General features: G+C 35.6%; 1 protein-coding gene across 2 annotated transcripts; it reads left to right on the plus strand.

Moving 5' to 3' along the window:
* The first annotated feature begins 10,860 nt into the window (after positions 1–10,860).
* Positions 10,861–90,546, plus strand: LOC149561362 (uncharacterized). Of its 2 annotated transcripts, none has more exons than XM_089825102.1 (6): positions 10,861–11,074; positions 61,967–62,054; positions 62,191–62,625; positions 71,127–71,467; positions 89,941–90,168; positions 90,258–90,546. In XM_089825102.1, the coding sequence occupies exons 1-5, from the start codon at positions 11,024–11,026 to the stop codon at positions 90,145–90,147; spliced, it is 1,122 nt and encodes a 373-aa protein (XP_089681228.1). In that variant the 5' UTR covers positions 10,861–11,023; the 3' UTR covers positions 90,148–90,168; positions 90,258–90,546. The 2 variants fall into 2 exon arrangements, with proteins under 2 accessions (XP_089681228.1, XP_089681229.1); XM_089825103.1 differs by having other exon boundaries at positions 61,991–62,054.
* Positions 90,547–144,179: the final 53,633 nt, after the last annotated feature.

The following is a 144,179-nucleotide window of genomic DNA, read 5'->3' on the forward strand; positions in this document are numbered from 1 at the left end:
CATGGTCAATTATGCAATTTGCATTATGACCTGGTAGCATTTTGTCCTCAAAATTTTCATTCTTTAAATTTTTAATTTTGACATTATCGTTTTCAATAGGTACATTTTCATTTCCCAACTGTACATATTCATTATCTGACTCTATGATATCACCTTTGACTAATTCATCGTCAACTTGACTGATATTTAACATACCTTGTCTTTTTCTTCGGTGTTCCATTTTATCCCTTTCCCTATATGCCGTAATGTCTTCATTGGATACCTTCCTTTTGCATTTAGCCTTTCAATGACTGCTGCTCCCCATTTAGATAATAATATCAGACACCTAGGGTTATATTTTCAAACTTTTTTTGATTGGTTGGGCCCCAAAACGTGACTTTTTGTGAAACCTGTGAAAAAAATTCAAAAAGTGATGTTGTCGGGTCTGCAGGGACAGATAATATGTTGGAAAATGATGCTAGTAATATCAGATATTTGATTTGAAATATGATATCTGATATGAAATCGAATATTCGATTCCATATCAGATATCCGATATGCCCACTAAGATATTTTGGAGGGAAACTCAAATATGTAAGTTATAGTTTGTGACATTTCAATTATTTCAGTTATATTACTATGTAAAGATATATATATATATATATACACTAACGTAAGGTAAAGATATAACATATAATCTATTAATATATAATAATATATTATGTTATTCTTATTATAATCTATAAATATAATATATATTATTATATTATATTATTATTATTTTTCTTATATTTTTATTAAATATAATAACATAATATATTATATATATATGTTATTAATATATTATAATATATTATGTTATTAGTATTATAATCTATAAATATAATATATATATATGTCGAAGAGGGTCATAGATTGACCTATGACCCCCTTCGACCCATTACATGACGACATATGTCCCTAGGGGTCCTACAACCCCTAGGGACATATTAGATTGCTTCTTATGGGTCGAAGGGGGTCATAGGGTGACCTATGAACCCCTTCGACCCATTACATGATGACATATGACCCTAGGGGTCCTAGGACCCCTAGGGACATATTAGAATTCTTCATATGGATCGAACGGGGTCATAGGGTGACCTATGACCTCCTTCGACCCATTACATGATGATGTATGGCCCTAGGGGTCCTAGGACCCCTAAGGACATATTAGAATGCTTCATATGAGTTGAAGGGGGTCACAGCTTGACCTATGACCCCCTTCGACACATTACATGACGACATATGTTCCTAGCGACATATTAGAATGCTTCATATGAGTTGAAGGGGGTCATAGCTTGACCTATGACCCCCTTCAATCCATTACATGATGACATATGTCCCTAGGGGTCCTAGGACCCCTAGGGACATATTATAATACCTCCTATGGGTCGAAGGGGATCATAGGTTGACCTATGACCCCCTTCGACCCATTACATGATGACATATGTCTCTAGGGGTCCTTATTAGAATGCTTCCTATGGGTCGAAGCTTCGACCCATTACATGACGACATATGTCCCTAGAGGTCCTAAGACCCTTAGGGACATATTAAAATGCTTCATATGGGTCAAAGGGGGTCATAGGTTGACTTATGACCCACTTCGACCCATTACATGATGACATATGTCCTTAGGGGTCCTAGGACCCTTAGGGACATATTAGATTGCTTCTTATGAGTCGAAGGGGGTAATAGGGTGACCTATGACCCCTTTCAACCTATTACATGACAACATATGTCCCTAGGGGTCTTAGGACCCCTAGGGACATATTAGAATGTTTCATATGGGGACATATTAGAATGCTTCATATGGGGACATATTAGAATGCTTCATATGGGTCGAAGGGGGTCATAGGGTGAAGGTCACCCTATGACCCCCTTCGATCCATTACATGACGACATATGTCCCTAGGGGTCCTAGGACCCCTAGGGACATATTAGAATGATTCTTATGGGTTGAAGGGGGTCATAGGTTGACTTATGACCCCCTTCGACCCATTACATGATGATATATATCCTTAGGGGTCTTAGGACCCCTAGGGACATATTAGAATTCTTCATATAGGTTGAAGGGGGTCATAGGTTGACCTATGACCCCTTTCAACCCATTACATGACGACATATGTCCCTAAGGGTCCTAGGACCCTTAAAAACATATTAGAATGCTTCCTTTGAGTCGAAGGCGGTCATAGGTTAACCTATGACCCCCTTCGACCCATTACATGACGACATATGTCCCTAGGGGTCCTAGGACCCCTAGGGACATATTAGAATCCTTCCTATGGGTCGAAGAGGTTCATAGGTCCTTTTGACCCATTACATGACAACATATATCCCTAGGGGTCCTAGGACCCCTAGGGACATATTAGAATGCTTCTTATGGGTCGAAGGGGGTAATAGGTTGACCTATGACCCCCTTCGACCAATTACATGATGACATATGTCCCTAGGGGTCTTAAGACCCCTAGGGACATATTAGAATGCTTCTTATGGGTCGAAGGGGGCATAGGTTGACCTATGACCCCCTTCGACCCATTACATAACAACAAATGTCCCTAGGGGTCCAAGGACTCCTAGGGACATATTAGAATGCTTCCTATGGGTCGAAGGGGGTCATAGGTCACTAACCCCCTTCGACCCATTACATGATGACATATGTTCCTAGGGGTCCTAGGATCCCTACAGACATATTAGAATGCTTCCTATGAGTCGAAGGGGGTCATAGGTTGACCTATAACCCACTTTGACCCTTTACATGATGACATATATCCTTAGGGGTCCTAGGACCCTTAGGGACATATTAGATTGCTTCTTATGAGTCGAAGTTCAACTCATTACATGATGACATATGTCCCTAGGGGTCCTAGGACCCCTAAGGACATATTAGAATGCTTCATATGGGTTGAAGGGGGTCATAGGGTGATCTATGACCCCCTTCGACCCATTACATGACGACATATGTCCCTAGGGGTCCTTGGACCCCTAGGGACATATTAGAATGCTTCCTATGGGTCAAAGGGGGTCATAGGTCACCTATGACCCCCTTTGACCCATTACATGATGATATATGTCCCTAGGGGTCCTAAGACCCCTAGGAACATATTAGAATGCTTCGTATAGGTCGAAGGGGGTCATAGGTTGACCTATGACCCCCTTTGACCTATTACATGATCACATATGTCCCTAGGGGTCCTAGGACCCCTGGGGACATATTAGAATGCTTCCTTTGGGTCAAAGGAGGTTAAAGGAGGTCAGAGGTTGACCTATGACCCCCTTGGACCCATTGCATGACGACCTATGTCCCTAGGGGTCCTAAGACCCCTATGGACATATTAGAATCCTTCATACGGGTCGAAGGGGGTCATAGATTGACCTGTGGCCCCCTTCAACCCATTACATGATGATCCTTCCTATGGGTCGAAGGGGGTCATAGGTTGTCCTATGACCCCCTTCGACCCATTACATGATGACATATGTCCCTAGGGGTCCTAGGATCCCTAGGGACATATTAGAATGCTTCATATGGGTCGAAGGGTTCATATTAGAATGCGTCATAGGGTCGAAGGGGGTCATAGGTTGACCTATGACCCACATTGACCCATTACATGATGACATATGTCCTTAGGGGTCCTAGGACCCTTAGGGACATATTAGATTGCTTCTTATGGGTTGAAGGGGGTCATAGGTCATGACCCATTACATGACAACATATGTCCTTAGGGGTCCTAGGACCCCTAGGGACATATTAGAATGCTTCATATGGGTCGAAGGGGGTCATAGGGTGACCTATGACCCCCTTCGACCATTACATGATGACATATGTCCCTAGGGGTCCTAAGACCCCTAGGGACATATTAGAATGCTTCATATGGGTCAAAGGGGGTCGTAGGTTGACTTATGACCCTCTTTGACCTATTACATGATGATATATGTCCCTAGCTAGGACCCCTAGGGACATATTAGAATGCTTTGTATAGGTCGAAGGGGGTCATAGGTTGACCTATGACCAACCTATGACCCCAACCTATGACCCCCTTCAACCCATTACATAATGACATATGTCCCTAGGAGTCCTAGGACCCCTAGGGACATATTAGAATGCTTTTTTTTTGGGTTGAAAGGGGTAATAGGTTGACCTATGACCCCCTTCGACCCATTACATGATGACATATGTCCCTAGGGGTACATATTAGAATCCTTCCTATGGGTCAAAGGGGGTCATAGGTTGACCTATGACCCCCTTTCGACCCATTACATAATGACATATGTCCCTAGGGGTCCTAGGACCCCTAGGGACATATTAGAATCCTTCTTATGGGTTGAAGGGGGTCATAGGTTGACGTATGACCCCCTTCGACCCATTACATGATGACATATGTCCCTAGGGGTCCTAGGACCTCTAGGGACATATTAGAATGCTTCTTATGGGTAGAAGGGGGTCATAGGTTGATCTATAACCCCATTTGACCCATTACATGATGACATATGTCCCTGGGGGCCATAGGACCCCTAGGGACATATTAGAATGCTTCTTTTGGGTCGAAGGGGGTCATAGGTTGACCTATGACCCCCTTCGACCTATTACATGATGACATATGCCCCTAGGGGTCCTAAGACCCCTAGGGACATATTAGAATCCTTCCTATGGGTCGAAGGTGGTCATAGGTTGACCTAGTACACCCTTCAACTCATTAGATGATGACATATGTTAAAATATTTCGTATGGGTCAAAGGGGGTCATAGGTTAACTTATAACCCACTTTGACCCATGAAATGATGACATATGTTCCTAGGGGTCCTAGGACCTTTAGGGACATGTTAGAATTCTTCATATGGGTCGAAAGGGGGTCATGGGGTGATTAATGACCCCATTCGACCCATTACATGATGACATATGTCCCTAGGGGTCCTAGGACCCATAGGGACATGTTAGAATCTTTCATATGGGTCGAAGGGGGTCATGGGGTGACCTATGACCCCCTTTGACCCATTACATGATGACATATGTCCTTAGGGGTCCTAGGACCCTTAGGGACATATTAGAATCGTTCGTATGGGTCGAAGGGGACATATTAGAATCGTTTGTATGGGTCGAAAGGGGTTATAGGTTGACCTTTGACCCACTTCGACCCATTAAATGATGACATATGTCCTTCATATGGGTCGAAGGGGGTTATTGGGTGACTTATGACCCCTGTCGACCCATTACATGATGACATATGTCCTTAGGGGTACATATTAGAATGCTTCTTATGGGTCGAAGGGGGTCATAGGGTGACCTTTGACCCCCTTCGACCCATTACATGGGCTTGGGACATATTGGAATCTTTCATTTGGATCGAAGGGGGTTATAGGTTGACCTATGACCCCCTTCGACCCATTACATGACGACATATGTCCCTAGGGGTCATAGGACCCCTAGGGACATATTAGAATCCTTCGTATGGGTCAAAGGGACAATATTATATTTAATAATTATATTATATTGTATATTTTAATATAATAATAATATATTATTAGATTATATAACAATAATAATCATATATGTTACTAGATTATAGATTTGATAATAATAATAACAATATATATTATTATATAGAATAATTTTGTCATATAATACTATTATATATATTTAATAATAATAATATATATAATATATATCACTATATTATATTTAGAACTATATTATATTTAATAATAATAATATATATTACTATTATGTAATAATAATTATAATATTAATGTTCACACATTCACGAAATATATTTTTTTCTAAAATTGTCTAAAGTTATTCTCTTAAATTTATTTCCCTTTAAATTTGTTTCCTTCCAAATTTAAAATTGAAAAAAACTTCCCTTTTCAAATTTCCCTCCAAAAATGGGTGGAAACTTATTGGGCCATATCAGATATCTGATTTGAAATCAAATATTTGATTAGGCCTGGTATTTACCAAGCCTACCCAGTCAACCCAAAAAATGTGTTTTAGTAGGGTTTCAGTGACACTCAGACTTCGGGTAGCCATTTGACAATGTTATTTTGATCGAAATTGAATGAAACAAAAAGAGTTTTTTAATATCACTCTCGAGATTTCATCGATATAATTGCTATCAAATTCTGAGTTTGATAAGTATTTATTAGTTAATTTTCAATGAAGATTATATTAAAGTGCTAATTAACATACTAATTGAAAAATAGCTATAACTTTCAAACGGTATAACATTTTTCAAATCTAAAAGTTACATCACATTCTATGCTTTGCCTAGTATAAGAAAAATAAAATAAAAATAAAATTTGGTTAAATTTTCAATTAGTTAAGGTGGTTAGACACGAGAGTTTTTTTTCGAAAACGTTTTGGTAGAAAATTCATATTTAATTATTTATTTGGAATAAAAATACTGAAAAATATGCATCACATGTGGGCATGAGTCTATTTTTTATATCTATAAATATATTAAAAAAATATTGTCATTTGATTTTGATTAAGTTGGTTAGACATACACCTACTTTTTATTTTCGCCCTGAAACTTTTGTAGTACTGCATTAAAATCCAAACTTTTGACCAATCAATTATTTTTTTCTCCTAATAAGGCCTAGTAGTTTAAAAACTAAATTCAATTTCCTACAGATTATTTTCTTACAATTTTTTGATATAAAGTCCATAACCACTTTAAAATTATGTGTCACGTTGACATAACCCTGATTTGCTGATTTTTCATTGCCACTTAAGGCCATAGTTTGGTACACTATGATCCTATACATACCCAAATAGTTATTAGCAGCTAACAAAATCTCCATATCTCCTTTTTGGTTCCACAGTCGGTGAGCCCAGGAATCCAACATAGGTAAGGAAAGGCAAAACCCAAAAATTTGCAAATAAGAGCATGATGGCTCCAGTATTCGACATCCTCCAAAACTTGTTCAGGTTGAATAACCAAAATTGGCTAGTTCTTTGCTTTCTGCAAACATCCATTAACTTTCTTTAATTGAAGCATCCTGTGTGGAGAGGATTCACCTTCCCTCGATTGGGGTTTACCATTCTGATCCTTACTACTGGCATGCAACAATGAAGACGGCTCACCCATCTCCATATCTCCAACAAAAGGCAGGGGGGAGGCAATACCACTATCCCCCATTCACCCTAACTTGGGACTCAACAAATAAATAGAGAGGAGGATGGGGTAGAAGCTCCACACCACAAAACCACCATAGGTCCCCACCAAAGATATAGTAATAACAGTGATTGAATTGCAAAGCTCCACAAATGAGCCAGGAAAAAAAAACCAAGACACCCATGTTGGTAGTGTCCACCCAAACTAGAAGATACAATAGCCTCGATTATAGAGAACAAGCATGCCACAGGATCATAGAGAGCTGACACAGGTCAAGCTAGGGCACGTAGGCCCTAGCGCCTGATTGGAATTCACACACCATGTCCCGTAATTGCTTCCATGTTCACTAGAACTTTAATAACTTCTTTATTTTATGTTTTTTAAAAATTATTTTATATGTCATCAACCTACATTCAATTCTTTTGAAGTTAAAAAATAATAATTTTTGAAAAAAGTGAAATTTTGTTCAAATTATGGTGTTCGTACATGAGAGGTTTTAAATTTATCTTTATAGCCAATTAAAAATTAATAATAAAAAATTATTCAACAAATAATTAAGGAAAAATATTATCACCAATCTTTGGTGTGTTAAGTAACTTCATTTAAAATGATTTACAAAAATTTATTTATTTGTGTCAAATTATGGTGTCCGTACAAGAGTGTGGTATGGTCCTGAAACAAGCATTTTGAAAAAGTGGTTTTTAAAGATCCATACCAAAAAAAAATCTATCATATGGGTACACAAATAAATTACATATTCAAAAAGTAGATTTCAAACACTACAATTTTTATTTGTGAAATTTTTTAATATTGAATCTTCAAATGCATCAAATTTTGACATCAATTGACAAGAAATTTCAAAAATAGGAAAAACTCTTCCACTTTTTGCTTGAAAGTGAAACCTAACTTCTTGCACTTACCCATATGTTGCGCAAGGAGTTGATGATACCTGCTAATTGGAATCAATAGAGGGTTGGTGCAAAATTGCTATGGAAGGTGTGTACAACCTCAATGAGATGTTGATGATGTGCCCTCTCCACATGGCATAGGCTTCTTCTTGAGCTAGTATATGATCATAAGAGCATTTAAAAGCTTCAATTACTTGTACAACATTAATATAAAATTTATTATCCAAATTCTTTGTGGAAGATAACTATTGGTTTGTTTATTTTATAGTTATCCATTATTATGCAATGAAGCCATTTATTTCTCAAGATCTAAGTTTTCCTATTTATTTTATAGTTGGTTTTAGAAAAGTAATCTTTTGAAAAACATAATATAGTAAGTGTTTCATTTGTTCTACATATTTTAAAAGTTAGATTGAAAAAATCCTACAATCAATCTTTCTAAAAGTTATCTTAAAAAGGAAAAACAAAATCAATTTAAGGTGTCCAACATAATGTTAAATATAAATTGGAATAATAAAAGTGATATGTTTAATGAAAATCCTCGAAATCAATTCATTAATTGAATGTAGTGCCTACCCCAGTTTATATCTTCCTAGTTACATTTTTGTTATCATTGCCAAACTCTTTTAGGCCAGTTTTATGCTTGATGTTTAGTAGCATTATCTTGAGATTATTAGATATTGTTTTACATTCAGTTGATTAAATGATGAGATTACTTGGTACTCTATATTTCATGTATGCATGATGATTATTTAGTGTTTTTACTTATTGATGATGATTAGTTAGATGGATTATCATATGTGTTTCTTATGGATACTTACCCCATACTGCATGTGTATGGTGTGCGTGTTTGTTTTCTTTTTGTATGACACATTTGATGTGGTTAAGGAAGGGATTCATAGTCACCTACTAGTCGAGATCTACACGATACACCACTTCCTGCCATTGCCTGTTTAGTTAGTATATATTGTGTTTGTACATGCATAAATTTTATGCAGGTTGTAGGTACCGGGTATCGACTTCCCTAAATTGCTAGGATGAGTGTACCCTATCACATTATCTCAATGGTAAGAGAGGGGAGATAAATTCTTAAGTCCAAATCTCAACCCTTTAAGCCATTTGTCCTAATTGAAAATTAGGACAAGTATTTGAGTTGAGTACCCTCTGAATGCGTCGAATGACGTTAATTTGTGATTATAACCCTTTAGTTTGATTTTGTATGTGTTTTTCTTTGATGGATTTTCGTATGTTGTTTTATGAGTCATTGGTGAATTTTCTATAAATTAAGTCTAATTAAAAAGATTTAATTTAATGAAAAATTATTATGATATTTTAATATTTAATTATATTTAATTAATTGAATAAAAGGAATTAAATTTGAAGATAAAAGTTATAACATGATAATATTTATTAAATTTAATAATAATATATTTAGAGTTCATTTTTAAATAAATGCTAAATATTATCGTTATTTAAATTAATAAATATTTATCAAATTAAACATTTGAAAATAAATTAAAAAAGTGAAAAGATATTAAATTATTAAAAAGTTTTAAGTTTGCATGATTTATGCATGAGATTAAAATATAAGAAATTAATTAAAAAGATAAAAAAAAATATATTTAATAAAGATATTTTAATTACATAAAGTGCACATGAGATTGAAAATTAATAAATTAATTGAAAAAGAAGTCAAGTGGAAATTTAATAAAGTTATTTAATAATTCTTTTAACGTGCATGAAAAAGATTAATGCAAGATAAAAGAAAGATAAATAAAAGTTAATATGGAGTTAACGGTTGTGAGCAAGGAGTTCTCTCGGGTGAACACATAATTAGTGCCCCGATTTAAAGAGAGAACTCTTTATCACCATTGGAAGGTTCATTTTTTAGAGAGGAATTTGGGACGCGAATTTTGAAAGCGAATTTTGGGAAGTTTCAGAAAGGAGTTTTGGATAGAAGCAAATTCCCTCACAATCTTTGGGTGGTTGCGTATTAGCATCAAGTTCAGGAAATGTCTTATGTTTTTTATCACTGATTAATTACGCAATTTTTCTTTCCTGTCTTCTTCATGCCTGTGGATTGTAAATCCAAATTCTTTGTGATAAACCCTTAAACATTTCAATATTGTAAATTATTAAATGCTTGTCAATATCTTCTGCATACGTAGAGATTAGAAAAGAAATCAGAAAATCCTCGTTTTTTCTAGATTAAAGAAATTAGTTTTTAAATGGGGAGGGTTTGAGATTTAAGAAGAAAATTAATCACGGAGGCTTTTGTAATTAAAAAAGAAATTAAAAAAAAGAAAAAGAAAATTCGATTGGTTGCTCGAATTTTCTCTATCTGATTAATGATGAAAAATAATTTAAAAAAAAAAAAAAATATTTTTTTAAAGAGAGGGTTCTATATATCTATAAATCTTTTAACATAAATTAATTTATTAAAAAAATAATTTAAAATAAATATTATTTATATATATATTCACAATCTAAAATTATTAATTAAGAAGGGAGTTTATTTCATTTATGAAAAAAGAGTTTTATAAAAAAAAAAAAAAAAAATTTAATTATATTTAAACAAACAAAATTTTAAATAAATAAATAAAATATAATATATATGTGGGGAGGGGTTTAACCCCACCCTGGCGTGGCTATACAGCCACGAAAATGCACTTACTTTACATTGCTTTTTCTAACTTTTTAAAAAATTGACAAAGTCCTCTCCTTCGTATGAAAGTGCATTTTCGTGGCTGTATAGACGTTGCCCTCACACAAACGATGACGGAGCATAAAAGGCTATTTAATGTTTGATTTTTCGGAGAGAAACCAGTAAGGAAAACAGGAGACTCAGCACTATCAGCATGACAGGCGAACTTCGTTATTTGCGTGTTTGCAGGCATTCATGGGAATAAGACATATGTTTTTTTGAATTTACCCAGACCTTTCATTAGTGTTATTGCTATTGTTATTCGTTTCACACACAAGGAAGAAATGGCAGCTGCTTCTGGGACATCGTTTTTAATGCTTTCCAGGGAGCCCAAGGTATCCAGTTTATCTTCTGTGTGCTTAACGTAGGTTCAGTAGAAATTGCATTCAACCTTTAAAAATAATGTAAAAAGTTCTTATGGTAACTGGACTGTATACTCTGTTTACTGCCCAACTATAACTTTGATTCAATTAGGCTAAAAACTAGCAAATGGGTTCTAGTCTCTGTTTTTAAATTATCAACACTGTCAAATGATAAAAAAATAAGATTAATTTTGCAGTTTGTATTGTCATTAAACCTCTTTAGCACCGAGCATTTTTCTTTTGAAGAGTATATGCACATCCCTGCGTTCAATGATCTATTCTGTCTATTGGTTTTATCCTTGGGTAGAAGGGTCCTGCTATATGGTATTTTGATCAGTAACTTTTACGCATAAGAGGCACGCATATATGTTAGAATATAATGGCACAGATTAGTAGATTTCTTCGAGCTCAAATAGCTTAGTGAAAATTGAGCTTGGGTTACTACTAACAAGGCTATTAAATATGGTGTTTTGTGGGTTTTATTTCTTTTTGCAATTTCCTTCAGGAAAAAGTGTAGTTGGCTGCATTGTTCTATTCCCGGGTCTTTTCAAGCCAACTCCCAAGGTGACTAGGGCAACGCTTTTACTGATTATAAAAAGGTGAGACTACCAAACTTTTTACCATTCACATTGCTCAGGCAATTCCAAATATGATCGAGCATAATCCACTCTCAGTGGGATTGCCTGGTCTCACAGTTGTTGCATATCCCTCGCTAAAGATTATATCGAGTTTTGAATTTGGGTGTTGCGGTATGCTTGTCTTGAGCTTCACCTCTGAAAAGTTAAAGCACTTGCCTCTAATCATCACATACTTCTATCATATTCCTTTTTTAACAATAATATTGAGCTGGACTAATACCAAACCTATTAGGTAAGTTGCAACGATTTGCAAGAGACCTCCTCTATTTCATTCTTGAGACACTTGTTTATTCTCTATGATGATAGTGTGATTGAGGGTGGGGTTTGATGGGGCGGGTGCATTGTTGCTCTAAACACTAAAATAGGCTTTTTTAACAAGTTTTATGCTTGTTTAAAACGAGAGCCAATGTAGGGTGTTTGTTGCTATTAGTGTTAGTGATTTGTGAAAGAAAGATGGCGGTGAATCTGCTTTATTATTTAGGTGGGATTGTAATGATTAGTTACTTTGTATGGTCAATAGAACAGAACTTAAAATTAAGCTGAAAAGTGCAGAAAAACAAGGGCATGGAACATGCTACACACATGTTTTCTCCAATAAATTTCTATCAGAAATTAGAGTAATTATAAGGAAGGTTATGTAGACAAGAACTCATTCCTTTAAAAATGCCAAGTCAGCGACTATAGAGATTGATCAGCTGAGAATAAAGCTGAAGATCACAAGAGAAGAAAAATCATATGATATTGACAAACCAAAGAGAGAAAAATGGCTGTTTTGAAATACATATTTAGTCACTAGATAAGATAAAGATAAATTTATTAATGTCCAACAACAGACCACAACTGGGTCTAAGGGATTGAGGAGTCGAACAAAATACAACCAACAACATGAACACCAAATGGTGACTAGAGAGCAATGAACAAAAGAAAGAAAGAAAAACCAAACCCCGAGAGACGTGGGGAGGGTGGGAGGGGTGAGAGGACAACCCTTTCGCACCGAACAAAAGTAGGTAGTTGAGGAAACATAGAAAAACCCCATAATAGAAGGATAATCCGTAGGAGTTGTAGAGGGATGGTGCCGACAATGCTATTTCTGGAGGTGACTCACAAGGCTAGACGAAGTGGATCTCTGAGAGTAGCATATGTGGGGTCTCAATGACTTGAGTTGAGAAGGCGAGAACAAGTGCCTTTTGGTGCTATGCATTGTCCTAGGGAAGAAAGAAGTGATGAGCTGGCTGGATAAAGGGCACAAGGGGTGAAAAGAGTGGTCTATCAAACGAATAGCCTTCTAAAGATAAAGATCGACATAGCTCTGATCCGTGAACCCGAAGAAGAACGAGAGGGAACGAGACTCCTTGAAAAGACAATAGAACTTGCCACCGATCTCACAGTAGATAGGGTAACAAAAAATAAAGTGCTCCTCAGACTCCACCCCATTGAGACTCGAGAGCATAGAGCTGGCAAATACTGTCCCCTCTGTTAAGCAAGTGATTAGTCTCAACATGGTGATGGTGGGAGTGCACTTTGAACGACCTAAGCAAAATCTTGAGGGAGTGCTGCTAATTTCGAGAAGCGTAAGAAGGACGAGCAATGTTACCATCTTGAATCTCCAAAAAGTGCTCAACATAGAAAGCCATCTTCGGTTGAAATCCCCCGTGGGGTTTGACCCTTGTGGTGTGGATGTATTGTCTATAAATATCCTCTCTAACACACTTGTTCAGCTCTTTTCTAGGGTGGAGAAGGTGGGAGGGGGGTGTCCAATGAATATTGGAATGGGAGAAGGTGGTCAAACTCAATCCTGATAGTAGTTGGGAGGGTCGCAGCCCTAGCCAACCAACCACAAGACCAACTAGAGGGAGCAGAGGAGAGAACAGGGGACTTAGAGGAGCGATAAGCAAGGTAGGGATACCTCATACTACCCTCATCAAAGTTAGCAAAATTACGAAGCTGGTGCAAAATTGAAAATTATTAACATAGTCTTACCTAGAATCACAATCAACACTCTCCAATCACATAAAGAAACCATACAGCCCAACTGTCTTTGTTAGCCCTCATGGGATGAGGCCAAGAGAACTACATCATTTGCAAAAAGCAAGATATGAACCAACACATGGTGAAGAAGGCAACCATTTCCCATAGGAAGGTGCTCAATAAGGAACTTCTCGAGTTCATCAATGTAAACTCTGAACAAAGAAGGAGATAATGGGGTACCCCTTTACATCCTAATGGTGCTACTAATGAAGTTGAAGAACCCAGTGGGAATCCTAAGATGACCCAAATCCAATTCATGAAGTGTTATAATGGCAGTGATAAGTAGATTCAAGATGTTGATTTCATGAAGCTTATGACCATGACCAGTCAATCAGATCCTTATGACCAAATAATATTAGGAATTCACATCCATGTGTCAACTTGATTCGACAACCTTCAACATAGGAATGAAATCAAACTTTCACCATGACTGTTAAAGTATGTAGCTTTGGTCAGACAAACACTATGAATAACAAATCTGAACTGTATGCATATATACATATCAATATAACTTACATATTGATATGTATATATACATATTGTCAATACATAAGTTCGATGCTATTCTGATATTGTTTTTTGAATACAACTGATGCACTCACATATATATATTTCATTAATAAAAGTTCGCATGTTCATATGATTATTGGCATGGGTGTAGATGCCAACCATTGTTTATCTCATATGTATCAGTTTGACTAGAAATGTTGATCCTTATTTGGCATTATCGTTACTGCAAGTATTATGTGTGAGTTTTACACAATAATGAATTGGTGTAATGTTAACCAATCTGCATTAGCAATTGTTATTGTTATCTAATCTATGTTAAGATATAAAGGTGAATGGTCATGACCATTCACCCACATACCTATCATAGATAATTTATATCAAATGACTTCATTCTTGCAAGTATCGAAATCAATAAATACGAAGCAAGATCTGGAGAATAATAACAGTTCTGTGATTGAAACATTCCTTATCTTTAGCAGTGCAAATACATTTGCAACGATCCTTTGCAATTCAACATGGTATCGGAGCGAGGTTAAGATATCACCTTAAGAGAGGATGGCTGCCAGCTATGAAATCAATACCATATGCCTCATAAATTTTGTGCCCTAGATGGTGTGAGATTACAGGTCACCTCATGTTCACCCTCTTTGATGTCTGCACCAAAAGAGTATCTGTAAATCTGTAGGATGTTCTGCACAGATTTAGTTTCGATAACACTTGCTGAGTAGCATCTGGCCTGGACCCTGCGCATCTGCATCCTCCTCTATCTCAATTGGTTTTAGCCCAAAGCAATCACTGTCGTGGATGAATTTGGACGAATTTGCACCAGGTATTTTTCAAAGTAATAAAAGTGGACCACTCAGAGATAATCATCTTTCCAGTTCTTGGCAATTTACTTTGATGATTTGGTTGATACTAAAGACATCAGATTGATTTCTGAGAGATGTGATTGCCAATTTCATGTTGGAAGCCATGGATATGACATCTAATTCTATATTACTATGAGATCTAATAATATTTCAGGATTGTTTGAAAAGTGACTTATGCAAAATGTTATATGATATTTATATCTGTTGTTGGAGATTTATGCTACTGGCACTCGCAACAAAGGTTATGATGATCACCATTATTTCCTGTGTGATATGAAAATTTTATTTTTCCTTTACACAAACAAGAAGCAGCCTGAAACACCAACCACAATCTAGTGTTGGTTGTCCATAGCATTCAATAGAGGCTCCATCACACTGCCAGAATGTGATGTGATTTGGGGTCTGCAATATTTCAAACTTTGTGAATGATTGTTTGAGTTATCCATCACCACCGTGACAATTGGAATATAGGAGATAGGTTGGATGCTCCTTTTCACAAGAGAATGATATGTTTGTGCTCTATATTCGCAGTGTGTGGTTGCATTACTTTTGCTGATTTCTAATGTGTGGAAAACTCAAAATCTATAATCTGAAGCTTCTAATAGATTATACTCTAATATTCTTAGGGTTTTGAAGGTTTGATTGTAGAGAAGCCTGCTACCGGATTGATTATTCAGAAATGAGATGCAGAAGTCACAACTGAATAAGGTTGTCAGTCTATATGATATACAGCTATGAAATATCTGACATAAGAGTATTATGTCAAGGTGAGATATTATTAATATAATCAAAAGGCTATATAGATTTAGGTTGCACAGTCTTTCCAGCATTAATACACGGTATTGATGTTTGAGAATTGACTTAATTTCCAAAGAGATTGTAGATTGATTGCCTTCTTTAAAATCTCAATGGTAGACATGATTTAACATGAGACTTCAACAATTTTTTAATAAATATATACTACTATAACATTGGTTCCTATTGAAGGGAGTTTGGATAAGAATAAATATTTGTGTATATCTTTCTATGACAATAAGGAGCAGCTAGAGGATCTGATTAATCTTTGAGGATAGATGGATACTTAAATGCTTACATTCACGTGACTAAGTTGATGGTTGAAACATTTTTTGAAGTAGAAGAAAATAACATTACATTAGAAGCAACCTTGGACGAGGAGGTCAGGAGGTTGATGGATGTAGCTAGAGCTTTAGAAGGAAGCCAAATTAACATGAATGCCTGATGTAGCCAAAGTAGGGGATAAATCCATGGTTAATTACATTCACTCATGTTACTGGGTAATCAGACAAGTACATTTGTGTATGGAAAGTTTCTCTTGTGAACAATGTGGTATTTATTAAAACTCTAAGTTGCCAATTCGGGTTCTGGTTTGGGTACAGATACGGGGTTCAGGTATGGGTATGACAATTTTCCCCCCCTTGTGGATTTAGGTTTGTCTATATATGTATGTATTTATGTTCAAACATCAAAGTTAGAAATACAAAAAGAAGGTGATACTCATAAATCCATATTGGCCAATAAAATCATAAATAAATAATTGTATTACTAATATAGTTTTAGATTACATGCATTACAAATTGACATCGATCCGAACATGATCAACAAACATAACTATTGGCTGGGTTATACAAATCTATCAATAGTAATATACTCAAATCTTCAAATAAAAAATAAATCAATCCCTCACCTTCAAATGAATCGAAGTAGGTTGCTGTTCACTACTGTGATAAACTAAGGGCATTACATAGACCAATTTTAACTTGAATAATACTAGCAAGCTGTTGCAAGACACTATCTAAAGCTGATACAAAGAGCATGCTGATGAACTAATCAGAAATACATACATAAACTAACCTACTGCCTTGGGGTACTTCTTGGGTGCCCACATTCATTGTGTGTCCTTCTATGAAGGACCTGTGAGTGTTATTATAGGACCCAGAGAGAATCCATGAAGTACCACGGAACAACTAGTACCAAAACTGTACCAGTACCAGGACTCGGGCCTAAATGACAGTACCCGGTAACCGAGTTAAAACTAATAAATGTGCCTGATGATGAGTCCTTTGGAACAGAATATTTTCAATGATTGGAGTATATGAGTAGATCATGCCTCTATGACAAAGGGAGCAGCTTAAGGATCTACATCTGTTGGCATCCAGTGATATCAATTCAGAGGGACTAGACCATGATGAGATGGTTTTTCTAACTTTAAATTGAGGTACATTATCACTAAAGAACAAACGGCCAACATTCTCACCAAGCCTTATAGTACAGAGAAGTTTTGTGTACTTTTGGTACAAGCTTGATATGTTGGAGAATGAAGCCTTAGCTGAAAAGGAACTTCAGCATCAATGATCTATTACTTTTATCCTTGAATTTTCTTTCTTTTGAGAAGAAGTTTGAGGAGAAAGTCATTATTTTTCACCCAATAGATTGTGTCATAGCAGATCTACTCTCTAATATGGTTCATGGTGGATGTCATGTGTGTGATGACATGACACCACCACATGAGAGAATCTATGGTAAGTCTATGTAAAATTTTTTATTGTCATGTGTGTGACTCCATGACTTTATGGGCCTGTTAGGATAAACCACGGACAGAAATAAAAACTACATGCAAATATAACCAATAACAGAAAATAATAGAACACACAAAAATGAACACAAGGCACCAAGATTTAACGTGGTTCACCCAATCCCTGGGCTACGTCCACCAAACAGCAAGTCCGATCTTATTACAATCCAGTGATTACAACCTGATTACAATCCGTAATCCCTTACAGCTCAATACCGCCGCAAGAACCAATTTCGTATTACCACACATAAAAAATACCCAACCCTAAGCCCTTTTTATACAAGTATTAAACCGCTTTAGGGTTATAACATGTCGGCCATATGTCGGCCATAATATGTCGGCTACCATGTCGGCTACTTCCAAAATTTTTTTTTTTTTCGGGGCAATGCCCCGAACCCCACTATTTATGAAGTATGTACAGTACTTTCCTGATCAGTCACCACAATCTAACAGGGCCCCCTATGTACATTACTGAAAGGTGACAATCTCTTTGATATTGTACACTTGTATTCAACATTGTAAGGTGATGACTTTACAATGTCTACTATCATGGTGAATATCATGTTGACTTGATATTCATGGAAATGTCTTGATAGTTAATATCCCATGGACTTATTGATAGATATCATGCTGACTTGATATAGTTTGTGCATCAATGTGTTCTTTATGAGATAATCGTGGTGGATATTATGTGGCTTAATATCTATGGATATGCCATGATGAGTTATGGTGCACATTATGCGACATGATGTCAGTGCACATACCATAACTAGGATATATGAATATCATGCTGACTTGATGTTCAATATACTCCTTGATATCATGAGTGGGGTGATATCCAAATATGTCGTACTTAGTATCTCTTGAGCATTTTCATGGATATCATGAGACATGATACCTATTGTAGATCATTATGTTCTTCATGAGATAATCATGGTGTGACGCCATGATGTGTTACGATAGACATCATGAGACTTAATGTCAGTGCACATACCATAACTTAGATATACATATAAGAAGAATATCATGTGACTTGATGTTCTTAAGCATATTATATTTTTGATGTCACAAGATAGGTGATATCACTCTTCCAAATAAGGTGAACTTATTGAAATATATATTTCGTCTTCCCTAGCTAAGAGGGAGTATTAAATTATATAGCTTCGGTTAGACAAACACTATGAATAACAAATCTAAACTGTATGCATATATACATATCAATATGACTTACATATTGATATGCATATATACATATTGTCAATACATAAGTTCGATGCTATTCTGATATTGTTTTTTGAATACAACTGATGCAATCATATATATATTTCATTGATAAAAGTTTACATATTCATATGATTATCAGCATGGGTGTAGATGCCGACCATTGTTTATCTCATATGATTATCGGTTTGACTGGAAACGTTGATCCTTATTTGGCATTATCATTCATGCAAGTATTATGTGTGAGTTTTACACAATAATGAATTGGTGTAATGTTAACCAATCTGCATTAGCAGTTGTTATTGTTTTAACTAATCTATGTTAAGATATAAAGGTGAATGGTCATGACCATTCACCCACATATCCTATCATAGATTATTTATATCAAATGAATTCATTCTTGTAAGTATCGAAATCAATAAATACAAAGCAAGATTTGGAGAACAATAACAGTTCTGTGATTGAAACATTCCTTATCTTTAGCAGTGCAAATATATTTGCAATGAGCCTTTGCAATTCAACAATGACGAATTGAACTTGACAACACATACTTGACGATTTAGCAAGATCATTAGAGACTTGGTCTATAAATGCTGATGATATATGTATTTGAAACATTCATGGGATGGGCATTTCATAACTTGTTGTGATATGGTGGGATTGAAGGCCTCTTGCATCAAAGGTTGTCGTACGAGGAAGTCGATTCTACCTCATGATGTGGTAGGGTTTGAAGCATGACAAGTTGGATACCACTACTTGATGTGGCAAAGTGATCTTATTAAAGAGTTTATTATGCCTTCCCAACCTTTTGCCAATCAAGCTAAGTTGTAGCTTAAACCCAAACACTTGACCATTGCTATCTTCCTCCCATACTTAGTTAAATTCATCATTTCTCATTTTCTTTCAATACCTTCAATTCCAAAAGGCTTGAAAAATCTTAAACTATTGCCAGTCTACTCTACCACCTAAACCTATCAACGAGAAGCAAAAGGGGGCGGGGGAACCCTATTTGCAATGGGGCGATGGTGTAAAAACCTCACAACATGAGAGAAATCTTGTTCTTAGGCATTTGTTCATGTTTTGTCTTTCAACATTCATTATTGGCACTTGTGCCACTTCTTTGTGGTTGGTATTCATATCTTCATTTTCTCTCTCCTATTGGGGGGACATCTATTGTATTATGACATAAGCAATCCTTGAGGGGTCATATTGATTTTTCCTTTCCTTCTTTTATCAATGCATATTAATTTTTTTCTCTCTTTTCGAGAAGGGTTTTATCGATGGTGTTTCCCCCTTTTCTTTGGTTATGAAAGATTCGTTTGTTTGTACGTGGGTGCTTCATGTAACTACTTAATCCATTTAACTTTTCAAAGTAAGTAGATCAAACCGATTGATAAAGTAAAAGATGCATATAAAATTTGCCATATGAAAAAATTATAACCTTTTAAATAGCCTTTCAACATGCAATATATGATTCAATGCATCACCTAAGAAACACGGAAACAACTATGCTTAACTCATCATGAACTTAAAACTTTTTCTTTCTTTTTCAAGTAACATCATACATTCATTTAACAATTGAAATCACATAACAAGTGTTCGCATTTGGAGTCTACAGATAATTAGGTTAATTGATCTATATCTCAAGTCTTGACAAATATTTGCAAGAGGGAGAGCATCGCCTATTTGCTTTCCTCCAACCATAGACTGACAGTCCCCCACACACCTTGCTACTAGAAGTGACCCTATCCTTCATGAGAGTACAGACGAGAATAGCTTAAGTCATGCCATTTGAGTCGTAGCTTCCTTAGCTCAATTGTTAAAACAATTCTCTCTTGGTAGTGTAGCAAACTCTACTAAAATTGAGCTTGTCCATTATTTTACTAAGCTCAGACTTTTCTCTTTTCAAGCTCTTAACACAAGTTTGAGTAGAGAAGTAAAATGCAATGAAGAATTAATGATTATTGACTCCTATGACATTGCCAACAATATTTCCTTCCATTCTTTAGTTCTAAAAATTTATAACTTAAACGAGTCTACAAAATCGACTTCCAAAGTCTCCACTTCGGAGCAAGTTATTCCTTCTCACTATCACACAATGCAAAATAAACGGTTCCAAAACAAAATAAATATGCTAATAGCCAACTCTATCCAGCTCTCAATGGCAGTATAAACTATAAAGGATCAAGCCTGTTTATTATTCTCCACTCTCTCATTTAAGAGTACGATGTTAATATGCTCATCGCTTTTTAGCCATTGTGGATTATTTCCAATTAAATTTAACACATGTTAACATCAATACATTGATATTAAGCTTGCTGATACCAGCTTTAAGGAAACACATTTCAATTCATATTTGCAATTTGATGCGTAGTTAAAAGATGCCATCTATATTGTAGCTCGAGCAAAATAATATAATTTGGCAATTATGCCATATGGGATTTAATTCCATTGTGATTTGAAATACATAATCTTTTATAAGTTAACTTTATCATCACAAATTCATCTCTCTCTCTCTCTCTCTCTCTCTCTCTCTCTCCATCTCTCTCCACACACACGCACAAAAACACACATATTTAGTTAGTGTATTGTATTGTATCTATATATACAATTACACATCTATTTATATACATAACCTATATATATATATATTCAGCAAATTGCTACCTAGGGGTAGCTAGCTACCTTTCGTTAAAAGCAAAGAGGATTACATTGTCAAGTATACAGAGAATGAAACAAGGTCCATGTTACATCCCAATTTTTGACCCAATTAAAAATGTTCATATAGCCGTTGAGGTTCACATGAAGTTAGTTGACAGTTAAATTTGTTATAATCCTGCGAAATGGTAAGATGGTTAGTCGTTATGATTTCATGTGAAGATAACATGCTAATTGACTATTTATCATGAATTCATGGAATTGAAAAGGCGGTTAACTGTTATGATTAAAGAACTTGTTTAACTACGGAGAATTTCCTTGTAGAAGCATGTTGAAGGGGTGGAAGTATTGTTAGAAAAGAATTGGGCACAGGAGCATCACCTTCACTGGGCAAATGGATATGAATCATGAATCACGATAGTTGAGGACCTAGCGGCTTGAACATTAGGATACAATCGATGGAACCGCATGAGCTATTAAATAAACATTTAAAACATTAATTATTTTAATTAAAAAAATAATAATACGTACCTTAAAGGTTTTGATTGATTTTTCTCCATATTATTATAATATATACCTATGTACGTACATAGATATAAGAATAAAGTGACACCATAATATTATTTTTTTTATAATAAAATGATGCCACCTCACAAATATATCTACGTGCATGTAGATAGATATAAACCATAATTATTTTCGATTTATAACCTTCAAATCTTCTTCCATCTTTCTATTCTTTTTCTTGCTTGAAAACTGATTGTAACACTTGGCATTTTAATTTGGCGTTCAAGAGCCAAGATATTTCTTTATGTTACAACTTCTTGGAAGCCAAGGAGACATGTTACCTACCCTTTTATTATGAAGTCAAGAGAGGCAAATGATATATATATATACTTTTTTTTTTTTTTTTACCAAGCACCCGACTTCCCTGTTCAAGTGTCTGACTTCCTTATTTTTCACCCGACTCTTTCATATTACCCAACCACATTTTTCTTAGCATTCGATACCTCTACAGTTACCATCAAGTAACCATTGCATTGTTTTCCCTTCCACAATTTCCTTGTTATATTTAAGTTCTGCTGAAATCGTGAGCAATGTTCATACTAGAGATTAGCATTCAAGAATCTCTCTTGCAAAGAGTGAGGCTGATTGATTAAATGTAACAACTAGTTTTCTCGGATCTTAATTAACAACTAACATATTCAAAGAACTATAGTTATTACTTCAATTTCATAGGAAGACAGTTAAATTAGTTTCATTCGTATGAAAGAGATTGACGGTTAAAATCAATTAAACAAAATTTCTTAACTAAAAAGTTAAAAAAAATCAATAAATTACTATAGAAATTAAAATCCAGATACCATGAAATTCGAAATCAGAATTCATTGTAGGGATGCTTCTGCAATCACCCAGATTAGTCCACAATACTACTATAACAATATCATATAACGACTTCCATCCAATACCACTATAACCAAAATCAAATGGCGATTACCATTAAATACCACTATATAAAATTAGAGCATCACATACCACTGTATCAATTAGGACATCGATTACCATTGGATCATTTAGGGCTTCGGATACCACTGTATCACTTAGGGCTTTAGATACTATTGAATCAATTAGGGCTTCAGATACCACTGTAACATTTAGGGCTCCAGATACCACTGTATCATTCCTTTCCTTTCGATTGCTTAACAGTGGCAATAACTCAAGATTAGAAAATATGCTCATATTTATTATTCATATAAATGAAAGATTGATATAACAATCCATCAGATAAATCTATCTCTCGCAACTAAATGTAAAATAATTGTAACAATGATATAACTCAATTAATCTTACCTTAGTCCTGCATGTACATCATAAAAGTAAAAATAACTGTTCTAACAAACAACTGAATGTATAGTTTATCTTTGTCTGTTGTACGTTCAACAATTTGGAAGAGGTCAAACATTGTCAGGGTCTTAACCACCCAATCTTGGACCATAACTTATTCCCACCAATCTCTAATGAGAAAGGCCTTCCCTACTCGAAAATGGACTTGGAACATTTGTCATTTACTAAGCATCCTGGTATTTAAACACACCATTCGACTTGATAATATGAGGATACAATTAACAGGATCATGCATGAGCTAATAAGTATTTCTTTATTTAAGTTATTCATGTCTGAATTCTTTTTTGTATCCTTGCAGGTTCATTACACCTCTTTACTATATGTGGCTTTGTAGCCAGTGACTTCCCATGAGCTTTTTGCCTTTTTATTTAGACCTCTTCACCCTTTCATGGCTACATTTCCGGTAAATCCCAAGTGTTAGAAAATTTATCAACATTCTACTCTTTATATTTTTATCATGGATTAGGATTGCAGAGTTTTTTTTTTTGCTCGGGTAAACACTTTTGACCCGAAGCTATGAACTAGTGAGGCCACAAACAGGGGACCTCATCCTCATTAGATTTGAACCTTGATGGCAAGGATAACAACTCAACAACTTAACCATCATAGCATGCCACTATTGGCGATTAGGACTGCATAGTTATTGCTATTGCTATCCATAATTTTTGTGATGGTCCATACAACATTATAAAACTCCTATAGTTACCACTCGACTTCTTAATGGTGGTTCAAGATACAATGGTATTATATAAAAAACAAAAAAGAAAACTTTGAGACATTCACAAGAGGCCATCAGCAAAGCTACATGTGATAATCTCAGTCTTAATATTGGATTTTTATGCGTAGTTGACTACAGAAGAAAAGTATGATAACTCATCTGATAAGAATTTAGAGCTTATCTGAGAACTTTGCAAATTGAATTAAAATCAATTTCTCTCCAATTGCTTAATGACGTCTCTACAGGAAAATTACTTGTAAGACAAAGTATATGAAAAGGGCTGATATAACTCGGGATATGCTTGAATCCCCTACAAATCTGAATTGGAAGCTATTCTTCTTCGCTGCAGATGTTTCTTTTCAGACTTACTCCAGGGTCTGAGTCCTCACGGTAGAATTCCTATGAACAGTTGAGAGCATAATCTAGGAGTCGATAATGTGAACTTCAATTCATGGGATGGGTTCAAATGTTAAAGAAAAATAGAGGAACAAGGATAGCAGCATGTATTGGAAGGATGATGGTAAAACGATGACAAGAAACTTAGTAGTACGAAGATGGTTGTTATATACGAAAATACATTCAAGGTTTAGTCTGAATGCAAAGGCAATCGAGCATAAATAAATGCTGTTCCTCATGCGTGGCTTAAGTTTAAAGAAGGCCATGCCTTCTTGGCTTCTGCCGGTTTCAAAAGATATAAAACCATTCGAATTCCAAGTACTAAATCAACTATGGACAGAGAAAATAATAAAATAAAATAAGAGGATGGAAAGAAGAATTGGAAGATTATAATTTTCAAATGTTATAATAATATATATTTGTATACGTTCATACAAATATATAAATGGGGTGACATCATTAAATTATGCTATTATAATTTATTGTTGCCATTTCAATTTTATTTTTATATGTACGTAAGTATTTATTATAATAATATGATGAAGATTATTTAAAAATCTCTTGAGGTATGCTTTATATTTTAAATTAGATTATTTTATGTTTCTCATATTATTTAATTAAATAGCTCATGCGGGTCTCACAAATGTATCCTATTTTCAAGTCACTAGGTCCTCAATCCATTTGCCCAATAATGGTGATGCTCCTATCTAATTTTTTTTGACAATGCTTCCACCCCTTCGACATGCTTCCTACAAAGAAATTCTTCGCAGTTAAATTATATTATCATAATAAATTATTTACTCATAAATAATCATAACGGTTAACCATCTTTTCAATTTCATGAATTTGTGATAACTGATCAACTAACATGTTATCTTCACTTGAAATTATAACGACTAACCATCTTACCATTTCGCCAGATTATAACAAATTAAACTGCCAACTGACTTCATGTGAACCTCAACGGCTATATTTTAAATTAGGTCGAAGATTGGGATGTAACATTAAACGTCCATCAAGACTTCATCTTCTTCCAGATTATATCAAGTTATGTGGTTAGCCGAAACCCGAGTATTACAATATGTTTTCTTTATCAATGGTTGTTGCATTCTAATTATACAAGAGTAAGCTACAGTTTATATCACGATACAAATCATTTGCTTAAAATATCGTCTAATAGACCATTTTTAAGATAGAGCTGTTCATGATAAATAGAAGCCAAGTATCCATGACATGATTCCATACTTATTTATGCTGTTGGAAGTCAGAATTAAATGATATCATTCTGCAATGCTAATAGCTATTTTTCGTAGATCATAGAAATGTGATAAGCTGGAAACATATAATATTCTTTTATCAGTTGAGAATCAACAAAAAGAGCGGGTTGCTTTGAGATTTAAATACCTGGGACTCACCTGGTTGTATAGCCAAGGAAAAGGGTGAAGAGGTGAGAGGAAAAAATCTGCAATAACATGAAACCGAATTAGATGTGACATAACAATGTTTATTATTTTAAAAAAGAATCATTTAATAGCTCATGCAGGATCATGTTTATTGTTTTCTCCTGTTGTCAAGTCGAGTGGTGTGATTGGATACCAGGATGTTTAGTGGCTGACAAGGTGTTCCATGTCTATTCCAAGTAGGGATGGCCTTTCTAGTTAAAGAAAGTGTGGGGATAAGTTTAAGGTCTATGGTTGGGTGGTTAAGCCCCTGACAGTGTTTTCTCTCTCCACAAGATATTAGGACGCACATTTGATAAATATAAGTTGGGTATTCAAACATTTATCGGTAACAGGTATTTTTACTTTTATGATATTTATACAAGTAGAATTTGTAATGTCTCCATCTTTTTAACATCTCCGTGAAGCTCTTAGCCTTTATATTCTCTGAAGGCTAAGTGGAGAAATAAGGAGAAATTGATTAAATTAATTTTTTATAAAATCATTAAATAAATTAAAATTAAAAGGCGACTCTATATTTAATTAAATAAATTTTCTAGAAGTACAATTAATTATTGTATTGCAAAGGAGAGGCTTCTAGAGAGTGCATTTTCTAGAAATACAACGAATTATTGTATTGGAAAGGGGGAAACTTTTAGCGAATGCAATTAAATAATATTTTATTTCCTTCTAGAAGGGTGAAGGAAAAGAATAAATAGAGATGAGAGCTTCATTGTTAATCATCCGATTATTGTGAACTGCGTTTGATATAAACTTGGAAGAAGAAACTAAGGTTTTTGATTTTGGTCAGCCATTGAGAATGTCAACTCTTTAGTGTTGTCGTCGGTAGAAATTGTGTATCAGCCGACAGGTCCCTTTGATGCAGGAGCATCTAGAGATATAAGGGTAATCCTGTGTCACCAAAAAAAAATACTTAGACTTAGTTTCTGTTTCATGTGTTTTCATTTTTGGATACCCATTTGGGTCAAATAAAGGTTCCAACTCGCACAGTTCCACTATCAGTGTTCGTGTAAATCTCGAAAAAATAGGAGTATGTAATTGAGCCATCATTTTGGTGAACTAGGAGGTGTAAATTGGCTAGATGAATGTAATTGTAATTTAGAGCATTCCAGAAAAAGAATCAGGTCAAAAGGCTCCACGGTTTGAAAGTTATTTCAATTTTTCGGGTTGTGGAGACCTCCTAAGAATGCTTCAAAGTTAGGTTAGGGGCATTAAATGACCTCGAAAAGGGCCGAAAAATGGGAGACGAGCGAAGCTGGTCAATAGGGCTATAGAGTGCTTCGAGAGCTTTCCGAAAATGTAAATGGTTCGTCAATCGGAGCTACGGTTCAAAAGTTATGCCTCCCGGAAGTTCGGTTACCATTTCTGGATTCTTCTAGATTTGCGTCGACTTCTAATGCAGCTTTTGGAACCTTCTATTTGGTCGGTGGATGCCTACTAGCACTTTCTAGAATGTACTCCTAGTCCTTAACCCTCCGGGGTCTATTTAAGGAGATTTCTGGCATTGTAAAAGGCAGTTTGGAGTGGAGTTTGAGAGGAGGTACTGAAAGGAGAAATTATCTCCACATTTATGCTATTGTAAGCTCTTAGGGTATGTTTTGAAGTTTATTTTCTCTGTACTGAATGTACTAGCTTATTTTTCAGTTAATACAATTCCCCTTTTCTGTTGTGTCCATTCTGTTCTTGGGTTGTGTCCCCATCAAGTGGTATCAAAGCTGGTTTTCCTGAGTGTGTAGACAGAGAGCCGACTATGAGGCAGTTTGCACCAGGGCTGTGTGGTTGTGGGTTTGAGTTAAGAAGATGCCTCCACGAAGAGAGCGTGGCGGAAGGGCCAAAGCTATTAATCCTGAGGAGGTTAGAGCCCTCCAAAGGCAGGTACAAGCATTGCAGGAGGAGCTCCGTAGAGGAGCAACTGTGGCCGCAGGTGATGAAAGTGAAGATGACAACGAAGAAGATGAAATTGGACCAGAAGGGGAATTTGACGGAGAAGTTCTGAATCATGTAGAGGAAAGGCTTTTTAGGGCCATTACTAAGTTTGGGAAAAGACCTACAATTGAAGTGGGTGTATTTTCAGGAAGTCTGAAACCAGATGAGTTGATCGATTGGATCAATGAACTGGAAGAATACTTTGAGTATGAGGATATCAAGGACCCAGATAGGGTTAAGTTTGCAAAGGCCAAACTGAAAGGCCATGCCAAAATCTGGTGGCAAGAGGTCCAATTGGAAAGAAACAGAAGAGGAAAGGAGAAGATCACAAGATGGGATCGCATGGTGGACAAATTGAAGAAGCAGTTCATTCCTGTGGACTACGAGCTTGATTTGTTTAAGAAGATGCATGGGTTAAAGCAAGCAGGAAGATCAGTCCAAGAATATACAGAAGAATTTTACCGACTCTTGATTAGAGCGGGGCATGCAGAAGCAAATAAGGAGAAGGTTGCTCGTTATATCAGTGGGTTGCGATCTAGCATCCAGGAGGAATTAAGTCTGGTAAGAATGACTAGCATTGAAGAGGCATACCAGTTTGCCCTACGAGTTGAAGAGAAGCTGAATAAAAGGTTTGAAGGAAGACAAAGAGGGCGCGGTCAAGGAGGAAGGGGAAGCGGTAGATCATTTGGAGGCCGCAATGAAACCCAAAAGAAAAATGAAGATGTGGGTACTAGCAGGAACCAGAGGAATGAGGGTTTCAACTGCTCCCATGATCAAGACTTTGGAAATCAGAGAGGAAGAGGTAGAGGACGTGGACAAGGAAGAGGAGGCTTCCGTGGTACCTGTTTCCATTGCAATGAAGAAGGTCATCGTGCCTTTGAATGCCCTCAACGACAAGGAAGGACAGATAGGAGAGCTGAGGGCCAAGCTAGGGTTACTCATGTGGATGAGGATGCACAATCATCACATTCAGAGGATGCAGAAAGAGGAGAGACCTTGGTAAATGAAAGAGTCCTACTAAGTGGTGAGATTGAACCGGGACAATGGAGGAGTTTGTTCCGTACCAGATGCAAGTGTGAGCATAAATGTTGTGAGGTGATCATTGATGGTGGAAGCACTGATAACTTGGTATCATAAGAGATGGTCTCTAAGCTGAAGCTCAAGAGGGAGAAACATCCCCAGCCTTATCGGATTGCTTGGGTAAAAGATGATCATAAGGTCTTGTTAAGTGAACAATGTTTAGTGAAATTCAAAATTGGGAGTTACCATGATGAAGTTCTCTGTGATGTTATTTCGATGGATGTTTGCCATCTATTGTTGGGTAGACCATGGCAGTTTGATAGACATGCAGTACATGATGGGCATGCAAACACATACTCTCTGACAAAGGATGGAGTTTGCCACAAATTGAAGCCCATGAAAAAGGAAGGTGAAAAGGTATGTAGCAGTGCTAGGATTTGTCTTGTTGATAGAAGGATGTTTTTAGATGGCATGAAACATCAACATATGTGCTATGCTTTGATTCCTAGGAAAGATAAAGAAGGTAGTAGTGAAATACCACTTGAAGTTTCAGATTTACTAGGGGAATTTGGAGATATTATCTCTGATAATGTTCCAGATGGATTGCCACCAGTAAGGCAAATCAGTCATCAGATAGATCTGATTCCAGGAGCTAGTTTGCCTAACAAGGCTGCTCACAGGATGACTCCTACCGAAACAGAGGAGCTAAATAGACAGGTTCAAGAGCTGTTGAGGAAGGGCTTGATTCGAGAGAGCCTGAGTCCATGTGCAGTACCTGCAGTACTCGCACCAAAGAAGGATGGAGAGTGGAGGATGTGTACAGATTCTCGAGCTATAAATAGGATAACCATCAAGTACCGGTTTCCTTTGCCAAGGATGGATGATCTTATGGACTGCTTGAGTGGAGCTCAGTACTTCACAAAGATAGATCTGAAGAGTGGTTATCACCAGATACGGATTCGAGAAAGAGATGAGTGGAAAACAGCCTTCAAGACCAAGGAGGGTCTTTATGAGTGGTTAGTCATGCCCTTTGGATTGACGAACGCCCCAAGCACCTTCATGCGGCTCATGAATGAGGTACTTAATAAGTTCTTGGGAAAATTTGTTATTGTTTATTTGGATGATATTTTAATTTTCAGCAAGACTTTGGAAGAACATTTATTGCATATTCGTAGTGTCCTTGAAAGGCTAAGGGAAGAGAAACTGTTAATTAATCTGAAGAAGTGTATCTTTGCAAAAAGGGAGTTAGTCTATTTGGGGTTTGTTATATCACCTGAAGGTCTCAAAATGGATCCAGAGAAGGTAAAAGCCATCTTGGAATGGCCTACTCCAAGGTCTGCTACTGAGGTAAGATCATTTCATGGTCTGGTTAGTTTTTACAGGAAGTTTATTAAGAATTTCAGTGGCATATGTGCACCCCTAACTGATACAATAAGAGGGGATAGAAAAGAGTTCAAATGGACAGCAGCAGCTGCAAGAAGTTTTGAATTGCTGAAGAAGATGGTGACAGAACAGCTTGTGTTGGCTCCTCCAGATTTTAGAAAGGTTTTCCAAGTGGATTGTGATGCCAGTGGCAACGCTATTGGGGGTGTATTAAGCCAAGAAGGTAAGCCTATTGCATATTTTAGTGAAAAATTGAATGATGCAAAGAAGAAGTATTCTGTTTATGATCAAGAGTTCTATGCAATAGTTCAGGTCTTAAAGAAATGGAGGCATTATTTATTGCCAAAGGAATTTGTTTTGTATACTGATCATCAGGCATTACAGTACCTAAATAGCCAAGGTAAATTGAATCAGAGGCATATGAAGTGGGTAGAGTTCTTGAAGAGCTATACATTTGTGTTGAAGCATAGAAGTGGAAAATCTAACAGGGTTGCAGATGCACTAAGTAGGAGACAGTTGCTGCTTACAGTAATGCAGGTTGAAGTAGTTGGGTTTGATGAACTCAAGAAATTGTACCTCGAGGATCCTGATTTTGTTGAAGCATGGAAAGCTTGTAAAGAACCTGTTGTTGTAGATAGAACCAAGTGGTTAGACTATTTGATTCAGGATGGCATGTTGTTCAAGGGTAGTCAATTGTGCATTCCAAGGAGTTCCATGAGGGAAAATCTGATTAAGGAGAAACACAGTGGAGGGATGGCAGGACATTTTGGTCGAGATAAGACCATTGCCATTCTTAGAGAACATTATTTTTGGCCTCAAATTTCACAGGATGTGAAGAAGTTTGTACAGAATTGCCAGGTTTGTCAAGTTGCCAAGGGGTTTAGTCACAATGTTGGCCTATATCAGCCATTGCCTGTTCCATCAAGGCCATGGCAGGACATAAGTATGGATTTTGTTCTTGGATTGCCAAGGACACAAAGGGGTGATGACTTAGTATTCGTGGTGGTTGATAGGTTCTCCAAAATGGCACATTTCATTCCATGCCACAGAACTTATGATGCTGTCCATATTGCAGACTTGTTTTTCAAAGAGGTGGTAAGACTACATGGTCTTCCAAGGAGTATAGTTTCTGACAGAGATACTAAATTTGTGGGGTATTTTTGGAGGACATTGTGGAAGAAGTTGAGAACAGACCTAAAATTCAGTTCCACGCATCACCCGCAGACTGACGACCAAACAGAAGTGGTAAATAGAAGTTTGGGCAATTTGCTGAGATGTTTAGTTGGGGATAAGCCCAAGGGATGAGATTTGATTCTACCACAAGCAGAGTTTGCTTACAATAACTCTATAAATAGGAGTACTGGAAAATCACCATTCCAAATTGTATATGGGAATAGCCCAAGGACTGGACCAGAATTGAGGAAGATAGAACAAGGGGAGAGGACAAGTGCTGAAGCTGAGGAATTTGCTGAACATATCAAGCGTCTACATGAGGAGGTTCAAGCACACATTACCAAGATGAATCAAGAGTATAAAGCTAGGGCTGATCAAAAGAGAAGACATAAGGAATTCCAAGTAGGGGATCTAGTCATGGTGCACTTATGAAAAGAAAGATTTCCAGTTGGTACTTACAACAAGCTGAAAATGAAAAAATTTGGCCCCTGCAAAATTTTGAAGAAACATGACTCAGGAAATGCATATGAAGTGGAGCTGCCAGATGGTATTCACATTTCTCCCATTTTCAACATTGCAGATTTAACAGAGTATCATGATGATGGTGCAGATGAGGAGCTGGTGTTAGAGCGATGTCCAATTCCTGCTTCTAAGAAGGAGGAGATAGAAGATATTCTAGATCATCGTGTGGGTAGGAGTACCAGAAACAGGCAGTATGAAGAGTATTTGGTCAAATGGAAAGGACGATCGATCGAGGACTCAACTTGGATTTCAGTAGTTGAGGTTTCCCATTTGGGATTTCCTCTACCATTCATAAAGTGACAGGGTCACTTTTCAATCTACCCTGGGTGTCTGATGCAGGAGTGTCCAGAGGTATAAGGGTAATCCTGTGTCACCCAAAAAAATATACTTAGACTTAGTTTCTGTTTCATGTGTTTTCATTTTTGGATACCCATTTGGGTCAAATAAAGGTTCCAACTCTCACAGTTCCACTATCAGTGTTCGTGTAAATCCCGAAAAAATAGGAGTATGTAATTGAGCCATCATTTTGGTGAACTAGGAGGTGTAAATTGGCTAGATGAATGTAATTGTAATTTAGAGCATTCCAGAAAAAGAATCAGGTCAAAAGGCCGCACAGTTTGAAAGTTATTGCAATTTTTCGGGTTTTGGAGACCTCCTAAAAATGCTTCAAAGTCAAAGTAGGGGCATTAAATGACCTCGAAAAGGGCCAAAAAATAGGGGACGAGCGAAGCTGGTCCATAGGGCTATAGAGCACTTCGAGAGCTTTTCGAAAATGTAAACGGTTCGTCAATCGGAGCTATGGTTCAAAAGTTATGCTTCCCAGAAGTTCGGTTACCGTTTCTGGATTCTTCTAGATTTGTGTCGACTTCTAACGCAGCTTCTGGAACCTTCTATTTGGTCGGTGGATGCCTACTAGCACTTTCTAGAATGTACTCCTAGTCCTTAACCCTCCGGGGTCTATTTAAGGAGATTTCTGGCATTGTAAAAGGCAGTTCGGAGTGGAGTTTGAGAGGAGGTACTGAAAGGAGAAATTATCTCCACATTTATGCTATTGTAAGCCCTTAGGGCATGTTTTGAAGTTTATTTTCTCTGTACTGAATGTACTAGCTTATTTTTCAGTTAATACAATTTCCCTTTTCTGTTGTGTCCATGCTGTTCTTGGGTTGTGTCTCCATCACCCTTCGGGAAGGAAATTGTGTATCAGCCGATGGGTCCCTTCGGAAAGGTTTTTGTTATGTAGCAGACATAATGTATCTGGCTGACAGATACCTTCGGGAAGGTTCCTCGGAAAGTATTTATAACCCCTTTGGAAGCATTGTAATGAGGATATCAGAACCTAATGTAATATCTTGGCATATGCGAATAATAATGATAGTTCTGCTGTTCGTGTTCGTATTCTTTATCTGTGTGCAATTATTAATTAACCTATGCCATAAACATTTGGCGCCGTTGCCCGATGGACCTGGTACGCAGGCAGGCGGATATGAATTAAATGCCGAATCAGTTGAACAAAGATAAGAGTAAGCTAAAGGAAAAAGATGACATACGCATTGCGCAGGAAAATTTAATTCTGGCTCAGCAGATAGAGCGTCGAAGGAGATTTGAAAAAATTGCCGACGCGAACAGGAGTGCGGAAGGATTGTTGAAGGAGACTCGACAACGACTTGAGTTGGTGGAAGAAGCGAGGGAGGAGTTTCCGAATCTGCATACGCTACGGGAAGAGAATTCTGACGGAAGGAGATCGACTCGCACGGCTCGGAGTGCCGAAGGAGCACGAGCGTTGAGTGACCTCTTCATCCGAGATATACTTCCGGAATGGACAGCTTCGGTTGACGAACCCTCTTCTTCACCAAACAGCGTAGGAGTCGAAAAAAGCGCGTGTTGAAAACAGCGCGGAAGCAAAAAACAGCGTGGGTATTGAAAACAACGCGGGTAGAAAATAGCGCGGGTGTGCAGAACAACGCGGGTGTTGGAAACAGTGCGGGTGTGCAGAACAGTGTGGGTGTGTAGAACAGCGCAGGTGTAGAAAATAGCGCGGGTGTGTAGAACAACTCGGGTGTTCAAAACAGCGCGGGAGCTCAGAACAGCGCAAGTGTTCAAAACAACGCGGGAGTGCAAAACAACGTAGGTACACAACAAAACCTTCAACATACAGTGATAATGGCAGGTCCGAAGGAAAAATTGCCTAAATTTGATGGTGATGAAGCAGCTGATCCCATTCGACATTGTAAAACATGTGAAATGATCTGGAGGACAAATGGCATAACAGATACAAACGAATGGATCCGACAATTTCCCGCTACCCTATGGGGTGTTGCGATTGATTGGTTTACTGATGCTGATCCACAGAAATTAAATAGTTGGGATAACATTAAGGAGTTCATCGCAGAATTTCAACTTTTGCGGGATGATAATGAAATTGTAGCAGAGATATTCAATACCAAGCAAAAGAAGAATGAAACAGTATGGGTCTTTGCTAGGAGATTGAAGAACTTAATCAGTAAAATGGAGAATAAGCCGGCATATGGGCCCCAGAAAAGATGGTTCATGGAAGGCCTTCACCTGAAGTTGCGAAAGAAGATGAAGATCGTGCCACCATCAACATACATTGAAGTGTACAATCGGGCAATGAACCTCGAAAGTGACCAGAAGACAAAGAAGAAGAAGAAGAACAACTCGTCCGATTCAGATGACGATGCATCCTTAGGAGAAGACAGTAGCGATGACGAGGGAAGCAACAAGAAGGTCCGTGCCCTCCAGAAGGACATGATTCAGATGATGAAGGAGTTCAAGAACATGAACAAGGAGACTAAAGGCAATGACCTATGGTGCACGGAGTGCAAGAAAGAAGGCCATATGAAGGGATCCTGCCCGAAAGATCAATTTTGCGAAATTTGCCAGATCCTGGGACACTTGGTAAAGGAATGCCCTTTCAATTTAAAAACAAAGACACCGCAGCAAGTGTTCCTGTCACAGGAGATCCCCGTTAGGAGGGAACGAGAACACCAGTACGGAAGGTGCCACATCAGGTGGATACAGAAACAACCGGCGCGGTCCAAACAACAATAGCAATAACAACAATGTTGGCAACAACAACAATGGAGGAAGGAGTCGAATTCAGTACGATGTGAATGCCGCGCATGCAATCTGTGGGGTCACTTCGCCCGAGAGTGCACAACGACGAACACACCGAAGTTGCTATGCCGATGGTGTGGACTTGGCAATCATGATGATACTAAGTGCCCGAAGTCCGGAGTAAACTTGATTGCCGTCGGGACAGACGAGGAAGAAGTTCTAGCTATCACACGGAAGCAGGCGAAGCTCTACCCTGACCTGACGGAGGAAAGGAAGAGACTGGAGGAAGCCCGTGCAAAAATCAAGAAAGCAACACAGAGAGAACCGACACACCTGAAAGACACACTTGGCACCTTTGTTCGGAATTGTGCAGAACAAAACATTGTAAGGCAAATCTTGCAAGTCGAGGTACCCGTCAGGATCAATGATTTGTTGCTCACTATGCCTCAACTCCCTATGGCACTCACTAATACAGCCCCGATTGCTAAGCAACCGGTAGAGCAAGAAAAGGAGAAACAGGGAAACACAAGTACAGAAGACTCGATGCTATTAGCTCTTTCATCTGGATGCTATCCGACGGTTGTTGAAATGGGCATTCTTGGGACTGTGCTAACGGACACGATTGTCGACGGAGGATTCGGTGTCAATGTGCAACCAGAGGATACTTGGAAAAAGTTGGGACGGCCGACATTGTGGCCACCTACCTTCCAGTTGTTAACAGCCGATCAACATGGAATTAAGCCATTGGGAATACTCACAGGGCAACCAATGACGATTGGAACACAACCGTTGTTGGACTTTGTCGTGATCCCACTGAAGCGGAGAGGATATGATGCCATTTTGGGCCGGGGGTGGCTGATACAAGCAAAGGCGAAGCACGATTGGAAGAAAAATACTTTATCACTTGAAAGCAAAGGGTGGAGGTATGTCATCGATCTACACACTCAGATGGTTGGAGAAGAAGCTCTATCGTCAGATTCCGAAGAAGAGGATGAAAGGAGGCAGAATATGGAACCAGATCAGGAGGGAGTCCTACGATTGGAAGGAGATGACGATCTGGATTCAGTAAATGGTCTTTACCACTGGCAGATAGAGGATTACGAGCTCTTCCCAAGTTGTAATATGCTAAGGATTGACGAAGGTAAGAAAGAAGAAGGAAATGAATGTCCGAAGGAACACAGAGAAGCCGAAGGAGGAAATGAATGTCCGAAGGAACACAGAGAAGCCGATGAAAGAAATGAATGTCTGAAGGAACATGGAGAAGCCGAAGGACTAAATGAACATTCGAAGCAACACAGAGAAGCCGAAGAAGGAAACACGGATATGACTGAAGCTGAAGGACAGAACATACAGTACGAACCCAAAAGAAGGAAAGATTCTACTTTACGACTGCGCAGGAAGAAAGTATTATGTCGAACCACAGAAATAGTAGAAAGGTACCAACAGCAAGGAAGACACACGATACGGTTTGCACAGGCAACAAAGCGGAAGGGTTTAATAAAAGTTGCAACAGTACAAAGTGAATGTGTTATTGACGAACAGAAGGGGCAACTGACGGAGTCCATGGTAGCGAACTTCGGGAACAAACTGGGCGATATGGAGATGACACAGAACAGGCGTAGCAGGTTTAAACTCGAACAGTGGAATGAGATCAAACCAGGCAAGTTCAAAGTTAAGTGGGTCGGGCCGTATCAGATCCAGGAAGTAGAGGACAATGGAGCAATAAAATTATGGACTTTGGATGGACACGAAGTGCCTCAGGCGATGAATGGGTCAAAGCTAAAGATATATCACGGCCGAAAGACTTCTGCGTCACAAAATGGCCTTCGGGAGACCCCTTCGTCATTGCAGACCGACGGTGACGACGGTCAAAGGGTAAACTGACTTTGCTATTCTTTCTTTAAAAAAAAAAAAAAAAAAAAAAGGTACCGTATGGTTTCATATCTGAAGGGAAAAGGAAGTACCGTACGGTTTTTCATATCTGAAGGATGATGTACGGTTTTAGTATGATTTTTCAGACAATTTAATATTTGTAGTACGATTTTTAAGACAATGTACGAGTTTGAAATTTGAAGTACGATTTCGTAGACAATGTATAGTTTTCATAATTGAAGGGTTGGTGTACGGTTTTATTGTAGTACGGTTTTTTTTTTGCATTGTACGGTTTTTTAAGAGTTGCATATTGTAACATTGAGACCACCGTACGGATTTTCATAGCCTGAAGATGTACGGACTTTTTCACTGTGCGCATTTCACTACTTACCGTACGGATTCTTAACTGTTCACCGTACGGTTTTGGAGGAAGTACAGCTTTTGCATATTATAAAGTATGAGAAGTACGACTTTTTCTTGTAGTGTACGGTTTTCTTTTTTGGTGTACGGGTTTCAATATGTGAAGAAAACAGTACTGTACGGATTTCATAGTGAAGGGAAGAATACTGCGGCTTCCATATGTACCGTATGGTTTTCAGGGAAAAGGAGTGCCATACGGTTTTCAGGAAAAAGTGGTATGGTTTCCATAATTGAAGATTGGTGCACTTTTTTAGATGTACGATTTTTAAGTGTTGTACGGTTTTTAAAAGTAGTGTATGGTTTTTAAGAGCTGAGTATTGTAATTGGAACCACCGTACGGATTTCAATAGACTGAGAATGTATGGACTTTTTCACTGTACGGATTTATGGAGTTCGCGAGCATACATTTTGTAAATTCCGAATTTGGCAATACTCCAGATTAACGTACGAAATTTGGAGCCAAATTTTGTTATTTTCCATCGTACGGATTTTGAAGACTTGGTGGGATATTGCAGTACGGCTTTTCTAGAAGATTGAAATAGTGAAGACGCCTTCAGAATTGTTTCATCAAAATCCGTGTGCGTGGCAGCCCCAGGAAGGAGGCATCCATATGCAATCAGCAGACAGTGTCAAGATTGAAGCCGTACGGATTTCTTCACAGAAGGGTGACAAGAGGTTTTCTAAAAACCAAAAAAAAAAAAAAAAAAGAAAAAAGGATGACGATAGAATCAAGTTGTTCAGAATGAGTGACAGATGATGCCAAAGGGAAGGGGACGCATCCGTGGTTGCCAGAAAGAGTGTAGAATCGGCAGATAATGACAGAAATGGTGTATTCTGTGCATTTCTGTGTGGGTTGTGAAGTGCTAATTTGGTCTTGGCGGCGAGGGGCAGACCCTGCCGAGGGCGTTGCCCCCTGGACCCCCAGTCATTGCGGATATCAGTCATGGGAGTTTGACCAGTGGAGAAGACTTGGAGCTACTACAGGCATGGAGTGTCTATGTACCAGAGGCACTGAGAGTAGGTGTTGGCCGTGAGGTTGTCTTGGTGGATGCGTAGAGAGCTCGGGAGGAGCTGATCATCCAGTTGGAGGCAGTACAGCGACACTTGGTTCAGTGTACCCAGAATTGGAAGGCAGAAAGCGGCACAGGTGGCTATCAGGGTCAGATGTCAGATTGGCTAAGGTGACAATGTTGAAGACCAGTTAGTCAGTCAATGTATTTTGGTTGTTGATTTGTCTCAGAGATTTTGTAATAGTCGTCAGGAGAAAACTTTTCTTTTTGGGGGGGATGATGTCGTCGGTAGAAATTGTGTATCAGTCGACGGGTCCCTTCGGGAAGGAAATTGTGTATCAGCCGACGGGTCCCTTCGGGAAAGAAATTGTGTATCAGCCGATGGGTCCCTTCGGAAAGGTTTTTGTTATGTAACAGACATAATGTATCTGGCCGACGGATACCTTCGGGAAGGTTCCTCAGAAAGTATTTATAACCCTTTCGGAAGCATTGTAATGAGGATATCAGAACCTATTGTAATATCTTGGCATATGCGAATAATAATGAGGAGAGTTCTGCTGTTCGTGTTCGTATTCTTTATCTGTGTGCAATTATTAATTAACCTATGCCATTAACATTTGTGTTTACCGCATGGATTAATTAAGAATTGCACAGAGATAATGAATACGAACATGAATAACAACCAACATAACTCTTATTATTATTATTCGCATATGCCCACAGTACATTATACTTCGATGGCAAGATGTTATGATCCTTACAATGCTTTCCGAAGGGGTTATAAATACCTTCCGAAGAACTTTCCCGAAGGAGTTTGTCGGCCAGATACATAATGCCCGCTACAAACTATTTACCTGTCGGCTACATAACAAGACTTTTTTCCGAAGGGACCCGTCGGCCGATGCACAATTTCTTGTCCAAAGGGACCCATCGATCGATACACAATTTCTACCAACGACATCATCCCCCCCAAAAAGAAAAGTCATCTCCTGACGACTAGCAAAATTAGGAGACAACCCACAATCAAGAAAAATAAATACTAGGGACAAGGAGGTGTCCTAGAAGAGTGTTGTTGACGACGTAACTCATACACTTGGTTAGTCCGGATGCGCAGATCTGTCTGAATCTGTGAATTAACCTCTACGGCCTCCTTTAGTAGAAGCGCAACATCCATAGGCTGCCTTTTGGCCAACTGCAACTCATGCTCTGCCGCATTTTTATCTCGGATAGCCGCGTCCTTCTCCTGTACCACTGCTGCCATATCCTTCAATAGTGTTGCCCTCTCTGCTGCCCATGCTGCCTGCTGGTCGGCCAAATCAGCGGCTAACTTTTCTCTTGCCTCTTTTTCAACCGCTAGAGATCTTTGAGCTGCAACACTGTCTGCTGCCCTATCCGCCTCCGCGCGCTGCCGCGCATAGTAAACCTCTTTGTACAGTCCCACGATCTCATGTGCCAACTTCATCATCGGAGTGTCACTCGGTCCCAACTCTGGCTCAGTGGCCCAATCTGCCAACATCTCTGGTGTCTCAACTGCCGGCCAACCTCTATCCACAAAACAAGTTTGAAATCGCTTAGGACAAATCCCACGAATATACGCGCGGATCAAATGTCACTCCCTTCGCCGAGTGAGAGCCTGAATCGCCACATCATGCCCCTTCTTCAATGTAGACTTCATAGTCCTGAGGTAGTCCCTGCACCTGTCCTCATCTGACCCGTAATCCTCCTTGGCGAAGTCCTCGAATGACCATTCGGCATCACTATTGTCCTCATCAGCGGGAGCCATGCCCACATCTGGTGCCGCCTCCTCTGCTGTCGGCGCAATCATGGCATGTGGCATTCCCTCCTCCTGAGACTGAGGCTTTGGTACAGGTGCTACTCCGGAATAGCTGGGGGACTGAATGGATGGGCCACGCCTGTCAGGGACGAGTCGGAACTGCTGCCTCAGAAAAACACTGGCTCTATCCATGACCTCTGGTTGTTTGGGCTGCGCTGGGTCCGTACACTCCTGCACTCCACTGTCTGGTATGTTCTCTACTGGAAGTGCCTGAGCTTCTGCTGACTGTGCTACGGTCACAACTGCTGCTGGCTGACTTATGGTAGGCGCTACGGGTGCTGCTACCGGAAGTGCTTTAGGGCCTAAAGAAGTCTCTCGGTTGACGGGTGCTGTCAGGTGGGCAAAGCCGACCGCAAATCCTACTCCCGGCCGGACAGGAGAAGGCCGTACCCCGTGTTGCTATGGTGCGGCTAGTGTGACTGCTTGGTGGGATCCTCCAGTCATCAATATCAGTCGCCGAGTCTGTCCAAATCCTGGAATGTGAGCCATGTGTAGACCTCGGGGTAACAACTCGGAAGTCATAGGAACTGTAGTACGCGGAAATAGCAAGGGGGTAGCCGTGACAATCTGAACCGCTTCATCATCCTCGCCCTCCCCTTCTTCTTCCTCCACACTATCCTGCTCAGAAGATGTCTCCTGTCGGCCGCTGTCAGTATCATCGGCCATGTCCATCTGGGGCCTCTTTTGACTTGTTGAACCCTTCTACCCAGAGATTGTGTCCAAGTGCTTCCATTGCATGATAGGAGGTTCTCCTGGAGCCAGTGGTCCAGGCTTTGCCTCTATCTCCTCTGTTGGAATCAACCGTGCTACAGCATCAAGGAATAGACCAATGGCGTAATGGAGCATATAGAAGGTCTTGTGCTGGAGAGTCATGAATTCATGCATCCGTTCAGCCAGCACAGACGCCCAATCATACACTTTCCCAGTTATTATGCCGTTCATCATGGACACCTGCGGAAATGTGATATTCGATGCCCTAGAGGATCCCGTGAGCCTGCTTTTGACCAAGTCCATCAGACACCGCCATGGCCCTTCCAGAATGTCGGTTTTCTTTAAACCTCTTCCCTTCGATGTCTCGGCTAATGCCGCTTGTTCTGCTTCAGTCAAATCTCCACATACTAATTTGATTAGAAATAGCTTTCCATCCTTTGGAATTTTCTTCGGCTGAATCTTTCTGCCCTGCTGCCCTGGAATGCCAAAAACTCGTCTGAAATCTGCTGCTTTGAATGATACCACTAAGTTCCATCCCAGATACTGAAATGTGCTCCTGCGAGAAGCTCTGCCATATGTCTCAATCATAGTTCCAAGAATCACGGCGATTCATGCGATTTGGCGATTCGATTCAAGCCAAACGATTTTTTGTGAATCGGTGAATCGAATCAGCGATAAAGGGTTTATGAAATAAGTTACTCACTAAATTTCAAGGGTTTTTTAAATTTTCCGATTCATGGCTGATTCGATTTCGATTCATGGCCGATTCACGATTTGATTCGGCCTTGCCGATTCCGATCCGATTCCGATTCTTGTTACTTTGGTCTCAATCATGGTACGCAGATACCCTTCATAATCTCGAGTGCAAAAAACCGGCATCTGAATGGCCCATTCATCCTGCGCTCTTCTGATGCTTGCTTTAACTGGATGGTCATCAGAGGTTTCTTGCCACCATTTCCGGCAATCCGTTCCATTCAATCCCTCAAATTGTGTAGTCTGTGGTGTGACTTCAGCTGCAGCAGGTGCTGTAGTCTTACGCTTCTCCTTGCTGCTGCTCAAGCCTTCATTTCGGTTACTTGTACCTGCCATGCTCCTTCTTCCCACAGCTTTAGACTGTGCTAATTGTTTTTTCCATTGCCGTTTACCTGTAGACTCCATTATATCTTTGTCTTTCCCTAACGGTCTCTCCAATCTGTACAATGAAGAATTCTTTCAAATACGTACGGTGAATTGCAACCTTCGGAATGAGAAATTTGTAGGCTGGAAAAGTTGGAAGGGAAATCAAATTTCACAAAAAAAAACGTACCATCAGAAGATCACAATACCGTACCATAGTGTGCTTCCCTAAATCCGTACGGTGGTATTTTCAATACATCATGGTATACCGCCTTGCTTACTGGTGAACTCTGTACCTTAACCTGAAAGACCTTGCATTCAACAATCCATACCCTACTCTTCAGAAGGAAACCATACGCTTGAAATGCTGGAAGCCTTCTGTTGATGTTTTAGCAAGCCGTACAGTGCCCTGCAAGGTGCATCTGGTAACTTGACCCTTCTGTGATGAAATCCGTATGGCTTCCAACTTGACACAATCTGGATTCCAATCTGCTTAAAAAAATCGTACTGCAATATCCCACCGTCTTGGAAAATCCGTACAATGAAAATTAACAAATTTTGGCTCCAGAAACCGTACGTTAATCTTCTGAGGCACAAAGCAACTTTGAAGGTGGAAACCGTACATTGCCTTAAAACCGTACTTCAAATTTGAAACCCGTACCTTGTCTGAAAAAAACCGTACTGCAAAATTTGTACTACAAAAACCGTACCACACAAATCGTACTACAAAATCGTACACCATTCTTCAGATGTTAAAACCGTACGGTATTCCTTCTTTACTGTGAAATCAGTACGATGGTGCTCCTTCTTGCATGTACTGAATACCGTACGGTACTCTCCCCTAAAAACCGTACGGAACTTTATTCTTTAAAAACCGTACGCCATTTTCCATCTTCAAAGAGATCCGTACGGTGGATGCGTGAAATCCGTACGCCGTACGATGTTTCTTCATTGTGAAATCCGTACGGCTTGAGGAAGCCGTACGGTGCCCATACTTGACTTGTGAAAACCGTACGTTGCTAAACCGTACGGTACTGTACGACACTTTTTTTTTTAATAAAAAAAATTGATAGATTAGTTCAACTAATCCATTATGTAACTATCATATATATATATTTTTAAAGAGGTGTAAATGCTTTGAGCTGGAGCTGTGAACTAATGAGGCCACAAATGGGGGACCTCATCCCCATGAGATTTGAACCTTGATGGCAAGGATAACAACACAACAACTTAACCATCAACGGATCCCTTCGGAAAGGTTTTTATGTAACGACATGTATGTGGGCGACGGACTCCTTCGGAAAGTATTTATAACCCCTTCGGGAAGCATTGTATTCATCTTATCATCATATCATATCATGGAAGCATAATGTACTGTGGGCATATGCGAATAATAATCTGCTGGTTGCTGTTCGTGTTCATGTTCGTATTCATTGTTTGTGTGCGTTTCTTAATTAACCTATGCGGTAAACAAGTGTTGCAACCATTTGAGGTGGTGAAATATCCACTGGATTTGGTACTCAGGAGAGCTTCAATTCAAGAGTTCGTTTGTGCTTAAATTGGAGAATACAATTATTGTTGGTTACTGCAATACGCAAGAACGATGCTGCGCTACAATACTTGTGCTTTATTCATCTCCATCCTTGGGCATCGTTATTATCAGGTTCCTCTTCGAACTATTAGTAGATTAGCATTGTAATTTTTAGGCATATGATTTTGCTGTGATAATTTAAAATCAGATTTGGCATTACTGTAGTCATTATTGTAAGTCCATTTGTCTTGGCAAACTCATAGCAACATTGTACATGAGAATGAATTCAATAAAGGACCTACATGTTGCATACCATTTGTTTGACGAAATGTCCATCTAATAGCATATATGATCAGCATAATAGTTGTATGTCAATTGTTTTTCAAAATGTTAGTTGGTTGTAGGTATGCATTCCATATCTAGTTTCCATGTATATGCATTGAAAGTACCAAAAGAATTGCACTTGCATATTAGTTCATTATAGAGGCATTGTAATATCATTTGCAAATTTCTTAGCATTAAAAAGCAGCATACAAGTGTTTGACAATATTCCTTGAACTAAAATTAGTCAATTTGGGCAAGGGATAATTACATTGGTCTTAGAGCCTAGTTTCTGAAATCCTGAGGGTTTAACAATCACAAGCCACCTGGGGTTGGCTCTTACAGATTTTTCACTATCAGGCGAGCTTTGTTTGACAAGGAACAAGATTTTATCAGGCTGCCAGACACCATGGGTGACAGGAAAAGCGTAGCCCACTAAGAGACAATAGGAATGAGGATTAGGAAACAAGGGATTTTTTCAGAGCAATGGTTATAGGACAAGAGCGAATGGTTTAGGCTTTGCAGGCACTCACTGCCATGATTAAGCGCATGGACCCACAAGACAGATGAAATCAGGAGCAAGGGGATAACAGGAGTGCAATGGGATCATCTAGAACTCATAGAACTCTTTCCAGAACAACAGGCAGGCCTACACGTCCTACTTTTGTTAGAGAGGAACCAGTACAGGAACCAACAGAGGAAGTTGAGGATGAGACATTTGCAGATATCCTTATAGCTGCAAATGATGAATGAGAATTATTGGCACCGTAGGTTCGGGAGAGGATGACCTTTGAACGCTTTGTAAATCAGAGGAGAGAACATTGCAGGTCACTCAGACAAGATAGAAGGCCTAGGGGTTAAAATAGTGAGCTGAAGAGGGCTATAGGCAAGCTTAGTATGCCTACATTTGTTGGGAGTGGTAAGATGACAGCTCAAGCTTGGATTCATAATTCTGATACATTCTTGGCACTGAGGCCAATGACAGAGATTGAAGCTATCAAATACGCCACTTTACATTTGGAGGGAGTAGCACATGATTGGTGGTACTATGGAATGGTAACACCAACATAATTAGGTGATGGAGAACCAGGACTTCGTGGATAGGTTGGTTGAAAGATTTGACAAGAAAGATCTAGAGGTTTACTTCCAGGAATTAGCATAGCTGAAACAAACAAGCAACTTGGGGTATTTCATTGATGAATTTCAGCAGTTGGCAGTCATGGTGTCAAACATTTCAGAGCGTAGATTGATAGTTCTTTTCATTGAGGGTCTATCCGAACCATTGAGAGGTTGGATAAAAGCATTTGATCCCATTTCTTTATAAGAAGCTATGAAAAAGGCAAGAAGTATGGAACATGCAGTCCCAACAAACAAATTTCAGTCCAAAGGAGTATCTTCTAGTAAGGATAACAAACCATTTTATAAAAAACTAGAGAGGACTGATTTTGAAAATGATTCTAAAGATAAAACTCCAACACCTTTTGACAGGGAAACATTAAATGATTTGAGAAAGAAAAAAATTATGTTTCTACTGTAAGGGACCCTATGATGCAAACCATGACTGTCCTCTTAGACCAAAGGGCAAAGCTAACAGAATTATGTGGGCATACTATGAGGAATCAGAATCAGATAATTCGGACCAGAAGTCTGATATAGAGGAAATAGATGGTGAAAAAAAGGAAGACAAGGTTGAAACTTGTCTAAAATGGAGTCTACAGATGGCGAAGGAGATGGGCAACTTAGGGAAGCTCGTCTCACTAGTATTAAGTAGGAAGGATCATTTCGAATGAGAGGAGTACTTGCTGGACAGCGAGTTATAACTTTGGTTAATATTGGTGCCACTCATAATTTCATTGATGCTAGGTTGGTGGAGAAGCATGGCATACAAACAAAGGAGTTTGGGGGAATTAGAGTGAGGGTGGCTGATGGCTATGTCCTCAATTGTGATCATAAGATCATTGGACTCTCATTGGAAGTTAATAATTATGCCTTTAAGGCAGATTTCTATGTTGTGCCTATGAGAGATACAAATATAGTCCTTGGGATGAGTTGCTTGCACGATATTGGTGAGTTCACTCTTAATCTCAAAGAAATGGAGATGAGGTTTAAAGTGAATGGGAAGACACAGATTCTTAAAGCAATCAGGGACAGTGATTTCAGAATGGTCTCTTTTCGGAGGATGGCTAGATTGATTCAACATAATCAGGTAGAGTGGGCTACAGAGTGCATGTTAATGCCATCACATGAGGGACAGCAGAACACTGAATATCCTCCTAATATTTAGGAGCTTAGAGTTAAACACTCTAAGGTGTTTAGTGACATTCCACCAGGTAAACCACCAGACAAAGGTATTGAGCACATCATTTAGTTAGAGGAGGGGGTTAAGCCCATCATGATTACAACTTATAGGCATTCGAAGAGGTTCAAGGATGAAATTGAAAAAAAATAAAGGAGTTACTTGTTATGGGCTACATTAAACCAAGTAAGTCTCCTTTCGCTTCTTTAGTGGTGTTGGTGAAAAAGAAGGATGAGACATTGAGGACATTAAACCAAGTAAGTCTCCTTTTGCTTCTTCAGTGGTGTTGGTGAAAAAGAAGGATGAGACATTGAGGATGTGCATTGATTACAGGGTACTTAATAGGAAGAAAATTAAAAACATATACCCCATTCCCAAGATTGATGAGTTGATAGATGAGCTTCATGGAGCTTACTTCTTTTCAAAGATAGATTTGAGATCAGGTTATCACTAGATCAGAATTAGAGAGCAGGACATTGAGAAGAGAACTTTTAGATGTCATTGTAGCCATTTTGAGTTTGTAGTTATGCCATTTGGGCTAACTAACGCACTTGCTACTTTTCAGGCAACAATGAATAGGGTTTTCCATCCTCAGTTGAGGAAATTTGTACTTGTCTTCTTCGATGATATCTTAGTGTACAATAGGTCTTGGGAGGAGCACTTGGTTCACCTTGACACTGTGTTGGATATATTGGATAGAGAGTCCTTAAATGCCAAGGAGTCAAAATGTAATTTGGGTATGACAGAGTTGTATTTGGGTCACATCATCAGTGTAGAAGGTGTACACATGGATCTTGAAAAGATTCGTGCCATTGTGGAGTGGCCTTCACTAGTAAACCTTACACGGTTGAGGGGCTTTCTGGGATTATGTGGTTTCTATAGGAGGTTTGTGGATGGATATTCTAGGCGTGTGGCACCCTTGACAGATTTGATGAGAAAGGGAGCTTTCTTGTGGACTCCTAAGGCACAGAAGTGTTTTGAGAAATTTAAGGAGTTGATGACTTCTTGTCCAGTGTTAGCGTACCAAATTTCAACAAACCTTTTGAGCTACACTGTGATGCTTTCAGAGAGGGCATTGGAGCGGTGCTTATGCAAGAGAAACATCCTATTGCTTATGAGAGCAGGAAATTAAGAGGGCTAGAGCGGAGCTTCAGCATATATGATAAGGAAATGTTAGCCATTATGCATGCTTTGGCTAAATTCAAGCAATACTTGGTAGGTAGCAAATTTTGTATCAAAACCGATCATAATAACCTAAAACACTTTTTGAGGCAGTGAGATCTCAATGATAGGCAACAAAAGTGGGTGAGCAAGTTACAAACTTATTACTTTGATATTACATATTTTAAGGGGACAGAATGTAGTTGTTGATGCTTTATCACGTAGGCCCCATTTGAGCTTATTGATAGATATATCGAAGGATTGGAGACACTTGATCCTAGTAGAGTATGCAAAGGATGTGTGGACAGCCGGATTCATTGATGGAACTATTCAAGACAGCAGATACACCCTTGTGAATGAGCTCATCATTTTTTTGGTTCCAGGCTCAACAGTGAGGACGGTTCTGAAATATTTTCATGATTCACCTATGATAGGACATCCTTGTTTCTACAAGACATACCGGCAGATTAGAGAGCGCTTCACATGGAAAGGGCTCAAAGCAGAGAGGTACTTTAGTATGTTAGGGAGTGTCCCACCTGCTAGCAGAATAAGCAGGAACACTCCTATCTAGCCAGTTTACTTCAGCCACTTCTGATTCTTGATAGGAAGTGGGAGTGTTTATCTATGGACTTCATCACAAGACTGCCTACAGCCCAAGGCAGGGACTGCATATATGTGGTTGTGGATCGCCTTATGAAGTTTGCACACTTCTTTCTGATCACTGCTACATACATTGCTACACAGGTGGCAGAGTTGTTCGTCAAGGAGATGTTCAGATTACATGGCTTACCTCGGAGCATTGTGAGTGACAGAGATAGCAGGTTTATGAGTCACTTTTGGCAAGAGCTATTCAGGTTGTGTGTGACAAAGCTCACTTCAAGTACTAGCTACCACCCTCAGACAGATGGTCAGACGGAGATAGTAAATAAATTGGTGGAGGGATATCTCAGTAATTATATAGCAGGGCAATATAAGGCATGAGTAAGGTGGATTTATTTCTATGAGTATTGCTACAATACCACTTATCACATGTCTATTTAGATGTCACCCTTTATGGCCCTGTATGGGTATGAAGCACCCAATTTTATGGATTTGCTTTTGAGTGACAGTAGAGTGCCTAGTGCAGGTGATTTGTTACGGGAGAGTCAGGACATTGTTAAGACTCTCAAGGATAATATAACCAAGGCACAGAATCAGCACTAGTATGCAGACCAAAAGAGGATTGAGCAGGCTTTTGAGGTTGGAGATATGGTGTATCTTATGTTGCAACCTTATCATCAATCCACTTTCAAGAAGAGTGGTGGTAAGAAACTTAAGCCACGGTACTATGGTCCATTCAGGATTATTAGGAAAGTGGGAGAGGTGGCTTATGAGTTACATTTGCCGGCGGAGAGCAAGGTGCACAACGTTTTTCATGTGTCACACCTCAGGAAGGCACTAGGACATTATATTGTTCCTTCTACAGTGCTTCGACCCTTGGATGATGAGGGAAAATTGGTATTGGTGCCAGAGGCTATCATTGATTTCAGGGAAAGGTACTTGAGGTGGCGTACTATAAGGAAGTATTTGGTGAAATGGAAGGACCTGCTAGTAGAGGATGCAACATGAGAGAATGAGTAGATTTTGCAGCATCCGGACTTGAAGTTGCTTGAGGACAAGCAATTTCAGGGAGGACGGACTATAATATCCCCATCTTTTTAGCATCTCAATGGAGCTCTTAGCCTTTACATTCTCCGAAGGCTAAGTGGAAAAATAAGGAGAAATTGGTTAAATTAATTTCTTATAAAGTCATTAAATAAATTAAAATTAAAAGGTGACTATATTTAATTAATTTAATTTTCTAGAAGCACAATTAATTATTGTATTGCAAGGGAGAAGCTTCTACAGAGTGCATTTTCTAGAAATACAACTAATTATTGTATTGGAAAGAGGGTAGCTTCTAGAGAATGCAATTAAATAATATTTTTTTTCCTTCTAGAAGGGTAAAGAAAAAGAATAAATAGAGGTGAGAGCTTCATTGTTAATCATTTGATTATTGTGAATTGCATTTGATATAAACTTGGGAGAAGAAACTAAGGTTTCTGATTTCAGTCAGCCATTGGAGAACGTAAACTTTTCAGTGTTGCAACTATTTGATGTGGTGAAATATCCATTGAATTTGGTATTTAGGAGAGCTTCAATTCAGGAGTTTTGTTTGTGCTTAAAGTGGAGAATACAATTATTGTTGGCTACTACAGTACGCAAGAACGATGCTGCCCTATAGTACTTATGCTTGATTCATCTCCATCCTTGGGCATCACTATTATCAGTTTCCTCTTGCAACTATTAGTAGATTAGCATTGTAATTTTTAAGCATATGATTTTACTGTGATAATTTAGAATCAGATTTTGGCATTACTGTAGTCATTATCGTAAGCCCATTTGTTTTGGCAAACTCATAGCAACATTGTACATGAGAATGAATTCAATAAAGGAGATACATGTTGCATACCATTTGTTTGACAAAATGTCCATCTAATAGCATATATGATCAGCACAATAGTTGTATGTCAATTGTTTATCAAAATGTCAGTTGGTTGTAGATATGTATTCCATCTCTAGTTTCCATGTATATGCAATGAAAGTACAATAAGAATTGCACTTGCATATTAGTTCATTGTAAAGGCATTATAATATTATTTGCAAATTTCTTAGCATTAAAAAGTAGCATACAAGTGTTTGACAATATTCTTTGAGCTAAAATTAGTTAGTTTGGGCAAGGGATAATTATAGAATTTATGATGGATTAATTTATATCGTTGAATTCAGTTATCTCCTTTGATGTAAGCAACCTTTCTTGTCAATGTAATTGGTAATCATTAGATTGGTTGATCTTCCAATTAAATATGGAATATATCTATAGGATTGATATTTTAGTCTTTCATTTATAAGAATAATGATTATGAGAAAATCTTCTAATCTTATGTTATTGCCACAGTTAGCAATAGGAAGAAAAGGAATGATACAATGGTATTTGATGTTCTAAATGATACGGTGGTATCTGATGCCCTAAATGATACAATAGTAATTGATGCCCTAATTGTTATAGTGGTATCTGACGCTCCAAATGATACAATGGTATTTGATGCTCCAAATGATACAGTGGTAATTGATGCTCTAATTGATACAGTGGTATGTGATGCCCTAATTGATATAGTGGTATTTGATAGTAATCATTATTTGATATTGATATAAGTGGTATTTAATGATAATTGTCATTTGATTTTGATATAGTGTTATTGGATGGTAATCGCCATTTGATCCTAAGTGGTATTTATGGACTAACATGGGTGTTTGTAGATGTAACAAATGGATTTTCATCTCTAAATCAAAGATGGTTTGAACTAAAAACTCTGAGCATTTTAAATAGATAATTGAATTCTTTTCACATGACATTAGCTGTTTTTTATCAATTAACAGTAAATAATTGTAATCACATTCAATTGAAATAACTAGATCAACAATTAACTATTCACAACTGTATTCATGATCAACTGAAATAAATAGATGAACAATTAACTAGCATAACTATATTCATGATCAATTGATTAACAAATAAAGTAAATGCTTAATAAGAAAAGAATGAAAAGAACATACAAGAATCATTGGAGGATCTTTAGTTGGTTGTGAAGCTTTGGCTTTGGTGAGAGGAGAGGCATTGACATAGGCTTAACCTCCCAACTTCGGACCATACTTATCCCCACACATTCTCTAAAACTATAATGACCCTCCCTACCTCGGGATTGGGTTTGGGATGTTCGTCAGTCTAACCACTTGAGCATCCTGGTATTTTCAATGTTTGCTTAGTTGTGAAACAAACATACTTACATAACTGGCGCTACTGACATCAAGTGATCATTAGGTGGCCAACATGCCTATAAAACTACCTTGGCCAAGGATTTTCAATGGGTTCAATGTCTTGATCACCACCACTCGACTTGACAACAGGTTACATTACAGGACTGAGCATGAGCTATTAAGTATATTTCTTTTGAGTGATTCATGTCTGATTTCTTTCTGTTTTTCTTACAGATTTTGTTCACCTCTTCACCATGCATGGCTACATAGCCAGTGATTCCCAAGTGCTTGAAAGATTTATGAGCACTCTACCCTTTTTACACCTCTTCACCCTTCAAGGCTACATTGCCGGTGAATCCCAGGTGTTTTGGAAATGTGATGAGCACTCTGCTCTTACTATCCTTTATCATAATTTGTAACATCATAATACTTGTTCTTGGGTTCAGCATTATTCATTGGATAGTATCTCATCCCAGATTTTATTGTACTTGAAAAAGCTTACATAAGAGCGGTATCTAAATTACTATGAAGGTTTAAGAAAATGGCAGATAACAAAGGACGTTGAATATGTAGCAATATTCATAATTGAATCTTGAAAATAAGTCTGAAAAGAAAGAAGATCCTAGTTGCCTAACTGGCTGTTTGGAAGGTAGTAAGATACTACTGAAATATCATAACATGACCTGATGTATGTACTGGATATATTTGAATCCCTACAACCGAATTGGAATCTACTCTTCCTTTGACATTGCAGATGTAAAATGCAGAATACTTCAATGCCGAGTTCGTATGATAGGGTTACTGCTTGAAGTGGATGCTTAGATTGGAAGGAGGAACTTCGGCTTATAGTATGGTTTGAATTCGGGCGTTGGTGATGACAAAAAGATGGAAAAAGAACGCAATAAGAATGAAGGTTGATTATGTCTCCATGGCAAGGCAGACGAGTAAAAATAAAAAGTATCGGACTTCATACACGACTTCAGTTAAAAGGAGAGCCGTGCCTTCTTGGCCTTCGTCGGTTTTCAAGATTATAACCATTCGAATTTCCAAGTATTAAATCGATTAAGAAAAGAGAGGGGAAAGAAAAATAAAATAAAAGGTTGGAAAGAAGAGTTGGAAGATTATAACTTCAATTGTTATTATTATATATACTTATATATGTTCACGTAAGTATATCAATGGGGTGACATCATTAAATTATGTTATTATAATTTATTGGTGCCATTTCATTTTTATATTTATATGTATGTATGTGAATATTTATTATAATAATATGATGAAGATCAATTAAAAAATCCTTTAAGGTATGTTTTATATTTTAATTTAAATTATTTTATTTTGTCTTAGATTATTTTCTTAATAGCTCATGCGGGTCTCAAAAATGCATCCTGTGATCAAGTAATTGCGTCCTTTCCAAAGAATTTGAAGGTCATACTTGTTGATCCTGATGATTGAACTAAGCGAACATCCCATTCCGATGATCTCGTTTAACAATGTTTTTCCCCCTTCTTCATCTTCTCCTGCAATCATCCATGTAAACACTTTTTCCATAATAATAATTCTATAATAATTCATTAAAACATAATAATCGTTATTTTAAATCAAGCAATTGCTAATCATCTAATAACATTTAATGGTTAACGACCATCTTTATTAACAGTTAATACAACATATATAAATAACTGCCTATTTCACATGATCATGAAAGGATAATCCATTAAATCCAACGGTTATGAACAAGTTTAAAATTAGGTCAAAATTTTGGCATGTAACAGCAGAAGCATCCCTAGATTGATTTCGGTTTCGAATACCATGGTATGTAAATTTAAATTTCAATAGTAAATTCATTGATGGTGTTTCCGAATCTTAGTTATGAAATTTTGGTTAACTGTTTGTAATTGTTAATCTCATTCACATGAACGTAACTGATATAACTATCTCCCTATTAAAAAGAAGTAATAACTGTATTCTTTCATATGTTAGTTGTTAACACTCGGGAAAAAGTGGATGTTATAGTCCGTATAGCCTCTATGACTTCTGCAGACCTCTCAATCTAGTCATCAAGTAAAAACCTCCCATTGACCTCCATAAACAAGCTATAAGTCTTCATGCTATTTCTTTTCACTCCATCTCTTAGAATATTCACCGTTTCCACCAAATTCCATTTTTCGGTACCTCAAGCATTACAAAACATCAACAACCAACCTATAGTAGGCGATTGGATTTTAGGTTCTTGAGGGCTTTGATCGCCTTCTCCCTCTACATTGCACCTATAATAATCATCTTGATGGCATTCTTTGTGGCCTTGAAGCCCGTTGAGGTATGGACCACTGTATAAATGAACTTCTCCACAAAGGCAGCATTATGGTGATGTGGCCCCTCCAATGACTACTGCCCCAAAATCTTCTTGAGCATTTCCTCCTCCGCATTGCTAGTGATAACAAATTTCACAAAATATCTCTCCTATTGGGACCACATTAATAGTGCAACCCTCCATTTGAACAAACTATTTTCTCCATTGCACCATACTTATGCCCTGTTCCTGCTCTTGGTTAAATAGAACATTGGGGGTCTAGATAGTTCTAAGTTTGTTTTTACCCCCACTTTGTCTCCCTCTATCTTTAGTAGTAATTATTTCCATGCTTTTGTTTTCTTTGTGTATATCTCTTCTTCAATCTGGTCGGTCTTATGATTTGAGAGGAAGCCTATATTTCCATTTCCCTTTTTGAAAATGTGTGATATTAAGTAGCTTTGAAACTTGCCCAGCATGTCCTTGATGTCATCAAGCCACATATTGGACTTCTAGCTTGGTGCTTTGCTAGTGGAAATGGCCTGGATGACATTGAGAGAATCCCTCCTAGGCTAATTCCATTAGTCCCTGCTGTTGACAATATCTCAGTCCAGTTAACGTTGGCATACTCAGCGTCATTATTTATACTTACAGGCAACTTTATGGACCTCTCGAGAATCATGTTTCCCATGTGATCTCTCACTATGAAGTTGACGTCTGAGGGCCCTTTGTTCCCCCTTGACGTGCCGTCAAAATTCATTTTTATTCTTTCATTTAAATGTCCTGCCTCTATCTTTGGGAGGATAAGGTGCAGCTAGATCCGTGCCATTTGTCATTCTAGGATGTATATACTGTGTTTCTTCTTGAGCCCACATATGAATTTAGATGTTCTGAGATTGCAATTTCTAGTCTATCGTAGAGTGTTTCTATGCTCTCTTCCTTTTCCCTGAAAATCTGACTGTTCCATTCCTTCCATGGAGTCCATAATATGGTTGATGGAATTGCAGACCATAGACCTAACCATGTGTGCCTTTATGTAGTGTTGGTCATTAATTGAATTTTTTTTTCAAAGTTGCTAAAAGAGGGCACTGATTATTCATTTTCTTGAGGCATGATTGTTAGTTTTCTGCAAATTTTGATCAACCAAAACTGATATAATGCTTTTACTCTTGTCGAAGATGGTCTTTAAATATACCAGACCGTATATTAAGTGTTCTTGCTATGATGTATAGTTCTGCAAATAAAAAATTTATATCTGTTATAAATCGTATAAGGTAGTAAGTGCTAAAGGAGAAGACTTGTATTTTCTTTGTGTCCTTTATCCACATTCACACCCCGTATATGTATTAATAACTAAGGGGCATGTCCTTAGAAAGGACACGTCCCTCTCTAGGTCGGCCCTAATTAATTGTTTTCATGAAATCAGCATCTCTTGTGGATGATGATTAGTTAGTAATTAAACTAACCAAGTTTATTCAATTAGACTTTAACAAAAGTGCCCCAAGGAGATGCCGATTAGAATGAAGACAATAGACAATTACATAGGCCTGTTCAATCAGGGATTTCATGCATATATTGGATCTATTCGATCTGCAGACTCAGATTAGTATGATATCAGAGTTATATAGAATTAACACTCCCTCTTAACTTGATAATCATATTGAGCGATAACATATCTAGCACCATCAATTAAGATGAATAAGCATATATTGATATTCTATATCTATATGAATCTTCTAAGCATGTGGTATCATTGAACACATGATACTACGTCATATTACTATACTTGTGATATGACTTCTCACTTATACTTGTGATAGCAATATTGCATGGAATGCAATACACACAATAAAATCTGGAGAATGATTAAATTCTTCCTTTATCCAAGTTGTGACTCATAGGTACTGACAAGCCTATATCACAATATGATCCTGAGTTAAGATCTGCCAGTACACAGGATAAATTCCGAAGAATGATTAAATTCTTCCTTTATCCAAGTTGTGACTCATAGGAATAGAATGTCTACATCACAATGCCATCTTGAACTCATCCAGATCTGATAGTAGTTCTCTACTATTTAGTACATTATCTCAGAGATCATCATCTCGCATAATGTCTTTTATTCAAGTGTTCATTATCTCAGAGATTGTCACCTCTTAGATAATAAATACAAATGGTGAAGCCCATAATAGTCAATAGCTTGACAATAATAATTTTAACACAAAATTATTTCATTAATAATTAAAGAATATAAATGTATTATAATTCAACCATACCAAGTCCTTTTTTGAAGTGATCTATCTTCACTCGAGAGAGAGGTTTGGTAAGAATATCTGCTAGCCGATCTACAGTGCAAATGTATTCTAACTTGACAGTTTTCCTGTCTACCATATCTCTTACATAATGGTAAGGAATTTTAATATGCTTGGACTTGTCATAAAAAAATGGATTCACAAAAATCTTGATGGAACTCTGATCATCACAGTGAATAATAGTGGGATTTATGAGTTGACCAAATAGTCCCACAAGTAACTTTCTAAGCCAAACTTCTTCCCGAGAGGCCATTGGTACCGCGATGTATTCAACTTTTGTGAAACTTTGTGCTACTGATGCCTGCTTTCTGCACATCCATGATATCATTGTTGAGCTTAAACTGAAACAACATCCTGAAGTGCTTTTCCTATCAGTGATACTTCCATCCCAATCTGAGTCTGTGAATCCATGTAAGTCCAAGTGAACTTTCTCATACTTGAGCCCAAGGTTAAGAGTGCCTTGTAAGTATCTCATAATGTGTTTGATTGCAATTAGGTGAATCTCCTTTGGCTCACACATAAACTGGCTTAAGACATTAACATCATAACAAATATCAGGTCTTGTATTTACGAAGTACATAAGAGACCCAATCATCTGTCTGTAAAGAGTAGAATCTATGGAGGGTGATTCTGCTGCTGCTTCCTTAAATTTGTGTAGATTAGTCTCCACATTCCAAATCTCTTTAAGATGTTTGATGTATACTTTCCGTGATTGAGTATGATGCTGTTAAAGTTTTGCCATACTTCTAGTCGTAGGAAGTAATGAAAGAGTCCAAAATCTTTCATATCAAATTCTTTGATTAAATTTTTCTTGCATTGATCTATAAGATGATTATCACCTGTTATTAGTAAATCATCAACATATAATATCAAAGTTATCATATCATCTTTATTCTTTTTATAATTGAGATTTGGATCAGCTTCATTCTTAGAGAATCCTAAATTGGTGAGATATGTATCGATTCTTTCATACCATGCCTTGGGAGCTTGTTTAAGCCCATAGAGAGCTTTCTTGAGTCTGCAAACAAAGATTTTAGGATTATGAGTTTCAAATCCTTCAGGTTGTTCCAAATATACCTCTTCTGTAATCTTTCCATTTAGAAATGTTGTTTTCACATCCAACTGATGTACTTTCCATCCTTTTGATGTTGCAATAGCTAGGGCTGCTCTTATAGAGGTGTATCTAGCAAGTGGAGCAAAGGTTTCTTCATTATCAATTCCCTCCTTCTAAGAGAATCCTCTGGCTACGAATCTGGCTTTATATTTTTCAGTGCTACCATCAACAACATGCTTGATTTTAAATATCCACTTAGAAGAAACAACAGATTTTCCCTGAGGCCTTGGAACAATTTCCCAAACATCATTCTTAATAATGGATTGGTATTCTTCTATCATAGCATCCTTCCAAGCTATATGTTTAATAGCATCTGAAACATTGGTTGGTTCTGTTTTAGATCAATCACTCATGTTTACCGCATAGCTAGAAAATCTTTTGGGTCTTTTGCTTTCTTTGAAGGTTCCAGATGGTGCAACAAAGTCTTATGCTTCCTCTATAGTATTAATAGCCCAAAGTGGTCTTTTCTTAGGATTTTGAGTTTCCTCAATATTAAGATTTTGAATTTCCCCTTCAATTTCTTCAGTGTTCTCCCTTTGAAACTCAGATTCATGATTTTCTTTAGAACTAGGTATATGTGTAGGATCTTCAGAACTTAGGCTCTTTTGAATGCTAAATCTTCTTCAAATATTACATCCCTACTAAGTTCAATGTTTTTTTGACCAGGTATGTAAACTCTATATACTTTAGATTTTTCACTATACTCGACAAAAATACCTTTCCTCTTGGAGGGTTCTAACTTAGTTCTCTTTTCTTTTGGAACATGTATGTATACTGAGCACCCAAATATCCTAAGATGACTTATATTTGGTTAAACCTTAGAAAAGACTTCTTCAAGGGTTTTATTTTTAAGGTGAGAGTGAGGACCTCTGTTTTGAATATAGTCAGCTGTACATGAGACTTCTGCCCAAAGATAATATTCTAAATTTTGATAAAATATTATAGCTCTTCCTACTTCTATAATTGTTCTATTCTTCCTTTCTGCTACCTCGTTTTGTTGTGGGCTATAAGGAAAAATATACTCCCTCTTAATTCCTGCTTCTTTACAAATTTTTTAAACAAATCTGAAGTATATTCCCCTCCATTATCAGCCCTAAGAGTTTTACTTTTGTGTCCTGATAGGTTTTTAGTTAAAGATTTGAATTCTTTAAATCTCTTAAGGATTTCTTTTGATTCTTTACATTTTGAGAAGTAAATCCATGTTTTACTAGAGAAATCATCTATAAAAAGTATATAGTACTAGAATCCTCCAAGAGAAGGAACAAACATAGGTCCACATAAATCTGAGTGGACTATTTCTAAAACATTGTTAGTTTTTCTAGTGCTATCTTGAAATGGACTTTTGGTGTTCTTACCTAGAGCGCATCCTTTGCATATGCTCGAATGATCTTTATTCAACTTAGGTAAACCAGTAACCATCTTTTCCATAGTCGATAAGGCTTTGAAGTTTAGATGTCCTAACCTTCTATGCCACATTTTGTTTATATCAGTAGCTTCATGATTTAAGGCTTGAATAGGTTCTATATTTAATTCATACAAGTATCCCTTTCTTTAACCAATCAACTTTGATTTCTTAAATGAAGAGTTCTTAGACTAGGTCATTATTTAACCATCCATGAATGCAACCTTATGTCCGTCGTCTTCAAGTGTTGTAACAGAAATTAGATTCCTCTTGATTCCTGGTACATAGAGTACACTTTTGAGATGAAGAGAAAGACCCAACTTTAGTTTCAAGGTGTAGTTCCCAATTCCTTTGACAGAATGAGTGGCATTATCACCTATGGTAACTTCGTCATTAACTTCTTCTAATATTGAGTCTAGTACTTCTTTGTATCCTGTAATGTGTCGAGATGATCCACTATCAATTACCCATGCTTTAGTGTTGAATACAATACACGTTTCTTAGGATCATAGTTTTTCCCTTTCCTAGTAACGTTTGTACAGTTTACTTGCTGCTTTGTATTCTTAGGGCAATTAGATTTATAGTGTCCAAATTTTTCACATTTTAAGCATTTTATTTTGGATAAATCTCTGTTAGGCTTGTCATTTCTGTGATTACCCTTCTTTTTGAAGTGCTTCTTACATTTATAAGAATTTGTGTTGAGGACATGAAGTTCTTCATCTTCAGTTTTTAATTTCCCTCCTTTGTTGAGTTGCCTAGATTCTTCTTGAAGGCAATCTCTTTTAAGTCTATTGAAGTCTAGAAGTTTATCTCTAGCACTTACTCCTTGTGAGAATTTTCTCATGAATCCAATAAACCATCTATAGCCATAAGTGATAACTCTTTGTCTTCAATTATGGTCCCCATACTTGCAAGTTCATCTCTTAGACTAACCATCCTCAGGAAGTATGAATTCATAGATTCTCTCATCCTTATCTTTATATGATTGAGTTGCCTTTTTAGTGCAAGGGTTCTAGTTGCATTGTTAACCTCATATGCATTTAATAATGCACTCATCATATTAAATGCTGTCTGATGTTTCACTAGCATAGGTACTATTTCATTTTTAACTCAATCTAATATGATTTGCATGGCCTTCTTGTTTCCTTTAATCTAGATAGTTTTATGAGGATCAACATCAGGTCGCTTGGATTCCTTATCAACAAATTGTATTATATCATTGTCTTCAAGATTGATCATAATTCTGAATTTCCAAGCAATGAAGTGTTCTTTTCCATCAAACTTGTCTTTGGGTCTGATTGTGCTAGCCATTGAAGGTAGAAGGATGTTGCTAGATATTTTAAATCTGATTGTCAATTTGCAGAGCCTAGGTTCGACTACCAAAAATCTGATACCATGTTAGTTTTCTACAAATTCTGATCAACCAAAACTGATATAATGCTTTGACTCTTGCTGAAGATGGTCTTTAAATATATCAGACTATATATTAAGTGTTCTTGCTATGATGTATAGTTCTGCAAATAAAATATTTATTTTTGATATAAATTGTATAAGGTAGTAAATGTTAAAGGAGCGGACTTGTATTTTCTGTGTGTCCTTTATCCACATTCACACCCCATATATGTATAACAACCAATGGGCATGTCCTTAGAAAGGACATGCTCCTCTCTAGGTCGGTCCTAATCAATTGTTTTCATGAAATTGGCGTCTCTTGTGGATGATCATTAGTTAGTAATTAAACTAACTAAGTTTATTCAATTAGACTTTAACAAAAGTGCCCCAAGGAGATGCTGATCACAATGAAGACAATAGACAATTACATAGGCCTGTTCAATTAGGGATTTCATGCATATATTGGATCTGTTCGATCTGCAGACTTAGATCAGTATGATATCAGAGTTATATAGAATTAACAATGTTTGCCAACATTTTTGTGCCATTTCACATTGGACTAATAGATAAATAGTAGATTCACTCTCTTGTTTACACATCAGAAACCTAAAAGGGTCAGCATAACCTATTTTCATTTATCTTTGTCTTCTTAAAATTTTTGTCTGCATTGCTGGCCAAGAAAAAGATCCTACTTTTGGCAAGCTACTTGGATGCCAACACAAATCCGTACACCTCTCACACTTCTCCTTATCTCTCCATAAGAATTCATAGCTGAATTTTGTCAAATACTCCCTTCTATATATATATAAGGGAGATCAAATTTTTATTAATCGACAATCAGATTTTTACATAGAAAAGACAAAAACAACTAACTAGACTCTACTTCTATGTCTCGAGCATAGCTCTAGGTCTTCACTAGACTCTCTCTCTCTCTCTCTCTCTCTCTCTCTCTCTCTCCATATATATATATATATATATATATATATATATATATATATATGCTTCTAGTTTTTGCACTCGAGTGCTTCTAATTTAGTTTTGTAATATTGGTTTTTTGTTACTGCTTTTTTATTTATATTTCTATCTTCTTGATGTTTCTTCTTTTCTAGATATTCCTAGTTATTTGTTTAGTATTTTTAGACTTGGATTTTTATTTTATTTTTTCATAGAGTTGCTTGGTTGTTTATTTTTTGGTTTTTTTTTCTGATTATTTGCTTTTTTTATTTGTGTGCTTTTATTGGGGTCTTAATATTATTTTTTAATCTTGTTTTGTCATCTGGGTTGGGTGGAGGTCTTGTCAACCTTGGTGTTGGTGTTTGTCTCTTCCTCTCTCCTTCCCTCTCTTCTCCATACTTTTTAGTGGTTTCTTAGTCTACAATCTGTCTCTCCTGCATCTTGATGATAGATCATGTAGTGTGATTCAAAATGCTGACGGAAAAAATCTTTTCACCATCAAACCCAGAAACTCTATAGCATTCTGATGGATTGTGGGAATTTTATAGCTCTAATTTATATTTAGTCACAAAGCTTTAGTATTATACTATTATGTAATATATATCTTTTATTTTGTTTTTCTTATTAGTTGCTTTTAAGTTATTATTATGATTATTTTTTTATGGAGGTCATCCACAAACAAGTTTTAGGTACCTGATACGGGCCCATATGTGCTTGAAACCTCTTTGGCTAAGAGCCAAGGACTAAGGAGCATCCACACTGCCAAATTTTCCGAGGGCACAATCCCGTCCTCATCCCTTATGATGTCTTCGGACCTTGCACTCAGCAAGACTTGATCCCTGGTGGGCTCTGTGTGAGCCATTCAACTTCACCAGTAGACCAAGGGCCCATTGACTGCTTTTAAGTTTTTACACTTGTGTGTGATTGTTGAATTGCTGTATGCATATCAAACAACACTATTCAATTGAACTGTTTATGTCTTGATAGAATTTGTGGAGGTGACCTTTTAGTACATTCATAGTAGCCATCTTCTGAATTATCTGGATTGAGTTGTAAGTTGGTTAAGTATTGATTTCAATAGAACTAAAACCTCTTGTTCGAGTGTTTTGTTACGAGACCTAGTTTCTGCTTATGTTGGAAGTTCAAAACTGTACACTGTAGAATTGTATGGATTGTTTCTGTTGGTCCTAAATTCAGGAGGAGCTTGTTTTCCTATTGCAGCCAATAATATCAAATGTGTTTGGATATCGCCAGAAACCATGGGCTCAACATTTTTCTCGAAAATGTATGTTTCATCACTCTAACTTTTAGTGTAATGAGTTTATTCTATAAGCAATTAGTTTGAAACCTTTTGCATTAATATATTAATTTTTTGGTTTCAGTTTCTAGCTCTAATACTTACCAGACATTCTGTTTTTCAGTGATGCTGGGCACTTCAAGCCAGGCTCTTAATGCATTTTCTCTATGCACTACAAAGAAGTCCAGGGCAAAGTTTCTGACAAAAAAAGTTAGAGTCTTTTCAACAGAATCTTCTGAAGATCAGGTTTTGAGCACAACATTGCAATCTGATGTACAACGACAGGGATACTTTGATGAAACTGTCCAGGAAAGCATATCTTCTGTCAAGAGTGATTCTGTACCTCATGTTGAAACCAATGGGAGATCAGGCTTTATTTCTTTCTATGGAGGTACCAGTGAGAATCTGATAGGAGCAAGGAACAATGCATCTGCCGAAGAAAGGCAGTTTCCTTTCATATGGCATTTGGGTCCAGCAGTACTGGTATCATCTGCTATATTGCCACCACTTTTCTTGAGAAGAATTTTTGAATCAGTGCTTCCGAACTCTCTTTGGGCAGGTACTAGGCTTTGTGCTGCAAATTTGATGTTGAGTTTTGTTGCCTATTTATCAAATATAGTTTTTGCAGACTAGATTCAAGGAATACTCCAGATGAAACTAGAAAATACTTCCACAATGAAATTGTAGAAGCAGGCATTTAATTGTATTTATAATAGTTCAGAAGAACTATAGCTCATAGTTTTCTTCAGGAAGTTTTTTGAATCCGTGCTTACAGACTCTCTTGGCTTTGTGTTGCAAATTTAATGGCTGGTTCTGTGAGCTATTCTTCAAATACAGATTGTAGAGGCTAGATGGAACTATACAGGGGCTAGAAATTACCTCCACAATGAAATTGTAGGAGTTATTTCAGGCATTTAATTGTATGTCTAATTCTTGTTTTAATAACTATGTTAACACTGATAATGGATAACACTTTGTGCAGAGATGCTATCCCTTTTTGGTTTTAAGATGCTTTCTAACAAGGCCATCAGTGTCATCATCGCTGCTTTTCAGAAAATCTGCATTGTTTAATTATAGCAGTAGGCCTATTTTAATAAGATGTAGTAATGCTGCTGACTAACAAACAGCCAGAAGAGCGGGAGTTTGTATTGAAAGTGGTAGCATCTCGGCACGGAGAAGAATTCATAATTGGGTTTAACATAATTGTAGAATAACCATTATAAATGGCACATGGTGATTTTTTATTTTGTTATTGATCACTAATGCTACTGTGTACTATGTGCCCTTGTCAATAATGAGAAATGGATATCCTGGAATAATAGTGAGATGACCATCAATGCCAGTTTAGTTTTTCTGTTAATATAAGAGAAATATGATGGTTTCATAACCTGTCGCCTACAGAGAAACTACTGTGAAGAGATATATGTAAATCCATCAAGTTAAACATCAAGGTACAAGCCTCTGGATGTTCTCGTAAATAATGTATTTTTATAAATGTGGGTGAATGTATAAAGGTTGCAGACTCCCAATCTTGGTTTAACCATTGGTAACTATATCCTGAGTGAAATTCAGTCTATTCTTATATATTCCACAAAATAATCCACGTACGTAGTATAATGATAACGTTGGAGGAGAATTTCATTGCCAATACACAATCATATCGTTACCTGGAAAGTTGGAAATCCAGTTGAAAATAAAAATATCCTTCTCCCTCAAATATATAATTGGCATTATTAAGCTTTAAAGTACTGTCATGGAAATGGGGAAATTTCACATTATAATGGTAACCTTGGTAGGAGGCTAGCTTGTATATACCTTGAGAGTGTTGACCTTAGGCATTATCAGTGAAAGTAAGATTGGCAATCACAACTGTTCAACAGATTTTGACATAACTCAGAAGTTCAAGCAATTTAGAATATAATAATATAATATTAGGTTACACTAGAGGAAAGTAGAGAATATATTATGAAATATGCTGGGAAGTGCTATCCATGAATTTAGATGCTTAACTTGACTAATTGTTTTTTATAATAAGTACTTTTTGACAGTACTTGAAAATATGTATTACCAACTAGGATATACCTCAAAAACCTAGTTTAGAACATTCCAAAGATGAGAGGATCTCAAAGAGATTGTTGCAGCTGTTGATGCTGTTGCTTATCTGCATCATGCATGTACTAATATTTTAAACATAAATGATGTTCAAAAAAGCCATTTAGATAAAGGAAGCTTCTAAGAGAAGAAAGATGCATATGTACCCTGGTCAATAATTTACAATCAGTCTATGCAAATATACTTTCAATATATAAGAAGATATAATAGCTCATATGACTATCTCATCATTTCCGCCTTATTTTAAGCATATTGTTCACAACATAGTTGCAAATATTGTTCTCAGGAATAAACTGGTATAGTGGACACAATATTTTTCAAAAAATTTCAATTCATTTGGAAAAAGTGGGGAAAATTAGGTTAGGGTTAGGCTTTTCAAGAAAATGAAAAAATTGTGTAAGCTTTTTGAAAATGGAAATGTTCAGGTCAGGGGAAAGGGTTTAGGTTTAAAAAATTGAAAACTTACAATATTCAGTAAAAAACACTAGAAACATGATTTAATTGTTGCTGCCAATGTAATGTCCCCATTTTTTGGCCAGTCCGTGCAGTTGATTGAGTTAGCTCATCATGGCGACCCTCGTGAGATGACAAGGTGTTTTGGGGGTCTTAGTTGATTATTTATTATTTTTAGTAAGTCTATTAGGGGCTGTTGCTATTTTTAGCAGTGCAGTGGATGGCTTGGCAGTTGGTCGTCCCTTGCGGTTGATCAAGTTAATAATTACATGAGCTTTTATTTATTTATTCATTGAGTTGCATTATTATAATAATGACTTTAAGAGATATTTCTAAAAAGCAAGTTCGAAAGTTTCTAGTGTTGAGTTCTTTTGGGAACTTCCATGTTTTCTAAAGTGGAATTTTATGGAAACTTTTGCCAATGAAAAAGCTTATAAATGATAGCTTTTTTCATCGGGAAAAAATGCACTTGATTATATATTTGATTTTGTGCCTTTGTGGCTTCTTCTTGGGTTCTTAACTATATGCCCTTGCTGATGTATAAGGGTTGGAAATTCTGAAAATTGTACTTGCAATTTAGCTGTTGAGGTATAGCTAAGATTGCCTAACTTCTCTACTGTCATCACTGTATCTGAAAAGTATTTTAATTCCACTGCTGAAGTATAGTGGATTTGTTATTCGCTTGATTCTCCTACTGCGCCCTTTGTGTCTAGGGAGACAGATGTTTTGAAGGTCAATTAATTGCCACTGTTGGGCAATTGAAGAAGGACCGATCTGGTTATAGTGACAGCTGAGATCGAAATTCTGCAAGTATGTGTGGACTGAGTTTCCAACTTGGATGTCATTTTGTTATTGCTAGTGTTTGTGGTCAATAATTACGGCCAGGAAAGGGCTGAGCTTATTCCTTGTGATATCGTGAGCCACCTGTGGAATGAGTTTGAAGCCAGACATCAAACATTTCCTATTGCCGTTGCAATTGGGGTCGGGTTTATCTAAATAAACATTGGACATGGGCTCTTTGGTTGTGTTAGGAGTTAGAGGTAGCAGCCGTGGAATATCATTGCTACGTTGGACACATTCATTGTTGTTTAGTGGCACCTGCAAATACAAACAGCAACCAGGCTTTTTTTAGAAGTTTCTAATAGAATTAAGTTGTTCAAAGATGCTTTCTTGGCAATAAAATCTGACATAATTTGGAGTTGTTTGTATGATCATAATACTCCCCTTGTGTTATCATATACTTCGCAAGAATTCAGAAAATATAGTTTTTTTAAAGAAATTGAAAATAGAAAAAAGCAAATTTATTCATTAGCTGATCAAGACTTGCAGAGGAAAACGAAGGGTTTTTACAACCAACTTATCACAAGTTTATCATGATTTCTTTGGGAAAAATTGATGATCACGAGTTTAACAAAAGTTATGGGTTTTCAGCTCAAAAAATCATTTTCCCAGGCGATTTTCAATTTTTCACAGTTCTCTTGTTACCTTGTGTTTCAGTGAATAGGTAAAGCAGGAACAAGGGGATGCATTTTGGGGGGGATTATAGGAGGGAGACATTTTTTAGTGGATAGTAGGGGGTGTCTATTAAAATATAAAAAATTCAAACATTCATGTAAGGTGTGTACAATGAAAAAAAGACTACGAACACATAGTGACTCTAAAATGTAAAAGCCCCATCCCATCCCATCCTTGTGCCCCCGGGACATTCCAGGGACAAGGACAGCCCATTCTGGCTGGAGAAGTGTCCGTGGGAAACTCAGCAATTTCTCATGACTTTTTGATAATTTTTGTAATGTCTTATTATCCTTATGTAGATGTGGGAAGGTTGATCAAATGCAGACTAGGACATCCACTTGGCTTCTGTTGGCAAATCAGCCCTTGCAATTTATGGACATCAATTAGTGTATCTTCATGAGAGCTAACTATCTCTTCCTTTGATTTTGGTTGCTTGCATAGCTTTACAGGACTCACAATATTGTGCATCTCAAGCTGAGATTGCTATTTTTTTTGCTAATCTATTGCAAAATGGATTTAGGTCCAGACTTGCTCTTATGACTTAATTCAGCTAAGATCTAAATCTTTATTTATATGTAGAGGCTTAGGGCCCAACTTGATCGCTAACCTTAAAATGCAGAGTGACATTGATGGTGACCACGAAGCTCTTTTGGCTTTCCATAGTGTATCATGATCATGTGTATGGATTTTAGCAGAACATTGGCCAAAAGAGGAAGCCTTAGCTTGCTCATTTTGCTGATGAGATGGGAGAGGCTCAAGGAGATCTATTAGAATGTACTAACTTATACGGATCAAGTGATTGATACTGGTAACGAACTTCAAATGAAAAGGTTTATATAGAAACATGGATAGGTCAATTATAGTTCAATATAACCTCTGTTTGGTTGTTAGTTTGTGGATGCAAGAATGTAGATAGTCTAATCTGATAAACCAAATCTTCCACAAGTTTTCCTAGTGGAATGGATCATGTAATTGGTTTCTGTCCTTGTGTTGTAAACTTTTAACACATTTGTATATTGGTTCTTATATTTTCGTGTTCATGTGCAATGTTTTGAGTTCGTTTTAAAACTAATTGAAACATGTGATGGATGGAGAAGTAGGTGGGTAACCTCACCTTAAAAGTTGTCACCTAAGAGGTAGATTGTGGGAAGTGAATGTTGATAAATGATATGTTTAATTACTGTAGCATGCCATGGTTTCGCATGGATTTGTAATTAGACATCCAAAAACTTCTTTTGTATCAAGAAACCTTATAATGATCAGTTTAACTTAGATTACAAATAGGCATTATTGAGGTGCATGTATATACATAGGAGCTGGACTACTATATTTGATCAATGGACAGGGAGTATATTGCTTATAAAAGCTTCAAACATGCACTTGAAAGCCACTTGCAACAGTTAGCAATATAACAGATTATGTGCATATCAAAGGGGAAATCATAAAGATATCATAAATGATGGAGAACAAAATATATTAAGATAATCGTTACATAAGAGAACAGAAACCTTTCAAATGGAAAAATCAATTCCAGTCAAAGCAAATTATAAATTCTGCTAATCACTATGTAATAGCATATTACAGATGGTTACAATGCTATAGTGGTGTACCTGAGGTTTCACAATGCCTTAGAAGCTCCAATAATGCCTGCAATGCCACTGTTACCATAAAAACCTCATAGCTACACTTGTACAGCCAAGAGAAAGTCTAGAGCCACCATTCCAGTGAGATCTAACCTTTTGCATTTCATGATCCAACAAAATGTTAGCTTTGTTGACTTCGGAAACCATGGAAAATCGAAGATCAAATATTCAAAAAGCGAATTCAACTGATAGAACCCTTTGATTCCACATTCTGTTTGCATTTTGATGCTTTTGCCGGTTCTACCATGGTCATTTGAATTTTTGCTGCTCTTCACAAACATTGAATGTCATGACCCAAATGGTCCAGTACAGCTTTACCCTCCTTCAGTGATTGATATATGTAATTAAGAGTGCATGCTCAGAGGTAGAGGGAATTATATGTGCAACCAGAAAACACGCTGTTATAGATTTTGTTTTTAACCATAAATATAAGGGGAATCAGAGGCACCAAATTATGTTGTGCTTATGAAATGTGTAGCGTTTATAATGATGGGTGAGTCATTATCATGCCCATGGGGTAGTAATGCCTAACGAGTGACATTGACCATATGCAGAGGCTATCATATGGGAGGTTTGTGACGGGCATAGAGCTGCAGGTTTATGCAGTCATAATGCAAAGCTTAAGAGTGAGTTAATTTTAGATTGAAAAGGATTGCTCCCATACTCACACTGTCTCAGATGAATTTTATTTGGTGGCTTGATATTTTAATATGAAAGTATGATCCTTAACGAGTATAGACATATTGGGCTGAAAGATCATTCCTGTATTTTTTTTCTCAAAACTGTCAATCATTGAAACATAATATCTTCTAAACCAATGACAGCAGAAATGGAGCCAACACATAAGCTCAACTACTCATAGCCTTTTCACTATCCGATTAATTGATAAAATTTGACAAGAATTAAAATACAAAATGACCCAAAATTGTAAAGGCACTGATAGTCATGGTGCATGCCTTTTGAGCTTTGAGGGAGCAGCTGGATAATCATAATAGAAATATTACTGCAAGTTTATCAGTCGTAACATTAGAACTGAGCAGGTTTGTTGAAAGCTAGAGGTTGAATTTAAACCAGAAATAACTAATTACAATAATTTTAGAAAAACAAAAAATTCAGATAACAAGAAGTCCACAGGATTATATCCTGGAAAAAAACCTCCTACTCGAGGGAAACAACCCAGCCCACTGAAATTTAGATTTTTCATTCAATGTTATCATAAACATTACAAATATAAATTGCTTATGATTGAAGTTCTCAATAGTCAATCAATAAGCCTATCTTCTTTTATCAAAACCTTATATCAGAGTCTCTCAGATATAATCTGAAATACAAAATTATGATTCTCAGAATTAGTACCTGCTTAGAACAGTTTCAGAATTGCAATACACAATGATATGTATTCAGATTTCCAGCACAAATAATCACAAGACTGTTTCATGTTCCTCCAAAAAACAATTGCACCACAAAATAAAGAAGGCAATGATGAGAATAGATGCCCGATCATTCATGTAACATTGGTTACAAGAAAACTTAATGGAGAAAGGCTTGAACGGTGGTCTTCAAACCAGAGACTGCCAGTGTGGAAGGAAACTAACTGTATAGAGCCACAGTAGATATGAGCCACTGAGTAGGCAAAAATGGCAATAATAATGATGAAATAAATTTGTGGTGCCATAATATGAACCGGCACAAATCTACAATGATGGAGAATACTTCGAGAATGATAAATTCACAAAAATGGTGGATATAAAGAACTATAATAAACTGATGCCTAGTCAGCATTTGACTTGGAACTTAGAATATGAACCACGATCAAGGCTGATGGTATAGTAACCATGCCAAATAAAGGCTAAGTATCGGACACACAATACTTCCTGAAGCACGAATGAGCAAAGAACCAGAACATGAGAACTCTTCATAGAGAACTCTAATCAGAATAGAATAGAGAACATTGCAGGAGCAGCAATAAGAAGAGATAACTCTTATCTTCAACACTAGGGAAGCCTGTAAGAAACAGAGAACATCAAATTGAGAAAGAGATCTATCTCACAGCTACTAAAAACTCAACAGAGGCCATATATAAAATATGTTAGCTAATGATTTGAATGCAGCATGAAAATCCTCCCTTTAATTATTAAAATGTGTCACAGGACATGTCCCCACCCTCAGAGCCTCATTCCCATTCCCTCAGGTATATCAGGGATGACGGAACTGCAGGCATGCACCCTGACTGCTCACCCACACAAGAAAATTCCTGAAATGTCTTGGAAGTGTGTTCCCACTTTAAGGGGTGGGAGGACATGGTTAGAAGATGCTTGGCTATCCCTGAGATGTCACTTGATTGTCCCAGGACATCCTGGTGTCCCTGACAGAAAAGCAAATTTTTAGCTTGTTTTAAATAAAAACTGCTCATAACACTTAAACAGATTGTTTACTATATCATGAGAGTATTATAACAGTTGTATAACATGATGGCATATCAATAAGTATGTTATAACAGCAAGAAATATATCATAGAGAGATTCATAGTTAAGGATAAATTATTTAGCAGTTAACACTAATAGCAATAACTTGAATTTTTAATATCATTGTTATAATTTATAAATGTTGCAAAGTTCAGATTTTTGATATATTAGAGGCAGTTATTATTGTCAGTTGCAAAAGAGATAAAAGGTGCATTGGCCATGGTCTGGTACAGTGAGAAGTACAAAGAAACAATTTGTTTTGGAATCCGATGTTCCTGCTGGCTTCTGCATACATCATCCAACATCATTCTAATGTATCTCGTTAATATGTTTTTATTGCTGCTGGTATAGTTCAGTTCATTAATTTATGGAAGAGAGAGAGAGAGATTGCTCCATCATCTCTGCCCTTAAATTCAATGATACATAGATTAATTTTGACAGGTTGGTTTGTGGATATATTTATCGACTTACAAGATATATATATATATATATATATATATATATATATATATATATATAGAACAAAAAAAAAGGTATTGTAGAGAATATTGGATTTTGTCTTAGACTGAGACATGCTAAATCAAGTAGTAGCTAAGATATTATCTCAACAGACTAGTGCTTAGAATGGATTGACACGTCCTTGAAAAACTCAGAAGGTTGAAACATAACAAATCTTTTATATATAAATTCTAAACTATGTGGCTTCTGATTTGTTTTTCAATTTTACAAGTATTATAGGGACACAATTGCTGTGCCTCAATCAAATTTTGTCATTGCCTTTTTTTGTTTCTTTTGTCCATCTTATAAAGAAAAATCAAATGATCACAAAAAATATGTTTTTATTGCTAATTTCAGACCCTTTGTATTTGCAGATTTTCTCATAATACTTTTCACAGAAGCTTTCTTCTACGCTGGGGTTGCTGTCTTTATACAACTTACTAATAATTTGCGCAGAGCCTTTCTGAAATTCACATCAAGTGAATGGAGCTTAATTAACAAATTATTTTGGTACAGGGGCCCTTCAGTTACCAACTTATTGCTTAATGTATCAATGCCTCTTGTTTGTACTGCTATTGTATGGAAATGGGCAGGACTCGCAGCACTCGCTGCATTTGCACCATATTTGGCTGGCTTAGTAATCCAGTTCACATTTGAACGATATGCTGCAAATAAAAGGACATCTACATGGCCCATTGTTCCCATTATTTTTGAGGTATCGTCACCTTACCCTTTCTCTATTTGATTTATCCTCGTTCTACTATTTGAATGGTTATATTTCCTCCACTGATTTAATTGTTAACCTTATTTGCTATTTTATAGTTTACCTTGCTTTACTCTTATTTTGTATTATATATACGCCAAGGAAATTTTATTCAGAAAAGAAAATTATAAATGAAATTTCTTAAAATGTTTCATGGATTGGTTAATATCACAATGCAATGGAATTACTTCCTGAGTAGTCAAATGTAGACTAAAGATTCCATTTTTAACTTAGGGTGGGTCTTGCACTGGTAACTGTTATTTCATTAGAAATGTGTTTTCTTGAAGGTAATCATTGGTAAGCCATCCTCACATCCAGAAAATCTGTTGGTTTCAAATTGATGAAGGGCAATAACACTGTCAGGTTTTGAAGAATCAAATGGCCGAGGACACAGCGTAATAATAATTACTTGTTCCTACCTATGATGATAAGCTAATTGGTAAGCTCTTTGTCATGTAAAGCATTCCATCTGAAGGGAGTAAAAGCTTTTCTATATGGCTTTGGTCTTGGTCATATTTAACAATACGATCACTGATTGAAAGAGCTTCTGGCAATAACTGCATAAATGTTTTTGATTGAATTTTCTTGTTTAGCCATTGACAGTGACCATATCAAAGTCATGGTGGCTCCACAGTCCAATTCAATTGAAAGAGCTTTTTGTGATAAATGTGTAAATGCTGTGTATTAAGACAAGAAATAAAATTGAGCTTAGCATGTTTACCAAGAAAAATGACTTGGGAAACAAAGCAAGAAATCAGAAGCTTTTAATAATTCTGGACTCACCAGAATATGTAAGGAAGGAATACTACTTAGGAAATCTCACAGATAACCTTTCTGAGAGCAGGTTGGAAAGGCTAAAAGTGTGTCATATATGGGGACACAAGAAAGATATTTAAGGATGACCACCTATTTTAAAAACTAAGAATGACCAAATTGTATAGGAAAGCTTAGGCATGAAAGGATGGAAACTTGACAATTCCTTACTAAAGAACATGTTGGATGGGTAAGTTAGCTGTGCAAAAGTGATTCAAGAGAAGAAGAAAAGAAAACGACAGTTCAAGGCTTCCTAAGAAACTAATCTAGTTGCAAGAATGCCTACAACAATTAAACAATTAAACACATGCTCAAACTGATGCAGTTCAAGGTAGGTGTATCCCTAAAGGAGGTGACCAAGCCCCCAACAAATAACAACACAGCCGAAATATAACCAAATACAATTGAAAACAACTCCTTTATTAACAACAGATTTTGAATTACATTTGATGAACCACATACATGTCGGGCTGTAAGGCCTTCTGGGTTACGGCCAGTATATTCTAGATTACAAACCAAACTCACAACTCTCAAGCTATCCTCTTGTTCTATCAATGATACTTCCTTACAAGACTCAAATACATCACATATGTAGCCATCAGGACACACATGTTGGCTTTGAGTTCACAATCTCCAACAATAGGGAACGTGCTATACAATATAGGACCGACCCTCAATGAATTAATGACCAAATACATAATACATTATAAAACCTTCAGCAGCCTTATAGGTCTGCACATTATCCACCTATCCTGATCGAAGAGCATGTAAGCTAACTCTTAAATATAGAACCTCGCCGAAATAAATACTAAGCATCATATGAAGAACAACATAGGAAATCAACACCTGAGAAGATGAAGCATAACTTCCACCAATTGTAACATTAAATTATGTGCACTTAGGATATTGATCCATGATGGGTGCACAATAAGAAGCCAAGCCTGTGGAATCTAGAAAGGACAAACAAGTGTTCGCTAGATCAAACTATCAAACAAAGAACAAGCAAATATCTTTTTGGGGATGGAAGATTGCCAACAGCCCAAGGATGCTCCTAAATCAGACACCCAAGGTGATAAAAGATGTTCCATAAGGACTTATGAACATCTGAAAGAATTCAAAACATAAATCTCATGCTCATTCTTAACGCATAAATCCTCTTCATCAATCAACTTTGTTATTGAATAGCGTTGGTCAGACTATAGATTGTATATGTATGTGTGTGTATGTTTTACATACACTCACATATGTATATAAACTCAGTCTGATAATATATCTTAAATATGATCAAGCACTTCATATCAAACTAAGATGAAAATCTGTACATATATATACATTCGATACCAAAACATGATGGTCTAATGAATCAATCCAATATGTTTCTTTATAAATAACATATTAGTCGCAAATTAGTTAGTACTAACTAACTATATATGGGCCAAAAATACAACGGACGGTGGAGATCAAAACAAGATCAACGATCTATATTGGATCCTAAAAACCCTAATTAGGGTTGCCACCCCATCGGCCAATGAGAAGATGCCACCTCATCAATGGACCAATGAAAAAAGTGGCAACCAATGAGAAGGCACCAAAATGGTGGCCGATCAAAAATAGACACTTGTCCTATTCTAGAAGAAAGAGAAATTGCCACTTGGGCTTACATCAAATGATCTTCTAATATAAATCTTCCCTTTTCTTTCATTTTCTTAGCTAAGGCAATGAACTTAGCTAGCCCTTCATTAACTTCTTCCATAGGAGGACAAGGTGTGTGCTTGGTCCTAAGTTCCATTGATTTGACCACGCTGCTTGCTGCTTGTAGTACCTTTTCATGGTCCCTATATTTTTTCGCAAATCCAATAAAAGCACTGAGAGAGGAAAGGGTGCCCAAATGCTTTTTCTTGATAGCAACCTTTCCCAACTCATCAAACTTTGATCAAAATTTGTCTCGTTGACATCCTCTTTGCCAAGGGGGATTGTCCTTCCTTTAGTCTATCCTTCATCCGTATCATGTCCACTGTACCGATATTGGTGTCGGTTATTCTCTTCATTTTCGAGAAGAAGGGCGTTTTCGGCATCATATTCTCTTTGTCTTTCTTAGTCTTGTCCATTTGGGATTCTTACTTGCACTAACATCCTCCATGCTCGTCTCCCTATTACGGGATGGTAGAGTGGTGGACCAGAAGGCAAGTAGAACCAAGGGAAGCAATCCTAAGACTAGAACAAAAGAAGGATGTCAGCTTAAGGACCCCTTGCAACTCTAAATGATGAAAATTCGCCTTAACCAATAATCTTACAGTGACTTTTTGGAATTAGGACCTGACCTTAAGAACTTCAAATCCCTTGCAAATCAGAAATTTATCATGCAATTCACCTCCAAATAAAATTACCCAACCTAGCTCAAAAACTGTAGCCTCTTGCAAAAATCAGAATTTTATCTCCCACAAATTTTGGCTCCCACAAATTTCGCCAAGCAAGAAGAGTGCAGATTTGCTCTTGCAAAATCACCAACGCCTTGAGAAGGAGAAGTGAGAAGTGAGGAAGAAATGGGAGAGAGGCCTCCTCTTATACCCAACTTTCTTACTCCCCCCAAGCTAGCCGACTTGGACCCTGGGAGCAAGAAAAAAACAATAATTAATGTAAAAATTATGGCCTACAATTAAATACTTAGCTAAATATTAATTTTGCTAAAATGAAAATTGCCTTTTAAAATTGCCAATTAGATCTAAATTGCAAAAGGAAATTAAATGGTGCCTTGGAGATGTTAAATATTTTCATTTAATAAGGATTTAGTAATTAATATGTCATTAAAATTGGATTTTAGCTAACCAAAAGCCATTTTTCAATATTAAATTACCAATTTCATTGAAGGCAAAAAGTTTTCAAGGCAATTTTAATCTATTAAAGCCAATTTTTTGCAATTTTAACCCAAATTGATTTTGCTATGCCAACAATTTTTTTTTGACAAAAATAAAATAAAGTTTCTTCTAGAGCCAAAAATTGATTTTTGCAATTTTATTTCACCAAAATTAAAATTTTCACCAATTTTTTTTTTTTTTTGAGATTTTCCAAAACTTAAGTCTAACAATTTTTTTCTCTTTTGAAAGATTATTCAAATTGACACAATTATATCCGGATTTTCAAAGGAAAATGTCTAAGTACAAATTTACAATTTTATCCTGCCAAATATTGCTCTTTAAAATTTGTTAGGCTCAAGGATTAAATTGGTTGCTCTGGAAAATCAAGTTGAAACCGGGTGAAAATAAATCTAACCCTCCCCACATTTGTCCTGAAGGTGCCAAGGCGTGAAATTTTCAAAACTCAAAAATTTTGGGCAATCCAAAAATTTGCCGAGGTGATTAAAAAAAGGGGGGTCCCCAAAGAATTTGGGGCGATGGTGTGAGAACCTCACAACACAGAGTACACTTCAGAATTGTTCAAAGAATATTGTACTAGTTTAGCGATTAAGAGGGAGTTCACTATACCCTACAATCCTCAACAAAATGGGGTAGTTGAAAGAAAAAATAGAACTATTGTGGAGGTAGAAAAATCCATGACGTTTGATCAAAATTTAGATTCCTCTTTCTCGGTAGAAGCATCTAGGGCAGCTGTTTATATTCAAAATAGATGTACACATTCCCATCTTGATAATAAGACTCTTGAAGAGACCTTTACCGGACAAAAACTTGACATAAGTCATCTAAGGATATTTGGCTGTCCGGTGTTCGTTCATGTACCCAAAGAGAAAAGAACAAAACTAGAACCCTCCGGAAGAAAAGGAATCTTTGTGGGATATAGTGAAACATCAAAAGCATATAGAATATTCATTCCTAGACAAAGGCAAATAGAACTTAGTAGAGATGTTATATTTGAAGAAGATATTGCTTTTAAAAGAGCAAAGAATTATGATGAATTAGAAAGTCAAAATCCTACCATAAACAAAGATATATGTTCTACTCCTAAAACTCAGTCTGAACATCTTGAAAACACCTCTTATGAAAGTTCACTTGAATTAGAGAATCAAAACGAGTGTCGTGATGAACATCAAAATTCCAACAAAAGGAAACAACCACTTCGGGCTTAGAAAATTTTGAAGGAAGCTGAACATTTTGCAGCACTTGATGGAATATTCAGAAAAAACAAAAGACCCCACAAACTAACATATAATGCATTAATGAGTGAAATTCTTAATTCTAAACCAACCAATGTTGATGAAGCCCTCAAACAACAAGCTTGGAAGGATGCAATGACAGAAGAATAACACTCCACCTTGAAAAATGATGTTTGGGATATAGTTCCTAGACCTAAGGGAAAATTAGTTGTTTCTTCGAAATGCTTGTTCAAAATTAAACATGCTGCAGATGGTAGCATAGAAAAACACAAAGCACATTTTGTTGCCAGAGGATTCTTATAGAAGGAAGGCATTGACTACAAGGAAACTTTTGCACTTGTTGCTCGATATACCTTTGTTCGAGCTGTGCTAGCTATTATAGCAGCCAAAGGTTGGAAGGTTCACCAAATGGATGTTAAGATTGCATTTCTAAATGGAACAATCGAAGAAGTCTATTTGGAGCAACTCGAAGGATTTATAGTTCATATTACAGAAACTCATGTATGCAAATTAAAGAAGGCTCTATATGGACTCAAACATGCTCCTCGAGCCTGGTATGAAAGAATTGACAAATACCTCATGAGATTAAAATTCTTTAAAAATGATGCTGATCTAAACCTCTACTTTAAATGTATCAATGGTGATATGATAATTTTAATTCTTTATGTTGATGACCTATTATTCACAGGAGAAGAGCACCTTATTATGCAATGCAAAAGAGATATAACTTCAAAATTTGAAATGAAAGACTTGGGAATTCTACACTATTTTCTAGGACTGGAAGTATGGCAAAAACCTGATGGTATCTTTCTGAATCAAGGAAAATACATTATTGATATACTTAGAAGATTTGGAATGTTGAACAGTAGACCTATGTCCACTCCCATGGAGACAAACTTGCACAAATTAAAAGAATCTACATCAAAATCCAAATTTGTAGATCCTACACTCTATAGACATTTTAGTAGATTACTTATGTATTTGGTTAACACTCAACTAGACATATGCTATGCAGTAAATACTTTAAGTTAGTTCATGTGTCAGTGTGAGCCTCGTGAAATTCATCTTGTTGTTGCTAAGCATATTTTGAGATACCTACAGGGTACTATTGGAAACGACCTTAAATACAAGAAGACTGATCTTGATTTACATGGATTCACAAACTCTGATTGGGTTGGCAGTGTGGCAGATTGGAAGAGCACATATGGGTATTGTTTCAGTCTAGGATTCGCTATGATCTCTTGGACAAGTAGAAAACAGTCTTCCATTGCAAAAAGCTCTACTAAAGCAGGATATATTGCAGCTGCTTTGGGAGCTAGAGAAGCTCTATGGCTTAGGAAGTTGATTCTTGGACTATTTGGGTAACCTCTATTGCCTACTACCATTCTATGTGATAATCAAAGTTGTATCAAGCTATCAGATAATCCAGTATTCCATGATTGATTCAAGCATATTGAAATTCCTTTTCACTATGTTAGAGATACGGTAGAAAGGGAAGCCATTCAATTAGAGTATATTAACACTGGTGATCAAACTGTAGACATTCTCACCAAGCCTCTTTCCATAGTTAAAGTGTAGCGCTTTAGAAAGAAACTTGGTATGACTGAAATGTAATCAAGACTCAGTCTCTAAATTTATTTCATGTATAAAATTATACATATTAAAGATTTTTAATGTGTAAACTCTTCCGTCATACGTGTGACTCTATGACTTATGGGCCCTTTACCTGTATACATTACATTAAGATGACGATCTTTCTAATAATGTATACTTGTATTAACATTTTGAAGTGACGACTTTACAATGTTTCCTATCATGATAAATTTCATGTGATGTGATATCTTTATGCAGGTCATGATAGTAGGATCTCTTGAAACATGTTGATAAGATATCATGAGACGTGATGTCTTTCAAATCATTATGTTCCTTATGAGATGATCATGGTGAGACACCATGATGTGTTATTGTAGACATCATGCGATGTGATGTGAATGCACATACCATAACAATGATATATGAATATGATGAGACTTGATGTTCATTATACTCCTTGATATCACGAGTAAGGTGATATCGATATCACGAGTAAGGTGATATCTAAAATTCATGCTTAGTTGTCTTCCCTAGCTAAGAGGGAGTGTTATTGAATAGCATCGGTCAGAGACAGCAGATTGTATATGTATGTGTGTTATGTTTTATATACACTCACATACATATATAAGCTCAGTCTGATAATATATCTTAAATTTGATCAAGCACTTCATATCAAACTGAGATAATAATCTGTACATATATATACATTTGATACCAAAACATGATGGTCTTATGAATCGATCCAATATGTCTCTTTATGAATAACATATCAGTCACAAATTAGTTAGTATTAACTAACTAATCTGATCCTGTAGAAGATCAAATTAGTTAGTTAATACTATCTAATCATATTGGAAAATCGTGACTATTGATATTGAAAGATCGTGACCTATCTTGGAAGGCGTCCATTGGAATCAATATATATGTGCACCAATGATCGTAGTATTGACATTGAAATTAATAAATGCTCAATACCTTCAGCAGCAGATTGACATAAATCATATTGCACATAATTATTCTTATACTGTCTGACTTATATCTTATCTATATTGCATTCACAGTCTTCAGAGATTAATATATATTGCAGATCGAGATTGAGAGATTAACATATTGCAGATCGAGAATCAGAGATCAACATTATAGCAGATTGGACTCTTACATACAGGACAAATCACATATACTGAAGGTATTAAAGATTGAACATATTACTCAGCATTGATAAAGGTACATCTGCTCTTATACCTACAAGTAAAAGTACAAACTTGCTAGTAACCTGTGATTAAAATTAAAAGAAACATGCAGTCTGATATAAGTTTAATTCATTTACAAACATAGAAGTCTGTCCAAGCCTACTGCTGCAACCAACTATTCCATCAGATATCACAGATCTGCTACCGCTGCTACTCCCAGAATCAAATGAATCATACTTGCTGCATACCTTCATCTGATTAAAAGTTTTATTTCCTTTACCTCTGTTCTTAATCACAGGATCAGATAACTCCTTCAAGTCAGACTGTCCTTTAACAGTACTAATCTTAGCTACAGGTTCTGCTGTCTTCAAACTGAAAGTCTTGAAAACACTTAGGTTCTTTTCATTTCCTCCTTTCTCATCCTTCAAAGGAATCAAAACAAACTTTCTGCCATCCCTCTCAACTGTAACAATATTCTTTTTGCAATCATGTATGGCTTCTCTGTCAAATTGCCAAGGTCTTCCAAGTAAAACATGGCAAGCACTAGTGTCTACTACATCACATAAGACTTCATCCTTAAAAGGTCCAATACTAAAATTAACCAAGCATTGTTCTCTAACTTGCACTGGATGATCATCTTGAAGCCAATTGATACCATGAGTAGGATGTTTTTATCTTTGCAATCCAACTTTCCTAACCATTTCTTCAAAAACAAGATTATCAGCACTGCCTCCATCCATAATAACTTTGCAACATTTACCTCCAGGCTTACAAACAGTTTAGAATAAGTTCCTTATTTGCACTGGTTCCTTATCATGCTTAGCCAACATGATCCTTTCCATCAAAAGAGATTCTCCAACTTCAGGTGAAGCCAAATCAACATCAAAAGTTTCCACTTTTTGATCTTCTTGTATTACCTAGATTTGTTTGTCAATCTTCATACTAGGACATTCAAAAGCTCGGTGTCCATCCTTACCAAATGTAAAACAAGTACTTTTGAAAACATATTTCTTATCACAAACTTTTTTCTTACCCTTATCCACTTTTCTCAACTATTTATCTTGCTTTCTTCCTAACTTATCTTCTGCCTTCAATGCATATTGATAAGCATCTTCAACTTAACTAAGTTTCAACATAATCAATTCATCCTAAACATTAAATTTCAAACCCTTAACATACCTTGCGACCTTTTCCTTAGAAGATTCATGATGTCTAGATTTGATTTATATTTTGTAAAATCCTTTAGTATATTCCTTCACAGACATATTCTTTTGTTTCAAATTTCGCAATTTCTTAACCAATTCAAGTTCATAATATTTAGGAATGAATTAACCCCTGAATCTAGAAACCATGGGTTTCCATCTGCTAATCTTGTTACAAGATTCAAGAATTGGCAGATTAATGGATTTCTGGATGATTGATTTATTAATAGAGGAACAAATGTGTTCCTTATAAAGAATTACAAGGACGTTGTTTCTAAAAGAAACAACGTAGATTGAAGACAAAATTAGAAACAAAACTGAAGATAAGATAGGAAACATTCCTATCTGGACTGAAGACAAAAGAGACAGGATAGGAAACATTCCTATCTAGACTGAAAGACGGATTACAGACAAGTAGTTGACCATTATAGAAACTATTTAACTAAGGACATAATATTAATAAAGATATTAAAGATATTATCTTAATAAATCTTAGGTTCATCATTGTCTTAGTTCTCAGGACCTTGCTTCAGCTTGAGATGGGCTATTCAGTCCAAAGTTAGTAAGGGCATGGGCTTTCTGTCCATGCTTGAAACACAATGTTTCAGACATCATTTTGAGGACATTTTGTCCAAGTTGTCCCTCCTTGACTCCTTGGTTCGACCAACTATTCTCTATGGTTTGGTGGTTTGGGGACCTTCTCTTCTTGCTTCTGATTGGGCCTCTATTAAGCATGTTCAAACGTTTCTTTTATGGCATATCATTAGATGTCACAGACTCACCCCCCACAACATTGTTTTGGTCAAGTTTGGAGCTCATCCTTTCAAACTTGCTACCATTTTTGACTTGATCTAGTTTCTCCATCGACTTCGAGGCTTTACAGATTCGGCTACTGATCGACACAGATATTCTCATTTGGCATATTGTTCTTCTATTATAGTTATGAGATCTAACACTAGCACTAAATCTCACTATTAGTATGCTCAGGCCACCTCTCTGTTGAGTTCAATTGGGATTGAGATCGATTGTCTTCCTCCTTACCAGTTCTCGCTAGGTGCTCTTGCTCACCCCCTTCCATCACGTAAGGAGTTGAATGAGCATGTTGGACAGGATATCTACAGATAGTACATTATCACTACCTAGCGTAATCCTCTTGGCAGATTACGTCCAAAGATGGCCTTTTATGCTGAGCATTTTCTTGAGATTCAGAATGGTATTATTGTCTTCCTTGCTTATCTTTATGGGCACTGGAGTCACGCTTTGAGATTCTCTTTGCCCTCATTCAGCATTGGCTCTCACCGTCTTCAAGTCCAGATTGATCACCATATGTTTAGAGAGGATCGTATATGTCGATTGTGTACTTTAATGGAGGTGGAGACCGAGACTCACTTTATATTTCACTATCCTATCTACTATGAGATTAGAGGGAGATTGTACTACCTATTCAGTGATTGCTTTTCTCTTTTAGTGTTCTTTAATTATATTGATCGGTTGTGCCTTGCACTTTACCTACGGGAGGCCACCTAGCTTCGTCAACATACCTTGCAATCACTCATACCTCAGGGCTATATTTTGGACCAGCTCATCACTACCTTTTTCTCCCCCTTGTCTCCACCACAGGGTGCGAAAAGGCCATCCAACACCACTCTCTAGATCGGTTCGACACTGCACCAGTCTTTCCAGGCAACAACACTCATCCAATGGTTCTTAGCGAGGATCTAAAACTCCGGATCGTTCATGGTTCTACCCTTCTATGGCTGATTTCTTTGTACCAAGGAAGGATCCTTAATCCTTATCTTGATTTTTCTGATTATATGTCTTGTTTGGTTTCTTCTTAGACACTATTTGATGCACTTGCTTTGGTTGGCTCTTTTGTTTGTATGCGCAGTCCCATAAACCCTTGTGGTTTTTTGTTGGACATTAATATTATTATCTTATCGATCTCTGTCCTTATGTAATTCTTTCCACCACAAGGCAACATGACCCTTCAACTTTGTCAGTGCCAACCTAACTCTTTGTTGATCTACAATATTGTCAAGCTCAAAATAATCCCGGAGTTCATAAATCCAATCTATCAATTCTTTAAGATCTAAAGAACCTTAGTAATTTGATACCTCCAATCTATGACTCTTACCAACTAGTGCCATAATTCTCAACAATCTTTCTTCTTTTGCAAGGATCTCTACTTCAAGTACTTCAAGTACTTCAAGATCTTTAGTAGCTTCCACATCTTTTATTTCAAGGTTCCTTCTCAAACCATTCAAGACAATTCAGATCTCATTCCTCACCTCTACCTTGAATTCTTCAAACATATGTTCAAACCTCCTAGGATTCATCCTTCTAGGCGACATACTAAATTAAAACAAGGTGCAACTGCCTCAAACTTTGGCGATAGGCCCACCAACAAGAAGTCAATAGGTTTGTAATAGGGTACCAACACAACTTGAACAAGTCCTTTGCAATTGTGAGCTAGAACCATGATTTGCCACTTCACAACCAAGAATTCCAGGCTTTGACAAGTCCACCAAGCTCAACCATACCATTTGATGCAATACAAGGTAGGTGTATCCCCAAAGGAGATGACCAAGCTCCTAGCAAATAACAACACAATGGAAATATAACAAGATGCAATTGAAAACAACTCCTTTATTACCAATAGATCTTGAATTACATCCAATGAACCATATACATGCCGAGCTGTAAGGCATTCCTGGTTATGACCAATATATTCTAGATTATAGACCAAACTCACAATTCTCGAGTTATCCACTTGCTCTACCAATGATACTACCTTACAGAACTCAATTACATTACATATTTAGGCATCCGAACATATAGGTTGGCTTTGAGTTCACAATCTCTAATAATAAGAAATGTGCTATACAATATTGGACTGCCCCTCAATGAAGTAATGACCAAATACATAACACATTATAAAACCTTTAGCGGCCTTAGATATAGGTCCACATGTTATCCACTTGTCTAGATCCAAGAGCATGTAAGCTAACTCTTAAATATAGAACCTCATTGAAACAAATACTAAGCATTGTATGAAGAACATCATAGAAAATCAGCACCCAAGAAGATGAAGCATAACTTCCACCAATTGTAACATTAGATTCTACATACTTAGGATAATGATCCATTATAGGTCCTTAATAAGAGGCCAAGCCTATGGAATCTAGACAGGACAAACAAGTGTTTGCTGAATCAAACTATTAGACAGAAAACAAGCAAATATCTTTTTGGGGATGCAAGATCGCTAACAGCCCAAGGATGCTCCTGCATCACAAACCAATCAAACATGTACAGGAAGGCAACACTATGGACCACAAAATAAACAACAAACAATATAAACCTCCTCAAACTTGATAGATTTAATGGTATGGTTGGCAGTTAGAATAGCAATTATGTAAATGATACTCAATAAGCTTGGAATCAGTGCAAAGGAAGGAAATCGTTAGCCTAGGCAGAGTGTCACAATTAACATCTCACACGCTTTGTGGGTGTTTTTTGGAGTTATCTTCTAGTTTTGTGTTTTCAAACTTGTCATTTCTACTTTGAACCTGCGCTTTTAAGCTCCATCCTTCGACAAATGGGAGGTGAGTTGAAGAAAGTTGAGCTTGTGACATTCCAAGATTGGAAGAGTAACGAGAAAATTTAGCATAGGCTAACTAACGGCAGTGTCACCCTGTACGTTGAGAAGTTGCATGGACATATGATACCAAAGTCACTAAAATTTTTGTCCAGGGTTGGGACAATGACGCCACCACCTTTTTTGGAAAGGAAATCCCTTTCGACGAGAAGCTCATTTATTAGATTTCTGGTCTATCAATGGAAGGAATGAATTTTCTAAGGAAAGTAAAATTTCGGATAGTGCTACTAGCAAATTTTCCAAAATTGAAGAGGAAGAGAAGCTTTGGCAAAAGGTAATAACGCTTTCTTTTATCCCAAGCAGGTCAAACTTTTGTGGAGTGAAGTGTTAAAACCTATTACGAAATATTTCACTGTTGACAACAGATATACTAGTGTCTATTATTGTCATCTGATTCTGTTAAATCATTTTAGACATGAAATTTTGGTTTCATTTCCGTATTCCTTCTCTCTTCTTTATATGAAAGCATTAAGCAGCACATGTGAAGAATCCAAGTAGGTCTCACAATGTTAATCTATGAGCATTTTAAATCTAGGATTACTGAAAGTCCTTCCAAGAAAATCTTGGTTGAGGAAGTGGAAGGCAAACAGGCTGAAAGGTTTGAAAGAGGATGGGAAAATGATTCAGAGGAGGTTGAGGTTAAAAAAATTAAGATGATCCCTTTCAAGACTAAGCCTAGCACTTCTGTATTTGAGGAGGATGAAGGAATGGAGTTAGACGAGAGTATGGAGAAGGACATTTCCCCACTCTCAATTGCTGATAACAAGAGCTCTGTTTCTTTGACGACTGCCATATTCTATTGTTGATGTTTCTACAGAGAAGGAGAAAATTCATACTAAAGGTGATGATAAAGGGTTTGTTCATCCTAAACCCTTTGAAAGGAAGGAGATCTGCACTCAGAAGGCTTCGGGGGAAATTAGCATGGGCGAAATTATTGTAGTTGCTCTGCATGTTGAGAAACCTAGGGCTGGTTCTGTCCTAAGATGACAATATTTCCCCTGTGTCTGATTCTGGAAAAACTTTTACTGAGGAAATCCTTCTTTTCTGAGTGGTGAGCAAGATGTTGCGGTGGGTGGGGATAATTCTAAGAAAAGTGAAGACCCCAACAAGCAGGATAGGTTTACCATTGAGGTTTAGAAGAGGTCATGCAGTCTGTCAAAGATGGTGCGTTGGACCTTTACAAGATCATTAATTGGCTCTTCCGTGAGTAAAGGACAATAAAAATAATCAAAGAGTGTTATCTAACAAATTGGATTTTTGGAGAAACTGAGAATGATAAGTGACAACGGTTTTTCTGATAATGTTAAATATTTGACTAAAGCTGTGGGAAATGCGGAAGCTATGACAGCAGAATCTGATTAAGTAATAAACATTTGAGGACTTAGAAAGCGAGAATGTTATTGGTGCAGCTGATCCCTCATTGGCACTGTTTGTGAATCAACTAAAGCTTCTAAAAGACGAAGAAGATTTAGATAATCCATTAGATGATTGAAAGTTAGTTCCAATTGTTGAAAGTCAAACAATGGTACTTGAACTCATTGTTATTATTTTAATATTTTGATTGATATGATGCCATGATTACAAATTTACAGTGTTTTTGTTGTTTTTATGATACTATGTGAGATCATACATATGCATGTATATGTGTGTGTGTGTGTGTCTATATACATATAATTTTTACATGTTTTTGTACTAACGAACCCAGAACTCATTTCATAGTTTGTCCATATTGGCAAACTAGTTCTTCGAACCCAAACCTTATCCAACAACTTTGTTTAAAGAAAAATACTTTTATGTTGTTTGACAATGGGAGACACCTGGGTGTTCCCTATATAGTTGGGAGACTCCTAGGAGTCCCTAGATATCTCAGGGATGCATCATCCACTCTAGGAGGAGACATCGCAGGGATGGCAGTCCTTGTGGTAGGGTGACAAGGGGATGCCATCATCCTTGAAATGCAAGGTTTCTGGGTGGCACACGTCTCAATGGAACTCTAGCCAGAATATACGAGCTTTAGGTATGCAAGCAGAAAACTTTCTAGCATTAAATATGTAATGTAGCAACTAGATTACCTAATATAGTTTGAGAAATCCAAATATTAACTTTATAGATGTCTTAATATCTAACATTATGAACTTGTAGCTACAGCTAAGTTGGATATTCTTGTTGAGGCTCTCTTTTAGGCAATCACATATAAAATTGCAAATAATATGCCACCCTCTGAATAGGTATCGATTTTGAATGAAGGTAAAGAAAATCACATTGACCCTCCAAACTCTATAGAAGTCATTGATTCATAATTGGATCAGTAATCTCAGTTCTTGGAGAGTCAAATACCAACTGCCTTCCCACCACTCGTTAAGACTACGGGGAGCCCTACTGCCCGTAGTCAGGCTGCATTGAACCCCCATTAGAATAGATATGCCGGCAGAGTAGTTGAATCATATTCCATGGCTTTACCAATTTCTGGAAATTCTACATACTATTGGCATTTATAGAAGAAATGACAAAGCAAGCAATGGTAGTAGTGACCATTCTTTCTGGAAGAGCCATCTTACCTGTGAGAGAAATCATAGCAGCAGAAGCTATTGGGAATAAGGTCAAAATGAAAATTCTCTAATAAATAACAACAATGGAACATCTATAACTATTTACAAGGATAAGATGCTCAACGAAATTGTAGTCTAAAATTATTTGGAAGCTTTCTACCAACTTAACTTGCCCATTTTGGAAGACATATCGATGGATCAGAGCTTGTGACCTTGTAGGATATATTTAAAATTTTGTATGCCAAGAAACTGCTTTAAGATCTAACTTTTAGACCGTAGTAGCACCTTATTCCGTGATGCAAGTGGACAGAAGACACAACATTGGAATATTTATAATCAAATTTTAAAATGCAAGAGTACAATCCTTTGCATGTTGATGCAATGTTGTCAGAGAAGATACATTCACTCAATATTTCTTTGTTACCATGTTCACACATTAGCCTGCACTTTGCCTATTTGATTTTTCAATTGGAAGTTACACTTGAGAGATGGTAGACCACAGTTACAATTTAGTTTGAATTTTGGGTGAAGTTATTCATCTATAGCATTATATTTGTACTCTTCCAAGTTCTTAGCCAGTCCGATTCAGTGTTTAGATAGGAGCCATGGCATTTCTGTATTTATACTTTCCAAGTTCCAACATTATTTTATCTTCTGAAAGTTCAATAAATATAATATTTGGATTTAGAGATATCTTTTTGTTTATTATTTGTTTGTTATAGATGATAAACTACTCATGATTTTAGCTTTTTGATTGGTAAAAGGCCGAAGCCATTTTATTAAAATAAAATTAAAAAAATTACATTGTCTTCGTTCAAACGGGCATTGGTAGGAAAGAATGGAGAAGAAACCCTCTAGTCTAACCTAAGACAAATGTCCTATACACAATTACAACATTAAAAGGGGCATTCCCCAGTTTTTCAGATTTGACCCCATCCTCAAATACATTAGTAGATTTAATTTATCGTATACACTTTTTAAGTTACGTTTTTGACTATATTTTTCCTGTCTTCCTTAGCACTTGAAGAAGGGATTCCTTCTGTACATCTTCATGCTTGATGGAGTTGAAAGATGATTTGTCTTTATGTGTATCCAGGAGCATTATAGCCTCTTTCATTTGAGTGACGTGAAATAGTATCGTAGCGATTGATTACGTAGATCCTCCATGAAATCTGTGTTCTACCAAAAAAACACCAATCTCACATGTTTTTGTTAGTCTTTAAAATCAATATGTTAGCAAAAATTTTATTATCAAGGATAGCAATTTTGATCCGTTTATATGTAGGAATATATGTCTTGCTCAATGATGTTTCCAGAATAAAATTTATTCTAATTGCAATTATACATAATTTATGTTTTATGCAATATGGTGTGTAAATGATCAATATATAGGGGATGAGTTTATATGAAAAAGTCAGGAGGAGTTTGAAATGTGTTGCTGACATACCTTTGTTTCTTCTTATTACTTTCAGCAAACATTCTTATCATGAATCTTTTCCAATTATTTTGTTAAAGTTGTCTGATCATCACAATTTATTGTTGGCAGCCTATATATATTAAATTGTCTGATGCTTGTTAGATGCCTTGACTTAAATTGCTAAGTATAAAAGGTTAATGCCCTCTGTTTGTCCTGTTCTGCCGAATCCTTTTAAGAGAATCCGGCTGATAAAAGTATTGGAGGTTTTTTGTGACTTAAATTTCTTTCAAGATACTATCTTGCGAGGAGGGATGGAATCCATATCAAGCATACTTAATTTATTGCTCTGAGAAAGGTTGATAGTCTGCGACTGGGAATTTAATAAGTTTATGGACAAGAGTCTGTGCGGCTTCAGATAATCTATTTTCTTCTGATTTGGCCGTCTTATACAGATACATTCACTGCTTTTAATATTTTGAGGTCGCCATTGCATAAATTGTTAAGCAAAATTGACTGCAGGATGGTGTTAAAAGTAAGTGTAAAATGAAACTGTTGTCTAATTCACTAATATGGGCATTAGGGCAGAGTCAATTATTACTTATCTTGAATTCAAGGAAGCATAAACCGAGATTACATTTACTTCAAATAGAGCCATCATAAAGTCTTTAGATTTAATAACAACGACCTATTGGGCTGCTTAATTTCTCCTAATTGAAATGCAGGGAGGAGATTGAACTTTCCTTGGAGATTTTTTTTAGTTTTAAAGTGAGTTTCCTAGTCTATGTTATTTCTTGTTTGTAAGTTAAAGCGTTTCAAGTTTTTTGAATTAGGATGTCTTTGCCATCTGCTCCTCTATTAGCTAGGTTGTCTGCTATTTTATTCCCTTCTCTAAAGATATGTTGAATTCTAATATCTTCGAATTTATGTAAGAGAGAAATGGCGATTTCTAGTTTAGAGTTGATTCTCCAGTTGGGGGTTTCTTGTTTCTTGATTGCATTCAAGATTATTTGTGAGTCTCCTTCTATAATTAATTTCCTTATCCCCAGGTTTGTGCATGGGTTTAGTCCTATCAGTGCCTCTAACTCTGCTATGTTATTCAATGTTTCCATTAATGGTTTTGCTCTCTTCACTAGCCACCCATCTAAGTCAGATTTTATTATGCATCCCAGTCCTGCCTTTCCTGGATTGCCACTTGAAGCTCCATCAAAATTCAGTTTGTACCAACCTGTCGGTGGCGGGGGGGCGGGGGGGGTTGTACCCATCTACAGTCTCGTCTTGCTTTGTTATTTTTCTTGGGGTAAGTCTGGGATGGGTTTATTAATTGGGTCTAATTTTTCTGCATTTCCATCCCAATTTGTGAGGGTTCCATCTGCTTTGATTGAGTTTTTCAAATGGTTATTCATTACTCCAGTGATGCTAGCTTCTACTTTGTTTAGAAATGAGGGGAAGTTGATTTCAGCGTTGATGAAAAGTCTCCAGTTTCTTTCCAGATTTCACATAATAGGATTGCAGGAGAAATTCTCTAGAGTTTACTGAATATTCTGTTCTTACCAAAATTAGGCCAACTCTTTAAGAGTTCTCCTAAATTGCTTGGGTGGGCTGAGGTCCAATTTAGTTTTTGACATAGCCAGTTCCAGCATTTTTCTGTAAATGGACTACTCATGATATTATATGTTACGATGCAGATGCAGCTGCAAATCTTTCGTCTGTTCTTTTGCATGAATTGTTTCAATTCTAAGAATCAAATAATGAATAGTTAGATAGTTGGAAATAAGATGTCATTAGTATCATAAATGAATAACTATAGTTATATTTGCAGCATGTTTGATGATTCTATATTTTATTTGAAATTTTGGAAGATTTTTTTCTTATTTAGTTTCTGTTCAATGTTCTTGTAGGTTTACAGACTTCATCAATTGAATAGAGCTGCCCAATTAGTAACATCCTTGATATTTTCAATTCAAGGTTCAGACGCGACGATGGCAATGAATAGATCATTGCACACAATACTTGATGTTACTCAAGTTCTTGGAATTTTTTGCATTTGGTCTTTGGCAGATTTTCTGATGAAGCTGTTTCCATCCCATCCAGAGCCCTCTGCTTGAATTCATCATATAGCCTTAGTGGTAATGAATGTTTTAACATCTTTGCATAAATACCCTCTACATATAGTGTATGCCACTAATGGTAAAAAAATTTCCATCTTGAATTTCAGGAATAGAAGCAACTTGGTGGAAATTTAACGTGTAGATTGCTCTTACCAGTTATTTGTCATTATGTTGTGTGTGGAATGTCTTCAAAAGATAGAAAATGTAATGTAAACCATCCACAAGCTGAGGGATATGAGGAGATGAATTGGTAAAAGGTACTTGACAAACAGATTTTGATGTTACAATCTGAAAACAAAGTATGTAACTATAAATTGACGGTGCAACAAGATATGTATGATTAACATAAAATTATTGAAAAATGCTGTCACCTGGGTGTGTGATATCTTCAGCTAATTTTGTATCTTTGGTTGCTTGCATATATGCCCTGCAGATTGTTATTGTATTAATAGAATCAGTGCTAGGGTTTACTTCTGAGTGCGTTGGAAACTGTGGTACAGTTTACAGCTGGAATTGGTATAATAACAGTACTCAGTTTTGAACCAATGGAAAATTGTATCTTCATTTATTTCTCAAACTCTTGGACATCAAGCCTTATATCTTATTCTGGCTTCCAATCAGGTATAATCTACCAGAACTTGCAAGACCTTTGCAAGGTAGATAGGATATTTATCATCTGATATGACTTGTTTACTTTTCTGTATTCAGATCTGGCTGTCCTAATCTGATCTGGGCAACTAAGATCAGACCTTGTCGATCACCCAAGTGTCAGCAGAGCAATGTAGAGAGGCAGCCTGTGGCAACCAGGTGGCCAGCAACGACCACCTTGGATAGTGGGTGGTCTGCAGAAGTCTACGATGTTAAATGGCAGATGAAACATAGTGATCCAAATGTTCTTCAGTTTGCAACAAATTGACCCTAGCATTTTGTAGCAAATGATGGTGGTCAACCTCCAGATCTGGGCTAAATTCTTAGAAATCTGCCTTGTTCTGGTTGAAACAAACCTCCCTCCAATGATGTCATGCCTTACCAAGTGTCTCTTAGCACGAGGCATAAATACACAACAAACTATGCAGAATAAATTTATTTATTTTAATTTACGTTAATGTAACACCTGAGAGAAGTAATAACTCAAACAAGATAAGCATGTTCATTTTAAATAGCAAGCTAAACATTCTTATGATAACCTTTAAGCATAAGATAGATAAGTGATGTAGAGGCCTAGATTGATTAAAGCTTTCTCAAGGGTTTCACTTAACTTGGCACCAAACTTATGGTCCAACACCTTAACCCTCACTAGGGTTTTCTCAAGGACTTACTCTGCTCTCTCCCTCTGCTCTCTCTCTCTCTCTCTCTCTCTCTCTCTCTCTCAAACCACTCCATTAGGTAATCCCAAATCTCTTTCCAATGGAGATATACTTCTCACTCCAACTACTCTCAAGAACAACCTACTCAACCTCTAGCCTTAACATAACATGATCTTTTCATCTCACTTCCTCGTGAGCACTTGGAGGAGTCTCCAATGTTCCCTAACATCTTCTTTAACACTTTTCTTCAATTATGTTAGGGTTTCCAATTCCTAACATAAAGTTCTTGTAATTAGGCTTCTGGATACCTAGAAGAATTAGGCCTTTGTTTCTGGTCTTTATGAGTCCTACTCCCAAATCTTCCAAACCCGAGTATGATGACCATTCCAAACACCCATTTGGACTCTTCACATAATACTTAAGTTTCCTAGTTGGGTTCTTCATCTAACCCACCTTTTGACAAAACCCTCAATCTAAGCCTATTAAGCACTTAGGTTGGTTCACTTCCCAAATCTTGCATCAAATACTTTCCTTGATCACAGTAACACTTTAGACACCTATGTATCACATATTAGGAACACCACAACACATTATTGGGTATCCAATCACCTGTTTCAATCTATTGTACATCTAATTGCACTTGCCTAGGCTTGTCACATAGAGATGCCAAGCCAAGGGCTTGTTGCCAAATTTTGCCATCATATCATATGGTACTCACACATGCCTAACATTGCCCAAAGATTTGGTAAAAACCAATCATGAATGTTAGGCAAATTCTATTACTATTTGGGATCTAGGGTTCTATTGCAAGTTTGTGAACAAAATAATGGATCTCCCTTCCTACTTCACCAATTGATCTCCAAATTGTACCAAAATGATGTTAACTCACCCCTCTACACTATCATGAACTTTCCAAAGTAGTTTCAATCCAATCCAATGTAAAACAAATGCAAAGAACATACGGAATATGTAAGAAAATGACACAAAACAATCTTAATCTTATTGCTTATCCAAAACTACAACAATATTTCTTCATATGACTCCAATTGACCATATAGGCCTTTCTCTACTTGTCTAATCACCTTGTGAATGACCATACACGAATTTTGAACCATATGGTCGTTGAAGAGCAACATTTTGTTGTTTCGAAAGTGCAAGTTGGTAGCCTTGTGAAATAGTGAATATTTCACTATTTCACAAGATGCCTATATCCCTACTTGCAAAATGGTGATTATGTAACATCCAACTCTTCTACCCTTTAATTATCTACTCAACACCCATTATAAGCTAATTTGCATATTCACATGCATGGGATTAACAACTATAACAAATTTATTGATTCTCATGAATTGCCTTATGTAGCAAATGGAATTGAAAACTCATTATCTAGCTAATGCATTAATGAACTAATATTTAAATGTCTTGTGAGAGAGAGAGAGAGAGAGAGAGAGAGAGAGAGAGAGAGAGAGAGAGAGAGAGATAACTATTTGACACAATTGAACAACACATCATAAAATTGGAGAAAGTAATGCAACAACCACATAAATAATTGCATAGCTAACTAGACTAGAATAACAAAAGGGAGAAAAGGTAGCCGCTAATCATAATAGGCTAAAAATGCAGTCCTAGTCTATCTTGTGCAAGTCTTGGCATTGGTGGAAAGGAAAAACATTGATAGAGGCTTAACCACTCAATTGTGGACTTAGTGTATCCCCTCTCACTTGTGCAAGTCTTGGCATTGGTGGAGAGGAAAAATATTGATAAAGGATTAACCACTCAATTGCAGACTTAGTGTATCCTCTCTCACTCTCAATCGAGAATGGCTCTACCCTGTGCGGGATAAGGCACAAGAACACCATCCGTCTTGCCACTCGAGCATCTTGATGTTAGAGTGTCAACCATTCAACCGACTAGACCCTAGAATCCCTCCTATCAGTTTATCCATCCAACTACTGGTTATCCTAATCTCTAGTGATCATAACATCATCATTGCCACTAAAACTACCCTAGCCAGTGATTTACATGGACATTGTGTGCTTGATCATCCACGCTCGGCTTGACAAACAAGACATTACTCAATCATCCACCATGAGCTGACTAGGTTATGAATTTCTAATCTTAGCTTTATTTTTCTTCTTTAAATATGATCCTTAATTTGTAGGGCATCCCCATGATCCACGATTCCTTGGATTATACCTTCTCAACCTTGCTCAACTATCCTTGATGATTATTGGTGTATTCGTCCAACATTCATGACACTTGCAAAAATTTTGTTTTCTTTTTAGAGTGAGTCCTCTGCTCTTATAAAGGGAAAATCCTATAATGAAGTTATGAGAATAATTGACGATTCTTTTCAAAAATTAAGGAATTTAATGTTATATTGTTGAGGGATAATCCCCTTAGTCTTTGTAACATGCATGCCTTTGTAACATGCATGCCTTTAATGTCACAACACTAAGCCAACGACTCCCTAGCTAAATTAGAATGTAAAGATTCCTTCTTTTTGTCATATGATTTTATAATTGGCTTTGACTCCTACAGAGCTGGTTAGATTGATGAAAAAGATATGGCACTAAGCTCCAATTGTAAGATGATATTGAAAGATGCTATGATTGCAAGGTTGTTAAAAGTGTCTCTGATTCTTAGTCGTTGCTACCAAAGGTGATTGTATATTGATAATCAATATTGCAAAAACAAGGAGGTAGAATCCGAGTGTGACTTCAAGAGCAATCCTTGAATGGTTGTGATCTATTATATTTATAAAATGATGCTTAGTTATGTAGGAATATGAAATCTGAGCAAGAAGAGTTACGAGCATGGAAAAAGGAATAATGCAAGGTGGTGAGAAAGAGTGACATTCTTGAATAAAATGTAAGGCCGAGATAATGAGAAAAGGAAATGTGTCCGCTAGAATCCTAATTATTAATTTTAAATTGGCAAAGGTGGAGATAGTAAAATATTTCTTATGTTTTACTATAATGATACTTAAATTGTTTGCATACACACGTAATATTCCAAATATGTATTTTTATGCATACATTATATTCTAAGTATACGTATACATACATGTACGTCATATTTGAATATTTGTATATATACATATATATGTATGTAATGTACAAATGTATGTAAATATTACAGGTACCATAATACTAAAACATGCCCGACAATATGGGAAGGATTCCAAATAGATAGGCAGGTAGGCAGGCAAGAAGACAATTTTGATGACCTAATTAGGTCATGGTGGACACTTGGCATTGTTTAGTTTGGCCTAGTCTATTTTCCCTAACCACAATGGTTTAGATGCATACCTGTTAGCTTTTGGTGGTCGGTTGGTGCTCTCCTACCTTATTCTTTCTTTGACAATACTCCCCCCCATTTCATTGCATTTCCTACAAGAATTAATAGAGTAAATGCATACATTGCTCAAAAGAAAATCTAGTTATTATAATTGATAATCAATTTCACTGTAATAGTACCTAATTAATCAACTTCTTCCATTTCACATGAAACATATCGATTAATAAACATTTCCATTCATATGAACTTTAAAAAATGAGTAACTAATTTATCTAACTATTTGAAATATTAATGGTTAAATGAATTTTCGATATCAACAAAATAGGGGATGTAACATACACCCTACCCCCCACCCCACCCCGTGTTTCATCGTCCCCAATTAATATTGCAAAATACATTCGAAAATATTCTTAATATTCTATATAAAATTGTCATATAATCTTAATAGCATTGTGCCACAATGTCTCAATTTAAATTACAAATTAATAACATCAAATTGTAGTTCATGTTCTTGGAAAAAGATGAAATTTCTAGAAAATTTCATCATAATCTTCCCAAGTAGCATTCTCTTTAGTATATTGGTCTCACTGGACCTTGCACTAGGTGACATCCCAATTTCTTAAGTCAAGCTTACAAACCTTGAGTACTCTAAGTGGTTCTATTTCCACTAGCCTTGGGTCACATACCTGCAAAAGATTTTGGTCAATAACATTTTATAGCATTGTCTATATACTTCTCAAGATAAGATACATGAAACACATCATGCATCCAGGAAAGGGTTGGAGGTAGGACAATTGCTATAGGATTTACAACTTCCTATACTTCAAAGGGTCCCACATATCTTGGGGCAAGTTTGACATTTTTATTGAACTTGATAGTGCTTTTCTGGGGTTTTACTTTTAGGAGAATCTTTTCTCCCACCTTAAATTCTCTGGGAGTTCTCTTAGCATCAACATACTCTTTTGTTATCCATTTGCCTCCCTTAACCTCTAATGGATTTGCAATAATTGTCTTCCATTTCTAAAAGCATCTTAGGACCAACAAGGATTTGGTCCTCATTTTTTTTCTTAACTTACAAGGGTTCTACATTTACATCCATATAGAGCCTCAAATGGTGCCATCTTAATAACATAATTATATGAGTTGTTATAGGAAAATTCTACTAGGGTAAGATACATCTCCCAACAATGTTGTTGATCCATTCTGTATACTCTTAGGAGATCTTCTAGTAATTGATTTACCCTTTCTATCCGCCCTTTGGTTTTTGGATGATAGACTACACTGATATTCAATTTTGTCCCCAAAGCACCAAACAAGGTCTACCAAAATCTAGATGTCATTCTAGCATATTTGTCTGATATAATCTTTTTTGGAACTCCATGTCGTTTGAAAATATCTCTTACAAATGTATGGGCAATCTCTAATGCCCCCATTAGTTAAATTTAATGGGATGAAATGAGCTACCTATGTTAATTGATCTACTACTATGAGGATAGTGTTATGTCTATTTTTGGTCATAGTTAAGCCTTGTATAAAATCCATTCTAGTTATTTCTCATTTCCATTCTGGGACCTCATTTGGGTGTAACAACCTTGTTGGATACAAAATTTGTTGTTTCCCATTTCATGCCCTTTCAAAAATATAATGGTTTCATATTGGATACCATTTTAGTTACTCCCAGGTTTCTTGAATAAGAGGTGGTATTAATCTCTTTCAAAATCATCATCTGGATTTCAGAATCCTTATGTAGATATATCCTTCCTTTATATCTTAAGAGTCCATATGTTTCTAGTTGATAACCTCCATACCTAAGGTCATAAGGATCCCTTCAGTGGGCTTGGCACACTTCATTATAGAAACCATCTCTTGGTAGGCATTGTGACACTTGTTCCTAAGTCTAGTACTTATTGTTATTATGGCTGAAATATGTCTTCATCTACTCAAGGCATTGACCACTTAGTTTTCCTTCCATTTGATATATCTAATCTCAAAATTATAAACTACTAAGAATTCCAACCACCATCTTTGGAAAACATTAAGGTTGGGTTGAGTGAATATTTACTTCAATTTCTAATGATCTAATTTGAGTTTGAATGGTTTCCCAATCAGGTAGTGTCTCCAAATTTGTAGAGCATAAATGATAGCTGGCAATTCTAGGTCATCGGGTGCATAATTCTGCTTATAGTTCTTTAACTTCCTAGACTCTTGTGCAATGCTTGGTCCTCTTGCATCAAAACACCCCCAATCCTTCTCCTAATGTGTCGGTAATAACCATAAAGTGAACCTCGAGATCCAGAACCCCAAGTATTGGTGTAGCAGTTAGTTTCTCTTTCAAATATTCAAATGTTGCTTGCCATTTTCCAACCAAACTTCCTTCTCCCCTTCCATTGTAAGGTAGTGATGGGGTGTGCTACTCGAGAAAAATCCTTGACAAATTTCCTATAGAGCCTAGCTAAACCCATGAAGCTTCTTACTTCTGACACATTTCTAAGTATTGGTCATCCTTGATTGCCTTAATCTCGGCAAGGTTAATTGCAATTCCTTTTTTAATATGATATGCCCTAGATACTGGATTTTTTTTTGATAGGAACACTTAGAAAATTTCATGTCTTGTGCTCACACAACCTTTGTAGAACTATTTCTAGATGTTTTTGGTGTTCCTCCTCATTTCAAGAGTAGATAAGGATAACATCAATGAATACCAACACAAACTTGTCTAGACAATCTTGGAATATACTATCATAAGGTTCATAAAGGCTACAGGGGCATTGGTAAACCTGAAAGGGAAATCCGTGAATTCATAGTGTCCATAACGGATTCTAAAGGCAATTTTATGAATGTTCTCATTAATAATGAGTTGGTGGAAACCTTATTTAAGATCAAACTTAGAAAATACCAATGCTTCTCTCATCTAGTTGAACAAATCATTAATTCAGAGGAGGGGTTGTTGGCTATTGGGGTTTCTTAGTCTAAAGGATCTTTGTTGTCTACTATAAAGATCACGGTTGGGCCTTCAGTTTCTTGTGAGACTAAGTATGGTGGTGGTTTGGGTTCGAAAGAAAAGGGCCATTTCCCTACATCTAACCCTATCCAGATAACTTTGGAAGATAGTGTGGTGAAATATATTGATGAGGCTTCCTCCTTTTTTCCTGATCATGTTGTGATATTGATTTTCAAGGTGTATAGCCAAGTCTTTCTGATTGTCACAACCACATCTTCTCTAATTGGGAACATATTTTATCTAGCACTACTCATATTTTCCCTATGGTAAGATTTTTTTAATTGCTAAGTTTGAAAATATTGTGAATAGAAAGTTGATCCAATGTAATAACACTTTCTCTTGGTCAAGTCGTGATCACCCATTAATGGCGAAACTTTGACACCCAATTTTTCTCCCTCTTCTAAATCCTTTTTCCAAGTTTCCAATTTGGGTGAGGCTACCCAACCTTCCTCTTTATCTTTGAGTTGATTCCCTATTAGAAACTATTGGAGATGCTATTGGGGATTTCTTGATGGTAGATGATGAGTCATCAGATATTATGCATTCTACTTATGTGAGGATCTTGGTGGAGGTGGATATCTCTAAGGGATTGCCTGAAATGATCAGGCGAGATCGTCCTAATGGATTTTGATTCAAACTTTGGTTTATGAAGGGATCCCGTTCAGATGTAGGAAGTGCTTTAAAACAAGCCATTTGGAAGTCAAATGTGGATTATAGAGAGTTAAGATAAAAATATCTTCTTCTTGGTGGAAAGGTGCCTCTTTTGAACATTACATTGTTGCTAAAAGAGCCTCTCCCATATTATTGTGCAAGACTCCCCTTTTGTTGATATTAGGATTGTTGGTCCTATTGAAGCCTCTCCTATTGGTTTTGCTCTAATTAAGGTTTTTGATGTTTGTTCTAGTTACTTTGATCCTAGAAAGTTTGCAGGTGTTTCTGGTCTTGGTGCCACTATTGTTCATGTTGGGCCTACTAGTAAATCTATTTTTGCTTGGTTGTCACTAATGGCTTAGTCCTTAGACTTTTTTTTGGTTCTTCATTGATCTTGTGAGTTTCACTAATGCAGCTAGTACCGTTGGGTATGTTGTGTCCCCTCTGTTGGAGGAGGTTGGATGCACTAAGATATATGCTAGTGTTGAACCTATTAATGTTGTTGTTTAAGTTATTGTTGGTTCTAATATTGTTAGGTCTATCTAGAACCCTCCTGCTAGTTCTGTAGTGGTTGGGTTTTCTCATGCTTCTATTTTGGAGTCTCTTCCTTAGAATTGGCATGAGAAGGAATCTATGGTTGAGGGGTGGATCCCAATTATTGGAAAACACCATAAGAAGTTCTCTCCTCACTTTGACATAATTCTGCACTCCCAAAAAGAGGGGTAAAGGAAAATCCTATCTTTTTTCTTGTTAAGTGCAGGCAATGGGATCTTGGTTTCTTTCCCTCTTGGCAGAGTGGACTTATTGTTATTTTCTTTTCTTTCCTAGTCTCTTTTGGTCTTCATTTGTGTGTCTCTCTTCTCTACTCTTGTGGTTTTTCTTGGACTACTAACTTTTTTGACAACAATATTTTTTAGAATGGTTGTTGCATTGCTGGCTTGTTTAATATAGTTGTATTTTGGGACTCAACGTTAAATCTTTTGTGAGGGGTTTCGGGTCCCCTCAAAATTTATTTTTTCTTATTAATTGGAAACACTAACACTCAAGGGAGAAAATATATCCACAAGTATGAGCCACAACTAAAAGAAAGAATGAAGCATGACAAGAAAACACAAGAGACTTCTACTCACATCTTAATAGAATAAGATATTATAGTATAAGAGAGGTAGCATATGGACTGGAATAACAAGAATTTTAGACTTTCTTAAGTATGATTGATACTTGAGTCTTTCCAAATATATAGCCTAAGTCGGATACAAATCTTAGTGAAAAAATTAAGTTATATACTAAAAGTAAATAAAATTAGAAAGTTTTCTATTGGGCAAGTTTAATTACTAATGAACATGATATTATGAAAATGTTTATCAATATAAGTAACTAGTCTACCTATATGAACAAATACAAATACAGACTATTATTCCTATATTGAACCAAATGAGATTTCCTACAACTTCATTCATACAGAAATAGTTACACTCCTTTATGTTAAGAATGTTAGCATTTAGTGTATTGAAACATCTATTGTTTAGTAGTTGACATTATATATATATATATATATTACAAATCTGTCATAATTTATACTGTAGAATATCAGTTTCATAAGTATCTTATTTCTTTATTCTTAATATGGTATTGATCTTCTACATTCAGATATTGAAGCTATCATTTACATCAAATGGTATGCTTCACAATTGATAACATTGTGTGTGTGTGTGTGTATTACAAATCTGTCATAATTTATACTATAGAATATTAGTTTCATAATTATCTTATTTCTTCATTCTTAATATGGTATTGATCTTCTGCATTCAAATGTTGAAGATATCATTTACATCAAATGGTGTGCTTCACAATTGATAACATTGGGTGTTATTATCTTACACACCAATTTCTATCAAATGTTATTATTCTTATCAACGATCACCATTAGGTGTTATCTTGCTCACACCGATTGATAAATTGGGAGTCTTCTTTGACATCATTTGGTTATGAAGACTTTTCATCGAATGAGATTAGTATCAATTGAGATTAGTAATATACAGAGACTATTATGTACATATGTTGAGGCATGAACATGTAGGGTCATGCCTCTACTTGGTTATGTTCCAAGACACACACATGCATGCACGCAGAAGCCCCATTTTCTATCTATAGATCATATCAATAAAATTGGCATATAGATCTCAAACTAGATCAAAGTACTACTTCAACAAACATATCTAATTAAGAAGTCAAGCACTCACATAAGGAACTAAGAGATCTACTAAATTAAGGAAATCAAGGGTGAAACATAATTGCTTAGTCTCCACCAATAAAGATCTATTAAACATTACATGGTATTAGAGTGCCTATGTGGTAGAGAGACTCTCAAACTAAATCTTGAATCAAAGGGGGACAATATGTCAAATAATGTGAGAGTAGAGGAAAAACTTGAAGGAGCAAAAAATTCCTTTTCTTGGAAAATTTGGATTAGAACTAGAATCTTTAATTGAATCAGACATTTCAATACCTGAAGATAAGGCTGAAAAAGCCACTTGGAAAAGACGAAATAATAAAGCTAGGAAAATTATTGTGAATTTCGTAAGAGATCATATTCTTCCATCCATATCAAATTTAAAAAAGACATTTGAAGTATTCAAAACAGTTAAGGATACATTCAAAATCAACAACTCAAGTAGATTGATTACATTAAAAAATCAACTAATGAATACTAAAATGAATAAAGGAGAAACAATCTCATCCTACTTTGGAAAGATTTCTGAAATTTAAATCATCTATCTTCTATTGGAAGCAAAGTAGAAGACCAAGAACTATCGATAATAGCACTTAGAGGATTGCCCTTATCTTGGGAAGCATTCATCCAAGTCATCAACAAACCTTCAATACCAACTTTTGATCAATTAAAGAATGATTGAACACCAGAAGAATCAAGACTAATCTCTAGAGGGATCATCTCAAATCAAGAGGGAGAAAATCAAGTTCTCTTCTCAATCTCTAACAACAAAGGGAAAAAGAGGAAATTCAAAGGAAAGAAATATCACAAAAGGAAAGAGAATAATAATCACAAAATAAATGACTTCTCCAAAGTTAAATGTTATAAGTGTGAGAAATTCATACATACTTTCATAAATTGTCCAAAAAGGGTAAAAATCTTAGCTTTGTTAGCCAAAACAAAGAAAGATGAAAATCTATTATTCTACTCCAACTTATCAAGTGAGATGAATTCAAATGAAATGTTTGGATAATAGATAGTGGTGCTTCCTAACATATAACAGGATTCAAAGAAAATTTTGAGACTTTTGGAAATTACCTTTTTGAAGGAGTCACCATTAGAGACAACTCCACCAATCTAGTTAGAGGAATTGGGATATGTTCTATACAACTAAGGATTGGAGTTACACTAAAATTAAAAGATGTTATTTTTGTACCAGGCATAAAAAGAAATCTAATATCATTTCTAGACTAGCCAATGAAAGATTTCAAGTCACCTTCAATGAAGGTGAAGTTTTGTACTGGCCTAAAAACTCAAATCTAAAAAATGCTATCACCATAGGGACCAGAGATGGGACCTTATATAAACTACCCAATATTCAAAAGCAAGCTCTTAATCATGAAGAGAAAAATTCTAATGGAGTATGGCATAAAAGAATTGGGCATATTGGATTTAGTTCACTTCCAAATATAGAGAAAATCACCACTAAAACACCTAGCCTAAATTCAAAACACATAGGAAGCTATAAAGGATGTGCTCTAGGAAAGAACATTAAAAAAGCTTTTCCTCTAAGTGAACACAAGTCTAAATCAATTTTGGAACTAGTTCACTTTGACTTTATGTGGGCCTATGCCAACTCTTTCTCTAGGAGGTTACTCTTACTACATTATATTCATTAACGATTACTCTAGGAAAACTTGGATTTATTTTCTAAAAGTCAAATAATAAAATGAGGTTCTATCAAAATTTAAAGAATTCAAAGAAATTGAAAAAATCAAACGTAATTTTTTTAAAAAAAATCTAAGATTAGACAATGGGGGAGAATATACTTCCAAAATTTTTTAGGCCTTTTGTACCTCTGTTGAGATTAAGAGGGAGCATATAGTACCTTATAATCCTCAACATAATGGGGTAGCAGAAAGAAAAAATAGAACCATTGTCGAAGCAACAAAAACCATGCTTCATGATCAAAACCTACACTTCACATTTGGGTGGAAGCCACCAATATTGTTGTATACATTCAAAATAGATGCCCCCACTCTATACTAGAAAACATAACACCCGAAGAAGTCTTTACAGGAACTAAACCTGACTTAAGACATCTTAGAATTTTTGGTTGCCCTATTTATATTCACATACCTAAAGAAAGAAGAACTAAGTTAGAACCAAATGGGAAGAAAGGGATATTTGCTGGGTACAATGAAAACTCTAAAGGGCATAAATTTTATGTCTCTAGACAAAGATAAATTGAAGTAAGAAGAGATGTCATATTTGAGGAAAACACCATGTTAAAACTATCTAAAAATACAAAAGATGAGCCTATTACATACTTAAATGAATATCTATAAACTGAAATTCAGAGGGAGAACATATCAGAAGAGAATGAACTATTAGTAGATATAGAAGATAGAGACATCTCCAATATCAAGAAAATGCCATTATGGGCAAGAAAAATGATCGAATAAAATAATATTGAACTAGATGAAATTTTTAGGGAAGTAAGAAAACCATAAAAAAATATTGTTATATTGCATTAGTAACCAAACTTACTAAATCTGAACAATCAACTATTGAAGAAGCTCTGACTTGTCAAGCTTGGAAAAATGTTATGGTTGAAGAATATCAATCCATACTACAAAATGATGTTTGGGATGTTGTACCTAGACCAAAAGACAAATTAGTTCTTTCTTCAAAGTGGTTATATAAAATCAATTATGCATCAGATGGTAGCATTAAAAAACATAAAGCAAGATTTTTTGCTCAAGGGTATTCTCAGAAGGGAGGCATCGATTATGAAAATTTTGCTGTTGTTGCTCATTACAGTTTGGTTAGGATGATTATTGCAATTGCAACAACTAAAGGATAGAAGATACATCAAATGGATGTAAAGACTGCATTCTTAAATGGGGTCACTAATGAAGAAGTATATATTGAACAACCTGAAGGTTTTGTTATAAAAAATAAGAATCTATATGTGTGTAAACTCAAGAAAGCTCTTTATGGCCTCAAACAAGAACCTCGAGCTTGGTATGAAAGGATAGGCAACTTCCTCACCAAATTAGGATACTCAAAGAATGAAGTTGATCCTAAAATATATTTCAAAATCTCTAATAATTACATGTTAATACTTGTTTTATAGGTTGATGATCTATTAATAACAGGAAATGATCATCTAATTGAAAGATGCAAACATGATCTTGTAGATGAATTTAGAATGAAGGATCTAGGTCTACTACATTATTTTTTAGGTCTAGAAGTATGTCAAAAGAAAGATCACATCTTTCTAAATCAAGGAAAATACACTCAGGACATCTTGACTATATTTGGAATGATGGACAACAAACCACTTGTAACTCCAATTGGAAACTAATCTACACAAACTAAAAGAGGAAGCAATACATTCAGAATCTATTGATCCTACTCTCTATAGACAAATCATTGGATCTCTCATGTATTTGGTAAATACTAAGCTTGATACCTTCTATTCCATAAATGTATTAAGTTATTTTATGTGTGAGCCTAAGAAGATACATTTAATGGCTGCAAAACATATTTTGAGATATCTACATGGCACTATTGGTCTTGGACTAAAGTACATAAATGTTGAAATCAAACTTGAAGCTTATACTGATTCTGATTGAGCTAATTGTTCTATAAACCAAAAGAGTACAACTGGATGTTGCTTTAGTCTTGGATCAACAATGATATCATGGTTCAGTAGAAAATAACCTACAGTTGCCTTGAGCTCCACCGAAGTTGAATACATGGCAGCCTCCATGGGAGAGCACAAAGAAGTATGGCTACAAAAGCTATTATTTGGATTATTTGGAAAGAAATTAGATCCCACAGTGATTCATTGTGATAACCAAAAATTCATCAAGCTTTCAGCTAATCTAGTGTTCCACAACTGGTCAAAGCACATCAAAACTTTATATCACTATATCAGAAACATGGTTGATAGGAATATGATCAAGCTGATCTATATCAACACTAATGATCAAGATGTTGATATTTTCACTAAGCCTCTTGCAAGAATGAAAATATAATACTTCAAAGGTAAACTTGGTATGAAAATTTTGTAATTACGTTTGTAAATTTGTATATATTCATGACTATTGAAAATTAGATTGTTTGCAAACTTGCAAAATGAAAGGTGACAATCTTTCATATGTGTTTAAGGTAACTATTTTAAGGTGATGATCTTATCAATAATTTACCAACCTTCTAACACCAAATGTGTTGAAGGAAAGTGTTATCATTATTCTTTGGGCCAGATTTTACCGGACACCATAATTGTTAAGCCACAATTGAGTGGTACTTATACTTGTGTATATAAAATGTTTCAAACCCTCATTGCTAAAGAGGGAGTTTTAAGAATGTTACTATTCAATGTATTGAAACATCTGTTGTTTAATCTTAGCAGTTGACATTTTACACACACACACACACACACACACACACATAGAGAGTAGAATATCGATTTCATAAGTATCTTATTTCTTCATTCTTAATATGGTATTGATCTTCTACATTTAGATGTTAAAGATATCATTTACACCAAATGGGCTTCACAACAATAACATCGAGTGTTATCATCTTACATCCTAATTTCTATCGAATGTTATTATTGTTATCACTAATCGCCATCAAGTATTATCTTGCTCACACCGTTTGATAAATCAGGATCTTCTTTGACATCATTTGGTTATTAAAATTTGTCATTAGGTGAGATTAGTATCAGTTGAGATTAGTTATAAATTTGTACTATTATGTATATATGTTGAGGCATGACCACGTAGGGTCAAGCCCCTACTTGGTTATGTTTCAACACACACACACACACACACACACACACACACACACACACACACACACAAGCCCCATTTTCTATCTATATATCATATGAATAAATTTGGCATATAGATCTTAGACTAGATCAAAATACTACTTCAACAAACATATCTAATTAAGAAGTCAAGAAATCACATAAGGAACTAAGATATCTACTAAATTAAGGAAATCAAGACTGAAACATAATTGTTTAGTCTCCACCAATTAAGATCTATTAAACTTTACACATTATTTCTAATGATCAACTTAGTTGTGATGAATTGTCATAAAATGAATATCATGTTATACATAATTTCACTTGAATGACTAAGAGAAGGAAAGGTCATGTCTTCATGTATATAAATATAATAATAATAAACATGTACAAGAAAACAAAAAATACATATAATTATCAATTCCAACTCATTACAATTTACTATTCATGTGTAATGTCAAAATAAAGACATGAAAGTGCACCATCCCAAAGTCCCACACAAGTGGTTAATGTGATATTTTCATTTCCTTTAGATGCCATTAATTGATTTACCAAGCATCATGACAAATCTAATACTTGTCTACTAGTAATTTGCAAATAATTCTAAAACTAATCAATCATAATCTAAAATACCATCAAATAAATTATGTATAAAATATACTTTAAAATACCCTTTGATTATTATGATTTATAAATTTAATATTCTATCATTATTACCTTTTGATCTAAAATAATCAAATACTGTAACAACCCAAAAATAGTCATCTAGACTATGAGCCCCCTTCCTAGCATTTTTGCTTAATTTATTAATCACTTATCTTTAATCAAATATTTATTTTACTATTTATTCAATTATAACCTATTGTTTGACCACTTTATTCTAAGTCTTTTATTTAATTAAAAAAACTTGCTCCCTTTTAATTAAATAAATTCCCCAAGTCCCACTTATCCTAAGTTTGCACATGAAGCATTATTCCTATTTTAAAAATAAAATAAAAGACATTTTGTCTCACATGAGGGGCACAATTTTCTATGTGAGAGGAATCTTTATTTTCAAAATAGCTTTGTTTCTCCTCCACACATATTTTGCCTCTTGAATTTAGTATTTGATCTTTCTTAGGTGAGATTCTTGTGCACATGGATCAGTCAAGATGCACTCTCCACCCTCGATTATGCCTCTTTTGCCTCTTAATCTCCATCGTCCATTTAAAAAAAAAAGGAGGTTCTCTCCTCACTCTCTCATATCTTGTTCACTTATGCCAATGTTATACTCTAACTTTTCATATATATTTTGGACCACTTGGAGCACTCGCCACACTCTTGGCATTCTTGCATTGTTGGAGCATCTTGCATCTCATCATAACATAACTCTTGCATTGTTAGCTTAGATCTTTACTTTCTTCGAAGTAGATTAGGATTTTTCTTGCATTGCATCTCTCATCATAGACTAGTTTGCATCTTATTTAGCTAGCATATTCATTTGAATATTCCATTCTATGGTGCAACTTGCAAGGGTTGCATGGCTAGATTCATTTGAGAGCCATTCTCATAAATCTTGTGCATCATAGATATGGAGCTCTAATTCACCATTTAAGGTTCCTACTCTATTGGATCCCTTGTATGGGATGTCTTAGAGAAGTGTACTAATTTTCTATATACATTTTTGGTGCCCATCTTGGAGCTAGAACCAAGTTTCTAGCTCCATTTTGCATATTTTTGTTGCTTTTTGCATTTGCAAGTTTAGATTCAAGTTTTGTAGAAAAACACATCGTACAATACTTATCCTATGATTGTGTGATACTTTCTGTGAAGTGATATGACACAAGGCCATTTTAACTATCATATTGGTTCTCTATATTTTGTCGTACTACATTTGTATAAAGTGTCATTTTGTTTGACGCATAGTATCGTATTGGGAAAAATTGTTGCCTAGGCATACTGGTAAGTATCGTATGATACTGGTGCATCCAATACTATCATTCTACATGTTTTGTTTGTTAAATTTGACTTTTTGTTTGCATTTTTCATTTTCAAGCTTTCATATTTTGATTTACTAGTTTCCTAATAGGTCCTAAATCAAATTTTCAGGGTTATTGTCAAATTTCACTAACCATTTAGATTCCTTGACCCTTGTTTATGTTTTAGTGGCCTATTGCTTGCTTGCTTGCTAAGGAAAATTATAAAATAAAAGAGGGCTACTAACATTGTTGCAAGACTACCCAAGAAAAGAAAAAAGTCTTTTTGTGTGTTTTCCTTTCATTTCATGTGCAACATATAATACTAGTTATTTTATTTCATAGGCACATTAAACCCATTAGTAAGGCTTTTTTGTTGGTAGGAAAGTATGCTCTTTACCTTTTATGTGAATCATAAATCTTGACCCTTCATTGAATCAAGAAAGTGGGTGGTATATGCCACTCTTTAGTGGTCTTAGTTAACCTTTCTTGGCATATTTTGGGGAAGCATTGAGGAAATAGGAGAGTATGCTCTTCATCTTCTTGGTGAAACATAAATATTAAACTTCTTGGTGTGGATCCATTTTGTTAATCTCACTAGTGAGATTTTACCTTTAAAGGGCTCGCTATTGGTGGAAAGATGTCGATAGGAAAGACCCAAGCAGGAACAAGAAAAACCTAGCTAATCTAACCCACTATAATGAAAACCTCTTGACAAAGGCGCAAGCTTTGAAAGGCATTAAAATTGACTTCACTTAGTGATATTACTTGTGAGATTGTGACCATGAGGAAATCACTAGGTGGGTATGCTTAAGGTACTCTTGTGGCCGCAAGGTCAGTTATTATGTCTCGTATTGGGTGCAAGAGGGGTGTTATCAATGAAACTCTTCCTAAACACTTTAGGATTTAGAGGCCAATCTTTTTAGCCTCTTAATATCTTGGTGCAAGGATCGATCCTAGTGGACTTCCTGGATCACCCCAAGATTTAAACTCACCATATGTGTTCCTTTACATGTGGGTAACCCATCTATGAAAACACTAATATCTATTGTAGGCAAACACTTTGTGGGAGACAAGGGAGCATCAAGTTGTGGGCTAAGGTATTGAGTAATGAACCAGATCCTTTTCTTTGAATGTGCTAGACTCATGGAAATCAATTGAACATACACATAACAATAGTCTTCATAGGAATTTTTTTCTTTCAAAACTTCCCAAGTGTTTGTATTGGCAGGGTTACTTTGTCCCTTGTCCAATTATTTGAAGACACATGTTTCATCACAATAGTTATGAAAACTTGCTATTTTGCTATCATAACTAGAACTAAATATTGTTGCAATAGTCTACTTGGTAAAAAAACTCAATAAAATCAAATATTTTGAGCAAAAAAACTTCACAAGTTGTCTTTTCTATTAAACTAGCATACTATTGTATTGTTGTGCAAGAAATTGTGAATGATACTTGTGGTTTTTTTAAACGTATTACTTCTTACAAAGTATCATACTTCTTCTTGGAAAGTATCATACCACTTCTTGGAAAGTATCATATTGGACTAAATTTTAGTATTGCTTCTTGCAAAGTGTAGTATGATTTTTTCTATAGTCCTATTGTTGTCTAGCTTACAATACAGTCTTGCCTGGTTGCTAAACTTGCTTGGTCTTTCTTCAAGCTTGTTATTGGCTAATCTAAGGTGTCTATACTTGGTCCCTTGGTTTGAAATGTGTGTGTTAGGGATTTTTTTGGCTAAAATGGTTACCTTGGTCTCTTGATTACACTCCTTGATTCGAAGAGTTGTTCACTTGTCTTTACTTATCTATCTACTTGGCTATTTGGCTTGTTGCCTAGCTCTTGACTTGAGTCACAACTGTTGTAAATTGCTTGGGAACTTTTCTTGGGAAGTCACTCTAATCTCTCTCTACTATCTTGGCAAGTGAAAACTTTACCTCTCTAGTTTGGACATCAAGCTATCCTGTGTCACTTTATTAGCTTCTTCTAGTATCCTTCATGCTTGACTTTCTAACTACTACTATGGCTTTTAAGTCTTTTTCCTCCAAACCTCAACCAAGTCTAGATGATCTTGAGTTTCTTGATCCCTTTGGGGAATTGCAATGCCTATACCTCAACAAGATAGAAGAGACCAATGATCACACTTACCTTAGTGTTACTAATAACATGATAAAAACATACTCTAAATGTTAAAAAATGGTAGAAGAAAGGATAACATCATCACATGAGTCTTCCTTAAGGCATTTACATATGCATGAATCATCACCTTCTTCAAGGTCTACATATTCTATTCCTAGATATTAATTTTCTTCATCTATTGGACCTAGAGACCTCTTTAGAGAGAAAGCATGTAATACCTCCTTGGATCCTATGCCAAAATTTCATGATAAACCTATCTTTGATAAAAAAGGGATGCATTGTGATATTGATATAAGGATTTAACTACATATTTTTTTGAGTCAAACCAAATGGATACGTGCTATACATTTTAGAAGCAACAAGAAGAGTCTAGACATACTTTTGAAAGGAAGTTTACTCCCTTGGTAGATTTTTACAATTCTATCTTGTCAACACTCCTTAATAATGAGCTCATCATTTTGCCTAATTCTACTTTATATGCAAACCCATTCTTGGAAATCTATTGTTCTTATCATTGACATAATAATCACAGTACTTGAGAGTCCATTGAGTGAAAACATAAATTCTAAGATCTTATTAATGATGGGATTTTTCAGCTTTCCAATTAGATCAATAACTTAGTTTACAAACACAACTCATGGATTGGACATCCAAAATGACCAGTTATCTTTCTAATAGAGAATATTCATTTAAATTGTCAACCTAAGGATGTATACTTGAAACAAGTCTGCATAGTAGATGCACCATGAAACTCTCTAAGCTATTCTATCGTTGAAAAATATAAACTATAACAATGCTAGAAATAAATATAAATACATAGTAATGGCTACAAGAAACTGCACAGTAATGGCTGCAGGAACTATATACTACAAACTACAACTTTTCATATATGTCTGCATCTCTCTCAAATGCTTGATTAAAATTTCAAATATATAATATTATTGACTCTCTAACAACCATCTAACAAGTGTCTCATCATTTCTTTAAACAAGGAAGAGATTTATTACAAAACTAATGACTAAGTGTGCTGATTTTTAGTTCCACATTTTTAGCATCCACTCAAGTGCATGGTTCTCCTTTATTATTTCTAATTATATCAAACCCTTTTACCAAATTGTGCTCCTCCTTTTTCTCCTTCCAGATCATTTTGAAAATCTAAATTTCATTAAGAAATGTGGAAGTTATGATCATTTTACTAAAAGTGGTTTGTTTGCTACCTAAAAATGTGCCACCTTTTCCTCAATCAACTTTTGATCCGTGGTGCTCATTAAATATTCCAAAATAACTCAAACGCCCAAAAGGGTTTGTGCTCTTTTTTTTCAACTTCCAAAATCAATAAGCCATTCTTAATTTCATTAAGAATTGAGTAAGATATGCCTATTTTTCTAAAATCGACTTTTGACTTTTCTTCATTGTCTATAATTGCTGATTATTGACAAGTGTCAACTTGCTTCTCCTTCTTTCCAGCTGCATGAATGACTCAAATACCTCAAAAACAACATGTTAATCAACTAAAGATAATTATATTTCAATAATAACCACTTATCATAATAAATCATCACAATTTAGCATTAACTAGCTACACATACAAAGGCTAATTAATAAATCATTTATCATAGTTAATGCTTCATAAATCAAGTTAATATATGGAAATGGACTAAGAATATATTGAAACCATGGGGTAAAGTGTAATAGTATATGAATATAAATATGACATTTTATAGGCTCATTAGGATTGCTAATATTGGAACCTCCAACAACTCATATAGTGAGGATACTTCTCTTAAGAAAGATCATATTGATGAACATATGTCTAGTGGTGGTTTTCTTGACACCTCCACTTCTTCCAACACTTATGAGATTCCTAAAACTTCAAATCTTTCCAATATCCTTCCATCAAGCAAATAATCTAATTCTTTTCATACAAGCTAGGCATACTCTCAAGGGCTACCTCTAAAACAAATGCAAGCTAATCTTCATGTGGATGCAAACTTTTTCCATACTACTAAGATAAAATATCCTCAGCCTTCATTTGATTCTATGATTACTATTCCCACTTCAACTGTTCCTTCGTTACCTCTTCAAGATACTATCACATAAACCTCACATTCTCCCCTATCCTTAGAAGTGGCTCCATGTCAAGAAAATTCTCGAAAATGTAAAGCTATAAATGTCAAGAAAGATCAAGATCAAGCATAGTTTCATATCCTTCAAGATGTCACCTTTCCATGTCCTATGTCTTGCACACCTCCCAAGTATGACGAAGACACCACTTCTAATACTTATAATGAGCTTATTGAAGATCAAGAAAAAATAACTATGCCTATTCTATCCAAATAAATTTGTTAAGATCAAAGTATTCCATCATCCTCTTGTTCTACTTCTTCATACTCACTTCAAAACTATGCTAAAGCTTTAAATTCTTCTATCAAACACATTTATCCTATCAAAGCTACTTGTGAGTCTATTGATGGCCTTGGTCACTTTTCTCAATCTAAAGATTTTGATATCCCTACTCACTATCCCTTTTCATCTTCTAAGTCTATCCTTGGTCCTAATCTATCAAACATAAAGCCTTCAAACCTTTCATCTATATTGGGACCTTATGCTCCTCCATCTCCTACTTCCACTCCTATCTCATCACCTACTTCCCATTATACTTCAAGAGCAAAAAAGACACTCATCCTTCACAAGCCTTCATCCACCCATCCATCTAAACTCACCATATCATCCTTATCCATCCACAAGTCCCAAGTCTTTTGGAAGCAATCTAGATGATCAACTTAAAAATAATGATCCATTAAAAAATGAAGATCATTTTGTCTTATCTAATCGACATGTGAATACAAAGAAAGAAGAACTATTAAAGAGAACACAAAAGTCCACAACCAACAATTGAAATCAAAGAAAAATGGATTCCTAAATTGATTACAGAAGAAATGCATTTAAATTTAGCCCAAAGAAAATAAAATTCAAAAGCTATATGGATTCCTAAGTCTCTTTTGAAGACTTGAATCTTGAAAATAAATCAAAGTTTACATTCAAGCTTCTAAAGGCTTCCACTCCATCTACTTCCAAACATATTTCTCAAGAAATTTCAAAGCCTTCCACTTCATCTTCCAAAATTCTCCTACCATCTCATACATCTAAACCTCAAGCTATTTTGTCCATATTTTCTCCATCATTCCACTACACTTCAAGGTACATGTCAATGTTGATATTGCCCACTTTCTCACGTACACTTATGTAATTCTTTCAAGCCTACAATTACCATATACTTTTCTTACTAGCACCTCCTTTCCCTCATCCAATCAACATATTTGACTATACCTTTCTATGGTCTTGGATTTTCATAACTTATCCTTCCAATAGGAAGACTATTCAAATTGAAAAAGATCAAAAAAATGAAAAAAAAAGGAGAAAAGGTTCCTTGGTGAAAACCTAGTAAATAGGTGCTTTGGTAGAAAACTTACAGAGAAATAAATTTAGCCTATGGAGAAAACCACTTCTTTTGGCATCTTGGATAAAACCATGACGAAAACCTGGCAAAGATGTTTCATACATAATTCTTCCATCATCAATCTATTCCCTTTTCTCTCTTTGATCTTGACAATGTTGAGTTGTTCATGCACATTAGTTATCTTTTCTATCAACCAACCTATCATGGTCTAATCATTTCACTCATAGCCTATATAATGGCTTCATCATTATTATTCTATCTTGTCTAATTGACCTAATGGTCTTGATCAAAAGAATGAAAAAGTAAAACATGGCTCTTAGAAGCTTCTTGCCATATTCAATCTTTTGGGCTATACACTTTCATGACATCAGACAATTGTCCTTTATGATACCTCTCTTATTGTCTTCTATTACTTATCCAAAACATATTAATACAACTATTTTACTCTTTCCCTAGCTTAGGTGCTCTTGAGGAGTCAGTCTTTGAGGATCACTTTCACTCGCTTTATACTCCTTGTCTATCCATCTATGCATATCAACTAGCTTGCTACTACATCATACCCTATGTCTTACTTGACACTGGGAAAAAATGATATGATCTTGCTTAAGATCTAGTTAATCCTGTCAAATGGTGAAAACCTAGAAAAAAATGCTACTTGAAATCCTTGAACTTATGTCTATTAGCATATTACTTTATGCTCTAATCCTAATACAACTCAAATCTAAGCATCATCAAATCTTTGAAATTATGTTCCGCTCATTCAATCCTCAACTTGAACTTTTATTTATATCTTACACATTGTCAAGTCAACTCGAATAAAAATTAGAATAATTAATATTCATCTCCTCAGTTGGCTAGAACCAACAAAAAATGCAATTGAACTCAATATGCCAAAACAAGAAAATCCTTTGTTAGCCGACCCTACTCGATAGATACTAACTCAATAAATTTTTTTTGTGTTAACTAAGTGAACTCAATTAACACTATATATTCACAAAGTTCCTTTGGTAACCAAGTGAGCTTGGTTAACACTGGTTCCATCCAATATTTCCTTCATTAGCTGAGTGAGCTTGATTAACACTCAACTTCTGCAAAATTTCCTTTGTTGCCCGAGTGAACTCGGTAGACACTATCTTCTGAACTAGGAAAACTCTGGAATGCTCGACAGACACATACATTTGTCTTCAATGCCCAAGTGAGCTCTACATACACTAACTAGAAATGATTTGACATTTTGTGTAACATCAAAGACAATACACAATTAATCAATTGTTTCCAACAATCTCCCTCTTTGGTATTGATAGCAACACAACATGTCATAATGTAATAAAATTTTAGAGCAAGAATAAAATAAGGAAGATATCCTTAGTTTCATTCTAATTATCATCCATGAGAACTCCCTCTATCAGTGTGAACTTCTCTTGCCTTTAGTTTCTCCCTCTATTAGGAAAACTCTTTCTCCAACATCTTCTTTTGATACAAAACTCTGTCTTTGATATCAAACCAAGTTCATTCTCCCTTTTTGACATCTATTTCTCTTTATCTTTATAAAATTTCTATGAGATATGATAGTAAAATTCTCCCTCTTTGAAATCTCATGCCAAAGACAATATTTAGTGAATATCTATGTACCTCATGTACTAATTAATTTGCAATATGCCCTTCTCAATGTTGCATTATCTAATTAGTCTTCAACATGCTTTGGTTGATGCATCACTAAACTTTATTTAGTGAGATTTAGAAAGGGGAATGACCCCTAACCTACCTCTTAGATATAAAAATGCATCCTTAAGTAATGGCTTAGTAAATATATCTGCAACTTGTTCTTTAGTATTCACATATTCCAATATTAACTCTTTATCTTGTACTAATTCTCTCAAAAAATGATATTTTATAGCAACGTGTTTTGTTTTGGTATGTATAACATGATTCTTTGATATATTAATTGAACTGGTGTTATCACAGAAGATAAACACTAGATCCTTGATTTCTATCTTCATACCTATCAATAGTTGCTTGAACCAAACAACATTTGAACAATTAACTGTTGCTGCCACATATTCTACCTCTACTGTGGATCGAGAAATATAATTTTTTTTCTTACTTGTCCAAGCCACTAGTCTTTTAGCAAAAAAGAATGCTCCACCACTGGTGATCTTTCTATCATCAACACTTCCTACCTAATCAAAATTTGTGAATGTTTTCACATCCAAAGTGCTTGATTTTTTGTACCATAAACCATAGTCTTCAATACCTTTTAGATATCTCATGATTCTTTTGATTTCCATCATGTGATTTCCTTTGGGATATGCTAAGAATCTAGCCATCATACCAACTGCTAATGCAATATGAAGTCTTGTATGTACTACATACTGAAATTTTCCAATCATTGATCTTTATGTGGTCTAATCTACCTCTTTGTAATCATCATTTTTGGAAAGCTTATTTTCAATAGAAATAGGAGTTCCATTTGGTCTTAAATATTCCATTCAAAACTTCTTTAGTATCTCCTTGATATATTTAGATTAAGTAATGTAGATACCATCTTTCTTCTATTGGATTTGCAATCCAACAAAGAATTTTATCTCTCCAAACATAGACATCTCAAATTATTTATTCATTTCTTCTGAAAATGCCTTGCAAAAGTCATCATTTCCTATAAATAAAGTATCATCCACAAATATTTCTACTAACACAATCTTCTTGTCTGGTCCTTCTTTGATATATAGACTATTGTTATCATTTATTCTTTCAAATCAATCTTTATCAAATAGTTATGAAGTCTTTCATACAAAGCTTTGGGAGCTTTTTGGAGACCATGCAATGCTTTGTGTAATTTTTAGACCATACCCCTTTTGCTGGAATCTAGAAAACCTTCAGGTTGTTCTACATAGACTTCCTCATCAAGAATTCCATTCAAGAATGCAGATTTTACATCTATTTGATAAACTTTAAATCCTCTATGAGTTGCATATGCTAGTAAAGTTCTAACACATTCTAATCTTACAACAGGAGAAAAAGCTTCACCATAATCAATACCTTCTTCTTGAGAATAACCTTTACATACTAACCTTGCTTTGTTTCTAGAAACTTCTCTATCTTCATTTAGCTTATTTCTGAATACCCACTTTGTGCCAATTACATTTTTATCCTTGGGTCTAGGGACAATAGTCCAAGTCTTATTGTTCTCTATATGTTCTATTTCCTCATTCATAACTTCAATCCAACTTTCATTATCCAAAGCATCTTTAACATTTCTAGGTTCAAATTTAGCAAGCAAACATATATCTTGTAATTTGTTTCTTCTCATTGTAACATCTGACTTGTCTCTAATGATCTGATAAAGTGCATGATGTCTTTTGACATATCTTGATAAAATAGGTACTTTGGATTTGGATTTTGTTTCACTAACATCTTCATGATCTTCTATATTAAGCTTAGGTTCCACTTTCTATGACTCGGGTCCATTAGACTCAGATTTATCTAGCAAAAACTTGGCAACTTTTGAATATGACTTGGGTCCTTTAGACTATGACTCGAGTTGTATTGGATGCAACTTGGTAGCTTTTGGAGATTTTGGGAACTTAGGAGGTGAAGCTTTCTGACTTCTAGATATATTTGGTAATGTATTGGGTTCATAGTAAACAAATATTTTGTAATCCTCAGGTTCTTTGTTGCTTTCATCATCACTCTTTTCTACAAACTCATCAATTCTTACATGTGCATTTTCTATAATTTTATGAGTAGAAAAATTCAAACATTTGTATGCTTTACTTCTATAGGAGTATCCTAGGAATATGCCTTCATCACCTTTGACATCAAATTTACTTTTCCTAGATTCTTTTAAGATATACCATAGTTCATAAGGATTTTGATTTGAGTATTTCTGTAGCTATACTCTGTTCAAGATATACATTGCAGTATTCATTACTTCCTTCCAGAATTTGATTACAACATTCTTTTCTGTCATCATTCTTCTTACACAATCCATGATGGATCTATTCCTTCTTTCAACTATACCATTCTACTAAGGTGTACTAGGGGTTGATATCTATCTTTTAATTCCTTTTTCAATACAGAATTCATTGAACTCATTGGAAATGAATTCACCACCTCTGTATGATCTTAAACATTTCAACTTCTTTCTAGTTTCTTTCTCTACTTTTGCTAGATACCACTTAAATTTTTGAAAAGCTTCATATTTTTCTTTTAGGTACATTAATAATCATTATTCTAGAATAATCATCAACAAAAATAATGAAAAACTTATCTCCACTATAACTCTCTATTCCAATAGGTTCACATAAGTATACATGTACAAGTTCTAAGACTTCTTTAGAATGATAGTTCTTGCTTTTGAAACTAATTTTTTCCATCTTACCAGTTTGACAATTTTTGCATAGACCCATATCATATTTCCTCAAGCTAGGCATACCTCTTCCTCTTCTATGTTTTTCTTATCTTGATCAGATTATCAAATTTTACATGACATAATATTTTGTGCAATAACCAACTTTATTCTACTTGAGCAATACAACATGAACTTTCACTAAGATCTAGGTAGAATAGATTACCTTTTTTTTTTTTGCCAGACCCAACCAGATTACCTTTTCCATCCAACAGTTTGGCCTTCACATTCTTGAATTCTACCGTGAATCCATTGTTATTCAACTATGCCACACTCAGTAGATGATGCTTTAGTCCTTCAACCCAATACGCATTTTTACATATAAGGTCATTGGTTCATGAGATACACCCTTTTCCCTTTATGCAACAAGGTTCATTATTTCCAAATCTCACACTACCACCATCATAATGTTCCATGTGTTCAAACTTTGTTTTGTCTCCAGTCATATGATGTGAGTAGCCACTATTAATAATTTAGGTATCATTTTTGTTAACATGAGAGATAAGTGTCATTTTGTCTCCTTCATCATTAGATTCATCTTTTACAATAATATATACCATTCCATCTTCATTGTTGTCAGAGTCTTTAGACATTAAACAAGATTTCTTACCTTTGTCCTTGTAGTCCTTGTAGTTCTTGAATTCCTTCTTGCCTTTTAACTTATTGCTTTTCTTTTCATCCTTGTCTTCTCTATTTGGGAACTTTGCAACAATGTGACCAACTTCTTCACAACAAAAATAGATTAGAGGAATCTTACCTATGTACTTTCCTCCGCCTTTGCAATATTTCCTTGCAAGTAGGCCTTCAAAAACTTCAAGATCATTGTTTGAACTTTCTTTCACTTCTTCACTTTTTGATTGATTGGCTTTTGATTTCTTACACCTTTTCTTGAGTCAAATCTTGGCTTCAAATGTAGATTCAATATTTTTGGAACTAGGGACATACTTATCATAGTTATCCAACTCAAAAGCTGTCAATCTTCCAACTAGAGAATCCAAAGTTATATTGCTATTTGGATCACATCTCATTTCCTGAATAGAAGAAACTCTAATTACATAGATAGGAAGAAGGATTCTAAGTACCTTGCTTACAATTGTTTTGTCATCAATGTCTCCTCCAGATGCTTTGATTGCGCTCACACTTGCTTTAATTCCCTCAACATATTTTGCAATGTTTTCATCTTCTCTCATCTTCATATGATCAAATTATCCTCTAAGACTTTTGGATTTAGCTCTTCCTAGATTATTATCTCATCCATAGATAGCTTTTAGTTTGATCCACATATCATAAGCTATAGTACAACTTTTGACTTCATCAAATTCAGTATAATTAAGAGCATAATCAATGTCAATCATCATGATGTTATGATTTTTCTTTTCAGTAATTTATTCTACTAATAATGTTCTAGTAGGAGTCTTTTATTCACTATCAAGATATTTACAACCTAAATCACTGATAGTTGCCAAATGTAACCTCATAAGTCCTTTCTATGCTGCAAAGTTATCTTGGTTCAACTTGGGAATCTCTCTTCTATAAGACATCCTGATCTTTAGCTTAGGTCCTTGAAATATTCTCTACAAGCACCCACAAGCTCTGATACCAATTGTTGGAAATATAAGAGGAGTAATTGAGAGGGGAGGGGTGAATCAGTAACCACAAAAATATAACTCAAATTCTTTAGATGTCAATACAAATCAAAACTTAGTGTAAAAAAAGCTCTATTGTAACTCAACAAATGCTGAAATAACTCAACAAATGCTTATCATGAAAATCTTAAGATATTATCTATGATTGATCTTACTTTAACTTAGTTGCATACACATAAAAGAAATAGCATGAACACAATTTATACTAGGATTTAATGTAGAAACTCAATTTGGGAAAAACCACCAATTACAACTAGTTACTGATTTTCACTCTTATGAAGTAAGCCCTGTTAGGAGCCAACCCTGTTAAAGGTTATAAAACACACTATTAGGTGTGACCCTATTAGAGGATCGATTAATCACCCTATGAGGATTGGCCTTATTAGAGGTATTTAAAAAATTCAATATAAATTCCACCTTGTTAGAGAATTTACAAATAGCTATTAAGCCAACTCTGTTAAGAGATTTAGATCACTGCTACAATGGTTACAAAGTAACAATGAGATGACTTGATTTTAATGCAACTGAATTGCTAATTACAGATCTCAATTTTGTCATGTATACTTGATCCTTCCTAATCAAATGTATCTTTTCATCTCAACAAGGATACTTTTTTTATCCTTCTAATTTGCTTCCTCTGCGCATCATCAACTCTTCAATTATGTTCCACTCATTCAATCCTCAACTTGACCTTGTATTTATATCTTACACATTGTCAAGTTGGCTTGAATATAACTTAGAATAATTAATATTCATCTCCTCAATCGGCTAGAACCAATTAATAATTAAAATGAACTCAATATGCCAAAACAAGAAAATCCTTCATTAGCAAACTCTAGAATGCTTGGTAGACACAGGAAACTATCTTTAATGTCTGAGTGAGCTTGACATACACTGACTAGCAATGATATGACATTTTGTGTAACATCAAAGACAATACAAAATTAATCAATTATATCCAACAACATGAACTATATAGCTTATTAGGGGCTCTTAGTTGCGTTAATGTTTCTCTAGTAGCTCTCTAAATAATTTTTTTTAATGGTTCCCCTTGACATCGAGTATTTCAAACTAATCAAATACATTGGCTACCGTCTAGAATATTGCAATATTTGTCATTGGCAAAATTATGTACTAGGAAGATGGTCATGTGAATTTCACATACACACTCAAACTAAACTAGTCAAGACTTGTTGGATTATTTTTCTTTGTGTGTTCCTATGATGATTTCTTTTCTGATTGTTTGATCATGTTGTCCTCAATTTTGGCTTCACAAAATTCAAACAACCCTACACAATTTTCTAATGGATTCATAGGTGCATCCTTTTTGTTTTAACACATTGATGAGACATCATGAAAATAATTTATTATCTCTAAATTATTTTGGATGTAGTCTTGTCTATGTTTTCTTTTGAAGGTTTTCTATTGAGATTATCCCCAATTATTTGTTGGTAAGAGTTTTCCTTCTCACACTCCAAACACTCAAAATTTGGTGAACTTTCAAGTATTTTCTTTGTTTTTATTTATGTTGTAAATAATTTTTGGTCTTATTTTTTCCTTAGGAAAATAGCCCTTGGAATTCCACTCGTTTCGAGCAAAGTTAGGTCCATAGTGGAGTTTTCTAGCTCAAGTTATAAGGGAAAAAGTGGGATTTTTCAGGTCAATTGCATATTTTTATTTAAAACTTCATAAAAGTGGACTTTTGATTGGAAATTACATGATATAAAGTTATATTTGATAATTAAAATGGATTTTGTGGTCCATTTTAAAAAAATTAACTCATTCTGAGTTGATTTGACCATATTTTTTTATATTTTATGAAAATAGCATATTTCTAGACTATTTTTCATGTTACTTTACTTAAAACTACAATTAAATATTAAATATAAATACATGAGACGACTTAAGTACATAAAAGTGGGTTTTTTTTACACATTGCATACATCAACATGCAAATCATTATGTGAAAATCCACTTCCAATAAACCATAAATCCCAACATTAAATTAGATGGACTTTTTATATGCAATAACATGTGTTAGTGTGTCAAGTGGGTTTTGAATATGTATTTACATATTTTAAACTTATTTAGTTAATGTAAGTAGAAAAATTTAACCCATTTACATATGTTTTTACATGTATAAGTTTATTTTAATCATATTAATGCAATTAAATGGATATTTTCTAACCCATTACATATACATCTTTTAAAGTTGCTACTTAATGAACTTTTTAAGTTAAAAGACATGTTTTAGTAACATGTAAATGCATTAGGTGGCGATTTTGGACCCAATTTCATGTGTATGGACTATTTAAAAACCCATTTCACTTAGGCTAAGCCAAAGTGGCATTTTTTGGCTCAACTTCATGCATTTTAAAATGTGTTTTCATGTTTTTAAACCCAACCAAGGGGAAGTGGCAATTTATTGCCCAATTGCATGTCTTTCAAAAATATGCAAATGGTCTCGAAAAGTGTGTTTTGGCACTAAGTCCTTAATAAAAAATACAAAGTGACAATTTTGGAACACATTGCATGCATTATAATATTTGCATTTGCACAAGGGAATCCCATTTTAACTTGCAGCTTACATTTGGAGGGTTTTTGGGCACATTTTTCACATGAAAATGCAACCAAAAAAATGTGCTTTTACTTTATAACATGAGAATATTTTATCAAACACCCAAAAGTGGTGATTTTTAGCCCAAAAACATAGATTTTTGGCTCTCAAAACTTCACTTTTTAAGGCATTTTTTAATACCAAAAATGGCTTTTCCAGCTTTCAAATGCTCATATCTTGAACATTTTTTGGTTGTTTTTGATAATCTAAGGGTCATTTTTGCCTAAAATCACCCAAAGAACACATTGGGCCACTAAAAATGGAGTTTGTTGAGTGTTTTCTTTATTTCTCAATCCATCTAGGGGACTTTTTTGTTCAAAAATGCCCTACTTTTGTGTAATTTGCACCATTAAAACAATAAGTGTTTGGATCAAGGTAAGTTTGAAAGCATTTCCTATCCTTCCTAGCTTGCATCAAAGTTTTTTAAATCACTTGATATTCTTTGGACACCATTTTCCAAATTCTTTGCATGTTGCACATTGCTTGGTTGAAATAATTGCTAAAATGATGCAACATTTTGCTCTAACTTCCTATACTTGGCTAGCTACAAATTTTGACTCATACCTTGCAAGGATGGAGTCAAGATTCAAGGTCTATTTAACACTTCATCTTGCAATCTTTCTAAATCCAAGAAAACTGTTTGATTGCATTTTTAGATTTTTTTACAAGTGCTTAATATGACTTCTTCTCTTGCTTCTTGATGAACAGGTATGATTCCTTTGTTATTTTTCTTAAGGTATTGATGTATATATTTTTTTGTGAATTTAGATATTTGTCATTTCTATTTTCATATTTGCATCTCTTTTTGTGTTCATGAAGTTGCTCCTTCTATCTTCTGTCTACTTCTCTAAGTCTCATATATAGTTAGAGATAAAATCTCATTCTAATATGAAAGGAAATACCTCTTTTCCCCTCACAATAATACAAGTGCATATCCTAACAATATGCATTCTATGAACCTCAATATGATTGCACTATAGTTGAAAAAGAATTTTCCACATGCTTGTTAGATAAATAACATGACTTATGCCTATTAAAGCATGCTATGTTTCCATTTCATTACACTTTACTCCTCATTGGCACATTTTAAAACTTCTTGTCCACATATGCAATCTACTCCCAAAAACCTATTTTTGGCTATTCTAGTCATTCTGAGCTTGGCCCATTTTCTCATTATCTATCCCTAACTATTTCATGTCCTTTCTCAATACATACCTTGCTTGGATCTATTTTTTTTACACACCCAAGTTTTCTATGGACTGTTCATATGAAGATGTTTGAATGCATTGTGAAACTTTCATGTGACAGTTGCGGAGGCATGACATTTGGCAATGTCAAGAGAAGTTACACCAGAAAAAAGGAAAGAGACTATTGCTGGATTGAATGACATTCTCAAGTCACTCAATCATCAATTGAAGTTGTTGGATGAAATCTTGGCGCTTGGAACAAAATGACAGGGATTGATTTGGATGTCTTGTGTGAATATGAAGTCATCATGTCCATTGAAATTTACCATGATTATGCACATATAATGACTAACAAAGATAAATTTCTACAACAACTTCTAAAAGATGAAAAGGAAATAGTAGCTAGGATAACTAACCAAGGAAGCATGACCAAAAAAAGAATTCAAAGGACTATCATGCAAAATCATCATTGAAGATAGAAAACTTAAGAATCAAGATGTTCTCGCAGAGTTCACAGAGGTCATTTGCTTATAGCTTGAAGTGGATGACTTCATTAGTGTGTTGGATACATTTGCAAGCTAGAAGTATTCATTGAAGAATTTGTAAAATAAAATGGAGATTTAAAACAAAGAGATATCTGGAGTAGCAAGCATACTCAGGAAGTTTACAATGATCTTGCAACACACCAGTGAACTAGATGTTGTAGTTGTACACATGTCCCTATGGAAGTTTGGAGAGTTCGTTGATACCATGTGAATACTTCAAATCAGATTTTCATATGATTTAAGTAGAATAGTAGTAGAATTATTACATGTCAAAGATCAATTATGTTATAAGTACAGATAACATGTCTCTGTACAATCAACTCATGTAGTCAAGTTGCAATTGCATTAGGCATGCAACTTTGAATAAAGTCAAAGTAGTTAGTTAGAAATAAGTCAAGGTATTTGAGGTTGTTCCAATTTTTCCTCCACCATTCTCTCTCATATTTTTTTTATACAAATGAGAGGTCTCATTGTAAATAGTCATCTTTTGGAAAGGAAAGAAAATTTTGTCAATTTATATGTGCACTCTAAGACTTTGTGCTTGGATGCAAATATAAATTGATATCAGTAAAAGAGACAACTTGTGTTCAAACTTTGTGTTGATTCACGATGCTATGGGACAACATTTTTTGGATATTGATTGTGTTTTGGAGCTTTGATCAAGAGAGATTTGAATTTAATCATGCAGACTTTGAGCTACCTATTGCATTCATATCCAATATGAACTTTTGAAGATTGTGTGTTATAGGAGGAAAAATTTAAATAGATAGTAATGGTTGTAATCACTTAGAGTTTAAGACTTTGGGATTCAATTGTAAGTTTTGTTACTGAATTTGAGGGTATTCAATAATAGACTTTGTGCCTTATTGGTTATTCTACTTGAATCTTCATTCGAGATAAGTGTAGAGACTTTGGGTTCTTGTTTTAGTTTCACAAAATATAAAAAGTAAACTATTTCCCTTGGGGTTGTTCTTACATCAATTCTAGGGTCACCAGTATTATCATAGTAATAAGAAACTCTTTTTTAAAGTTGGAAAGCTAGAGTTGTAGGCAAATCATTTGTTAAAAAAGAGGAATGGATCAAGAGAACCATCCTTTTTGTACTTTTAGTTAAGTTCCTATTGAAGATGATGGCACTTAAAATTGCATTCCCACTTTGAGTGCCTATTCCAAATTTTGAGTTACTTTAAGCCCCTATGAGTGCCTTTCATGCATATGTACCTAGTTGTTGTTTTAAGGCTTAAATAGTGTTTCATGTTTCTAACACCCTTCATTCAGCCCGTGCATGTGTTTCATGTTGATAAACTAACATTTCGAACCATTCATTTGCCTAAGTGTCAAACAATGAAAGAAGGGCATGTTTGCATTTGAATTTCTGGTACCCGATTAAGATTTATGACCTGCCACTTTGAGGATATTTAGTATGCATACCAAAGAACCTATGTTCCAAGTTTCAAGTTATTTCAAATCCGCTTGACTAGGTTTCAAACCCCTCAAAATTGGTCAGTTGCATTTGTTATAAATTTGCATATTGTTCATAATTCTGGATAGCCCTGTTTGACAAGTTATAACTTTTGACCAGTTGACCCAAATGAGAAATTTCCTTTTGTATCATATTCTAGAGTCAAATACTTGCTACGTTCTTGATTTGAGCTTATGAAAAATCCATTTGATCAGTTTTCAAACATGATTCCATTTGCAATTTATAAAGTTTCATTGGTAATCAAAAATGCAAATTGATCAAGAGCCCTGTTTGGGATGCCATATTTTTATATCCATGATTCACAAAATTGAATAGATTATACCCCTGTATTCTTCTCTAAAAATACTTCAAGTGTGCCAGTTTGTAAGTCTTGATGAATCCGTCTACACACTTTTCCTAGGTCATTCCATTCACAAAAAATACTATTTTACTGATGATCGCTGTCCTGCAATTCCAGGTAGCCAACTTCAGACCTTCGCCAAATGTTTCCCATGATCCGTCATGAGCCCAAATCATAGAATTAAATTCTCCTCATGACAATGAACCGTTGCCCCAATTTTTAGGACCTTGAGTGCCCATTTGCCCAGTTTTCAAAGTCATTTCCAAATGTATTTTCTAGTTTTCTGACATGTTTATTTGCAGGTAATTTTAAGTAGGCAACTTCAAAGGTCGACATATTTTGACCCTGATTTCGTCATGTGACAACATTTGGCAGGCCTGTTGAATGTATCAAAGAGATAAGATATCCATAATTTTGAAGCTTGGCTAGGTGTTTGTGTTAGTTTTTAAAGTTGGTTATCAAGCTTTCTTGTCAGCGAATCACAGTTTAAAGAACAATGTTAAAATGAGTTTTAAGTGTTGATTCAATGATAAAATTGGATTACAGTCTAGTTTGCAAATCAGTTGTTTGGAAACAAAAATTATTTTAGTTGGACCCACTTTGGGCCCCGACTGATTCCATCAGATTAATGTTGATTATGTGTGAATCGAAGATGTTTTCAAAGAAGTGTGTGGTAATATCTTGAGTTATTATAATTTTATTTTAAGCATATGCATGGTATAACTAGCTACAACTTGCAAGGGTTTTTAAGACCTTCCCCTCTTACATACATAAGCATTACTTCAAGTTTGGAAAAAATGAAGCAACTGGCAGATGGCATGAGCGGATCCAAATGCACAATGAAGCATTTTTATTGTGGACAATGAACATTGAATTAAGGGAATGAATGTGTGTTATATGTATTTTATATAGGGAATCCCTTTTAAAAAAGGAGTCTTTCTTTCCACATGTAGTGCCAGTTTTAGATCATTGTGCATATACAAGCACTTCTAATTTGATGCCCCATTTGTGAAAAGAAGTTTTCATATTCCTTACTTGTTTTAGTAATTGGCTTGAGCAAGAGGTGGCATTGGCTCCATCAATTATCAATGAATTTATAATTAAGATCTCTGATGTTTGAGGCAGCTATTTAATCATGGGAGAACACCCACATAAAGGCCCAGATCTGTAGAATAGTTAGGGGTGGAACTGGAGCAGCCCACATGTAACATGAGGTTGGGGAAATAAGTTATTTCATCAAAAGAACCCATGCTTGAGCTATGCCCCAAATCTAAAACAAAATGAGATCCCTTTCCATGCAACAAAATCATGGTATAAATAATTGGAGGAAACAAAGGACCATGTCTTGGCAAGGGAGACCACCGTAGGGAACAAAAGCAACACCCATAGTAAGTGAAAGTATGAAGACGATAGTTGGAAACCTGCACCTTACATCAAAGAAAGAACATAAATTTTTGAGAAGCCACAACATCAATAGAGAAAATCATAGTCAAAAAGGGTCCCCATGCTAAATGAAGAGGAGACCATAGCATGAAGAAAGACAGCTGCACTCCAAGAAAAATGCCATCCACATCAGCAGGTAACAGAAGAGTATGGTAGCTATTCAAAGAGTTTGGCATCCAAAAGGTAGGGAAACATGAAAAATAAAGCTCCACGCCATCATAAAATATGGAGGCCACAACATAATGCAGCCCATGACCTAGGCAAGAGAATGCATCCACATGGAGAGGTGGATGACATTAAGGGATTGCCCATGCAATGGAAATATGAGCATCTGTGCATACTAGCAATGGTTGGAAATTTAGTCCCATATGCATGAGATAATGATTTTCAATGTTCCTTAAAAGCATGAGTACTCAATGCTACTATTGTCTTCAAAGGACACTTTCATAAAAGGTTGGTTGTTGCTTGTGCATGGAGGGGCCTGTTGTGGCCAAAGTCAGATGTATTTTGAAGACGTCATGTGATGCATTGTTACCACCCATCGCGTGATTAGGGGGATAGGCCATGAGGTTGTGTGATATTCCGACAGTGTCATATGGTTGCAAATGGAAAAAGGGCCCTGATGCTACGATAATCGTAGGATCAGGCCTTCTATTTTGAAGGGCTTCGATGCTGCAAATTTGCCTAGTCGTGTGGTCAGAAGCTAGATTTAGAGGGGCTTCGATCCTATGATGTTTTCATGTGATCGGACGGGATAGAAATAAATGAATAGATGTTACAATGGGCAAGGGATTAAAGTTTAAAATGAATAAAATGATGAAGATGATTGTGGGACCTGCTTGGGCATTTTAACGAATAAAAAAGGGACAAGTGGACTGGGGAGTAAAATGATTATAATTTCAAAATTTAAAAAATGATTTGAACGAATGAATTTCAAATTGAAAGATTTGAATTATTTTTAAAGTTTTATATAGTTTAACTATATAACTTTTTAAAATTTTTAATTTTATATGCTCTGTTCACAGTCTGGGGGCCTGATTTTCAAAATGGTCTTAGGGGGGCATTCTTTTTATCTAAAATTTATAGTGTAATATACCGCTGGAACTAGAAAAGAGTGAATTTTCCATTTTTGCAATCAGATTTTGTGTAGGTGCTAACTAGAAGCAGCTACAAGAGGTTTTCTGATTTCAAGGGCTTCTCAGTGAAAAGTACAAATTTAATGTTGCAGATGACATTGCAATCAAATATAGACATAATTTTATCATGTATGACTTCTCCAACAATTTTGAGGATGATTTGACTATCTTTGATCCAGTTGGAGATAATCAGGTTTTTTGCCAGCAGAACAAGTTGACTTCATGACAAAAGGTAGAAGTGACATGTTAAGACCAGATTTGAAACCCCAGTACAGTTTGTGATGAATTCTTGATATTTCTCAATAGGATATTTTGCAAATTATTAAAAAGGAGATATATCATATATTTGTGCATCATTTATGGTTTTTGGTTGCAAGTAGATGAAGAAGTTCATATTGAAGATTATTTCAAAGGGGACACATGTCAAATTCACCTTCCAGATTCTGAAATATCTTCTCTCCTATATATCTTCCCTCTTTTCTCTTTGTAATGGTTCCAAATTTTGGATATTTTTCATTATAGTGTAACTACTCTATGGTTCCAGTCTAGTTGAAATCCTTTCCCATTACTGTGATACCATTTTCTTAGTGTTCTTCTGTTAGTAGTATTGTATTTCTCTTGAGGCATGCTAGATATACAGTCATTTCTTGGTGTTCTACTAAATTTGGCATATAGATGATGTATTGTTTCCAAGGAAATTAATTCAAGAGTTTAACCTTCTTTGTTTCATTATGATTCTCATCTCCTTCTTCTATTATCTGTAATGTTTTGTGTTTGAGAATGAAGAGCTTGAACTCAATTAAAATCCCTTAAGGTTGTATGTCAGTATGAATTTGCTGTTGGAACAAAGATCCAAGTAAATTCTTGTTTACATTGATAGGGTTGCAGGTTACACCAGAAGGATTTCATCATAAGTATGAGAGTTGTTATGAAGATTGATGTCTATTTGCAAGTCAAATAGATAGATCATATGCCTAAATATATGAGTATACTTTAGGTATCCATCTGCATGTTAAGGTTTGGTTGATGTCTAATGGATAAGGGACTGGTCAGCTTGGAGAGTGCATGTCCTCTGCTGTTGCATACCCGAGTTATGTTGAGATATCAAAACTTTAATTGAATATCAATTTCCTTTTTTATGTATTGAAGAACTAGAACTGCTGGTCATTGCTTATTTGTCATTACTTTATTTGGTTGTAATTAGCTACTGCAATCAGGAAGTTTATCAATAAATCATAGAAGATATTGACCATTTCTGCTATAGGGGATAGTCTTGCATAGAAAATTATCAAGTTAATAAGATAAATCCCTTACATTTACCTACCTTGGCTTAGTAGAGCCTAAAGTGAAGTGAGTCTTGATGACTCTATTACTTGGCCCAAAACTAAGATTTAGCCTTGTTAATATAGGATTTAGCTCATCCTTAGGCTTGTCTCTAGTCTTTGTTTCTTGGTATCAAGTTTAAATCTACCTGATATGTTCTTTACCAGAATGAACTCCAATAGAAGCCACCTATGGTAAGAAGGGATCTTCCTTGATTGAGAAATCTCATGAAATATTTCCTAAAGTCACAATTTTGTAAGTTGTAATCAGTGATGTACAAAAATGTTAGCCAACAACTACCTAATAGTCTCTCAAGGATGTCATGAGCTAGAGGACTAGGGGCATGTGACATGTTTTCCTTTTATTTCTGTTTGTGGGTGTACTTTTCTAAATCTTAGGTGTCTTGAGAATTTTTCTTGACCTACTTAACACATGATTTACAACATTACATCCTTGTATTATGGCCATCTTAACATTTTGTGTCTTGATGTAAGAATAATCTTGCTACACTAAACTAAGTGAATCTAACTACACCGTCATCTTGACTTTTATGTCTTTGATGCATAGGTTGGATTTTCACACACTCCTATCTGATATAGATCATAGTCATATCCTCATAGTTTATACTAGTGATGATTGTATGATGTCTTAATGTCCCTCATAAGGATCAATGATAAAAACTAGGACCTACTTATATAACGCTTGCAATTGCATTTTGCATCCTAGCTTGCATTTTACAGTTCATTCTAGCTTAGCTTTCATTTGAGTGTCAAGAGAGTCTTCTTTATCTTTCATGGATGTGTTAGTCAATTCTGTTCATCTTCTTTATTCTTCTCTATCATGTCTTTATCTTCTTTCTCATTTTCTATCATCAAAATGGTTAATCATACCATCACATCTATCTACCCTTTTGGACCCCTTATATAACCTTTTGATCTAATTTTTGAACTCCTCATATTTTCACAAAAAATTGCACCCTTATCTAATTACAATCTCCTAGATCCATTTTTGGGATCAAAATCAAAATATAGACTCATCTTGATGGTCAACATTTCATTTTGAAATTTATCTTCTTCTGTGTAGTTGTATGATCTTTTGAGGTTTCATCTTCAAATCTTTCTGAGGAAATCTTCATCTTCTTCATCTCTTCATCATTTATAATTTTGTCCATTATTCTTATTCACTTCATGTCACTTAATTTCATCTTTTTTCTTTCTTTTACCTAATTCTTATGCTTTATCTTAGTGGTAAAACTTAGTCAAATTGGGGCATATCTTCATTGCTTGGTCGTCAACCTTTGTTCTTAATATCTTATCTGTTGTTTTGGACTATATCTTATCTCTATTTGATAAAATCTATCTTATTTCTACATCTCCTCTACCTCATTTTGATTTTGATCCCGAGGGGGTAGGAATACTCTATCATTGTTTTTTCTTCTATAGTTATCTATTTCTTAGGAGCATATGCTTGACCTTTCCATTTCCTCTAGGTATATCTCACTCCTAATGTTTAGTTATGTTGTTGATTGATTGTGCATTTAGGCTTGGCTATTTCTTTGTGCTTCATTCTTTAGAGTCAGGTCTATTTATCAGATGTTATCTTGGCTTCTTCATTCTTTGACTTAACGTGTTCCCATATTGATCACACATTAGTCAGAGAGAGGAAAATTTAAACACCCAAAATTAGTCATCTAGACTATGAGCCCCCTTTCTAGTATTTTTTCTTAGTTTATTAATCACTTATAGTTGATCAAATATTTATTTTACTATTTATTCAATTATAACCTATGGTTTGACCACTTTATCCTAAGTCTTTTGTTTAATTGAAACAACTAGCTCTCTTTTAATTATATAAATTCTGCAAGTCTCACTTATCCTAAGTGTGCACATGAAAATAATTAATCCTTTTTTTTAAAGAAAAGACCTTTTGTCACATATGAGGGGAACACTTTTCTATGTGAGAGGAATCTTTATTTTCAAAATAGATTTAATTCTCCTCCACACATATTTTTCCCCTTAAATTCAACCACTCTTGTTTCTTAGGTGAGATTGTTGTGCACATGGATCACTCAAGATGCATTCTTCACCCTTGGTTTTTCCTCTTTTTCTTGTTTTTCTCCACCATCCATTTTTCTTTAAACAGAGGCTCTCTCCTCACTCCCTCATATATTGCTCACTTATGCTAATGTTATGCTCTAAGTTTTAATATAGATTTTGGAGCACTTGGAGCACTCACCACACTCTTGGAATTCTTGCATTATTGGAGCATATTGAATCTCATCAGAGCAAAACCCTTGCATTGTTATCTTAGATATTTACTTTCTTGCAAGTAGATTACACTTTACTTTTCTTTCATTGCATCTCTCATTATAGATTAGTTTGCATCTCATTTAGATAGCATCTTCATTTGGATCTTCCATTCTATGGTTCACCTTGCACGGGTTTGCATATCTAGGTTCATTTGAGAGCCACTCTCATAGCTTTTGCACATCATAGATAGGGAGCTTTGAGTTGCCATTCAAGGTTTCTAATCTATTGGATCCCTTGGATATAATGTCGTAGAGAAGTGCATTGATTTTTGGTATACAAATATCATTCTCTAGAATTGAAAATAGATCACTCAAACAAGCTAAAACATAATATAAACTTATTTTACTAAAAATATAAATTCCACCTTTGGAGCATAATCTATCTTTGGAATTACTAGATCAATTATATCAAACTATAATAATCTCATACATCATTATAAAAGGAATAAGTAAACATTTATATGAAACAAAACATAATTTTATTTATTTTAATGTATTTAATACAAGACAAAATGAATCTCACTTTGAAATCTTGATACCATAGATTTAAAGATTTATTGACTTTTACATTTGATAAAACTTAATATTCACATATATCTTTCTTTAATATAGTTCACACCCAGTTAAGAAAGCAAAAATATAAAAACAACAAAATTTTATAAACCAACTATAGATCTAATAATTTATATGCTTAAATAACAAGAGTAAAAAAAGTCCAATAGGCTAGTTGTCATGTAATGAAAATAAAAAGTGATATAGCTTTTTAATATTGAACATGTCATGAAGTTGTTATTCTGGAAAGAGAATAACTAGAAATGTTTTTTGAAGCAAATCCTCCAAAACCCTCTTGTGAGCAAGTGGTAATTTGTTCATTGTGAGAGATATGCTTTGGGTTCATAATGAGAATATCCTCATTGGATTCAGAGAAAAAAATCCTTCTTTCTCAAGTGTTACATTGTTTTTGACGGTCCCCTTATTTTCTAGTAGTTGTTCTTGTTTTAACCCCTTTGGATGTGAGGTAGGGATCTCTTACTTTATTATTTTGACTCCATTTTTTTCCCCATTTTTTATAGTAAATTGGTTGGAGGTTGAGAACTAGTGTTCCCCTCCATTTTGGTATGCTAGTTCTACCCGGTTGGGTGGGTGGAAACTAATGAGAGCTTTTGTGCATTTTCATTTGAAGTTTTGTAGAGTTTTGTTGTTCAATTTTGTATAAAAACTTAAAACCTGATTTTTATTTGATTTTTGGGTGTTTGACCCCCATTTGGTAAATGCATTTTAATTTCATCAATTTTTGACAATTTTGTTTTTTGAGCAATTTTTACATCACCTCATTTTGCATGTCACCAAGTTTTTTTAGGTTTTTCTTGGCACATGTTTTGGCCATGGATTCAAAATATATTTTAGGTTTCTAATAGAACCATTGTTTTAATTTTCCATCATTGGGATTTGTGTCAAATATGTACTCCCAACAATACACATAGTTGAATGAATTTTATACTTAGCATTTCTTGTAATTTTCTCATCCAATCCATGCTAGATCTTGATTTTTTGAATTTGGTTATGTCTACACATGAGTACATGCACCCACATATTAAGTTATTTTATAAGACCCAAACTCCTAGATTTATGTTAGTTGAGAGATTGTTCATTTGGAGTTGGGTTGGGAAATTGCATTGCCTATGGGCACTCAATGTTTAATGAACATGGGTATGCAAGGTAGACGTGTGGAGTGGATTCCTTCATAAACCCAACTTGAATGTGGTCAACAAGGTAACATGAAGAGGTTCTAATAAATGATAACTAAAATATATACTTAGTTAATTCAACTCAATAATAGATAAGATCATTGAATGCCTAGCCTCCTGGCAGAGTTAGAACAAAGATATATTCTGAGTCTGACCTCCAATAGGATTTGGAATGAAGGATCAAGGTACTTGTTCTTTCAAGGAAAATAGTGACAATCCACTAGAGTCCCTATATAGTTATCCTAGAGAGTGTCTAACTAGACCTATTAAGCTACATTGTCTTATTATCTTGGTGTCAGTACCTTGTTCTACATGATATGAGTGTTAGCCTTGGATTTTTTTTATTGTGTTTGTGATCAAATCACTATCCTCATCAACATGATGGGAATAAGACTATAGGTACCATGTGGTTGGAAGGTGTAGCTACTTATAACACTACTGGGGGCTAGTGTATAGAGTTGGCCTTCTTTGAGTTATTAATCAAAGTTCAATGCTTTAATTGGATTCCTTAAAGATTATAGTGTATGTTACTCTTGTGATTTATGTTTTTGATTGATCCTTTGATATCATGTTTATAGATAACATCTTGTGATCCTTTACTTCAATACAATGTGATGTTGCTTATGTTCATTTTGTATATTGATGCCATTGATTAGATGGATATATGTTAGCATGTTAGGGTTTTTGGTTTTTTTTTCTTTCTCTTGAGTGTTCACTCCTTAATTTTTTTGGTTCAAGTACTCCCTAGTGTGGAGGTTCTAACCCTATCCACTATTTTTTTTATCCTTTTAGCTTCATTTTGTAAACTGGTCGACATTAGGATAGTAAGTTTGGGTGACATCGATAAAGTATCGCCTAGTAGTTAAGAGAAATATTGTCTAGTAGTATACTAAAATGTAGCCTAGATATACATTGAAATATTATCTCAAGGAGAAATGTCGCTTGACAGTATTGTGGAATGTAGTTTGTACTAGTAAAGTGCCGCTTGGATTTTCATGGAAAACCTATTGTGCCAAACAGAGGCACTTTCCAACTTGACCAAAGGATTCCAATAGGTTATTTGGTTACCCTTTTGGGAGTTCTTTCTCCCTATTCTTTGTAGATTCTCATTTGGGATGTATAGGATTCAGAGGTCAATCCTTGGCTATCCTTTGACATCCTTAAAGGTCAATTGACTTGTATAGATTAAACACGTAGGAATTTTTGGATTTGGTTATAAAATGAACACCATTATCAAATGCTTGTTAGATGGAAGTGAACTTGTTTGTATAATTCACATAGATTCATTTGTGTTGGTTGGTTCGTGGCAAAGTTTGGAGATCTTTGGGGTTGTTGGTTCATGTTAGCCTTCCATTACAAGCTTATGTGTTGATTTTTTATTGTAATGAAATTACTAGCTTATGTTTATCCTTGTTCTAAGGATCTTTAGGTGAGGAATTACATTTGGTATCAAAACACATATTTTAACATTGGGATCTCCATGTTATGCTCGCACTATAATAATGAATATTGAATTTCTTATGTATTGATATCATACTTAATGGTTTGTGACTTTATATTTTTGTACACTTTTTTGAGTATCTAAATCTTGTCTTTTTATCCAATTAAGGATGCCTCTTGCACATAGAGATGGTGGTAAGAGGAATACACGATAGAATAAATGTAGAGAGGAGCAGCATTAAGAGCACCATAAGGAGGAATGCCAGGAAGATAGGGAAAGAAATGAAAAAAATATGGTGGAATCAAGGCATTATTTCCTTTTCTACAAGATCTTATAGATTTATTGGGACCTTGAGTTGAGGGTTTTTAACAAGATGGTGGAAATGGAGAGGGATCACAAGGTGTGGCTCCCATATGTTAGAGCATCATAATAGGGAGAAACGCGAGCATTTTTTGTACACCACTTGGTGGAACAAGATACCATAAAAGAGGTTGAGATAGTGATGATGAGGATTCCATCATGATTGACATGATGATAGACCTTAAGTAGTCTAGAACACCATACTTTGATAGTAGAGGATGTGGCCTCAAGGTGGAGACTTGGTTACTTGATATGGGGAATTATTTTCTATGTATCCTTGTGCAAGAAACTTGAGCCTATTGTGTGTGTAACCTAAAAATAGAACTCAAGACTCACACTTCAACATAGTCCTTATTTGTTAAATGCATCCAGGAATGAACATTAATTGTTCATCTCAAATGATTAACAAGGTGACCTATTGCCTTTTATTTAGGTGGGATTTTATGCTCTCAAAATGAGTTTAGTAACCATGAGCATTGCTAGAATGAAGGATTTCTTTAGTATGTATGCAAGATTGAACTAGAATTAAATTAAATTTATGCAATATTAAACTATGAACAAGTAAAAATTAAGCTAGATGTATGCAAAATAAAACTAGAATTCATATAAGCTAGCATGATAGATTAAGCAAGCTAACTATCAAGAATGCTAGAAATTATAGAAGGCTTAAAATTGACAAAATTAAGATGCATGAGAATTCTCTCTTTAGCTCTTAGAATGCCTTGTATTTATAGATTTTTCCAAGGGCTTGGGGTAGAATTGAGAATTTACCATGGTGAAGGTTAAAATGAATTAATAATCATTTTGAGGGAATCCACTTTAATTTAAAAATTCATAAATGAAGGTCCCATTTAGATTATTTTAGTCAAAATGGAGAACCCATTTTGATTAAAATAATGAGCATTTTGAATAGAATAATAATTTATGAATCCTTCTTGAAATAGAGTAATGATTTATTAATCCACCTTAGAATAAAGAAATGATTTAACTCCATTTTGAATAAACAATGAATATCTTTGATCCCCATAATGAATAAAATATTCATTATAGAATAAACAATGAATTTCCTTGAATTCCACTTTGAATAAAATATTCATTATGAAATAAACAATGAATATCCTTGAATCCCACTCTAAATAAAATATTCATAAGTCAAATGGGGTCCTCTTTCAAATATAAAAATAATATTTGAGGATAATTGCTTATTTAAATTAATTTGAAATTGATATTCATGTGCAAAATTCAAATGGGTTCAAATAGTTGATTTGTTTGAATTCTTTGAATTCTTTGATTCAATCAATTCAATTTGAACCTTCACTATGATATATAATTTTGCATTTTTTAAGGATTGACCAATTTTGGGTGTTTACATTTTCCCCTCTTTGAATTGATGTGTGAGTAACACATTGATTCAAAGAATAGTCTAAATTGAAGTGTAGAATGAGGATTGAGATCGGTTCCAATTTTGATAAGAAGATTGATTGATAAGAATTTTAGGACTATCTTTAGAACAAAGCTTAGTCCTCCAGAGTCAAGGTTAGAATGCCCTAATTCCAATTCATGTTTAAATGTAGATCTACAAAATTGTCCCCAGAACGAGGCTCAATCTTCAGGAGTTAGGGTTAGAATGCCCTGATACTAGTCTATAAATAGATGACAAGACTTATCATGAGTCATAGGATTATCCTTAGAACAAGGCTTAATCCTCAAGATTCAGGGTTAGAATGCCCTAATACTTGTCCATTGAGCTATGATTTGAGTTGTTAAAAGTTTGATTGATAGAAAATAAATAACTTGATTGATCAATAGTAGTTGATGTAAGATTTGATTGAAGAAGCAAGATTTGGTTAATAGAAATGTAATGATGTAATCAACCTACCCCCTCAGGAACAAAATTGAATGATGATATGTCAACAATATTAATGTAGAGAAATAGATTGTGATTTTGATATCAAAAATAGACTCAAGATTATCAAATTTAGAAGAGGTGATGAAATGTAAGTCATGGTGAATATTCTACCCCTTGATTTGGAAAGACAAGTCAAAGAGCTATGGGATCTATGTGGAGTGCAAAGTTAAGAGAAAATGCAAACCTAAAGTGAATGCAATCCTAAGAATTTGGTTACTAAACTTGTAAGTTCATCATAGAGAAATATGATATTTTTCATCCTGGCTTCTCTAGTCTCAGAGATCATTGAGTTGCTAGAAAAATTATGACTGAAAAAAAAATCAAACATTGTGTAATCTTTGTGTGCATGTTTGTTTGACGAACAATTATATACAATAGTATAAAATTTGTCACCATGCAAAAAATAAAGCCAGTGACATAACCATGTGCATTTGTCGGCAAGTGTAAATAAAAAACCCATTGTAAAAAATAGTTGAAGGTTTGTCTATTGTGATAATATATTTGGATGCACATAGGATTCGACCAAGTAAAGATTCGATAAATCATTGTTGTAAAGAATCTTACAAAGTGTGTTGCATGTGATGTGTTATTTGAAGTGTGTCAATTTTGGCTTGTTTGGAGGACAAGCATGAGTGCACATGGGAAGTGCCTTTTGGAAAAAACAAGAGTGCAATGCAACTATCAAAAGGCATTATGTTCGATGTGCTAGCAAGATAAAGTTGTCAATTATGGGATTTGATGTATCGTACCTAACATATATTTGATTGGCATTATGGCACATCGTAGGTGAATATCCAACTTGTGCATAAATAAGTGACTGAACCTTAATTAGTTGATTCATAGTGTCTCCAAAGCATTAAAAGACTCCAAAAATCTATGAGAAGATAGTTGTATCTATTTGTGGGCAAAAATAGCCATGGCAAGATCACAAGAAAAATTGTAACAAGAGCATTAGATGGGAGAAGCAAAGCTTAGAGAATGGGTGGATGATGATAGTGATAGTGTGGTAGATAGAATGTAGTGGAGAAGACACAAAAGAGAAAAGTGTAGCCAATCATAAGAAATTAGAGCATTCTCTCATCAAAATGTGCGTCGATGTGAATGGGAAGCCGTAGAGGCAAGTCAAGGTGAACTGACCCAAGAGCCAACAAAAGAAAATGAGGAGGATCCTACCCTACTACAAATTTTAGCTAAAAGTGTGATGCAAATTTCAGGGAAAAATGAGAAAGTGGAGGAGACTAAATCTCCAGGTGATGGGACACAACTAGAAGTTAGCAACATGTGTGTCTGCTTTATTGATAGCCAAATAGAAGATCAAATGCCTATAGAAAAGGCCACCCTAGTCATTGAGCAAGGAACTATGGTGAAGCTAGTGACATCACCATTTTGGCATGGAAAGCACATCGTAGGGGGAATGAACAACTTATCTATGGAGGAGACAAGTGATCCTATCATGTCTTCATTTTGTCCCTTTAAAAAAATGTAGCCTGGGGTTGTCCCACAACCAGTTCATGATGTGGTAGTGGTGATGGAAATAGAGCTAAAGAAAACATTATAGGTGGAGACAAAGTGAGATAATGACACAAAGAAAGATGCAGAGTTCTTTCAAGGGTTGATTGAGAGAGCTCAAGAAGATGGAGTACACGAGGAAGTAAATGGGCAGAAGTAATGCTGGCAGTAGAATGAGCACAAGCAAAGACTGAAGAGGCATCTATAGCTATAGAATGAGCATTAGTGGAAAAGAACCACAATGAGATGGTGTTGTTACGATCTCAAGTGGAAGCATTCAAAGAAACTATGGCAAAGACTAATGCCATAGCATACTGGTCGCAAGAGCAACTAAATGCTGCCAACACAAGGATCATCCACTTCATAAATTAGATGCATGAAGTGAATCATGAGAGGGAGTCTTGGAAAATGACTATGAATACATATAAGGAAAAATGAGACATCACTCAATAGGTAACAACACTACCTGGGGCAGTGAGACTGCAGTCAAATATGAATGAAGTCCAAGAGCAGTTAGAGAAGCTTATACAAGAGGCAACATACTACATGGGATTGTATCATTAGGCAGTCCCTCCAAAGCATGAGAGAGGAATATCATTCTTATATAGAACATTTATGACACAAATAAACACTATGTTGAGACGTGGCTATATCTTGATTCCTATGGATACAATTTGGGAAGGTGCAAGACTCACACTAGGATTTTCATCATCTGGAACTGTACAAATAGGAGTGGGAATGCCACCTGTTGGGAATCCAAATAACCATCCTCCATGAGGATGAGCTCAATGAGCATTTTTTTTATGTTTTGGCTTTGTGTGTTTGTAACTGATGCTTCAAATGCTTGTTAATAAAGTGCATATTGTTTTTGTTTCTAAGCATTGTATCAAACATGTATCACCTAATGAGATGATCTTAATTCATTATGAATATTTGGAATATTTGGAATTTTGTGAATGCTTTTGGGATTTTTGAAATTTTTTTATTTTGTTGATATATAGATGTTTTTGGTAGTTTTCAAAAGTAAAGCTCAACATAGCTCAAACAGTTTTAGTTTTTAGTTTTCAAGTTTGGTATAAGTGGATTGATGTCATGTTTGAAAGTCATAGTGTGAGTGTGAGAAATCTTTGTAGTAGAGCGATAGTAGATAGACATATTTAGAACAACTGGTGACTGAAAAGAGAGAGAGTTTCTAAGAACACTAAAGGAATCTCATTGTAGTAGAGCGATAATAGACAGACTAAATTAGAACAATTGGTGATGAACACAAGAGAGACTTTCAAAAAGTATAGGACATTTCCCCCTAGAATAGGTAGGTTTTCCCCTAGACTTATCACCAATTTCAATCCATGTAGGTATGAGAAATGTTTTGAAGTTAACTAAGAGCTTATTTACAAGCGAATATAGCAAAGCTAAAGCATACAACTTGTAGAGAGAAAATCACTCAAAGTAGGAAAGAAAAAAGACAACTGTACAGGAAAGTTGAACATTTTTTTGGATTTTTATATTTTTTTGTTGTTGGTATTATCAAGATTTCTATTGCTAGGTTTTCACTAGGCTAATGATTTTGTCAAGATTTTTTTCAATTTTTAGCATTTTTTTTAATAGAGATATCTAGCTCTCAAGCATGATCACATTGGTTTGTCCCCAATGTCTAGCAAGGTGTAGGACAAGATGTAGTAGCAAGTTGGTGGATAAGTAGAGATGGATAGGCAAGGAATATGAAGCAAGTGAAAGTGATCGTCAAGGACTGACTCCTCAAGAGTACCCATGCTAGGTAAAAGGATATAGAAATATGGTGTAGTGCAAGGTAGCATGTAGGATATTGACATGATGTCATGAAATGTAAGTTATCCAAGAGAATGGACATGTCAAGAGGTTTCTAAGAACCAATTTTTATTTATTTATTTATTTATTTTGATCAAGACCAAAGGGTAAAGTGAATTGGATAGAAAAGTTTGATATGGAGGCTATGAGATGTTGGATACACAAGATCATGATAGGGAAACCAATAGATAAGATAGCCAATGCTCATAGGTAGATCAACTTTGTCAAGATCAAAGGTGAAAGAGTGGATAGATGGGTGATGGAAGAATTACACATGATGCTTGTTTGCCAAGTTTTCATCATGGTACTTGTCCAAAGTGCCACATGAAGTGGTTTTAACCATAGGAAATATTTATTTTTATTTTATTTTTTTGCTACCAAGGTGCCACAAGAAGTGGTTTTCACCAAGGAATTTTTTTTTTTGAATTTTTTTTAGAAAGAGTCCAAGCCTTTTTCAATTTTAATAACTTGCTCCTATTAGAAGGATAAGTCATTATAGGCCAAGACTATAGAAATTTATGCTCAAAGATGCTAATAGGGTAATGGAAGGGACATTATAGGAAAATGAGAGGTAGATGGATGATAAGGTTGTAGGTTTTGGATGGATAGATGGAGGATGGATAATAGGGAAGTGTAGGCTTCAAAATATTGTAGAAGGGTAGGTGTGAAAGTGGGAAATATCAACAAAGACACACACCTTGAAAGGTAGTGGAATGATTGAGTAGATATGGATGAGATAGCTTGAGGTTTTGATGTAGGAGATGGTAGAATAATAATTTTGGAGGAAGGTGGAGTGGAAGGTTTTGAAACCTTTTTAGGAAGATGTTTAGAAGAAGATGGAGTGGAAGCCTTTGGAAGCTTGAATGTCAACTTTGATTTGTGTTCAATATTCAAGCCCTTCAAAAGAGACTTGGGAATCCATACGAGTTTTAATTTTTCATTAGATGCTTTAGAATGCATTTCTTCAATAATGGATTTAGGAACCCATAATTGCTTTGATTTTTCAATAGCAGACCTTTGTGGTCTCTTTTGTGCATTTTCTTTCTTATCATTCACATGTAATTTAGAGGGACATAGTGATCATTTGTAAATGGATTCTCATGTTTATTTTTATGTTGATCATCCAAATTGCTTCGAAAGACTTGGGAGTTGTGGATGAAGAAGGTTGATATGGATGGTTTAGATAGAAAGCTTTATGTGAAGGACTCAAAGATTTGTATATTTGTTGATCTTGAGGTAGGGTAGGAGGAATAGGTAATGAACTAAGAGTAGAATTAGGAGATGGAGGAACATAAGGTCCCAAAATAGGTGGAAGGTTTGAAGGCTTTAGCTTCGATGGATAAGGACCAATAATAGATTTAGAAGATACAAAGGGATAATAGATAGAGATATCAGAATCCTTAGAGTGAGTAACATGACCTAGGCCATTAATAGACCCAAGTGTAACTTTAATAGGAGCAACACCTTTGATATAAGAACTTATAGCTTGAGTGCAGATTTGAAGTGAATGTAGAGACATAGAAAAAGAGGGTGAGGGAATACTTTGGTCTTCACAAAGAATTTTAGTTATCATAGGAAAAGTATCCATCTCTTGATCTTTACTAATCTCATTAGGGATGGTGGAAGGAATATCATGAACTTTCCTAATAGAGAGGCATGATATGGGAGATGGAGGACTATGTGGTTTTTGAGATGGAGGGATGGCATCTTGGGGGAGATGAGAGGGTTCTTGATCTTGATATTTAGCTTTGTTAAAATCCTCTTGACATGGATCCACTTTTAAGGACAAGGTAGAATGTGGAGTTTGCATGGTAGGCTCTTGAAGAGATAGTGAAGGACTAGCTAGAGTGGGAATAATAGGAGCAACAACACATGAAGGTTTTGAATCTTTAGTTTGAGTAGTATGGGAGAGGTTCGTAGCTAGGTCAAGATTAGCTTGTCTTTCTTTTCGAGGCTGTCCTTGAGGGTACACATAGTCAATAGAGAAAGTAGTGAGTTCTTTTTTTGGTGGAGGTATGTTGGAAAGCTTAGATGATTTAGAAGGTGATGGTATGTTGGTAGAAGTAGAAGTCACATTTGAACCGTTACTAGACATGGTTTCATGATGTTGATCAAGCTTGAGAGTAGTATCTTTAAAAGATAATTTCTTAGGTTTTGGAATTATGTCTTCATCAAATAAATCTTGGATTTTATTTTTCAACTCCATGTAATGTGAATTTTCATGTAGATTATGTCTATGATAGGCACAATAGTTACTCATAAAGCAGACTCCTACCAAAGTGGCTTTAGGTAAAACAATGAGTTTGTTTTCAAGAAGTTCTTCCAAAGTTGATTCATAATATTTTTCCAAAGGGGTGAAATCACGCTTTCATTTAGGTCCCCAAGGTTTTCCTTTAAAGATTTTTCTAGATTTCTTGGGTGTTTGTGCATTGTTCTTAGGTGGCTTGGATTCAACATCGTAGGAAGTTGATGGTTTGGTATCATTGGAGGAAGGAGAATATTCTCACCAAGAGAATTTGTTTAATGATGCATCATCTTCTTCCTTTAGTCTTTGAAGTTGAGCACTTATTGTTTGGAGTTGTTTCTTCATGTTTGCAATAAGTATGGCTTTTTCCTCACTAGGAATGTTGGATTCAGTGCATTTGTTGTTAGCCAATGTGATGTCTTAGGTTTATGTAAAGAAAGAAAACTCTCTTCAACCCTTAGTTGCAATAATCATAGGTAGAAAAAGTTTGATAGGTTTAGACTAAGACCACACTTAAAATGTCATCTTAAAATAGGTGTAAGTGATAGCAAGGGTGATGTTTTCCAAGGTACGAATAGTCAAAAGAGTGATGACTAGAACAACTGAGATAATTGACTATTATGAAAACAAGGCATAACAACATAGTAGAACAAGTAGAATAGTGAAGCAAAGAGACTAGGTCAAATGTGGGTCACAAGTGTTCATCTGAGATAGTTTAGTTTTAGATTGTTGCAAATAGAGTTGTGTAGAGAGTTTTCTTAACATAGACCAGTGAAGATTCAAGAAGATGGTAGAGTTAACATTTTCAAGCAATTTCTCATCAGATAGTTAACTCACCATTTCAATAGTTTTGACTTGTTTGATGTTTATACCAATTTTGAACTTTGAATACTCAAGCATGCCAAACACATCAACAATCCTCTGAAGGCTTTCAACTAGGATATGCAAAGATCAACTAAGGGGTGTCATCGATATACACAAGGTATGTGAGGCCCAAATCTATAGATGAAAGAAAATAATGCCATACATCTGGGAGGAGATGGTAACCCAAATCTCCACCTTCACTTCCCAAAGGTATAAAGTTCTTTGGAGCTTAGCCAAGAGTAAAAAGATTATACTTCCAAGAGAGGTGTCTTTCGATTCACCTCCCAATATTTATACTCTGCCAAAACACGAGAGTTGAGGTCATCCCAAGGGGTTATGAAATCCCCAAGCAAGCCTCCTAAAAAATAAAACAAGTCCACTTAAGATCACCCAAAGGCACAAGAGGAGTGAATACATAAGTGGCCTTAGGTTTTAAAAGATACTTGTTCTTTCCCAATGAATCTTTAGATTTCGTAATCTACACTTGAAGACACTCGTGATTAGCATGCAAGGTTCTTTCCAACTTACAACATTGTCAACATAATAAATTGAGATTTTTTCAACAAAATTAAATTGAGTATCATCAACACAAGAAATCGATAGGGATAGAGAAAGTTCCTTTTATGCATTCAAGATTGAGTGAGTGTTCTGTTTAAGCACCAAACTCGAGTGTTAAAGATTCATTCTAATGAAAGCATGTAAATTTTCTTTAAGCATTCAAGATTGTGTTTTAGCATGCATTCCAATCAAAAACATGTAGGTTTTAATCCATGGCATTCAAGATTGAATTTTAGCAACATTCATTCAAATGAAAGATTTGTCAATTTATTAAGACAC

Source organism: Cupressus sempervirens, chromosome 4 (assembly GCF_028749045.1).
Source record: "Cupressus sempervirens isolate cs-2001-9-10 chromosome 4, ASM2874904v1, whole genome shotgun sequence".
NCBI lineage: Eukaryota > Viridiplantae > Streptophyta > Pinopsida > Cupressales > Cupressaceae > Cupressus > Cupressus sempervirens.

Bases quoted from the DNA above. Each gene is read 5' to 3' on its own strand.
- LOC149561362 (XM_089825102.1), top strand. From the start codon at position 11,024: ATGGCAGCTGCTTCTGGGACATCGTTTTTAATGCTTTCCAGGGAGCCC. The intron at 11,075-61,966 runs GTATCCAGTTTA...TCCTAAATTCAG, and splicing joins TGCTTTCCAGGGAGCCCAAG to GAGGAGCTTGTTTTCCTATT. The intron at 71,468-89,940 runs GTATCGTCACCT...ATGTTCTTGTAG, and splicing joins TTGTTCCCATTATTTTTGAG to GTTTACAGACTTCATCAATT.